Source organism: Chiloscyllium punctatum, unplaced genomic scaffold, assembly GCF_047496795.1.
Source record: "Chiloscyllium punctatum isolate Juve2018m unplaced genomic scaffold, sChiPun1.3 scaffold_54, whole genome shotgun sequence".
Taxonomy (NCBI): Eukaryota; Metazoa; Chordata; class Chondrichthyes; order Orectolobiformes; family Hemiscylliidae; genus Chiloscyllium; species Chiloscyllium punctatum.
Genome location: NW_027309789.1, coordinates 9,550,996 through 9,690,656, shown reverse-complemented (window position 1 = coordinate 9,690,656; position 139,661 = coordinate 9,550,996).

The window sequence follows — 139,661 nt, the reverse complement described above, 5'->3', positions numbered from 1 at the left end:
CTGAAACAGAGGGCAAGAAACAGAGGGGCTGAAACCGAGTGGCTGAAACAGAGGTGCTGAATCGGAGGAGCTGAAACAGAGGGGCTGAAACAGAGGGCGAGAAACAGAGGGGCTGAATCAGAGGGGCTGAATCAGAGGGGCTGAAACAGAGGGGCTGAAACAGAGGGCGAGAAACAAAGGGGCTGAAACAGCGGGCGAGAAACAGAGGGCAAGAAACAGAGGGGCTGAAACAGAGGGGCTGAAACAGAGAGCCTGAAACAGAGGGCGAGAAACAGAGGGGCTGAAACAGAGGGCGAAAAACAGAGGGGCTGAAACAGAGGGCGAGAAACAGAGGGGATGAAACAGAGGGGCTGAAACAGAGGGGCTGAAACTGAGGGGCTGAATCAGAGGGGCTGAAACAGAGGGGCTGAATCAGAGGGGCTGAAACAGAGGTCGAGAAACAGAGGGGCAGAAACAGAGGGTGAGAAACAGAGGGGCTGAAACAGAGGGCGAGAAACAGAGTGGCTGAAACAGACGGGCTGAAACAGAGGGGTTGAAAAAGAGGGCGAAAAACAGAGGGGCTGAAACTGAGGGCGAGAAACAGAGGGGCTGAATCAGAGGGCTAAATCAGAGGGGCTGAATTAGAGGGGCTGAAACAGAGGGGCTGAATCAGAGGGGCTGAAACAGAGGGCGAGAAACAGAGGGGCTGAAACAGAGGGCAAGAAACAGAGGGGCTGAAACAGAAGGGCTGAAACAGAGGGCGAGAAACAGAGGGGCTGAATCTGAGGGGCTAAATCAGAGGGGCTGAATCAGAGGGGTTGAAACTGATGGTCTGAATCAGAGGGGCTGAAACAGAGGGCGAGAAATAGAGGGGCTGAAACAGAGGGCGAGAAACAGAGGGGCTGAAACAGAGGGGCTGAAACAGAGGGTCTGAAACAGAGGGGCTGAATCAGAGGGGCTGATTCAGAGGGGCTGAAACAGAGGGGCTGAATCAGCGGGGCTGAAACAGAGGGCGAGAAACAGAGTGGCTGAAACAGAGGGCGAGAAACAGAGGGGCTGAAACAGAGGGCGAGAAACAGAGGGGCTCAATTTGAGGGGCTGATTCAGAGGGGCTGAAACAGAGGGGCTGAATCAGAGGGGTTGAAACAGAGGGTCTGAATCAGAGGGGCTGAAACAGAGAGCGAGAAACAGAGGGGCTGAAACAGAGGGGCTGAAACAGAGGGTCTGAAACAGAGGGGCTGAATCAGAGGGGCTGAATCAGAAGAGCTGAAACAGAGGGGCTGAATCAGAGGGGCTGAAACAGAGGTCGAGAAACAGAGGGGCTGAGACAGAGGGCGAGAAACAGAGCGTCTGAAACAGAGGGCGAGAAACAGAGGGCGAGAAACAGAGGGGCTGAAACAGAGGGTGAGAAACAGAGGGGCTGAAACAGAGGGCGAGAAACAGAGTGGCTGAAACAGACGGCTGAAACAGAGGGGTTGAAAAAGAGGGCGAAAAACAGAGGGGCTGAAACTGAGGGCGAGAAACAGAGGGGCTGAATCAGAGGGCTAAATCAGAGGGGCTGAATTAGAGGGGCTGAAACAGAGGGGCTGAATCAGAGGGGCTGAAACAGAGGGCGAGAAACAGAGGGGCTGAAACAGAGGGCAAGAAACAGAGGGGCTGAAACAGAGGGGCTGAAACAGAGGGCGAGAAACAGAGGGGCTGAATCAGAGGGGCTAAATCAGAGGGGCTGAATCAGAGGGGTTGAAACTGATGGTCTGAATCAGAGGGGCTGAAACAGAGGGCGAGAAATAGAGGGGCTGAAACAGAGGGCGAGAAACAGAGGGGCTGAAACAGAGGGGCTGAAACAGAGGGTCTGAAACAGAGGGGCTGAATCAGAGGGGCTGATTCAGAGGGGCTGAAACAGAGGGGCTGAATCAGCGGGGCTGAAACAGAGGGCGAGAAACAGAGTGGCTGAACAGAGGGCGAGAAACAGAGGGGCTGAAACAGAGGGCGAGAAACAGAGGGGCTCAATTTGAGGGGCTGATTCAGAGGGGCTGAAACAGAGGGGCTGAATCAGAGGGGTTGAAACAGAGGGTCTGAATCAGAGGGGCTGAAACAGAGGGCGAGAAACAGAGGGGCTGAAACAGAGGGGCTGAAACAGAGGGTCTGAAACAGAGGGGCTGAATCAGAGGGGCTGAATCAGAAGAGCTGAAACAGAGGGGCTGAATCAGAGGGGCTGAAACAGAGGTCGAGAAACAGAGGGGCTGAGACAGAGGGCGAGAAACAGAGGGTCTGAAACAGAGGGCGAGAAACAGAGGGCGAGAAACAGAGGGGCTGAAACAGAGGGGCTGAAACAGACGGGCTGAAACAGAGGGCAAAAAACAGAGGGGCTGAAACAGAGGGCGAGAAACAGAGGGGCTGAAACAGAGGGGCTGAAACAGAGGGTCTGAAACAGAGGGGCTGAATCAGAGGGGCTGAATCAGAAGAGCTGAAACAGAGGGGCTGAATCAGAGGGGCTGAAACAGATGTCGAGAAACAGAGGGGCTGAGACAGAGGGCGAGAAACAGAGGGTCTGAAACAGAGGGCGAGAAACAGAGGGGCTGAAACAGAGGGCGAGAAACAGAGTGGCTGAAACAGAGGGCGAGAAACAGAGAGGTTGAAACAGAGGGCGAGAAACAGAGGGGCTGAAACAGAGGGCGAGAAACAGAGGGGCTGAAACAGAGGGCGAGAAACAGAGGGGCTGAAACAGAGGGGCTGAAACAGAGGGGCTGAAACAGAGGGCAAAAAACAGAGGGGCTGAAACAGAGGCCGAGAAACAGAGGGTGAGAAACAGAGGGCGAGAAACAGAGGGGATGAAACAGAGGGCAAAAAACAGAGGGGCTGAAACAGAGGGCGAGAAACAGAGGGTGAGAAACAGAGGGCAAGAAACAGAGGGGATGAAACAGAGGGGCTGAAACAGAGGGGCTGAAATAGAGGGGCTGAAACAGAGGGGCTGAATCAGAGGGGCTGCAACAGGGGGGCTGAATCAGAGGGGCTGACACAGAGTGCGAGAAACAGAGGGTCTGAAACAGAGGGCGAGAAACAGAGGGGCTGAAACAGAGGGCGAGAAACAGAGGGGCTGAAACAGAGGGGCTGAAACAGAGGGGCTGAAACAGAGGGCGAGAAACAGAGAGGCTGAAACAGCGGGCGAGAAACAGAGGGGCTGAAACAGAGGGCAAGAAACAGAGGGGCTGAATCAGAGATGCGAGAAACAGAGGGGCTGAAACAGAGAGGCTGAAACAGAGGGGATGAAACAGAGGGCGAGAAACAGAGAGGCTGAAACAGAGGGCGAGAAACAGAGGGGCTGAAACAGAGGGGCTGAAACAGAGGGACTGAAACACTGGGCGAGAAATGGAGGGGCTGAAACAGAGGGCGAGAAACAGAGGGGCTGAGACAGAGGGCGAGAAACAGAGGGGCTGAAACAGAGGGGCTGAAACAGTGGGGCTGAAACAGAGGGGCTGAAACAGAGGGCGAAAAATAGAGGGGCTGAAACAGAGGGCGAGAAATAGAGGGGCTGAAACAGAGGGCGAGAAACAGAGGGGCTGAAACAGAGCGCGAGAAACAGTGGGGCTGAAACAGAGGGCGAGAAACAGAGGGGCTGAAACATAGGGGCTGAATGAGTGGGGCTGAATCAGAGGGGCTGAATCAGAGGGGTTGAAACAGAGGGTCTGAATCAGAGGGGCTGAAACAGAGGGCGAGAAACAGAGGGCGAGAAACAGAGGGGCTGAAACAGAGGGGCTGAAACAGAGGGGCTGAAACAAAGCGGCTGATACAGAGGGCGAGAAACAGAGGGGCTGAAACAGAGGGCGAGAAACAGAGTGGCTGAAACATGGCGAGAAACAGAGGGGCTGAAACAGAGGGGCTGAAACAGAGGGGCTGAAACAGAGGGGCTGAAACAGAGGGGCTGAAACAGAGGGCGAGAAACTGAGGGGCTGAAACAGAGGGCGAGAAACAGAGGGGCCGAAACAGAGGGGCTGAAACAGAGGGGCTGAAACAGAGGGCGAGAAACAGAGAGGCTGAAACAGAGGGCGAGAAACAGAATGGCTGAAACAGAGGGCAAGAAACAGAGGGGCTGAAACAGAGGGTGAGAAACAGAGGGGCTGAAACAGAGGGCGAGAAACAGAGGGGCTGAAACAGAGGGCGAGAAACAGAGGGGCTGAAATATAGGGGCTGAATGAGTGGGGCTGAATCAGAGGGGCTGAATCAGAGGGGCTGAAACAATGGGTGAGAAACAGAGGGGCTGAAACAGAGGGGCTGAAACAGAGGGGCTGAAACAGAGGGCGAGAAACAGAGTGGCTGAAACATGGCGAGAAACAGAGGGGCTGAAACAGAGGGGCTGAAACAGAGGGGCTGAAACAGAGGGGCTGAAACAGAGGGCAAGAAACAGAGGGGCTGAAACAGAGGGCGAGAAACAGAGGGGCTGAAACAGAGGGCGAGAAACAGAGGGGCTGAAACAGAGGGGCTGAAACAGAGGGGCTGAAACAGAGGGCGAGAAACAGAGAGGCTGAAACAGAGGGCGAGAAACAGAGTGGCTGAAACAGAGGGCAAGAAACAGCGGAGCTGAAACAGAGGGCGAGAAACAGAGGGGCTGAAACAGAGTGCGAGAAACAGAGGGGCTGAAACAGAGGGCGAGAAACAGAGGGGCTGAAACATAGGGGCTGAATGAGTGGGGCTGAATCAGAGGGGCTGAATCAGAGGGGCTGAAACAGAGGGTGAGAAACAGAGGGGCTGAAACAGAGGGGCTGAAACAGAGGGGCTGAAACAGAGAGCGAGAAACAGAGGGGCTGAATCAGAGGGCTAAATCAGAGGGGCTGAATCAGAGGGGCTGAAACAGAGTGGCTGAATCACAGGGGCTGAAACAGAGGGCGAGAAACAGAGGGGCTGAAACAGAGGGCAAGGAACAGAGGGGCTGAAACAGAAGGGCTGAAACAGAGGGCGAGAAACAGAGGGGCTGAATCAGAGGGGCTAAATCAGAGGGGCTGAATCAGAGGGGTTGAAACAGAGGGTCTGAATCAGAGGAGCTGAAACAGAGGGCGAGAAACAGAGGGGCTGAAACAGAGGGCGAGAAACAGAGGGACTGAAACAGAGGGCGAGAAACAGAGGGGCTGAAACAGAGGGCGAGAAACATAGGGGCTGAAACAGAGGGCGAGAAACAGAGGGAAAGAAACAGAGGGGCTGAAACAGAGGGTCTGAAACAGACGGGTTGAATCAGAGGGGCTGATTCAGAGGGGCTGAAACAGAGGGGCTGAATCAGCGGTGCTGAAACAGAGGGCGAGAAACTGAGGGGCTGAAACAGAGGGCGAGAAACAGAGGGGCAGAAACAGAGGGCGAGAAACAGAGCGGCTGAAACAGAGGGGCTGAAACGGAGGGCGAGAAACAGAGGGACTGAAACAGAGGGCAAGAAACAGAGGGGCTGAAACAGAGGGCGAGAAATAGAGGGGCTGAAACAGAGGTCGAGAAACAGAGGGGCTGAAACAGAGGGCGAGAAACAGAGGGGCTGAATCAGAGGGGCTGAAACAGAGGGTGAGAAACAGAGGGGCTGTAACAGAGGGCGCGAAACAGAGGGGCTGAAACAGAGGGCGAGAAACAGAGGGGCTGAATCAGAGGGGCTGAAACAGAGGGTGAGAAACAGAGGGGCTGAAACAGAGGGCTGAAACAGAGGGGCTGAAAAAGAGGGCGAAAAACAGAGGTGCTGAAACAGAGGGCGAGAAACAGAGGGGGTGAAACAGAGGGGCTGAAACAGAGGGGCTGAAACAGAGATGCTGAAACAGAGGGGCTGAAACAGAGGGCGAGAAACAGAGTGGCTGGAACAGACGGGCTGAAACAGAGGGGCTGAAAAAGAGGGCGAAAAACAGAGGGGCTGAAACAGAGGTGCTGAAACAGTGGGGCTGAAACAGAGGGCGAGAAACAGAGTGGCTGAAACAGAGGGCGAGAAACAGAGGGGCTGAAACAGAGGGCGAGAAACAGAGGGGCTCAATTTGAGGGGCTGATTCAGAGGGGCTGAAACAGAGGGGCTGAATCAGAGGGGTTGAAACAGAGGGTCTGAATCAGAGGGGCTGAAACAGAGGGCGAGAAACAGAGGGGCTGAAACAGAGGGGCTGAAACAGAGGGTCTGAAACAGAGGGGCTGAATCAGAGGGGCTGAATCAGAAGAGCTGAAACAGAGGTCGAGAAACAGAGGGGCTGAGACAGAGGGCGAGAAACAGAGGGTCTGAAACAGAGGGCGAGAAACAGAGGGCGAGAAACAGAGGGGCTGAAACAGAGGGGCTGAAACAGACGGGCTGAAACAGAGGGCAAAAAACAGAGGGGCTGAAACAGAGGGCGAGAAACAGAGGGGCTGAAACAGAGGGGCTGAAACAGAGGGTCTGAAACAGAGGGGCTGAATCAGAGGGGCTGAATCAGAAGAGCTGAAACAGAGGGGCTGAATCAGAGGGGCTGAAACAGATGTCGAGAAACAGAGGGGCTGAGACAGAGGGCGAGAAACAGAGGGTCTGAAACAGAGGGCGAGAAACAGAGGGGCTGAAACAGAGGGGCTGAAACAGAGTGGCTGAAACAGAGGGCGAGAAACAGAGAGGTTGAAACAGAGGGCGAGAAACAGAGGGGCTGAAACAGAGGGCGAGAAACAGAGGGGCTGAAACAGAGGGCGAGAAACAGAGGGGCTGAAACAGAGGGGCTGAAACAGATGGGCTGAAACAGAGGGCAAAAAACAGAGGGGCTGAAACAGAGGGCGAGAAACAGAGGGTGAGAAACAGAGGGCGAGAAACAGAGGGGCTGAAACAGAGGGCAAAAAACAGAGGGGCTGAAACAGAGGGCGAGAAACAGAGGGTGAGAAACAGAGGGCAAGAAACAGAGGGGATGAAACAGAGGGGCTGAAACAGAGGGGCTGAAATAGAGGGGCTGAAACAGAGGGGCTGAATCAGAGGGGCTGCAACAGGGGGGCTGAATCAGAGGGGCTGACACAGAGTGCGAGAAACAGAGGGTCTGAAACAGAGTGCGAGAAACAGAGGGGCTGAAACAGAGGGCGAGAAACAGAGGGGCTGAAACAGAGGGGCTGAAACAGAGGGCGAGAAACAGAGAGGCTGAACCAGCGGGCGAGAAACAGAGGGGCTGAAACAGAGGGCAAGAAACAGAGGGGCTGAATCAGAGATGCGAGAAACAGAGGGGCTGAAACAGAGAGGCTGAAACAGAGGGGATGAAACAGAGGGCGAGAAACACTGGGCGAGACATGGAGGGGCTGAAACAGAGGGCGAGAAACAGAGGGGCTGAGACAGAGGGCGAGAAACAGAGGGGCTGAAACAGAGGGGCTGAAACAGTGGGGCTGAAACAGAGGGGCTGAAACAGAGGGCGAAAAATAGAGGGGCTGAAACAGAGGGCGAGAAATAGAGGGGCTGAAACAGAGGGCGAGAAACAGAGGGGCTGAAACAGAGCGCGAGAAACAGAGGGGCTGAAACAGAGGGGCTGAAACAGAGGGTGAGAAACAGAGGGGCGTGAACAGAGGGCGAGAAACAGAGGGGCTGAAACAGAGGGGCTGAAACAGAGGGGCAGAATCAGAGGGGCTGAAACAGAGGGCGAGAAACAGAAAGGCTGAAACACAGGGCGAGAAACAGAGGGGCTGAAACAGAGGGGCTGAAACAGAGTGTGAGAAACAGAGGGGCGTGAACAGAGGGCGAGAAACAGAGGGGCTGAAACAGAGGGGCTGAAACAGAGGGGCTGAATCAGAGGGGCTGAATCAGAGGGGCTGAAACAGAGGGCGAGAAACAGAGTGGCTGAAACAGAGGGCGAGAAACAGAGGGGCTGAAACAGATGGCGAGAAACAGAGGGGCTGAAACAGAGGGCGAGAAACAGAGGGGCTGAAACAGAGGGGGAGAAACAGAGGGGCTGAATCAGAGGGGCAGAATCAGAGGAGCTGAAACAGAGGGGCTGAAACAGAGGGCGAGAAACAGAGGGGCTGAAACAGATGGCGAGAACCAGAGGGGCTGAAACAGAGGGCGAGAAACAGAGAGGCTGTAAGAGAGGGCAAGAAACAGAGGGGCTGAAACTGAGTGGCTGAAACAGAAGGGCTGAAACAGAGGGGCTGAAACAGAGGGCGAGAAACAGAGGGTCTGAATCAGAGGGGCTGAATCAGAGGAGCTGAAACAGAGGGGCTGAAACAGAGGGCGAGAAACCGAGGGCGAGGAACAGAGGGGCTGAAACAGAGGGGCTGAAACAGAGGGGCTGAAACAAAGCGGCTGATACAGAGGGCGAGAAACAGAGGGGCTGAAACAGAGGGCGAGAAACAGAGTGGCTGAAACATGGCGAGAAACAGAGGGGCTGAAACAGAGAGGCTGAAACAGAGGGGCTGAAACAGAGGGCGAGAAACAGAGTGGCTGAAACATGGCGAGAAACAGAGGGGCTGAAACAGAGGGGCTGAAACAGAGGGGCTGAAACAGAGGGCGAGAAACAGAGAGGCTGAAACAGAGGGCAAGAAACAGAGTTGCTGAAACAGAGGGCAAGAAACAGAGGGGCTGAAACAGAGGGCGAGAAACAGAGGGGCTGAAACAGAGGGCGAGAAACAGAGGGGCTGAAACAGAGGGCGAGAAACAGAGGGGCTGAAACAGAGGGCGAGAAACAGAGGGGCTGAAACATAGGGGCTGAATGAGTGGGGCTGAATCAGAGGGGCTGAATCAGAGGGGTTGAAACAGAGGGTCTGAATCAGAGGGGCTGAAACAGAGGGCGAGAAGCAGAGGGCGAGAAACAGAGGGGCAGAAACAGAGGGGCTGAAACAGAGGGGCTGAAACAAAGCGGCTGATACAGAGGGCGAGAAACAGAGGGGCTGAAACAGAGGGCGAGAAACAGAGTGGCTGAAACATGGCGAGAAACAGAGGGGCTGAAACAGAGGGGCTGAAACAGAGGGGCTGAAACAGAGGGGCTGAAACAGAGGGCAAGAAACAGAGGGGCTGAAACAGAGGGCGAGAAACAGAGGGGCTGAAACAGAGGGGCTGAAACAGAGGGCGAGAAACAGAGGGGCTGAAACAGAGGGGCTGAAACAGAGGGGCTGAAACAGAGGGCGAGAAACAGAGAGGCTGAAACAGAGGGCGAGAAACAGAGTGGCTGATACAGAGGGCAAGAAACAGAGGGGCTGAAACAGAGGACGAGAAACAGAGGGGCTGAAACAGAGGGCGAGAACCAGAGGGGCTGAAACAGAGGGCGAGAAACAGAGGGGCTGAAACATAGGGGCTGAATGAGTGGGGCTGAATCAGAGGGGCTGAATCAGAGGGGCTGAAACAGAGGGTGAGAAACAGAGGGGCTGAAACAGAGGGGCTGAAACAGAGAGCGAGAAACAGAGGGGCTGAAACAGAGGGGCTGAAACAGAGGGGCTGAAACAGAGGGCGAGAAACAGAGAGGCTGAAACAGCGGGCGAGAAACAGAGGGGCTGAAACAGAGGGCAAGAAACAGAGGGGCTGAATCAGAGATGCGAGAAACAGAGGGGCTGAAACAGAGAGGCTGAAACAGAGGGGATGAAACAGAGGGCGAGAAACAGAGAGGCTGAAACAGAGGGCGAGAAACAGAGGGGCTGAAACAGAGGGTCTGAAACACAGGGACTGAAACACTGGGCGAGAAATGGAGGGGCTGAAACAGAGGGCGAGAAACAGAGGGGCTGAGACAGAGGGCGAGAAACAGAGGGGCTGAAACAGAGGGGCTGAAACAGTGGGGCTGAAACAGAGGGGCTGAAACAGAGGGCGAAAAATAGAGGGGCTGAAACAGAGGGCGAGAAATAGAGGGGCTGAAACAGAGGGCGAGAAACAGAGGGGCTGAAACAGAGCGCGAGAAACAGAGGGGCTGAATCAGAGGGGCTGAAACAGAGGGCGAGAAACAGAGGGGCTGAAACAGAGGGCGAGAAACAGAGGGGCTGAAACAGAGGGGCTGAAACAGAGGGTGAGAAACAGAGGGGCGTGAACAGAGGGCGAGAAGCAGAGGGGCTGAAACAGAGGGGCTGAATCAGAGGGGCTGAATCAGAGGGGCTGAAACAGAGGGCGAGAAACAGAGTGGCTGAAACAGAGGGCGAGAAACAGAGGAGCTGAAACAGATGGCGAGAAACAGAGGGGCTGAAACAGAGGGCGAGAATCAGAGGAGCTGAAACAGAGGAGCTGAAACAGAGGGCGAGAAACAGAGGGGCTGAAACAGATGGCGAGAACCAGAGGGGCTGAAACAGAGGGCGAGAAACAGAGGGGCTGAAAGAGAGGGCAAGAAACAGAGGGGCTGAAACTGAGTGGCTGAAACAGAAGGGCTGAAACAGAGGGGCTGAAACAGAGGGCGAGAAACCGAGGGTCTGAATCAGAGGGGCTGAATCAGAGGAGCTAAAACAGAGGGGCTGAAACAGAGGGCGAGAAACAGAGGGCGAGGAACAGAGGGGCTGAAACAGAGGGGCTGAAACAGAGGGGCTGAAGCAAAGCGGCTGATACAGAGGGCGAGAAACAGAGGGGCTGAAACAGAGGGCGAGAAACAGAGTGTCTGAAACATGGCGAGAAACAGAGGGGCTGAAACAGAGAGGCTGAAACAGAGGGGCTGAAACAGAGGGCGAGAAACAGAGTGGCTGAAACATGGCGAGAAACAGTGGGGCTGAAACAGAGGGGCTGAAACAGAGGGGCTGAAACAGAGGGCGAGAAACAGAGAGGCTGAAACAGAGGGCGAGAAACAGAGTTGCTGAAACAGAGGGCAAGAAACAGAGGGGCTGAAACAGAGGGCGAGAAACAGAGGGGCTGAAACAGAGGGCGAGAAACAGAGGGGCTGAAACAGAGGGCGAGAAACAGCGGGGCTGAAACAGAGGGCGAGAAACAGAGGGGCTGAAACATAGGGGCTGAATGAGTGGGGCTGAATCAGAGGGGCTGAATCAGAGGGGTTGAAACAGAGGGTCTGAATCAGAGGGGCTGAAACAGAGGGCGAGAAGCAGAGGGTGAGAAACAGAGGGGCAGAAACAGAGGGGCTGAAACAGAGGGGCTGAAACAAAGCGGCTGATACAGAGGGCGAGAAACAGAGGGGCTGAAACAGAGGGCGAGAAACAGAGTGGCTGAAACATGGGGAGAAACAGAGGGGCTGAAACAGAGGGGCTGAAACAGAGGGGCTGAAACAGAGGGGCTGAAACAGAGGGCAAGAAACAGAGGGGCTGAAACAGAGGGCGAGAAACAGAGGGGCTGAAACAGAGGGCGAGAAACAGAGGGGCTGAAACAGAGGGCGAGAAACAGAGGGGCTGAAACAGAGGGGCTGAAACAGAGGGGCTGAAACAGAGGGCGAGAAACAGAGAGGCTGAAACAGAGGGCGAGAAACAGAGTGGCTGATACAGAGGGCAAGAAACAGAGGGGCTGAAACAGAGTACGAGAAACAGAGGGGCTGAAACAGAGGGCGAGAAACAGAGGGGCTGAAACAGAGGGCGAGAAACAGAGGGGCTGAAACAGAGGGGCTGAAACAGAGGGGCTGAAACAGAGGGCGAGAAACAGAGAGGCTGAAACAGAGGGCGAGAAACAGAGTGGCTGATACAGAGGGCAAGAAACAGAGGGGCTGAAACAGAGGACGAGAAACAGAGGGGCTGAAACAGAGGGGGAGAAACAGAGGGGCTGAAACATAGGGGCTGAATGAGTGGGGCTGAATCAGAGGGGCTGAATCAGAGGGGCTGAAACAGAGGGTGAGAGACAGAGGGGCTGAAACAGAGGGGCTGAAACAGAGAGCGAGAAACAGAGGGGCTGAATCAGAGGGCTAAATCAGAGGGCCTGAATCAGAGGGGCTGAAACAGAGTGGCTGAATCAGAGGGGCTGAAACAGAGGGCGAGAAACAGAGGGGCTGAAACAGAGGGCAAGAAACAGAGGGGCTGAAACAGAAGGGCTGAAACAGAGGGCGAGAAACAGAGGGGCTGAATCAGAGGGGCTAAATCAGAGGGGCTGAATCAGAGGGGTTGAAACAGAGGGTCTGAATCCGAGGGGCTGAAACAGAGGGCGAGAAACAGAGGGGAAGAAACAGAGGGGCTGAAACAGAGGGTCTGAAACAGACGGGCTGAATCAGAGGGGCTGATTCAGAGGGGCTGAAAAAGAGGGGCTGAATCAGCGGGGCTGAAACAGAGGGCGAGAAACTGAGGGGCTGAAACAGAGGACGAGAAACAGAGGGGCAGAAACAGAGGGCGAGAAACAGAGCGGCTGAAACAGAGGGGTTGAAACAGAGGGCGAGAAACAGAGGGGCTGAAACAGAGGGCAAGAAACAGAGGGGCTGAAACAGAGGGCGAGAAACAGAGGGGCTGAATCAGAGGGCGAGAAACAGAGCGGCTGAATCAGAGGGGCTGAAACAGACGTTGAGAAACAGAGGGGCTGAAACAGAGGGCGCGAAAGAGAGGGGCTGAAACAGAGGGCAAGAAACAGAGGGGCTGAAACAGAAGAGCTGATACAGAGGGCGAGAAACAGAGGGGCTTAATCAGAGGGGCTAAATCAGAGGGGCTGAATCAGAGGGGTTGAAACAGAGGGTCTGAATCAGAGGGGCTGAAACAGAGGGCGAGAAACAGAGAGGCTGAAACAGAGGGCGAGAAACAGAGTGGCTGACACAGAGGGCAAGAAACAGAGGGGCTGAAACAGAGGACGAGAAACAGAGGGGCTGAAACAGAGGGCGAGAACCAGAGGGGCTGAAACAGAGGGCGAGAAACAGAGGGGCTGAAACATAGGGGCTGAATGAGTGGGGCTGAATCAGAGGGGCTGAATCAGAGGGGCTGAAACAGAGGGTGAGAAACAGAGGGGCTGAAACAGAGGGGCTGAAACAGAGGGGCTGAAACAGAGGTGCTGAAACAGAGGGGCTGAAACAGAGGGCAAGAAACAGAGGGGCTGAAACAGAGGGCGAGAAACAGAGGGGCTGAAACAGAGGGCGAGAAACAGAGGGGCTGAAACAGAGGGCGAGAAACAGAGGGGCTGAAACAGAGGGGCTGAAACAGAGGGGCTGAAACAGAGGGCGAGAAACAGAGAGGCTGAAACAGAGGGCGAGAAACAGAGTGGCTGATACAGAGGGCAAGAAACAGAGGGGCTGAAACAGAGGGCGAGAAACAGAGGGGCTGAAACAGAGGGCGAGAAACATAGGGGCTGAAACTGAGGGCGAGAAACAGAGGGGAAGAAACAGAGGGGCTGAAACAGTGGGGCTGAAACAGAGGGGCTGAAACAGAGGGGCTGAAACAGAGGGCGAGAAACAGAGGGGCTGAAACAGAGGGCGAGAAACAGAGGGGCTGAAACTGAGGGCGAGAAACAGAGGGGCTGAAACAGTGGGGCTGAAACAGTGGGGCTGAAACAGAGGGGCTGAAACAGAGGGCGAGAAATAGAGGGGCTGACACAGAGGGCGAGAAATAGAGGGGCTGAAACAGAGGGCGAGAAACAGAGGGGCTGAAACAGAGCGCGAGAATCAGAGGGGCTGAATCAGAGGGGCTGAAACAGAGGGCGAGAAACAGAAAGGCTGAAACAGAGGGCGAGAAACAGAGGGGCTGAAACAGAGGGGCTGAAACAGAGGGTGAGAAACAGAGGGGCTGAAACATAGGGCGGGAAACAGAGATGCTGAAACAGAGGGGCTGAAACAGAGGGGCTGAATCAGAGGGGCTGAATCAGAGGGGCTGAAACAGAGGGCGAGAAACAGAGTGGCTGAAACAGAGTGCGAGAAACAGAGGGGCTGAAACAGAGGGCGAGAAACAGAGGGGCTGAAACAGAGGGCAAGAAACAGAGGGGCTGAAACTGAGTGGCTGAAACAGAAGGGCTGAAACAGAGGGGCTGAAACAGAGGGCGTGAAACTGAGCGGCTGAATCAGAGGGGCTGAATCAGAGGAGCTGAAACAGAGGGGCTGAAACAGAGGGCGAGAAACAGAGGGGCTGAAACAGATGGCGAGAAACAGAGGGGCTGAAACAGAGGGCGAGAAACAGAGGGGCTGAAAGAGAGGGCAAGAAACAGAGGGGCTGAAACTGAGTTGCAGAAACAGAAGGGCTGAAACAGTGGGGCTGAAACAGAGGGCGAGAAACAGAGGGGCTGAATCAGAGGGGCTGAATCTGAGGAGCTGAAACAGAGGGGCTGAAACAGAGGGCAAGAAACAGAGGGCGAGAAACAGAGGGGCTGAAACAGAGGGGCTGAAACAGAGGGGCTGAAACAAAGCGGCTGATACAGAGGGCGAGAAACAGAGGGGCTGAAACAGAGGGCGAGAAACAGAGTGGCTGAAACATGGCGAGAAACAGAGGGGCTGAAATAGAGGGGCTGAAACAGAGGGCGAGAAACAGAGGGGCTGAAACAGAGGGCGAGAAACAGAGGGGCTGAAACAGAGGGCGAGAAACAGAGGGGCTGAAACAGAGGGGCTGAAACAGAGGGGCTGAAACAGAGGGCGAGAAACAGAGAGGCTGAAACAGAGGGCGAGAAACAGAGTGGCTGAAACAGAGGGCGAGAAACAGAGGGGCTGAAACAGAGGGCGAGAAACAGAGGGGCTGAAACAGAGGGCGAGAAACAGAGGGGCTGAAACATAGGGGCTGAATGAGTGGGGCTGAATCAGAGGGGCTGAATCAGAGGGGTTGAAACAGAGGGTCTGAATCAGAGGGGCTGAAACAGAGGGCGAGAAACAGAGGGCGAGAAACAGAGGGGCTGAAACAGAGGGGCTGAAACAGAGGGGCTGAAACAAAGAGGCTGATACAGAGGGCTAGAAACAGAGGGGCTGAAACAGAGGGCGAGAAACAGAGTGGCTGAAACATGGCGAGAAACAGAGGGGCTGAAACAGAGGGGCTGAAACAGAGGGGCTGAAACAGAGGGGCTGAAACAGAGGGGCTGAAACAGAGGGCGAGAAACTGAGGGGCTGAAACAGAGGGCGAGAAACAGAGGGGCCGAAACAGAGGGGCTGAAACAGAGGGGCTGAAACAGAGGGCGAGAAACAGAGAGGCTGAAACAGAGGGCGAGAAACAGAATGGCTGAAACAGAGGGCAAGAAACAGAGGGGCTGAAACAGAGGGTGAGAAACAGAGGGGCTGAAACAGAGGGCGAGAAACAGAGGGGCTGAAACAGAGGGCGAGAAACAGAGGGGCTGAAATATAGGGGCTGAATGAGTGGGGCTGAATCAGAGGGGCTGAATCAGAGGGGCTGAAACAATGGGTGAGAAACAGAGGGGCTGAAACAGAGGGGCTGAAACAGAGGGGCTGAAACAGAGGGCGAGAAACAGAGTGGCTGAAACATGGCGAGAAACAGAGGGGCTGAAACAGAGGGGCTGAAACAGAGGGGCTGAAACAGAGGGGCTGAAACAGAGGGGCTGAAACAGAGGGCAAGAAACAGAGGGGCTGAAACAGAGAGCGAGAAACAGAGGGGCTGAAACAGAGGGCGAGAAACAGAGGGGCTGAAACAGAGGGGCTGAAACAGAGGGGCTGAAACAGAGGGCGAGAAACAGAGAGGCTGAAACAGAGGGCGAGAAACAGAGTGGCTGAAACAGAGGGCAAGAAACAGAGGAGCTGAAACAGAGGGCGAGAAACAGAGGGGCTGAAACAGAGTGCGAGAAACAGAGGGTCTGAAACAGAGGGCGAGAAACAGAGGGGCTGAAACATAGGGGCTGAATGAGTGGGGCTGAATCAGAGGGGCTGAATCAGAGGGGCTGAAACAGAGGGTGAGAAACAGAGGGGCTGAAACAGAGGGGCTGAATCACAGGGGCTGAAACAGAGGGCGAGAAACAGAGGGGCTGAAACAGAGGGCAAGGAACAGAGGGGCTGAAACAGAAGGGCTGAAACAGAGGGCGAGAAACAGAGGGGCTGAATCAGAGGGGCTAAATCAGAGGGGCTGAATCAGTGGAGCTGAAATAGAGGGCGAGAAACAGAGGGGCTGAAACAGAGGGCGAGAAACAGAGGGGCTGAAACAGAGGGCGAGAAACAGAGGGGCTGAATCAGAGGGGCTGAAACAGAGGTGCTGAATCAGAGGGGCTCAAACAGAGGGCGAGAAACAGAGGGAAAGAAACAGAGGGGCTGAAACAGAGGGTCTGAAACAGACGTGTTGAATCAGAGGGGCTGATTCAGAGGGGCTGAAACAGAGGGGCTGAATCAGCGGTGCTGAAACAGAGGGCGAGAAACTGAGGGGCTGAAACAGAGGGCGAGAAACAGAGGGGCAGAAACAGAGGGCGAGAAACAGAGCGGCTGAAACAGAGGGGCTGAAACGGAGGGCGAGAAACAGAGGGACTGAAACAGAGGGCAAGAAACAGAGGGGCTGAAACAGAGGGCGAGAAATAGAGGGGCTGAAACAGAGGTCGAGAAACAGAGGGGCTGAAACAGAGGGCGAGAAACAGAGGGGCTGAATCAGAGGGGCTGAAACAGAGGGTGAGAAACAGAGGGGCTGTAACAGAGGGCGCGAAACAGAGGGGCTGAAACAGAGGGCGAGAAACAGAGGGGCTGAATCAGAGGGGCTGAAACAGAGGGTGAGAAACAGAGGGGCTGAAACAGAGGGCTGAAACAGAGGGGCTGAAAAAGAGGGCGAAAAACAGAGGTGCTGAAACAGAGGGCGAGAAACAGAGGGGGTGAAACAGAGGGGCTGAAACAGAGGGGCTGAAACAGAGGTGCTGAAACAGAGGGGCTGAAACAGAGGGGCTGAAACAGAGGTGCTGAATCAGAGGGGCTGAAACAGAGGGTGAGAAACAGAGTGGCTGAAACAGACGGGCTGAAACAGAGGGGCTGAAAAAGAGGGCGAAAAACAGAGGGGCTGAAACAGAGGTGCTGAAACAGTGGGGCTGAAACAGAGGGCGAGAAACAGAGGGGCTGAATCAGAGGGGCTGAATCAGAGGAGCTGAAACAGAGGGGCTGAAACAGAGGGCAAGAAACAGAGGGGGAGAAACAGAGGGGCTGAAACAGAGGGGCTGAAACAGAGGGGCTGAAACAAAGCGGCTGATACAGAGGGCGAGAAACAGAGGGGCTGAAACAGAGGGCGAGAAACAGAGTGGCTGAAACATGGCGAGAAACAGAGGGGCTGAAACAGAGGGGCTGAAACAGAGGGCGAGAAACAGAGGGGCTGAAACAGAGGGCGAGAAACAGAGGGGCTGAAACAGAGAGCGAGAAACAGAGGGGCTGAAACAGAGGGGCTGAAACAGAGGGGCTGAAACAGAGGGCGAGAAACAGAGAGGCTGAAACAGAGGGCGAGAAACAGAGTGGCTGAAACAGAGGGCGAGAAACAGAGGGGCTGAAACAGAGGGCGAGAAACAGAGGGGCTGAAACAGAGGGCGAGAAACAGAGGGGCTGAAACAGAGGGCGAGAAACAGAGGGGCTGAAACATAGGGGCTGAATGAGTGGGGCTGAATCAGAGGGGCTGAATCAGAGGGGTTGAAACAGAGGGTCTGAATCAGAGGGGCTGAAACAGAGGGCGAGAAACAGAGGGCGAGAAACAGAGGGGCTGAAACAGAGGGGCTGTAACAGAGGGGCTGAAACAAAGTGGCTGATACAGAGGGCGAGAAACAGAGGGGCTGAAACAGAGGGCGAGAAACAGAGTGGCTGAAACATGGCGAGAAACAGAGGGGCTGATACAGAGGGGCTGAAACAGAGGGGCTGAAACAGAGGGGCTGAAACAGAGGGGCTGAAACAGAGGGCGAGAAACTGAGGGGCTGAAACAGAGGGCGAGAAACAGAGGGGCCGAAACAGAGGGGCTGAAACAGAGGGGCTGAAACAGAGGGCGAGAAACAGAGAGGCTGAAACTGAGGGCGAGAAACAGAGTGGCTGAAACAGAGGGCAAGTAACAGAGGGGCTGAAACAGAGGGTGAGAAACAGAGGGGCTGAAACAGAGGGCGAGAAACAGAGGGGCTGAAACAGAGGGCGAGAAACAGAGGGGCTGAAATATAGGGGCTGAATGAGTGGGGCTGAATCAGAGGGGCTGAATCAGAGGGGCTGAAACAATGGGTGAGAAACAGAGGGGCTGAAACAGAGGGGCTGAAACAGAGGGGCTGAAACAGAGGGCGAGAAACAGAGTGGCTGAAACATGGCGAGAAACAGAGGGGCTGAAACAGAGGGGCTGAAACAGAGGGGCTGAAAAAGAGGGGCTGAAACAGAGGGGCTGAGACAGAGGGCAAGAAACAGAGGGGCTGAAACAGAGGGCGAGAAACAGAGGGGCTGAAACATAGGGCGAGAACAGAGGGGCTGAAACAGAGGGGCTGAAACAGAGGGGCTGAAACAGAGGGCGAGAAACAGAGAGGCTGAAACAGAGGGCGAGAAACAGAGGGGCTGAAACAGAGGGCGAGAAACAGAGGGGCTGAAACAGAGGGCGAGAAACAGAGGGGCTGAAACAGAGGGCGAGAAACAGAGGGGCTGAAACATAGGGGCTGAATGAGTGGGGCTGAATCAGAGGGGCTGAATCAGAGGGGCTGAAACAGAGGGTGAGAAACAGAGGGGCTGAAACAGAGGGGCTGAAACAGAGGGGCTGAAACAGAGAGCGAGAAACATAGGGGCTGAATCAGAGGGCTAAATCAGAGGGGCTGAATCAGAGGGGCTGAAACAGAGTGGCTGAATCACAGGGGCTGAAACAGAGGGCGAGAAACAGAGGGGCTGAAACAGAGGGCAAGAAACAGAGGGGCTGAAACAGAAGGTCTGAAACAGAGGGCGAGAAACAGAGGGGCTGAATCTGAGGGGCTAAATCAGAGGGGCTGAATCAGAGGGGTTGAAACAGAGGGTCTAAATCAGAGGGGCTGAAACAGAGGGCGAGAAACAGAGGGGCTGAAACAGAGGGCGAGAAACAGAGGGGCTGAAACAGAGGGCGAGAAACATAGGGGCTGAAACAGAGGGCGAGAAACAGAGGGAAAGAAACAGAGGGGCTGAAACAGAGGGTCTGAAACAGACGGGTTGAATCAGAGGGGCTGATTCAGAGGGGCTGAAACAGAGGGGCTGAATCAGCGGTGCTGAAACAGAGGGCGAGAAACTGAGGGGCTGAAACAGAGGGCGAGAAACAGAGGGGCAGAAACAGAGGGCGAGAAACAGAGCGGCTGAAACAGAGGGGCTGAAACGGAGGGCGAGAAACAGAGGGACTGAAACAGAGGGCAAGAAACAGAGGGGCTGAAACAGAGGGCGAGAAATAGAGGGGCTGAAACAGAGGTCGAGAAACAGAGGGGCTGAAACAGAGGGCGAGAAACAGAGGGGCTGAATCAGAGGGGCTGAAACAGAGGGTGAGAAACAGAGGGGCTGTAACAGAGGGCGCGAAACAGAGGGGCTGAAACAGAGGCCGAGAAACAGAGGGGCTGAAACAGAGGGCGAGAAACATAGGGGCTGAAACAGAGGGCGAGAAACAGAGGGAAAGAAACAGAGGGGCTGAAACAGAGGGTCTGAAACAGACGGGTTGAATCAGAGGGGCTGATTCAGAGGGGCTGAAACAGAGGGGCTGAATCAGCGGTGCTGAAACAGAGGGCGAGAAACTGAGGGGCTGAAACAGAGGGCGAGAAACAGAGGGGCAGAAACAGAGGGCGAGAAACAGAGCGGCTGAAACAGAGGGGCTGAAACGGAGGGCGAGAAACAGAGGGACTGAAACAGAGGGCAAGAAACAGAGGGGCTGAAACAGAGGGCGAGAAATAGAGAGGCTGAAACAGAGGTCGAGAAACAGAGGGGCTGAAACAGAGGGCGAGAAACAGAGGGGCTGAATCAGAGGGGCTGAAACAGAGGGTGAGAAACAGAGGGGCTGTAACAGAGGGCGCGAAACAGAGGGGCTGAAACAGAGGCCGAGAAACAGAGGGGCTGAATCAGAGGGGCTGAAACAGAGGGTGAGAAACAGAGGGGCTGAAACAGAGGGCTGAAACAGAGGGGCTGAAAAAGAGGGCGAAAAACAGAGGTGCTGAAACAGAGGGCGAGAAACAGAGGGGGTGAAACAGAGGGGCTGAAACAGAGGGGCTGAAACAGAGGTGCTGAAACAGAGGGGCTGAAACAGAGGGCGAGAAACAGAGTGGCTGAAACAGACGGGCTGAAACAGAGGGGCTGAAAAAGAGGGCGAAAAACAGACGGGCTGAAACTGAGGGCGAGAAACAGAGGGGCTGAATCAGAGGGCTAAATCAGAGGGGCTGAATCAGAGGGGCTGAAACAGAGTGGCTGAATCAGAGGGGCTGAAACAGAGGGCAAGAAACAGAGGGGCTGAAACAGAAGGGATGAAACAGAGGGCGAGAAACAGAGGGGCTGAATCAGAGGGGCTAAATCAGAGGGGCTGAATCAGAGGGGTTGAAACAGAGGGTCTGAATCAGAGGGGCTGAAACAGAGGGCGAGAAATAGAGGGGCTGAAACAGAGGGCGAGAAACAGAGGGGCTGAAACAGAGGGGCTGAAACAGAGGGTCTGAAACAGAGGGGCTGAATCAGAGGGGCTGATTCAGAGGGGCTGAAACAGAGGGGCTGAATCAGCGGGGCTGAAACAGAGGGCCAGAAACTGAGGGGCTGAAACAGAGGGCGAGAAACAGAGGGGCTGAATTTGAGGGGCTGATTCAGAGGGGCTGAAACAGAGGGGCTGAATCAGAGGGGTTGAAACAGAGGGTCTGAATCAGAGGGGCTGAAACAGAGGGGCTGAATCAGAGGGGCTGAATCAGAGGAGCTGAAACAGAGGGGCTGAAACAGAGGGGCTGAATCAGAGGGGCTGAATCAGAGGAGCTGAAACAGAGGGGCTGAATCAGAGGGGCTGAAACAGAGGTCGAGAAACAGAGGGGCTGAGACAGAGGGCGAGAAACAGAGGGTCTGAAACAGAGGGCGAGAAACAGAGGGGCTGAAACAGAGGGGCTGAAACAGAGTGGCTGAAACAGAGGGCGAGAAACAGAGAGGTTGAAACAGAGGGCGAGAAACAGAGGGGCTGAAACAGAGGGCGAGAAACAGAGGGGCTGAAACAGAGGGCGAGAAACAGAGGGGCTGAAAAAGAGGGTCTGAAACAGACGGGCTGAAACAGAGGGCAAAAAACAGAGGGGCTGAAACAGAGGGTGAGAAACAGAGGGTGAGAAACAGAGGGCGACAAACAGAGGGGCTGAAACTGAGGGCAAAAAACAGAGAGGCTGAAACAGAGGGCGAGAAACAGAGGGTGAGAAACAGAGGGCGAAAAACAGAGGGGCTGAAATAGAGGGGCTGAAACAGAGGGGCTGAATCAGAGGGACTGCAACAGAGGGGCTGAATCAGAGGGGCTGACACAGAGTGCGAGAAACAGAGGGTCTGAAACAGAGGGCGAGAAACAGAGGGGCTGAAACAGAGGGGCTGAAACAGAGGGGCTGAAACAGAGGGCGAGAAACAGAGAGGCTGAAACAGCGGGCGAGAAACAGAGGGGCTGAAACAGAGGGCAAGAAACAGAGGAGCTGAATCAGAGATGCGAGAAACAGAGGGGCTGAAACAGAGAGGCTGAAACAGAGGGGCTGAAACAGAGGGCGAGAAGCAGAGGGGCTGAAACAGAGGGCGAGAAACAGAGGGGCTGAAACAGAGGGGCTGAAACAGAGGGGCTGAAACAGAGGGCGAGAAACAGAGGGGCTGAAACAGAGGGCGAGAAACCGAGGGGCTGAAACAGAGGGCGAGAAACAGAGGGGCTGAAACAGAGGGGCTGAAACAGTGGGGTTGAAACAGAGGGGCTGAAACAGAGGGGCTGAAACAGAGGGCGAGAAATAGAGGGGCTGAAACAGAGGGGTTGAAACAGTGGGGCTGAAACAGAGGGGCTGAAACAGAGGGCGAGAAATAGAGGGGCTGATACAGAGGGCGAGAAATAGAGGGGCTGAAACAGAGGGCGAGAAACAGAGGGGCTGAAACAGAGCGCGAGAAACTGAGGGGCTGAATCAGAGGGGCTGAAACAGAGGGCGAGAAACAGAAAGGCTGAAACAGAGGGCGAGAAACAGAGGGGCTGAAACAGAGGGGCTGAAACAGAGGGCGAGAAACAGAGGGGCTTAAACAGAGTGCGAGAAACAGAGGGGCTGAAACAGAGGGGCTGAAACAGAGGGTCTGAATCAGAGGGTCTGAATCAGAGGGGCTGAAACAGAGGGCGAGAAACAGAGTGGCTGAAACAGAGGGCGAGAAACAGAGGGGCTGAAACAGATGGCGAGAAACAGAGGGGCTGAATCAGAGGGGCTGAATCAGAGGGGCTGAAACAGAGGGGCTGAAACAGAGGGCGAGAAACAGAGGGGCTGAAACAGAGGGGCTGAAACAGAGGGGCTGAAACAGAGGGCGAGAAACAGAGGGGCTGAAACAGATGGCGAGAAACAGAGGGGCTGAAACAGAGGGTGAGAAACAGAGGGGCTGAAAGAGAGGGCAAGAAACAGAGGGGCTGAAACTGAGTGGCTGAAACAGAAGGGCTGAAACAGAGGGGCTGAAACAGAGGGCGAGAAACAGAGGGGCTGAATCAGAGGAGCTGAAACAGAGGGGCTGAAACAGAGGGCGAGAAACAGAGGGTGAGAAACAGAGGGCGAGAAACAGAGTGGCTGAAACATGGCGAGAAACAGAGGGGCTGAAACAGAGGGGCTGAAACAGAGGGGCTGAAACAGAGGGTGAGAAGCAGAGGGGCTGAAACAGAGGGCGAGAAACAGAGGGGCTGAAACAGAGGGCGAGAAACAGAGGGGCTGAAACAGAGGGGCTGAAACAGAGGGGCTGAAACATAGGGGCTGAATGAGTGGGGCTGAATCAGAGGGGCTGAATCAGAGGGGTTGAAACAGAGTGTCTGAATCAGAGGGTCTGAAACAGAGGGCGAGAAACAGAGGGCGAGAAACAGAGGGGCTGAAACAGAGGGGCTGAAACAGAGGGGCTGAAACAAAGTGGCTGATACAGAGGGCGAGAAACAGAGGGGCTGAAACAGAGGGCGAGAAACAGAGTGGCTGAAACATGGCGAGAAACAGAGGGGGTGAAACAGACGGGCTGAAATAGAGGAGCTGAAACAGAGGGGCTGAAACAGAGGGGCTGAAACAGAGGGGCTGAAACAGAGGGCAAGAAACAAAGGGGCTGAAACAGAGGGCGAGAAACAGAGGGGCTGAAACAGAGGGCGAGAAACAGAGGGGCTGAAACAGAGGGCGAGAAACAGAGGGGCTGAATCTGAGGGTCTAAATCAGAGGGGCTGAATCAGAGGGGTTGAAACAGAGGGTCTGAATCAGAGGGGCTGAAACAGAGGGCGAGAAACAGAGGGGCTGAAACAGAGGGCGAGAAACAGAGGGGCTGAAACAGAGGGCGAGAAACATAGGGGCTGAAACAGAGGGCGAGAAACAGAGGGAAAGAAACAGAGGGGCTGAAACAGAGGGTCTGAAACAGACGGGTTGAATCAGAGGGGCTGATTCAGAGGGGCTGAAACAGAGGGGCTGAATCAGCGGTGCTGAAACAGAGGGCGAGAAACTGAGGGGCTGAAACAGAGGGCGAGAAACAGAGGGGCAGAAACAGAGGGCGAGAAACAGAGCGGCTGAAACAGAGGGGCTGAAACGGAGGGCGAGAAACAGAGGGACTGAAACAGAGGGCAAGAAACAGAGGGGCTGAAACAGAGGGCGAGAAATAGAGGGGCTGAAACAGAGGTCGAGAAACAGAGGGGCTGAAACAGAGGGCGAGAAACAGAGGGGCTGAATCAGAGGGGCTGAAACAGAGGGTGAGAAACAGAGGGGCTGTAACAGAGGGCGCGAAACAGAGGGGCTGAAACAGAGGCCGAGAAACAGAGGGGCTGAAACAGAGGGCGAGAAACATAGGGGCTGAAACAGAGGGCGAGAAACAGAGGGAAAGAAACAGAGGGGCTGAAACAGAGGGTCTGAAACAGACGGGTTGAATCAGAGGGGCTGATTCAGAGGGGCTGAAACAGAGGGGCTGAATCAGCGGTGCTGAAACAGAGGGCGAGAAACTGAGGGGCTGAAACAGAGGGCGAGAAACAGAGGGGCAGAAACAGAGGGCGAGAAACAGAGCGGCTGAAACAGAGGGGCTGAAACGGAGGGCGAGAAACAGAGGGACTGAAACAGAGGGCAAGAAACAGAGGGGCTGAAACAGAGGGCGAGAAATAGAGGGGCTGAAACAGAGGTCGAGAAACAGAGGGGCTGAAACAGAGGGCGAGAAACAGAGGGGCTGAATCAGAGGGGCTGAAACAGAGGGTGAGAAACAGAGGGGCTGTAACAGAGGGCGCGAAACAGAGGGGCTGAAACAGAGGCCGAGAAACAGAGGGGCTGAATCAGAGGGGCTGAAACAGAGGGTGAGAAACAGAGGGGCTGAAACAGAGGGCTGAAACAGAGGGGCTGAAAAAGAGGGCGAAAAACAGAGGTGCTGAAACAGAGGGCGAGAAACAGAGGGGGTGAAACAGAGGGGCTGAAACAGAGGGGCTGAAACAGAGGTGCTGAAACAGAGGGGCTGAAACAGAGGGCGAGAAACAGAGTGGCTGAAACAGACGGGCTGAAACAGAGGGGCTGAAAAAGAGGGCGAAAAACAGACGGGCTGAAACTGAGGGCGAGAAACAGAGGGGCTGAATCAGAGGGCTAAATCAGAGGGGCTGAATCAGAGGGGCTGAAACAGAGTGGCTGAATCAGAGGGGCTGAAACAGAGGGCAAGAAACAGAGGGGCTGAAACAGAAGGGATGAAACAGAGGGCGAGAAACAGAGGGGCTGAATCAGAGGGGCTAAATCAGAGGGGCTGAATCAGAGGGGTTGAAACAGAGGGTCTGAATCAGAGGGGCTGAAACAGAGGGCGAGAAATAGAGGGGCTGAAACAGAGGGCGAGAAACAGAGGGGCTGAAACAGAGGGGCTGAAACAGAGGGTCTGAAACAGAGGGGCTGAATCAGAGGGGCTGATTCAGAGGGGCTGAAACAGAGGGGCTGAATCAGCGGGGCTGAAACAGAGGGCCAGAAACTGAGGGGCTGAAACAGAGGGCGAGAAACAGAGGGGCTGAATTTGAGGGGCTGATTCAGAGGGGCTGAAACAGAGGGGCTGAATCAGAGGGGTTGAAACAGAGGGTCTGAATCAGAGGGGCTGAAACAGAGGGGCTGAATCAGAGGGGCTGAATCAGAGGAGCTGAAACAGAGGGGCTGAAACAGAGGGGCTGAATCAGAGGGGCTGAATCAGAGGAGCTGAAACAGAGGGGCTGAATCAGAGGGGCTGAAACAGAGGTCGAGAAACAGAGGGGCTGAGACAGAGGGCGAGAAACAGAGGGTCTGAAACAGAGGGCGAGAAACAGAGGGGCTGAAACAGAGGGGCTGAAACAGAGTGGCTGAAACAGAGGGCGAGAAACAGAGAGGTTGAAACAGAGGGCGAGAAACAGAGGGGCTGAAACAGAGGGCGAGAAACAGAGGGGCTGAAACAGAGGGCGAGAAACAGAGGGGCTGAAAAAGAGGGTCTGAAACAGACGGGCTGAAACAGAGGGCAAAAAACAGAGGGGCTGAAACAGAGGGTGAGAAACAGAGGGTGAGAAACAGAGGGCGACAAACAGAGGGGCTGAAACTGAGGGCAAAAAACAGAGAGGCTGAAACAGAGGGCGAGAAACAGAGGGTGAGAAACAGAGGGCGAAAAACAGAGGGGCTGAAATAGAGGGGCTGAAACAGAGGGGCTGAATCAGAGGGACTGCAACAGAGGGGCTGAATCAGAGGGGCTGACACAGAGTGCGAGAAACAGAGGGTCTGAAACAGAGGGCGAGAAACAGAGGGGCTGAAACAGAGGGGCTGAAACAGAGGGGCTGAAACAGAGGGCGAGAAACAGAGAGGCTGAAACAGCGGGCGAGAAACAGAGGGGCTGAAACAGAGGGCAAGAAACAGAGGGGCTGAATCAGAGATGCGAGAAACAGAGGGGCTGAAACAGAGAGGCTGAAACAGAGGGGCTGAAACAGAGGGCGAGAAGCAGAGGGGCTGAAACAGAGGGCGAGAAACAGAGGGGCTGAAACAGAGGGGCTGAAACAGAGGGGCTGAAACAGAGGGCGAGAAACAGAGGGGCTGAAACAGAGGGCGAGAAACCGAGGGGCTGAAACAGAGGGCGAGAAACAGAGGGGCTGAAACAGAGGGGCTGAAACAGTGGGGTTGAAACAGAGGGGCTGAAACAGAGGGGCTGAAACAGAGGGCGAGAAATAGAGGGGCTGAAACAGAGGGGTTGAAACAGTGGGGCTGAAACAGAGGGGCTGAAACAGAGGGCGAGAAATAGAGGGGCTGATACAGAGGGCGAGAAATAGAGGGGCTGAAACAGAGGGCGAGAAACAGAGGGGCTGAAACAGAGCGCGAGAAACTGAGGGGCTGAATCAGAGGGGCTGAAACAGAGGGCGAGAAACAGAAAGGCTGAAACAGAGGGCGAGAAACAGAGGGGCTGAAACAGAGGGGCTGAAACAGAGGGCGAGAAACAGAGGGGCTTAAACAGAGTGCGAGAAACAGAGGGGCTGAAACAGAGGGGCTGAAACAGAGGGTCTGAATCAGAGGGTCTGAATCAGAGGGGCTGAAACAGAGGGCGAGAAACAGAGTGGCTGAAACAGAGGGCGAGAAACAGAGGGGCTGAAACAGATGGCGAGAAACAGAGGGGCTGAATCAGAGGGGCTGAATCAGAGGGGCTGAAACAGAGGGGCTGAAACAGAGGGCGAGAAACAGAGGGGCTGAAACAGAGGGGCTGAAACAGAGGGGCTGAAACAGAGGGCGAGAAACAGAGGGGCTGAAACAGATGGCGAGAAACAGAGGGGCTGAAACAGAGGGCGAGAAACAGAGGGGCTGAAAGAGAGGGCAAGAAACAGAGGGGCTGAAACTGAGTGGCTGAAACAGAAGGGCTGAAACAGAGGGGCTGAAACAGAGGGCGAGAAACAGAGGGGCTGAATCAGAGGAGCTGAAACAGAGGGGCTGAAACAGAGGGCGAGAAACAGAGGGTGAGAAACAGAGGGCGAGAAACAGAGTGGCTGAAACATGGCGAGAAACAGAGGGGCTGAAACAGAGGGGCTGAAACAGAGGGGCTGAAACAGAGGGTGAGAAGCAGAGGGGCTGAAACAGAGGGCGAGAAACAGAGGGGCTGAAACAGAGGGCGAGAAACAGAGGGGCTGAAACAGAGGGGCTGAAACAGAGGGGCTGAAACATAGGGGCTGAATGAGTGGGGCTGAATCAGAGGGGCTGAATCAGAGGGGTTGAAACAGAGGGTCTGAATCAGAGGGTCTGAAACAGAGGGCGAGAAACAGAGGGCGAGAAACAGAGGGGCTGAAACAGAGGGGCTGAAACAGAGGGGCTGAAACAAAGTGGCTGATACAGAGGGCGAGAAACAGAGGGGCTGAAACAGAGGGCGAGAAACAGAGTGGCTGAAACATGGCGAGAAACAGAGGGGGTGAAACAGACGGGCTGAAATAGAGGAGCTGAAACAGAGGGGCTGAAACAGAGGGGCTGAAACAGAGGGGCTGAAACAGAGGGCAAGAAACAAAGGGGCTGAAACAGAGGGCGAGAAACAGAGGGGCTGAAACAGAGGGCGAGAAACAGAGGGGCTGAAACAGAGGGCGAGAAACAGAGGGGCTGAATCAGAGGGCTAAATCAGAGGGGCTGAATCAGAGGGGCTGAAACAGAGTGGCTGAATCAGAGGGGCTGAAACAGAGGGCGAGAAACAGAGGGGCTGAAACAGAGGGCAAGAAACAGAGGGGCTGAAACAGAAGGGATGAAACAGAGGGCGAGAAACAGAGGGGCTGAATCAGAGGGGCTAAATCAGAGGGGCTGAATCAGAGGGGTTGAAACAGAGGGTCTGAATCAGAGGGGCTGAAACAGAGGGCGAGAAATAGAGGGGCTGAAACAGAGGGCGAGAAACAGAGGGGCTGAAACAGAGGGGCTGAAACAGAGGGTCTGAAACAGAGGGGCTGAATCAGAGGGGCTGATTCAGAGGGGCTGAAACAGAGGGGCTGAATCAGCGGGGCTGAAACAGAGGGCCAGAAACTGAGGGGCTGAAACAGAGGGCGAGAAACAGAGGGGCTGAATTTGAGGGGCTGATTCAGAGGGGCTGAAACAGAGGGGCTGAATCAGAGGGGTTGAAACAGAGGGTCTGAATCAGAGGGGCTGAAACAGAGGGGCTGAATCAGAGGGGCTGAATCAGAGGAGCTGAAACAGAGGGGCTGAAACAGAGGGGCTGAATCAGAGGGGCTGAATCAGAGGAGCTGAAACAGAGGGGCTGAATCAGAGGGGCTGAAACAGAGGTCGAGAAACAGAGGGGCTGAGACAGAGGGCGAGAAACAGAGGGTCTGAAACAGAGGGCGAGAAACAGAGGGGCTGAAACAGAGGGGCTGAAACAGAGTGGCTGAAACAGAGGGCGAGAAACAGAGAGGTTGAAACAGAGGGCGAGAAACAGAGGGGCTGAAACAGAGGGCGAGAAACAGAGGGGCTGAAACAGAGGGCGAGAAACAGAGGGGCTGAAAAAGAGGGTCTGAAACAGACGGGCTGAAACAGAGGGCAAAAAACAGAGGGGCTGAAACAGAGGGTGAGAAACAGAGGGTGAGAAACAGAGGGCGACAAACAGAGGGGCTGAAACTGAGGGCAAAAAACAGAGAGGCTGAAACAGAGGGCGAGAAACAGAGGGTGAGAAACAGAGGGCGAAAAACAGAGGGGATGAAACAGAGGGGCTAAAACAGAGGGGCTGAAATAGAGGGGCTGAAACAGAGGGGCTGAATCAGAGGGACTGCAACAGAGGGGCTGAATCAGAGGGGCTGAAACAGAGTGCGAGAAACAGAGGGTCTGAAACAGAGGGCGAGAAACAGAGGGGCTGAAACAGAGGGGCTGAAACAGAGGGGCTGAAACAGAGGGCGAGAAACAGAGAGGCTGAAACAGCGGGCGAGAAACAGAGGGGCTGAAACAGAGGGCAAGAAACAGAGGGGCTGAATCAGAGATGCGAGAAACAGAGGGGCTGAAACAGAGAGGCTGAAACAGAGGGGCTGAAACAGAGGGCGAGAAGCAGAGGGGCTGAAACAGAGGGCGAGAAACAGAGGGGCTGAAACAGAGGGGCTGAAACAGAGGGGCTGAAACAGAGGGCGAGAAACAGAGGGGCTGAAACAGAGGGCGAGAAACCGAGGGGCTGAAACAGAGGGCGAGAAACAGAGGGGCTGAAACAGAGGGGCTGAAACAGTGGGGTTGAAACAGAGGGGCTGAAACAGAGGGGCTGAAACAGAGGGCGAGAAATAGAGGGGCTGAAACAGAGGGGTTGAAACAGTGGGGCTGAAACAGAGGGGCTGAAACAGAGGGCGAGAAATAGAGGGGCTGATACAGAGGGCGAGAAATAGAGGGGCTGAAACAGAGGGCGAGAAACAGAGGGGCTGAAACAGAGCGCGAGAAACTGAGGGGCTGAATCAGAGGGGCTGAAACAGAGGGCGAGAAACAGAAAGGCTTAAACAGAGGGCGAGAAACAGAGGGGCTGAAACAGAGGGGCTGAAACAGAGGGCGAGAAACAGAGGGGCTTAAACAGAGGGCGAGAAACAGAGGGGCTGAAACAGAGGGGCTGAAACAGAGGGTCTGAATCAGAGGGTCTGAATCAGAGGGGCTGAAACAGAGGGCGAGAAACAGAGTGGCTGAAACAGAGGGCGAGAAACAGAGGGGCTGAAACAGATGGCGAGAAACAGAGGGGCTGAATCAGAGGGGCTGAATCAGAAGGGCTGAAACAGAGGGGCTGAAACAGAGGGGCTGAAACAGAGGGCGAGAAACAGAGGGGCTGAAACAGAGGGGCTGAAACAGAGGGGCTGAAACAGAGGGCGAGAAACAGAGGGGCTGAAACAGATGGCGAGAAACAGAGGGGCTGAAACAGAGGGCGAGAAACAGAGGGGCTGAAAGAGAGGGCAAGAAACAGAGGGGCTGAAACTGAGTTGCTGAAACAGAAGGGCTGAAACAGAGGGGCTGAAACAGAGGGCGAGAAACAGAGGGGCTGAATCAGAGGAGCTGAAACAGAGGGGCTGAAACAGAGGGCGAGAAACAGAGGGTGAGAAACAGAGGGCGAGAAACAGAGTGGCTGAAACATGGCGAGAAACAGAGGGGCTGAAACAGAGGGGCTGAAACAGAGGGGCTGAAACAGAGGGTGAGAAGCAGAGGGGCTGAAACAGAGGGCGAGAAACAGAGGGGCTGAAACAGAGGGCGAGAAACAGAGGGGCTGAAACAGAGGGGCTGAAACAGAGGGGCTGAAACATAGGGGCTGAATGAGTGGGGCTGAATCAGAGGGGCTGAATCAGAGGGGTTGAAACAGAGGGTCTGAATCAGAGGTTCTGAAACAGAGGGCGAGAAACAGAGGGCGAGAAACAGAGGGGCTGAAACAGAGGGGCTGAAACAGAGGGGCTGAAACAAAGTGGCTGATACAGAGGGCGAGAAACAGAGGGGCTGAAACAGAGGGCGAGAAACAGAGTGGCTGAAACATGGCGAGAAACAGAGGGGCTGAAACAGACGGGCTGAAATAGAGGAGCTGAAACAGAGGGGCTGAAACAGAGGGGCTGAAACAGAGGGGCTGAAACAGAGGGCAAGAAACAAAGGGGCTGAAACAGAGGGCGAGAAACAGAGGGGCTGAAACAGAGGGCGAGAAACAGAGGGGCTGAAACAGAGGGCGAGAAACAGAGGGGCTGAAACAGAGGGGCTGAAACAGAGGGGCTGAAACAGAGGGCGAGAAACAGAGAGGCTGAAACAGCCGTCGAGAAACAGAGGGGCTGAAACAGAGGGCAAGAATCAGAGGGGCTGAAGCAGAGGGCGAGAAACAGAGGGGCTGAAACCAAGGGCGAGAAACAGAGGGGCTGAAACAGAGGGCGAGAAGCAGAGGGGTTGAAACATAGGGGCTGAATGAGTGGGGCTGAATCAGAGGGTCTGAATCAGAGGGGCTGAAACAGAGGGTGAGAAACAGAGGGGCTGAAACAGAGGGGCTGAAACAGAGGGGCTGAAACAGAGAGCGAGAAACAGAGGGGCTGAATCAGAGGGGCTGAAACAGAGAGGCTGAATCAGTGGGGCTGAAACAGAGGGCGAGAAACAGAGGGGCTGAAACAGAGGGCAAGATACAGAGGGGCTGAAACAGAAGGGCTGAAACAGAGGGCGAGAAACAGAGGGGCTGAATCAGAGGGGCTAAACCAGAGGGGCTGAATCAGAGGGGTTGAAACACAGGGTCTGAATCAGAGGGGCTGAAACAGAGGGCGAGAAACAGAGGGGCTGAAACAGAGGGCGAGAAACAAAGGGGCTGAAACAGAGGGCGAGAAACAGAGGGGCTGAAACAGAGGGCGAGAAACATAGGGGCTGAAACAGAGGGCGAGAAACAGAGGGGAAGAAACAGAGGGGCTGAAACAGAGGGTCTGAAACAGACGGGCTGAATCAGAGAGGCTGATTCAGAGGGGCTGAAACAGAGGGGCTGAATCAGCGGTGCTGAAACAGAGGGCGAGAAACTGAGGGGCTGAAACAGAGGGCGAGATACAGAGTGGCAGAAACAGAGGGCGAGAAACAGAGCGGCTGAAACAGAGGGGCTGAAACAGAGGGCGAGAAACAGAGGGGCTGAAACAGAGGTCGAGAAACAGAGGGGCTGAAACAGAGGGCGAGAAACAGAGGGGCTGAATCAGAGGGGCTGAAACAGAGGGCGCGAAACAGAGGGGCTGAAACGGAGGGCGAGAAACAGAGGAGCTGAATCAGAGTGGCTGAAACAGAGGGTGAGAAACAGAGGGGCTGAAACAGAGGGCTGAAACAGAGGGGCTGAAACAGGGTGGCTTAAACAGAGGGGCTGAAACAGAGGTGCTGAAACAGAGGGGCTGAAACAGAGGGCGAGAAACAGAGGGGCAGAAACAGAGGGCGAGAAACAGAGCGGCTGAAACAGAGGGGCTGAAACAAAGGGCGAGAAACAGAGGGGCTGAAACAGAGGGGCTGAAACAGAGGGGCTGAAACAGAGGGCGAGAAACAGAGTGGCTGAAACAGAGGGCGAGAAAAAGAGGGGGTGAATCAGAGGGGCTGAAACAGAGGGGCTGAAACAGAGGGGCTGAAACAGGGTGGCTGAAACAGAGGGGCTGAAACAGAGGTGCTGAAACAGAGGGGCTGAAACAGAGGGCGAGAAACAGAGGGGCAGAAACAGAGGGCGAGAAACAGAGCGGCTGAAACAGAGGGGCTGAAACAAAGGGCGAGAAACAGAGGGGCTGAAACAGAGGGGCTGAAACAGAGTGGCTGAAACAGAGGGCGAGAAACAGAGGGGCTGAAACAGAGGGCGAGAAACAGAGGGGCTGAAACAGAGGGGCTGAAACAGATGGGCTGAAACAGAGGGCTTGAAACAGAGAGGCTGAAACAGAGGGCGAGAAACAGAGCGGCTGAAACAGAGGGGCTGAAACAAAGGGCGAGAAACAGAGGGGCTGAAACAGAGGGGCTGAAACAGAGTGGCTGAAACAGAGGGCGAGAAACAGAGGGGCTGAAACAGAGGGCAAGAAACAGAGGGGCTGAAACAGAGGGCGAGAAACAGAGGGGCTGAAACAGAGGGCGAGAAACAGAGGGGCTGAAACAGAGGGCGAGAAACAGAGGGGCTGAAACAGAGGGCGAGAAACAGAGGGGCTGAAACATAGGGGCTGAATGAGTGGGGCTGAATCAGAGGGGCTGAATCAGAGGGGTTGAAACAGAGGGTCTGAATCAGAGGGGCTGAAACAGAGGGCGAGAAACAGAGGGCGAGAAACAGAGGGGCTGAAACAGAGGGGCTGAAACAGAGGGGCTGAAACAGAGGGGCTGAAACAAAGTGGCTGATATAGAGGGCGAGAAACAGAGGAGCTGAAATAGAGGGCGAGAAACAGAGTGGATGAAACATGGCGAGAAACAGAGGGGCTGAAACAGACGGGCTGAAATAGAGGAGCTGAAACAGAGGGGCTGAAACAGAGGGGCTGAAACAGAGGGGCTGAAACAGAGGGCAAGAAACAGAGGGGCTGAAACAGAGGGCGAGAAACAGAGGGGCTGAAACAGAGGGCGAGACACAGAGGGGCTGAAACAGAGGGCGAGAAACAGAGGGGCTGAAACAGAGGGGCTGAAACAGAGGGGCTGAAACTGAGGGCGAGAAACAGAGAGGCTGAAACAGAGGGCGAGAAACAGAGTGGCTGAAACAGAGGTCAAGAAACAGAGGGGCTGAAGCAGAGGGCGAGAAACAGAGGGGCTGAAACCAAGGGCGAGAAACAGAGGGGCTGAAACAGAGGGCGAGAAACAGAGGGGCTGAAACATAGGGGCTGAATGAGTGGGGCTGAATCAGAGGGGCTGAATCAGAGGGGCTGAAACAGAGGGTGAGAAACAGAGGGGCTGAAACAGAGGGGCTGAAACAGAGGGGCTGAAACAGAGAGCGAGAAACAGAGGGGCTGAATCAGAGGGCTAAATCAGAGGGGCTGAATCAGAGGGGCTGAAACAGAGTGGCTGAATCAGTGGGGCTGAAACAGAGGGCGAGAAACAGAGGGGCTGAAACAGAGGGCAAGAAACAGAGGGGCTGAAACAGAAGGGCTGAAACAGAGGGCGAGAAACATAGGGGCTGAAACAGAGGGCGAGAAACAGAGGGGAAGAAACAGAGGGGCTGAAACAGAGGGTCTGAAACAGACGGGCTGAATCAGAGAGGCTGATTCAGAGGGGCTGAAACAGAGGGGCTGAATCAGTGGGGCTGAAACAGAGAGCGAGAAACTGAGGGGCTGAAACAGAGGGCGAGATACAGAGTGGCAGAAACAGAGGGCGAGAAACAGAGCGGCTGAAACAGAGGTCGAGAAACAGAGGGGCTGAAACAGAGGGCGAGAAACAGAGGGGCTGAATCAGAGGGGCTGAAACAGAGGGCGCGAAACAGAGGGGCTGAAACGGAGGGCGAGAAACAGAGGAGCTGAATCAGAGGGGCTGAAACAGAGGGTGAGAAACAGAGGGGCTGAAACAGAGGGCTGAAACAGAGGGGCTGAAAAAGAGGGCGAAAAACAGAGGGGCTGAAACAGAGGGCGAGAAACAGAGGGGGTGAATCAGAGGGGCTGAATCAGAGGGGCTGAAACAGAGGGCGAGAAACAGAGGGGCTGAAACAGAGGGCGAGAAACAGAGTGGCAGAAACAGAGGGCGAGAAACAGAGGGCGAGAAACAGAGGGGCAGAAACAGAGGGCGAGAAACAGAGCGGCTGAAACAGAGGGGCTGAAACAGAGGGGCTGAAAAAGAGGGCGAAAAACAGAGGGGCTGAAACAGAGGGCGAGAAACAGAGGGGGTGAATCAGAGGGGCTGAAACAGAGGGGCTGAAACAGAGGGGCTGAAACAGGGTGGCTGAAACAGAGGGGCTGAAACAGAGGTGCTGAAACAGAGGGGCTGAAACAGAGGGCGAGAAACAGAGGGGCAGAAACAGAGGGCGAGAAACAGAGCGGCTGAAACAGAGGGGCTGAAACAGAGGGCGAGAAACAGAGGGGCTGAAACAGAGGGCAAGAAACAGAGGGGCTGAAACAGAGGGCGAGAAACAGAGGGGCTGAAACAGAGGGCGAGAAACAGAGGGGCTGAAACAGAGGGCGAGAAACAGAGGGGCTGAATCAGAGGGGCTGAAACAGAGGGTGAGAAACAGAGGGGCTGAAACAGAGGGCGAGAAACAGAGTGGCTGAAACAGACGGGCTGAAACAGAGGGGCTGAAAAAGAGGGCGAAAAACAGAGGGGCTGAAACAGAGGGCGAGAAACAGAGGGGCTGAAACAGAGGGCGAGAAACAGAGGGGCTGAATCAGAGGGGCTGAAACAGAGGGGCTGAAACAGTGGGGCTGAAACAGAGGGCGAGAAACAGAGGGGCTGAAACAGAGGGCGAGAAACAGAGGGGCTGAAACAGAGGGCGAGAAACAGAGGGGCTGAATCAGAGGGGCTGAAACAGAGGGTGAGAAACAGAGGGGCTGAAACAGAGGGCGAGAAACAGAGTGGCTGAAACAGATGGGCTGAAACACAGGGGCTGAAAAAGAGGGCGAAAAACAGAGGGGCTGAAACAGAGGGCGAGAAACAGAGGGGCTGAAACAGAGGGCGAGAAACAGAGTGGCTGAAACAGAGGGCGAGAAACAGAGGGGCTGAATCAGAGGGGCTGAAACAGAGGGTGAGAAACAGAGGGGCTGAAACAGAGGGCGAGAAACAGAGTGGCTGAAACAGATGGGCTGAAACACAGGGGCTGAAAAAGAGGGCGAAAAACAGAGGGGCTGAAACAGAGGGCGTGAAACAGAGGGGCTGAAACAGAGGGGCTGAAACAGAGGGGCTGAAACAGAGGGCGAGAAACAGAGAGGCTGAAACAGAGGGCGAGAAACAGAGTGGCTGAAACAGAGGTTAAGAAACAGAGGCGCTGAAGCAGAGGGCGAGAAACAGAGGGGCTGAAACAGAGGGCGAGAAACAGAGGGGCTGAAACAGAGGCCGAGAAACAGAGGGGCTGAAACATAGGGGCTGAATGAGTGGGGCTGAATCAGAGGGTCTGAATCAGAGGGGCTGAAACAGAGGGTGAGAAACAGAGGGGCTGAAACAGAGGGGCTGAAACAGAGGGGCTGAAACAGAGAGCGAGAAACAGAGGGGCTGAATCAGAGGGCTAAATCAGAGGGGCTGAATCAGAGGGGCTGAAACAGAGTGGCTGAATCAGTGGGGCTGAAACAGAGGGCGAGAAACAGAGGGGCTGAAACAGAGGGCAAGAAACAGAGGGGCTGAAACAGAAGGGCTGAAACAGAGGGCGAGAAACAGAGGGGCTGAGTCAGAGGGGTTGAAACAGAGGGTCTGAATCAGAGGGGCTGAAACAGAGGGCGAGAAACAGAGGGGCTGAAACAGAGGGCGAGAAACATAGGGGCTGAAACAGTGGGCGAGAAACAGAGGGGCTGAAACAGAGGGCGAGAAACATAGGGGCTGAAACAGTGGGTGAGAAACAGAGGGGAAGAAACAGAGGGGCTGAAACAGAGGGTCTGAAACAGACGGGCTGCATCAGAGAGGCTGATTCAGAGGGGCTGAAACAGAGGGGCTGAATCAGCGGGGCTGAAACAGAGGGCGAGAAACTGAGGGGCTGAAACAGAGGGCGAGATACAGAGTGGCAGAAACAGAGGGCGAGAAACAGAGCACTGAAACAGAGGGGCTGAAACAGAGGGCGAGAAACAGAGGGGCTGAAACAGAGGTCGAGAAACAGAGGGGCTGAAACAGAGGGCGAGAAACAGAGGGGCTGAATCAGAGGGGCTGAAACAGAGGGCGCGAAACAGAGGGGCTGAAACGGAGGGCGAGAAACAGAGGAGCTGAATTAGAGGCGCTGAAACAGAGGGTGAGAAACAGAGGGGCTGAAACAGAGGGGCTGAAACAGAGGGCGCGAAACAGAGGGGCTGAAACGGAGGGCGAGAAACAGAGGAGCTGAATCAGAGGGGCTGAAACAGAGGGTGAGAAACAGAGGGGCTGAAACAGAGGGCTGAAACAGAGGGGCTGAAAAAGAGGGCGAAAAACAGAGGGGCTGAAACAGAGGGCGAGAAACAGAGGGGGTGAATCAGAGGGGCTGAATCAGAGGGGCTGAAACAGAGGGCGAGAAACAGAGGGGCTGAAACAGAGGGCGAGAAACAGAGTGGCAGAAACAGAGGGCGAGAAACAGAGGGCGAGAAACAGAGGGGCAGAAACAGAGGGCGAGAAACAGAGCGGCTGAAACAGAGGGGCTGAAACAGAGGGGCTGAAAAAGAGGGCGAAAAACAGAGGGGCTGAAACAGAGGGCGAGAAACAGAGGGGGTGAATCAGAGGGGCTGAAACAGAGGGGCTGAAACAGAGGGGCTGAAACAGGGTGGCTGAAACAGAGGGGCTGAAACAGAGGTGCTGAAACAGAGGGGCTGAAACAGAGGGCGAGAAACAGAGGGGCAGAAACAGAGGGCGAGAAACAGAGCGGCTGAAACAGAGGGGCTGAAACAGAGGGCGAGAAACAGAGGGGCTGAAACAGAGGGCAAGAAACAGAGGGGCTGAAACAGAGGGCGAGAAACAGAGGGGCTGAAACAGAGGGCGAGAAACAGAGGGGCTGAAACAGAGGGCGAGAAACAGAGGGGCTGAATCAGAGGGGCTGAAACAGAGGGTGAGAAACAGAGGGGCTGAAACAGAGGGCGAGAAACAGAGTGGCTGAAACAGACGGGCTGAAACAGAGGGGCTGAAAAAGAGGGCGAAAAACAGAGGGGCTGAAACAGAGGGCGAGAAACAGAGGGGCTGAAACAGAGGGCGAGAAACAGAGGGGCTGAATCAGAGGGGCTGAAACAGAGGGGCTGAAACAGTGGGGCTGAAACAGAGGGCGAGAAACAGAGGGGCTGAAACAGAGGGTGAGAAACAGAGGGGCTGAAACAGAGGGCGAGAAACAGAGGGGCTGAATCAGAGGGGCTGAAACAGAGGGTGAGAAACAGAGGGGCTGAAACAGAGGGCGAGAAACAGAGTGGCTGAAACAGATGGGCTGAAACACAGGGGCTGAAAAAGAGGGCGAAAAACAGAGGGGCTGAAACAGAGGGCGAGAAACAGAGGGGCTGAAACAGAGGGCGAGAAACAGAGTGGCTGAAACAGAGGGCGAGAAACAGAGGGGCTGAATCAGAGGGGCTGAAACAGAGGGTGAGAAACAGAGGGGCTGAAACAGAGGGCGAGAAACAGAGTGGCTGAAACAGATGGGCTGAAACACAGGGGCTGAAAAAGAGGGCGAAAAACAGAGGGGCTGAAACAGAGGGCGTGAAACAGAGGGGCTGAAACAGAGGGGCTGAAACAGAGGGGCTGAAACAGAGGGCGAGAAACAGAGAGGCTGAAACAGAGGGCGAGAAACAGAGTGGCTGAAACAGAGGTTAAGAAACAGAGGCGCTGAAGCAGAGGGCGAGAAACAGAGGGGCTGAAACAGAGGGCGAGAAACAGAGGGGCTGAAACAGAGGCCGAGAAACAGAGGGGCTGAAACATAGGGGCTGAATGAGTGGGGCTGAATCAGAGGGTCTGAATCAGAGGGGCTGAAACAGAGGGTGAGAAACAGAGGGGCTGAAACAGAGGGGCTGAAACAGAGGGGCTGAAACAGAGAGCGAGAAACAGAGGGGCTGAATCAGAGGGCTAAATCAGAGGGGCTGAATCAGAGGGGCTGAAACAGAGTGGCTGAATCAGTGGGGCTGAAACAGAGGGCGAGAAACAGAGGGGCTGAAACAGAGGGCAAGAAACAGAGGGGCTGAAACAGAAGGGCTGAAACAGAGGGCGAGAAACAGAGGGGCTGAGTCAGAGGGGTTGAAACAGAGGGTCTGAATCAGAGGGGCTGAAACAGAGGGCGAGAAACAGAGGGGCTGAAACAGAGGGCGAGAAACATAGGGGCTGAAACAGTGGGCGAGAAACAGAGGGGCTGAAACAGAGGGCGAGAAACATAGGGGCTGAAACAGTGGGTGAGAAACAGAGGGGAAGAAACAGAGGGGCTGAAACAGAGGGTCTGAAACAGACGGGCTGCATCAGAGAGGCTGATTCAGAGGGGCTGAAACAGAGGGGCTGAATCAGCGGGGCTGAAACAGAGGGCGAGAAACTGAGGGGCTGAAACAGAGGGCGAGATACAGAGTGGCAGAAACAGAGGGCGAGAAACAGAGCACTGAAACAGAGGGGCTGAAACAGAGGGCGAGAAACAGAGGGGCTGAAACAGAGGTCGAGAAACAGAGGGGCTGAAACAGAGGGCGAGAAACAGAGGGGCTGAATCAGAGGGGCTGAAACAGAGGGCGCGAAACAGAGGGGCTGAAACGGAGGGCGAGAAACAGAGGAGCTGAATTAGAGGCGCTGAAACAGAGGGTGAGAAACAGAGGGGCTGAAACAGGGGGCTGAAACAGAGGGGCTGAAAAAGAGGGCGAAAAACAGAGGGGCTGAAACAGAGGGCGAGAAACAGAGGGGGTGAATCAGAGCGGCTGAAACAGAGGGGCTGAAACAGAGAGGCTGAAACAGGGTGGCTGAAACAGAGGGCGAGAAACAGAGGGGCTGAAACAGGGGGCTGAAACAGAGGGGCTGAAAAAGAGGGCGAAAAACAGAGGGGCTGAAACAGAGGGCGAGAAACAGAGGGGGTGAATCAGAGGGGCTGAAACAGAGGGCGCGAAACAGAGGGGCTGAAAAGGAGGGCGAGAAACAGAGGAGCTGAATTAGAGGCGCTGAATCAGAGGGTGAGAAACAGAGGGGCTGAAACAGAGGGGCTGAAACAGAGGTGCTGAAACAGAGGGGCTGAAACAGAGGGCGAGAAACAGAGGGGCAGAAACAGAGGGCGAGAAACAGAGCGGCTGAAACAGAGGGGCTGAAACAGAGGGCGAGAAACAGAGGGGCTGAAACAGAGGGCAAGAAACAGAGGGGCTGAAACAGAGGGCGAGAAACAGAGGGGCTGAAACAGAGGGCGAGAAACAGAGGGGCTGAAACAGAGGGCAAGAAACAGAGGGGCTGAATCAGAGGGGCTGAAACAGAGGGTGAGAAACAGAGGGGCTGAAACAGAGGGCGAGAAACAGAGTGGCTGAAACAGACGGGCTGAAACAGAGGGGCTGAAAAAGAGGGCGAAAAACAGAGGGGCTGAAACAGAGGGCGAGAAACAGACGGGCTGAAACAGAGGGCGAGAAACAGAGGGGCTGAAACAGAGGGCGAGAAACAGAGGGGCTGAATCAGAGGGGCTGAAACAGAGGGGCTGAAACAGTGGGGCTGAAACAGAGGGCGAGAAACAGAGGGGCTGAAACAGAGGGCGAGAAACAGAGGGGCTGAAACGGAGGGCGAGAAACAGAGGGGCTGAATCAGAGGGGCTGAAACAGAGGGTGAGAAACAGAGGGGCTGAAACAGAGGGCGAGAAACAGAGTGGCTGAAACAGATGGGCTGAAACACAGGGGCTGAAAAAGAGGGCGAAAAACAGAGGGGCTGAAACAGAGGGCGAGAAACAGAGGGGCTGAATCAGAGGGCTAAATCAGAGGGGCTGAATCAGAGGGGCTGAAACAGAAGGGCTGAATCAGAGGGGCTGAAACTGAGGGCGAGAAACAGAGGGGCTGAAACAGAAGGGCTGAAACAGAGGGCGAGAAACAGAGGGGCTGAATCAGAGGGGCTAAATCAGAGGGGCTGAATCAGAGGGGTTGAAACAGAGGGTCTGAATCAGAGGGGCTGAAACAGAGGGCGGGAAATAGAGGGGCTGAAACAGAGGGCGAGAAACAGAGGGGCTGAAACAGAGGGGCTGAAACAGAGGGTCTGAAACAGAGGGGCTGAATCAGAGGGGCTGATTCAGAGGGGCTGAAACAGAGGGGCTGAATCAGCTGGGCTGAAACAGAGGGCGAGAAACTGAGGGGCTGAAACAGAGGGTGAGAAACAGAGGGGCTGAAACAGAGGGGCTGAAACAGAGGGGCTGAAACAGAGGGCAAGGAACAGAACTGCTGAATCAGAGGGCTAAATCAGAGGGGCTGAATCAGAGGGGCTGAAACAGAGGGGCTGAATCAGAGGGGCTGAAACAGAGGGCGAGAAACAGAGGGGCTAAAACAAAGGGCAAGAAACAGAGGGGCTGAAACAGAAGGGCTGAAACAGAGGGGGAGAAACAGAGGGGCTGAAAATGAGGGTCTGAATCAGAGGGGCTGAAACAGAGGGCGAGAAACAGAGGGGCTGAAACAGAGGGGCTGAAACAGAGGGTCTGAAACATAGGGGCTGAATCAGAGGGGCTGAAACAGAGGGACTGAATCAGCGGGGCTGAAACAGAGGGCGAGAAACTGAGGGGCTGAAACAGAGGGCGAGAAACAGAGGGGCAGAAACAGCGGGCGAGAAACAGAGGGGCTGAAACAGAGGGACTGAAACAGAGGGCGAGAAACAGAGTGGCTGAAACAGAGGGCTAGAAACAGAGGGGCTGAAACAGAGGGGTTGAAACAGAGGGGCTGAAACAGAGGGGCTGAAACAGTGGGGCTGAAACAGAGGGCGAGAAACAGAGGGGCTGAAACAGAGGGCGCGAAACAGAGGGGCTGAAACAGAGGGCGAGAAACAGAGGGGCTGAATCAGAGGGGCTGAAACAGACGGTGAGAAACAGAGGGGCTGAAACAGAGGGCTGAAACAGAGAGGCTGAAAAAGAGGGCGAAAAACAGAGGGGCTGAAACAGAGGGCGAGAAACAGAGGGGGTGAAACAGAGGGGCTGAAACAGAGGGGCTGAAACAGAGGGGCTGAAACAGGGTGGCTGAAACAGAGGGGCTGAAACAGAGGTGCTGAAACAGAGGGGCTGAAACAGAGGGCGAGAAACAGTGGGGCTGAAACAGAGAGCGAGAAACAGAGGGGCTGAAACAGAGGGGCTGAAACAGAGGGCGAGACACAGAGGGGCTGAAACAGTGGGCGAGAAACAGAGGGGCTGAAACAGAGGGCGAGAAACTAAGGGACTGAAACAGCGGGCGAGAAACAGAGGGGCTGAAACAGAGGTGCTGAAACAGACGGGCTGAAACAGAGAGCCTGAAACAGAGGGGCTGAAACAGAGGGGCTCAAATAGAGGGGCTGAAACAGAGGGGCTGAATCAGAGGGGCTGAATCAGAGGGGCTGAAACAGAGGGCGAGAAACAGAGGGGCTGAAACAGAGGGGCTGAAACAGAGGGTCTGAATCATAGGGGCTGAATCAGAGGGGCTGAATCAGAGGGGCTGAAACAGAGGGGCTGAATCAGAGGGGCTGAAAAAGAGGGCGAGAAACAGAGGGGCTGAATCAGAGGGGCTAAATCAGAGGGGCTGAATCAGAGGGGTTGAAACAGAGGGTCTGAATCAGAGGGGCTGAAACAGAGGGCGAGAAACAGAAGGGCTGAAACAGAGGGGCTGAAACAGAGGGTCTGAAACAGGGGGGCTGAATCAGAGGGGCTGATTCAGAGGGGCTGAAACAGAGGGGCTGAATCAGCGGGGCTGAAACAGAGGGCGAGAAACTGAGGGGCTGAAACAGAGGGCGAGAAACAGAGGGGCAGAAACAGCGGGCGAGAAACAGAGGGTCTGAAACAGAGGGGCTGAAATATAGGGCGAGAAACAGATTGGCTGAAACAGAGGGCTAGAAACAGAGGGGCTGAAACAGAGGGGTTAAAACAGAGGGGCTGAAACAGAGGGGCTGAAACAGAGGGCGAGAAACAGAGGGGCTGAAACAGAGGGCGCGAAACAGAGGGGCTGAAACAGAGGGCGAGAAACAGAGGGGCTGAATCAGAGGGGCTGACACAGAGGGTGAGAAACAGAGGGGCTGAAACAGAGGGCTGAAACAGAGGGGCTGAAAAAGAGGGCGAAAAACAGAGGGGCTGAAACAGAGGGCGAGAAACAGAGGGGGTGAAACAGAGGGGCTGAAACAGAGGGGCTGAAACAGAGGGGCTGAAACAGGGTGGCTGAAACAGAGGGGCTGAAACAGAGGTGCTGAAACAGAGGGGCTCTAACAGAGGGCGAGAAACAGAGGGGCTGAAACAGAGGGCGAGAAACAGATGGGCTGAAACAGAGGGGCTGAAACAGAGGGGCTGAAACAGAGGGGCTGAAACAGAGGGCGAGAAACAGAGGGGCTGAAACAGAGGGCGAGAAACAGAGGGGCTGAAATAGAGGGCGAGAAACAGAGGGACTGAAACAGAGGGGCTGAAACAGAGGGGCTGAAACAGAGGGCGAGAAACAGAGGGGCTGAATCAGAGGGGCTGAATCAGAGGGGCTGAAACAGAGGAACTGAAACAGAGGGCGAGAAACAAAGGGGCTGAAACAGCGGGCGAGAAACAGAGGGCCAGAAACAGAGGGGCTGAAACAGAGGGGCAGAAACAGACGGGCTGAAACAGAGAGCCTGAAACAGAGGGCGAGAAACAGAGGGGCTGAAACAGAGGGCGAAAAACAGAGGGGCTGAAACAGAGGGGCTGAAACAGAGGGGCTGAATCAGAGGGGCTGAAACAGAGGGGCTGAATCAGAGGGGCTGAAACAGAGGTCGAGAAACAGAGGGGCTGAAACAGAGGGGCTGAATCAGAAGGGCTGAAAAAGAGGGCGAGAAACAGAGGGGCTGAATCAGAGGGGCTAAATCAGAGGGGCTGAAACAGAGGGGCTGAAACAGAGGGCGAGAAACAGAAGGGCTGAAACAGAGGGGCTGAAACAGAGGGTCTGAAACAGAGGGGCTGAATCAGAGGGGCTGATTCAGAGGGGCTGAAACAGAGGGGCTGAATCAGCGGGGCTGAAACAGAGGGCGAGAAACTGAGGGGCTGAAAGAGAGGGCGAGAAACAGAGGGGCAGAAACAGCGGGCGAGAAACAGAGGGTCTGAAACAGAGGGGCTGAAATATAGGGCGAGAAACAGATTGGCTGAAACAGAGGGCTAGAAACAGAGGGGCTGAAACAGAGGGGTTAAAACAGAGGGGCTGAAACAGAGGGGCTGAAACAGTGGGGCTGAAACAGAGGGCGAGAAACAGAGGGGCTGAAACAGAGGGCGCGAAACAGAGGGGCTGAAACAGAGGGCGAGAAACAGAGGGGCTGAATCAGAGGGGCTGACACAGAGGGTGAGAAACAGAGGGGCTGAAACAGAGGGCTGAAACAGAGGGGCTGAAACAGAGGGGCTGAAACAGAGGGCGAAAATCAGAGGGGCTGAATCAGAGGGGTTGAAACAGAGGGTCTGAATCAGAGGGGCTGAAACAGAGGGCGAGAAACAGAAGGGCTGAAACAGAGGGGCTGAAACAGAGGGTCTGAAACAGGGGGGCTGAATCAGAGGGGCTGATTCAGAGGGGCTGAAACAGAGGGGCTGAATCAGCGGGGCTGAAACAGAGGGCGAGAAACTGAGGGGCTGAAACAGAGGGCGAGAAACAGAGGGGCAGAAACAGCGGGCGAGAAACAGAGGGTCTGAAACAGAGGGGCTGAAATATAGGGCGAGAAACAGATTGGCTGAAACAGAGGGCTAGAAACAGAGGGGCTGAAACAGAGGGGTTAAAACAGAGGGGCTGAAACAGAGGGGCTGAAACAGAGGGCGAGAAACAGAGGGGCTGAAACAGAGGGCGCGAAACAGAGGGGCTGAAACAGAGGGCGAGAAACAGAGGGGCTGAATCAGAGGGGCTGACACAGAGGGTGAGAAACAGAGGGGCTGAAACAGAGGGCTGAAACAGAGGGGCTGAAAAAGAGGGCGAAAAACAGAGGGGCTGAAACAGAGGGCGAGAAACAGAGGGGGTGAAACAGAGGGGCTGAAACAGAGGGGCTGAAACAGAGGGGCTGAAACAGGGTGGCTGAAACAGAGGGGCTGAAACAGAGGTGCTGAAACAGAGGGGCTCTAACAGAGGGCGAGAAACAGAGGGGCTGAAACAGAGGGCGAGAAACAGATGGGCTGAAACAGAGGGGCTGAAACAGAGGGGCTGAAACAGAGGGGCTGAAACAGAGGGCGAGAAACAGAGGGGCTGAAACAGAGGGCGAGAAACAGAGGGGCTGAAATAGAGGGCGAGAAACAGAGGGACTGAAACAGAGGGGCTGAAACAGAGGGGCTGAAACAGAGGGCGAGAAACAGAGGGGCTGAATCAGAGGGGCTGAATCAGAGGGGCTGAAACAGAGGAACTGAAACAGAGGGCGAGAAACAAAGGGGCTGAAACAGCGGGCGAGAAACAGAGGGCCAGAAACAGAGGGGCTGAAACAGAGGGGCAGAAACAGACGGGCTGAAACAGAGAGCCTGAAACAGAGGGCGAGAAACAGAGGGGCTGAAACAGAGGGCGAAAAACAGAGGGGCTGAAACAGAGGGGCTGAAACAGAGGGGCTGAATCAGAGGGGCTGAAACAGAGGGGCTGAATCAGAGGGGCTGAAACAGAGGTCGAGAAACAGAGGGGCTGAAACAGAGGGGCTGAATCAGAAGGGCTGAAAAAGAGGGCGAGAAACAGAGGGGCTGAATCAGAGGGGCTAAATCAGAGGGGCTGAAACAGAGGGGCTGAAACAGAGGGCGAGAAACAGAAGGGCTGAAACAGAGGGGCTGAAACAGAGGGTCTGAAACAGAGGGGCTGAATCAGAGGGGCTGATTCAGAGGGGCTGAAACAGAGGGGCTGAATCAGCGGGGCTGAAACAGAGGGCGAGAAACTGAGGGGCTGAAAGAGAGGGCGAGAAACAGAGGGGCAGAAACAGCGGGCGAGAAACAGAGGGTCTGAAACAGAGGGGCTGAAATATAGGGCGAGAAACAGATTGGCTGAAACAGAGGGCTAGAAACAGAGGGGCTGAAACAGAGGGGTTAAAACAGAGGGGCTGAAACAGAGGGGCTGAAACAGTGGGGCTGAAACAGAGGGCGAGAAACAGAGGGGCTGAAACAGAGGGCGCGAAACAGAGGGGCTGAAACAGAGGGCGAGAAACAGAGGGGCTGAATCAGAGGGGCTGACACAGAGGGTGAGAAACAGAGGGGCTGAAACAGAGGGCTGAAACAGAGGGGCTGAAAAAGAGGGCGAAAAACAGAGGGGCTGAAACAGAGGGCGAGAAACAGAGGGGGTGAAACAGAGGGGCTGAAACAGAGGGGCTGAAACAGAGGGGCTGAAACAGGGTGGCTGAAACAGAGGGGCTGAAACAGAGGTGCTGAAACAGAGGGGCTCTAACAGAGGGCGAGAAACAGAGGGGCTGAAACAGAGGGCGAGAAACAGAGGGGCTGAAACAGAGGGGCTGAAACAGAGGGGCTGAAACAGAGGGGCTGAAACAGAGGGCGAGAAACAGAGGGGCTGAAACAGAGGGCGAGAAACAGAGGGGCTGAAATAGAGGGCGAGAAACAGAGGGACTGAAACAGAGGGGCTGAAACAGAGGGGCTGAAACAGAGGGGCTGAAACAGAGGGCGAGAAACAGAGGGGCTGAATCAGAGGGGCTGAAACAGAGGGGCTGAAACAGAGGAACTGAAACAGAGGGCGAGAAACAAAGCGGCTGAAACAGCGGGCGAGAAACAGAGGGCCAGAAACAGAGGGGCTGAAACAGAGGGGCAGAAACAGACGGGCTGAAAAAGAGAGCCTGAAACAGAGGGCGAGAAACAGAGGGGGTGAAACAGAGGGGCTGAAACAGAGGGGCTGAAACAGAGGGGCTGAAACAGGGTGGCTGAAACAGAGGGGCTGAAACAGAGGTGCTGAAACAGAGGGGCTCTAACAGAGGGCGAGAAACAGAGGGGCTGAAACAGAGGGCGAGAAACAGAGGGGCTGAAACAGAGGGGCTGAAACAGAGGGGCTGAAACAGAGGGGCTGAAACAGAGGGCGAGAAACAGAGGGGCTGAAACAGAGGGCGAGAAACAGAGGGGCTGAAATAGAGGGCGAGAAACAGAGGGACTGAAACAGAGGGGCTGAAACAGAGGGGCTGAAACAGAGGGGCTGAAACAGAGGGCGAGAAACAGAGGGGCTGAATCAGAGGGGCTGAATCAGAGGGGCTGAAACAGTGGAACTGAAACAGAGGGCGAGAAACAAAGGGGCTGAAACAGCGGGCGAGAAACAGAGGGCCAGAAACAGAGGGGCTGAAACAGAGGGGCAGAAACAGAGGGGCTGAAACAGAGGGCGAAAAACAGAGGGGCTGAAACAGAGGGGCTGAAACAGAGGGGCTGAATCAGAGGGGCTGAAACAGAGGGGCTGAATCAGAGGGGCTGAAACAGAGGTCGAGAAACAGAGGGGCTGAAACAGAGGGTGAGAAACAGAGGGGCTGAAACAGAGGGCGAGAAACAGAGTGGCTGAAACAGACGGGCTGAAACAGAGGCGCTGAAAAAGAGGGCGAAAAACAGAGGTGCTGAAACTGAGGGCGAGAAACAGAGGGGCTGAATCAGAGGGCTAAATCAGAGGTGCTGAATCAGAGGGGCTGAAACAGAGGGGCTGAATTAGAGGGGCTGAAACAGAGGGCGAGAAATAGAGGGGCTGAAACAGAGGGCAAGAAACAGAGGGGCTGAAACAGAAGGGCTGAAACAGAGGGCGAGAAACAGAGGGCCAGAAACAGAGGGGCTGAAACAGAGGGGCAGAAACAGACGGGCTGAAAAAGAGAGCCTGAAACAGAGGGCGAGAAACAGAGGGGCTGAAACAGAGGGCGAAAAACAGAGGGGCTGAAACAGAGGGGCTGAAACAGAGTTGCTGAATCAGAGGGGCTGAAACAGAGGGGCTGAATCAGAGGGGCTGAAACAGAGGTCGAGAAACAGAGGGGCTGAAACAGAGGGTGAGAAACAGAGGGGCAGAAACAGAGGGCGAGAAACAGAGTGGCTGAAACAGACGGGCTGAAACAGAGGGGCTGAAAAAGAGGGCGAAAAACAGAGGGGCTGAAACTGAGGGCGAGAAACAGAGGGGCTGAATTAGAGGGGCTGAAACAGAGGGCGAGAATTAGAGGGGCTGAAACAGAGGGCAAGAAACAGAGGGGCTGAAACAGAAGGGCTGAAACAGAGGGCGAGAAACAGAGGGGCTGAATCAGAGGGGCTAAATCAGAGGGGCTGAATCAGAGGGGTTGAAACAGAGGGTGTGAATCAGAGGGGCTGAAACAGAGGGCGAGAAATAGAGGGGCTGAAACAGAGGGCGAGAAACAGAGGGGCTGAAACAGAGGGTCTGAAACAGAGGGTCTGAAACAGAGGGGCTGAATCAGAGGGGCTGATTCAGAGGGGCTGAAACAGAGGGGCTGAATCAGCGGGGCTGAAACAGAGGGCGAGAAACTGAGGGGCTGAATCAGAGGGCTAAATCAGAGGGGCTGAATCAGAGGGGCTGAAACAGAGGGGCTGAATCAGAGGGGCTGAAACAGAGGGCGAGAAACAGAGGGGCTGAAACAGAGGGCAAGAAACAGAGGGGCTGAAACAGAAGGGCTGAAACAGAGGGCGAGAAACTGAGGGTCTGAATCAGAGGGGCTAAATCAGAGGGGCTTAATCAGAGGGGTTGAAACAGAGGGTCTGAATCAGAGGGGCTGAAACAGAGGGCGAGAAATAGAGGGGCTGAAACAGAGGGCGAGAAACAGAGGGGCTGAAACAGAGGGGCTGAAACAGAGGGTCTGAAACAGAGGGGCTGAATCAGACGGGCTGAAACAGAGAGCCTGAAACAGAGGGCGAGAAACAGAGGGGCTGAAACAGTGGGCGAAAAACAGAGGGGCTGAAACAGAGGGGCTGAAACAGAGGGGCTGAATCAGAGGGGCTGAAACAGAGGGGCTGAATCAGAGGGGCTGAAACAGAGGTCGAGAAACAGAGGGGCTGAAACAGAGGGGCTGAATCAGAGGGGCTGAAAAAGAGGGCGAGAAACAGAGGGGCTGAATCAGAGGGGCTAAATCAGAGGGGCTGAAACAGAGGGGCTGAAACAGAGGGCGAGAAACAGAAGGGCTGAAACAGAGGGGCTGAAACAGAGGGTCTGAAACAGAGGGGCTGAATCAGAGGGGCTGATTCAGAGTGGCTGAAACAGAGGGGCTGAATCAGCGGGGCTGAAACAGAGGGCGAGAAACTGAGGGGCTGAAAGAGAGGGCGAGAAACAGAGGGGCAGAAACAGCGGGCGAGAAACAGAGGGTCTGAAACAGAGGGGCTGAAATATAGGGCGAGAAACAGATTGGCTGAAACAGAGGGCTAGAAACAGAGGGGCTGAAACAGAGGGGTTAAAACAGAGGGGCTGAAACAGAGGGGCTGAAACAGTGGGGCTGAAACAGAGGGCGAGAAACAGAGGGGCTGAAACAGAGGGCGCGAAACAGAGGGGCTGAAACAGAGGGCGAGAAACAGAGGGGCTGAATCAGAGGGGCTGACACAGAGGGTGAGAAACAGAGGGGCTGAAACAGAGGGCTGAAACAGAGGGGCTGAAAAAGAGGGCGAAAAACAGAGGGGCTGAAACAGAGGGCGAGAAACAGAGGGGGTGAAACAGAGGGGCTGAAACAGAGGGGCTGAAACAGAGGGGCTGAAACAGGGTGGCTGAAACAGAGGGGCTGAAACAGAGGTGCTGAAACAGAGGGGCTCTAACAGAGGGCGAGAAACAGAGGGGCTGAAACAGAGGGCGAGAAACAGAGGGGCTGAAACAGAGGGGCTGAAACAGAGGGGCTGAAACAGAGGGGCTGAAACAGAGGGCGAGAAATAGAGGGGCTGAAACAGAGGGCAAGAAACAGAGGGGCTGAAACAGAAGGGCTGAAACAGAGGGCGAGAAACAGAGGGGCTGAATCAGAGGGGCTAAATCAGAGGGGCTGAATCAGAGGGGTTGAAACAGAGGGTGTGAATCAGAGGGGCTGAAACAGAGGGCGAGAAATAGAGGGGCTGAAACAGAGGGCGAGAAACAGAGGGGCTGAAACAGAGGGGCTGAAACAGAGGGTCTGAAACATAGGGGCTGAATCAGAGGGGCTGAATCAGAGGGGCTGAAACAGAGGGGCTGAATCAGAGGGGCTGAAAAAGAGGGCGAGAAATAGAGGGGCTGAAACAGAGGGCGAGAAACAGAGGGGCTGAAACAGAGGGGCTGAAACAGAGGGTCTGAAACAGAGGGGCTGAATCAGACGGGCTGATTCAGAGGGGCTGAAACAGAGGGGCTGAATCAGCAGGGCTGAAACAGAGGGCGAGAAACAGAGGGGCTGAAACAGAGGGGCTGAAACAGAGGGCGAGAAACAGAGGGGCTGAAACAGAGGGCGCGAAACAGAGGGGCTGAAACAGAGGGCGAGAAACAGAGGGGCTGAATCAGAGGGGCTGACACAGAGGGTGAGAAACAGAGGGGCTGAAACAGAGGGCGAGAAACAGAGGGGGTGAAACAGAGGGGCTGAAACAGAGGGGCTGAAACAGAGGGGCTGAAACAGGGTGGCTGGAACAGAGGGGCTGAAACAGAGGTGCTGAAACAGAGGGGCTCTAACAGAGGGCGAGAAACAGAGGGGCTGAAACAGAGGGCGAGAAACAGAGGGGCTGAAACAGAGGGGCTGAAACAGAGGTGCTGAAACAGAGGGGCTGAAACAGAGGGCGAGAAACAGAGGGGCTGAAACAGAGGGCGAGAAACAGAGGGGCTGAAATAGAGGGCGAGAAACAGAGGGACTGAAACAGAGGGGCTGAAACAGAGGGGCTGAAACAGAGGGCGAGAAACAGAGGGGCTGAATCAGAGGGGCTGAATCAGAGGGGCTGAAACAGAGGAACTGAAACAGAGGGCGAGAAACAAAGGGGCTGAAACAGCGGGCGAGAAACAGAGGGCCAGAAACAGAGGGGCTGAAACAGAGGGGCAGAAACAGACGGGCTGAAACAGAGAGCCTGAAACAGAGGGCGAGAAACAGAGGGGCTGAAACAGAGGGCGAAAAACAGAGGGGCTGAAACAGAGGGGCTGAAACAGAGCGGCTGAATCAGAGGTGCTGAAACAGAGGGGGTGAAAAAGAGGGGCTGAAACAGAGGGCGAGAAACAGAGTGGCTGAAACAGACGGGCTGAAACAGAGGGGGTGAAAAAGAGGGCGAAAAACAGAGGGGCTGAAACTGAGGGCGAGAAACAGAGGGGCTGAATCAGAGGGCTAAATCAGAGGTGCTGAATCAGAGGGGCTGAAACAGAGGTCGAGAAACAGAGGGGCTGAAACAGAGGGTGAGAAACAGAGGGGCTGAAACGGAGGGCGAGAAACAGAGTGGCTGAAACAGACGGGCTGAAACAGAGGGGGTGAAAAAGAGGGCGAAAAACAGAGGGGCTGAAACTGAGGGCGAGAAACAGAGGGGCTGAATCAGAGGGCTAAATCAGAGGTGCTGAATCAGAGGGGCTGAAACAGAAGGGCTGAATTAGAGGGGCTGAAACAGAGGGCGAGAAATAGAGGGGCTGAAACAGAGGGAAAGAAACAGAGGGGCTGAAACAGAAGGGCTGAAACAGAGTGCGAGAAACAGAGGGGCTGAATCAGAGGGGCTAAATCAGAGGGGCTGAATCAGAGGGGTTGAAACAGAGGGTGTGAATCAGAGGGGCTGAAACAGAGGGCGAGAAATAAAGGGGCTGAAACAGAGGGCGAGAAACAGAGGGGCTGAAACAGAGGGGCTGAAACAGAGGGTCTGAAACATAGGGGCTGAATCAGAGGGGCTGAATCAGAGGGGCTGAAACAGAGGGGCTGAATCAGAGGGGCTGAAAAAGAGGGCGAGAAATAGAGGGGCTGAAACAGAGGGCGAGAAACAGAGGGGCTGAAACAGAGGGGCTGAAACAGAGGGTCTGAAACAGAGGGGCTGAATCAGACGGGCTGATTCAGAGGGGCTGAAACAGAGGGGCTGAATCAGCGGGGCTGAAACAGAGGTTGAGAAACTGAGGGGCTGAAACAGAGGGTGAGAAACAGAGGGGCTGAAACAGTGGGCGAGAAACAGAGGGGCTGAAACAGAGGGCGCGAAACAGAGGGGCTGAAACAGAGGGCGAGAAACAGAGGGGCTGAATCAGAGGGGCTGACACAGAGGGTGAGAAACAGAGGGGCTGAAACAGAGGGCTGAAACAGAGGGGCTGAAAAAGAGGGCGAAAAACAGAGGGGCTGAAACAGAGGGCGAGAAACAGAGGGGGTGAAACAGAGGGGCTGAAACAGAGGGGCTGAAACAGAGGGGCTGAAACAGGGTGGCTGAAACAGAGGGGCTGAAACAGAGGTGCAGAAACAGAGGGGCTCTAACAGCGGGCGAGAAACAGAGGGGCTGAAACAGAGGGCGAGAAACAGAGGGGCTGAAACAGAGGGGCTGAAACAGAGGTGCTGAAACAGAGGGGCTGAAACAGAGGGCGAGAAACAGAGGGGCTGAAACAGAGGGCGAGAAACAGAGGGGCTGAAATAGAGGGCGAGAAACAGAGGGACTGAAACAGAGGGGCTGAAACAGAGGGGCTGAAACAGAGGGCGAGAAACAGAGGGGCTGAATCAGAGGGGCTGAATCAGAGGGGCTGAAACAGAGGAACTCAAACAGAGGGCGAGAAACAAAGTGGCTGAAACAGCGGGCGAGAAACAGAGGGCCAGAAACAGAGGGGCTGAAACAGAGGGGCAGAAACAGAGAGCCTGAAACAGACGGCGAGAAACAGAGGGGCTGAAACAGAGGGCGAATAACAGAGGGGCTGAAACAGAGGGGCTGAAACAGAGGGGCTGAAACAGAGGGGCTGAATCAGAGGGGCTGAAACAGAGGGGCTGAATCAAAGGGGCTGAAACAGAGGTCGAGAAACAGAGGGGCTGAAACAGAGGGTGAGAAACAGAGGGGCTGAAACAGAGGGCGAGAAACAGAGTGGCTGAAACAGACGGGCTGAAACAGAGGGGCTGAAAAAGAGGGCGAAAAACAGAGGGGCTGAAACTGAGGGCGAGAAACAGAGGGGCTGAATCAGAGGGCTAAATCAGAGGTGCTGAATCAGAGGGGCTGAAACAGAGGGGCTGAATTAGAGGGGCTGAAACAGAGGGCGAGAAATAGAGGGGCTGAAACAGAGGGCAAGAAACAGAGGGGCTGAAACAGAAGGGCTGAAACAGAGGGCGAGAAACAGAGCGGCTGAATCAGAGGGGCTAAATCAGAGGGGCTGAATCAGAGGGGTTGAAACAGAGGGTGTGAATCAGAGGGGCTGAAACAGATGGCGAGAAATAGAGGGGCTGAAACAGAGGGCGAGAAACAGAGGGGCTGAAACAGAGGGGCTGAAACAGAGGGTCTGAAACATAGGGGCTGAATCAGAGGGGCTGAATCAGAGGGGCTGAAACAGAGGGGCTGAATCAGAGGGGCTGAAAAAGAGGGCGAGAAACAGAGGGGCTGAATCAGAGGGGCTAAATCAGAGGGGCTGAATCAGAGGGGTTGAAACAGAGGGTCTGAATCAGAGGGGCTGAAACAGAGGGCGAGAAACAGAAGGGCTGAAACAGAGGGGCTGAAACAGAGGGTCTGAAACAGAGGGGCTGAATCAGAGGGGCTGATTCAGAGGGGCTGAAACAGAGGGGCTGAATCAGCGGGGCTGAAACAGAGGGCGAGAAACTGAGGGGCTGAAAGAGAGGGCGAGAAACAGAGGGGCAGAAACAGCGGGCGAGAAACAGAGGGTCTGAAACAGAGGGGCTGAAATATAGGGCCGAGAAACAGATTGGCTGAAACAGAGGGCTAGAAACAGAGGGGCTGAAACAGAGGGGTTAAAACAGAGGGGCTGAAACAGAGGGGCTGAAACAGTGGGGCTGAAGCAGAGGGCGAGAAACAGAGGGGCTGAAACAGAGGGCGCGAAACAGAGGGGCTGAAACAGAGGGCGAGAAACAGAGGGGCTGAATCAGAGGGGCTGACACAGAGGGTGAGAAACAGAGGGGCTGAAACAGGGGGCTGAAACAGAGGGGCTGAAAAAGAGGGCGAAAAACAGAGGGGCTGAAACAGAGGGCGAGAAACAGAGGGGGTGAAACAGAGGGGCTGAAACAGAGGGGCTGAAACAGAGGGGCTGAAACAGGGTGGCTGAAACAGAGGGCGAGAAACAGAGGGGCTGAAACAGAGGGCGAGAAACAGAGTGGCTGAAACAGACGGGCTGAAACAGAGGGGCTGAAACAGAGGGGCTGAAACAGAGGGCGAGAAACAGAGGGGCTGAAACAGAGGGGCTGAAACAGAGGGGCTGAAATAGAGGGCGAGAAACAGAGGGACTGAAACAGAGGGGCTGAAACAGAGGGGCTGAAACAGAGGGGCTGAAACAGAGGGCGAGAAACAGAGGGGCTGAATCAGAGGGGCTGAATCAGAGGGGCTGAAACAGAGGAACTGAAACAGAGGGCGAGAAACAAAGGGGCTGAAACAGCGGGCGAGAAACAGAGGGCCAGAAACAGAGGGGCTGAAACAGAGGGGCTGAAACAGACGGGCTGAAACAGAGAGCCTGAAACAGAGGGCGAGAAACAGAGGGGCTGAAACAGAGGGCGAAAAACAGAGGGGCTGAAACAGAGGGGCTGAAACAGAGGGGCTGAATCAGACGGGCTGAAACAGAGGGGCTGAATCAGAGGGGCTGAAACAGAGGTCGAGAAACAGAGGGGCTGAAACAGAGGGTGAGAAACAGAGGGGCTGAAACAGAGGGCGAGAAACAGAGTGGCTGAAACAGACGGGCTGAAACAGAGGGGCTGAAAAAGAGGACGAAAAACAGAGGGGCTGAAACTGAGGTCGAGAAACAGAGGGGCTGAATCAGAGGGCTAAATCAGAGGTGCTGAATCAGAGGGGCTAAAACAGAGGGGCTGAATTAGAGGGGCTGAAACAGAGGGCGAGAAATAGAGGGGCTGAAACAGAGGGCAAGAAACCGAGGGGCTGAAACAGAAGGGCTGAAACAGAGGGCGAGAAACAGAGCGGCTGAATCAGAGGGGCTAAATCAGAGGGGCTGAATCAGAGGGGTTGAAACAGAGGGTGTGAATCAGAGGGGCTGAAACAGAGGGCGAGAAATAGAGGGGCTGAAACAGAGGGCGAGAAACAGAGGGGCTGAAACAGAGGGGCTGAAACAGAGGGTCTGAAACAGAGGGGCTGAATCAGAGGGGCTGATTCAGAGGGGCTGAAACAGAGGGGCTGAATCAGCGGGGCTGAAACAGAGGGCGAGAAACTGAGGGGCTGAATCAGAGAGCTAAATCAGAGGGGCTGAATCAGAGGGGCTGAAACAGAGGGGCTGAATCAGAGGGGCTGAAACAGAGGGCGAGAAACAGAGGGGCTGAAACAGAGGGCAAGAAACAGAGGGGCTGAAACAGAGGGCGAGAAACAGAGGGGCTGAATCAGAGGGGCTAAATCAGAGGGGCTGAATCAGAGGGGTTGAAACAGAGGGTCTGAATCAGAGGGGCTGAAACAGAGGGCGAGAAATAGAGGGGCTGAAACAGAGGGCGAGAAACAGAGGGGCTGAAACAGAGGGGCTGAAACAGAGGGTCTGAAACAGAGGGGCTGAATCAGAGGGGCTGATTCAGAGGGGCTGAAACAGAGGGGCTGAATCAGCGGGGCTGAAACAGAGGGCGAGAAACTGAGGGGCTGAAACAGAGGGCGAGATACAGAGTGGCAGAAACAGAGGGCGAGAAACAGAGCGGCTGAAACAGAGGGGCTGAAACAGAGGGCGAGAAACAGAGGGGCTGAAACAGAGGGGCTGAAACAAAGGGCAAGAAACAGAGGGGCTGAAACAGAAGGGCTGAAACAGAGGGGGAGAAACAGAGGGGCTGAAAATGAGGGTCTGAATCAGAGGGGCTGAAACAGAGGGCGAGAAACTGAGGGGCTGAAACAGAGGGGCTGAAACAGAGGGTCTGAAACAGAGGGGCTGAATCAGAGGGGCTGAAACAGAGGGCGAGAAACAGAGTGGCTGAAACAGAGGGCTAGAAACAGAGAGGCTGAAACAGAGGGGCTGAAACAATGGGGCTGAAACAGAGGGGCTGAAACAGAGGGCGCGAAACAGAGGGGCTGAAACAGAGGGCGAGAAACAGAGGGGCTGAATCAGAGGGGCTGAAACAGAGGGTGAGAAACAGAGGGGCTGAAACAGAGGGCTGAAACAGAGAGGCTGAAAAATAGGGCGAAAAACAGAGGGGCTGAAACAGAGGGCGAGAAACAGAGGGGGTGAAACAGAGGGGCTGAAACAGAGGGGCTGAAACAGAGGGGCTGAAACAGGGTGGCTGAAACAGAGGGGCTGAAACAGAGGTGCTGAAACAGAGGGGCTGAAACAGAGGGCGAGAAACAGAGGGGCTGAAACAGAGGGCGAGAAACAGAGGGGCTGAAAAAGAGGGCGAAAAACAGAGGGGGTGAAACAGAGGGGGTGAAACAGAGGGGGTGAAACAGAGGTGCTGAAACAGAGGGGCTGAAACAGAGGGCGAGAAACAGAGGGGCTGAAAAAGAGGGCGAGAAACAGAGGGCCAGAAACAGAGGGGCTAAATCAGAGGGGCTGAATCAGAGGGGTTGAAACAGAGGGTGTGAATCAGAGGGGCTGAAACAGCGGGTGAGAAATAGAGGGGCTGAAACAGAGGGCGAGAAACAGAGGGGCTGAAACAAAGGGCAAGAAACAGAGGGTCTGAAACAGAGGGGCTGAATCAGAGGGGCTGATTCAGACGGGCTGAAACAGAGGGGCTGAATCAGCGGGGCTGAAACAGAGGGCGAGAAACTGAGGGGCTGAATCAGAGGGCTAAATCAGAGGGGCTGAATCAGAGGGGCTGAAACAGAGGGGCTGAATCAGAGGGGCTGAAACAGAGGGCGAGAAACAGAGGGGCTGAAACAGAGGGCAAGAAACAGAGGGGCTGAAACAGAAGGGCTGAAACAGAGGGCGAGAAACAGTGGGGCTGAATCAGAGGGGCTAAATCAGAGGGGCTGAATCAGAGGGGTTGAAACAGAGGGTGTGAATCAGAGGGGCTGAAACAGCGGGCGAGAATTAGAGGGGCTGAAACAGAGGGCGAGAAACAGAGGGGCTGAAACAGAGGGGCTGAAACAGAGGGTCTGAAACAGAGGGGCTGAATCAGAGGGGCTGATTCAGACGGGCTGAAACAGAGGGGCTGAATCAGCGGGGCTGAAACAGAGGGCGAGAAACTGAGGGGCTGAATCAGAGGGCTAAATCAGAGGGGCTGAATCAGAGGGGCTGAAACAGAGGGGCTGAATCAGAGGGGCTGAAACAGAGGGCGAGAAACAGAGGGGCTGAAACAGAGGGCAAGAAACAGAGGGGCTGAAACAGAAGGGCTGAAACAGAGGGCGAGAAACAGAGGGGCTGAATCAGAGGGGCTAAATCAGAGGGGCTGAATCAGCGGGGTTGAAACAGAGGGTCTGAATCAGAGGGGCTGAAACAGAGGGCGAGAAATAGAGGGGCTGAAACAGAGGGCGAGAAACAGAGGGGCTGAAACAGAGGGGCTGAAACAGAGGGTCTGAAACAGAGGGGCTGAATCAGAGGGGCTGATTCAGAGGGGCTGAAACAGAGGGGCTGAATCAGCGGGGCTGAAACAGAGGGCGAGAAACTGAGGGGCTGAAACAGAGGGTGAGAAACAGAGGGGCTGAAACAGAGGGCGAGAAACAGAGGGGCTGAAAAAGAGGGCGAAAAACAGAGGGGGTGAAACAGAGGGGGTGAAACAGAGGGGGTGAAACAGAGGTGCTGAAACAGAGGGGCTGAAACAGAGGGCGAGAAACAGAGGGGCTGAAACAGAGGGCGAGAAACAGAGGGGCTGAAAAAGAGGGCGAGAAACAGAGGGCCAGAAACAGAGGGGCTGAAACAGAGGGGCTGAAACAGACGGGCTGAAACTGAGGGCGAGAAACAGAGGGGCTGAAACAGCGGGCGAGAAACAGAGGGGCTGAAACAGAGGGGCTGAAACAGAGGGCGAGAAACAGAGTGGCTGAAACAGAGGGCTAGAAACAGTGGGGCTGAAACAGAGGGGCTGAAACAGTGGGGCTGAAACAGAGGGGCTGAAACAGAGGGCGCGAAACAGAGGGGCTGAAACAGAGGGCGAGAAACAGAGGGGCTGAATCAGTGGGGCTGAAACAGAGGGTGAGAAACAGAGGGGCTGAAACAGAGGGCTGAAACAGAGAGGCTGAAAAATAGGGCGAAAAACAGAGGGGCTGAAACAGAGGGCGAGAAACAGAGGGGGTGACACAGAGGGGCTGAAACAGAGGGGCTGAAACAGAGGGGCTGAAACAGGGTGGCTGAAACAGAGGGGCTGAAACAGAGGTGCTGAAACAGAGAGGCTGAAAAATAGGGCGAAAAACAGAGGGGCTGAAACAGAGGGCGAGAAACAGAGGGGCTGAAACAGAGGGGCTGAAACAGAGGGTCTGAAACAGAGGGGCTGAATCAGAGGGGCTGATTCAGACGGGCTGAAACAGAGGGGCTGAATCAGCGGGGCTGAAACAGAGGGCGAGAAACTGAGGGGCTGAATCAGAGGGCTAAATCAGAGGGGCTGAATCAGAGGGGCTGAAACAGAGGGCGAGAAACAGAGGGGCTGAAACAGAGGGCAAGAAACAGAGGGGCTGAAACAGAGGGCGAGAAACAGAGGGGCTGAATCAGAGGGGCTGAAACAGAGGGCGACAAACAGATGGGCTGAAACAGAGAGCGAGAAACAGAGGGGCTGAAACAGAAGGGCTGAAACAGAGGGCGAGAAACAGAGGGGCTGAATCAGAGGGGCTAAATCAGAGGGGCTGAATCAGAGGGGTTGAAACAGAGGGTGTGAATCAGAGGGGCTGAAACAGAGGGCGAGAAATAGAGGGGCTGAAACAGAGGGAAAGAAACAGAGGGGCTGAAACAGAAGGGCTGAAACAGAGGGCGAGAAACAGAGGGGCTGAATCAGAGGGGCTAAATCAGAGGGGCTGAATCAGAGGGGTTGAAACAGAGGGTGTGAATCAGAGGGGCTGAAACAGCGGGTGAGAAATAGAGGGGCTGAAACAGAGGGCGAGAAACAGAGGGGCTGAAACAAAGGGCAAGAAACAGAGGGTCTGAAACAGAGGGGCTGAATCAGAGGGGCTGATTCAGACGGGCTGAAACAGAGGGGCTGAATCAGCGGGGCTGAAACCGAGGTCGAGAAACAGAGGGGCTGAAACAGAGGGTGAGAAACAGAGGGGCTGAAACAGAGGGCGAGAAACAGAGGGGCTGAAACAGAGGGCGAAAAACAGAGGGGCTGAAACAGAGGTGCTGAAACAGAGGGGCTGAATCAGAGGGGCTGAAACAGAGGGGCTGAATCAGAGGGGCTGAAACAGAGGTCGAGAAACAGAGGGGCTGAAACAGAGGGGCTGAATCAGAGGGGCTGAAACAGAGGTCGAGAAACAGAGGGGCTGAAACAGAGGGTGAGAAACAGAGGGGCTGAAACAGAGGGCGAGAAACAGAGTGGCTGAAACAGAAGGGCTGAAGCAGAGGGGCTGAAACTGAGGGCGAGAAACAGAGGGGCTGAATCAGAGGGCTAAATCAGAGGTGCTGAATCAGAGGGGCTGAAACAGAGGGGCTGAATTAGAGGGGCTGAAACAGAGGGCGAGAAATAGAGGGGCTGAAACAGAGGGAAAGAAACAGAGGGGCTGAAACAGAAGGGCTGAAACAGAGGGCGAGAAACAGAGGGGCTGAATCAGAGGGGCTAAATCAGAGGGGCTGAATCAGAGGGGTTGAAACAGAGGGTGTGAATCAGAGGGGCTGAAACAGCGGGTGAGAAATAGAGGGGCTGAAACAGAGGGCGAGAAACAGAGGGGCTGAAACAAAGGGAAAGAAACAGAGGGTCTGAAACAGAGGGGCTGAATCAGAGGGGCTGATTCAGACGGGCTGAAACAGAGGGGCTGAATCAGCGGGGCTGAAACAGAGGGCGAGAAACTGAGGGGCTGAATCAGAGGGCGAAATCAGAGGGGCTGAATCAGAGGGGCTGAAACAGAGGGGCTGAATCAGAGGGGCTGAAACAGAGGGCGAGAAACAGAGGGGCTGAAACAGAGGGCAAGAAACAGAGGGGCTGAAACAGAAGGGCTGAAACAGAGGGCGAGAAACAGTGGGGCTGAATCAGAGGGGCTAAATCAGAGGGGCTGAATCAGAGGGGTTGAAACAGAGGGTGTGAATCAGAGGGGCTGAAACAGCGGGCGAGAATTAGAGGGGCTGAAACAGAGGGCGAGAAACAGAGGGGCTGAAACAGAGGGGCTGAAACAGAGGGTCTGAAACAGAGGGGCTGAATCAGAGGGGCTGATTCAGACGGGCTGAAACAGAGGGGCTGAATCAGCGGGGCTGAAACAGAGGGCGAGAAACTGAGGGGCTGAATCAGAGGGCTAAATCAGAGGGGCTGAATCAGAGGGGCTGAAACAGAGGGGCTGAATCAGAGGGGCTGAAACAGAGGGCGAGAAACAGAGGGGCTGAAACAGAGGGCAAGAAACAGAGGGGCTGAAACAGAAGGGCTGAAACAGAGGGCGAGAAACAGAGGGGCTGAATCAGAGGGGCTAAATCAGAGGGGCTGAATCAGAGGGGTTGAAACAGAGGGTCTGAATCAGAGGGGCTGAAACAGAGGGCGAGAAATAGAGGGGCTGAAACAGAGGGCGAGAAACAGAGGGGCTGAAACAGAGGGTCTGAAACAGAGGGTCTGAAACAGAGGGGCTGAATCAGAGGGGCTGATTCAGAGGGGCTGAAACAGAGGGGCTGAATCAGCGGGGCTGAAACAGAGGGCGAGAAACTGAGGGGCTGAAACAGAGGGTGAGAAACAGAGGGGCTGAAACAGAGGGCGAGAAACAGAGGGGCTGAAAAAGAGGGCGAAAAACAGAGGGGGTGAAACAGAGGGGGTGAAACAGAGGGGGTGAAACAGAGGTGCTGAAACAGAGGGGCTGAAACAGAGGGCGAGAAACAGAGGGGCTGAAACAGAGGGCGAGAAACAGAGGGGCTGAAAAAGAGGGCGAGAAACAGAGGGCCAGAAACAGAGGGGCTGAAACAGAGGGGCTGAAACAGACGGGCTGAAACTGAGGGCGAGAAACAGAGGGGCTGAAACAGCGGGCGAGAAACAGAGGGGCTGAAACAGAGGGGCTGAAACAGAGGGCGAGAAACAGAGTGGCTGAAACAGAGGGCTAGAAACAGTGGGGCTGAAACAGAGGGGCTGAAACAGTGGGGCTGAAACAGAGGGGCTGAAACAGAGGGCGCGAAACAGAGGGGCTGAAACAGAGGGCGAGAAACAGAGGGGCTGAATCAGAGGGGCTGAAACAGAGGGTGAGAAACAGAGGGGCTGAAACAGAGGGCTGAAACAGAGAGGCTGAAAAATAGGGCGAAAAACAGAGGGGCTGAAACAGAGGGCGAGAAACAGAGGGGGTGACACAGAGGGGCTGAAACAGAGGGGCTGAAACAGAGGGGCTGAAACAGGGTGGCTGAAACAGAGGGGCTGAAACAGAGGTGCTGAAACAGAGAGGCTGAAAAATAGGGCGAAAAACAGAGGGGCTGAAACAGAGGGCGAGAAACAGAGGGGCTGAAACAGAGGGGCTGAAACAGAGGGTCTGAAACAGAGGGGCTGAATCAGAGGGGCTGATTCAGAGGGGCTGAAACAGAGGGGCTGAATCAGCGGGGCTGAAACAGAGGGCGAGAAACTGAGGGGCTGAATCAGAGGGCTAAATCAGAGGGGCTGAATCAGAGGGGCTGAAACAGAGGGCGAGAAACAGAGGGGCTGAAACAGAGGGCAAGAAACAGAGGGGCTGAAACAGAGGGCGAGAAACAGAGGGGCTGAATCAGAGGGGCTAAATCAGAGGGGCTGAATCAGAGGGGTTGAAACAGAGGGTCTGAATCAGAGGGGCTGAAACAGAGGGCGAGAAATAGAGGGGCTGAAACAGAGGGCGAGAAACAGAGGGGCTGAAACAGAGGGGCTGAAACAGAGGGTCTGAAACAGAGGGGCTGAATCAGACGGGCTGATTCAGAGGGGCTGAAACAGAGGGGCTGAATCAGCGGGGCTGAAACAGAGGGCGAGAAACTGAAGGGCTGAAACACAGGGCGAGATACAGAGTGGCAGAAACAGAGGGCGAGAAACAGAGCGGCTGAAACAGAGGGGCTGAAACAGAGGGCGAGAAACAGAGGGGCTGAAACAGAGGGGCTGAAACAGAAGGGCTGAAACAGAGGGGGAGAATCAGAGGGGCTGAAAATGAGGGTCTGAATAAGAGGGGCTGAAACAGAGGGCGAGAAACAGAGGGGCTGAAACAGAGGGGCTGAAACAGAGGGTCTGAAACAGAGGGGCTGAATCAGAGGGGCTGAAACAGAGGGCGAGAAACAGAGTGGCTGAAACAGAGGGCTAGAAACAGAGGGCGAGAAACAGAGGGGCTGAAACAGAGGGCGAAAAACAGAGGGGCTGAAACAGAGGGGGTGAAACAGAGGGGGTGAAACAGAGGTGCTGAAACAGAGGGGCTGAAACAGAGGGCGAGAAACAGAGGGGCTGAAACAGAGGGCGAGAAACAGAGGGGCTGAAAAAGAGGGCGAGAAACAGAGGGCCAGAAACAGAGGGGCTGAAACAGAGGGGCTGAAACAGACGGGCTGAAACTGAGGGCGAGAAACAGAGGGGCTGAAACAGCGGGCGAGAAACAGAGGGGCTGAAACAGAGGGGCTGAAACAGAGGGCGAGAAACAGAGTGGCTGAAACAGAGGGCTAGAAACAGTGGGGCTGAAACAGAGGGGCTGAAACAGTGGGGCTGAAACAGAGGGGCTGAAACAGAGGGCGCGAAACAGAGGGGCTGAAACAGAGGGCGAGAAACAGAGGGGCTGAATCAGAGGGGCTGAAACAGAGGGTGAGAAACAGAGGGGCTGAAACAGAGGGCTGAAACAGAGAGGCTGAAAAATAGGGCGAAAAACAGAGGGGCTGAAACAGAGGGCGAGAAACAGAGGGGGTGACACAGAGGGGCTGAAACAGAGGGGCTGAAACAGAGGGGCTGAAACAGGGTGGCTGAAACAGAGGGGCTGAAACAGAGGTGCTGAAACAGAGAGGCTGAAAAATAGGGCGAAAAACAGAGGGGCTGAAACAGAGGGCGAGAAACAGAGGGGCTGAAACAGAGGGGCTGAAACAGAGGGTCTGAAACAGAGGGGCTGAATCAGAGGGGCTGATTCAGAGGGGCTGAAACAGAGGGGCTGAATCAGCGGGGCTGAAACAGAGGGCGAGAAACTGAGGGGCTGAATCAGAGGGCTAAATCAGAGGGGCTGAATCAGAGGGGCTGAAACAGAGGGCGAGAAACAGAGGGGCTGAAACAGAGGGCAAGAAACAGAGGGGCTGAAACAGAGGGCGAGAAACAGAGGGGCTGAATCAGAGGGGCTGAAACAGAGGGCGACAAACAGATGGGCTGAAACAGAGAGCGAGAAACAGAGGGGCTGAAACAGAAGGGCTGAAACAGAGGGCGAGAAACAGAGGGGCTGAATCAGAGGGGCTAAATCAGAGGGGCTGAATCAGAGGGGTTGAAACAGAGGGTGTGAATCAGAGGGGCTGAAACAGAGGGCGAGAAATAGAGGGGCTGAAACAGAGGGAAAGAAACAGAGGGGCTGAAACAGAAGGGCTGAAACAGAGGGCGAGAAACAGAGGGGCTGAATCAGAGGGGCTAAATCAGAGGGGCTGAATCAGAGGGGTTGAAACAGAGGGTGTGAATCAGAGGGGCTGAAACAGCGGGTGAGAAATAGAGGGGCTGAAACAGAGGGCGAGAAACAGAGGGGCTGAAACAAAGGGCAAGAAACAGAGGGTCTGAAACAGAGGGGCTGAATCAGAGGGGCTGATTCAGACGGGCTGAAACAGAGGGGCTGAATCAGCGGGGCTGAAACCGAGGTCGAGAAACAGAGGGGCTGAAACAGAGGGTGAGAAACAGAGGGGCTGAAACAGAGGGCGAGAAACAGAGGGGCTGAAACAGAGGGCGAAAAACAGAGGGGCTGAAACAGAGGTGCTGAAACAGAGGGGCTGAATCAGAGGGGCTGAAACAGAGGGGCTGAATCAGAGGGGCTGAAACAGAGGTCGAGAAACAGAGGGGCTGAAACAGAGGGGCTGAATCAGAGGGGCTGAAACAGAGGTCGAGAAACAGAGGGGCTGAAACAGAGGGTGAGAAACAGAGGGGCTGAAACAGAGGGCGAGAAACAGAGTGGCTGAAACAGAAGGGCTGAAGCAGAGGGGCTGAAACTGAGGGCGAGAAACAGAGGGGCTGAATCAGAGGGCTAAATCAGAGGTGCTGAATCAGAGGGGCTGAAACAGAGGGGCTGAATTAGAGGGGCTGAAACAGAGGGCGAGAAATAGAGGGGCTGAAACAGAGGGAAAGAAACAGAGGGGCTGAAACAGAAGGGCTGAAACAGAGGGCGAGAAACAGAGGGGCTGAATCAGAGGGGCTAAATCAGAGGGGCTGAATCAGAGGGGTTGAAACAGAGGGTGTGAATCAGAGGGGCTGAAACAGCGGGTGAGAAATAGAGGGGCTGAAACAGAGGGCGAGAAACAGAGGGGCTGAAACAAAGGGAAAGAAACAGAGGGTCTGAAACAGAGGGGCTGAATCAGAGGGGCTGATTCAGACGGGCTGAAACAGAGGGGCTGAATCAGCGGGGCTGAAACAGAGGGCGAGAAACTGAGGGGCTGAATCAGAGGGCGAAATCAGAGGGGCTGAATCAGAGGGGCTGAAACAGAGGGGCTGAATCAGAGGGGCTGAAACAGAGGGCGAGAAACAGAGGGGCTGAAACAGAGGGCAAGAAACAGAGGGGCTGAAACAGAAGGGCTGAAACAGAGGGCGAGAAACAGTGGGGCTGAATCAGAGGGGCTAAATCAGAGGGGCTGAATCAGAGGGGTTGAAACAGAGGGTGTGAATCAGAGGGGCTGAAACAGCGGGCGAGAATTAGAGGGGCTGAAACAGAGGGCGAGAAACAGAGGGGCTGAAACAGAGGGGCTGAAACAGAGGGTCTGAAACAGAGGGGCTGAATCAGAGGGGCTGATTCAGACGGGCTGAAACAGAGGGGCTGAATCAGCGGGGCTGAAACAGAGGGCGAGAAACTGAGGGGCTGAATCAGAGGGCTAAATCAGAGGGGCTGAATCAGAGGGGCTGAAACAGAGGGGCTGAATCAGAGGGGCTGAAACAGAGGGCGAGAAACAGAGGGGCTGAAACAGAGGGCAAGAAACAGAGGGGCTGAAACAGAAGGGCTGAAACAGAGGGCGAGAAACAGAGGGGCTGAATCAGAGGGGCTAAATCAGAGGGGCTGAATCAGAGGGGTTGAAACAGAGGGTCTGAATCAGAGGGGCTGAAACAGAGGGCGAGAAATAGAGGGGCTGAAACAGAGGGCGAGAAACAGAGGGGCTGAAACAGAGGGTCTGAAACAGAGGGTCTGAAACAGAGGGGCTGAATCAGAGGGGCTGATTCAGAGGGGCTGAAACAGAGGGGCTGAATCAGCGGGGCTGAAACAGAGGGCGAGAAACTGAGGGGCTGAAACAGAGGGTGAGAAACAGAGGGGCTGAAACAGAGGGCGAGAAACAGAGGGGCTGAAAAAGAGGGCGAAAAACAGAGGGGGTGAAACAGAGGGGGTGAAACAGAGGGGGTGAAACAGAGGTGCTGAAACAGAGGGGCTGAAACAGAGGGCGAGAAACAGAGGGGCTGAAACAGAGGGCGAGAAACAGAGGGGCTGAAAAAGAGGGCGAGAAACAGAGGGCCAGAAACAGAGGGGCTGAAACAGAGGGGCTGAAACAGACGGGCTGAAACTGAGGGCGAGAAACAGAGGGGCTGAAACAGCGGGCGAGAAACAGAGGGGCTGAAACAGAGGGGCTGAAACAGAGGGCGAGAAACAGAGTGGCTGAAACAGAGGGCTAGAAACAGTGGGGCTGAAACAGAGGGGCTGAAACAGTGGGGCTGAAACAGAGGGGCTGAAACAGAGGGCGCGAAACAGAGGGGCTGAAACAGAGGGCGAGAAACAGAGGGGCTGAATCAGAGGGGCTGAAACAGAGGGTGAGAAACAGAGGGGCTGAAACAGAGGGCTGAAACAGAGAGGCTGAAAAATAGGGCGAAAAACAGAGGGGCTGAAACAGAGGGCGAGAAACAGAGGGGGTGACACAGAGGGGCTGAAACAGAGGGGCTGAAACAGAGGGGCTGAAACAGGGTGGCTGAAACAGAGGGGCTGAAACAGAGGTGCTGAAACAGAGAGGCTGAAAAATAGGGCGAAAAACAGAGGGGCTGAAACAGAGGGCGAGAAACAGAGGGGCTGAAACAGAGGGGCTGAAACAGAGGGTCTGAAACAGAGGGGCTGAATCAGAGGGGCTGATTCAGAGGGGCTGAAACAGAGGGGCTGAATCAGCGGGGCTGAAACAGAGGGCGAGAAACTGAGGGGCTGAATCAGAGGGCTAAATCAGAGGGGCTGAATCAGAGGGGCTGAAACAGAGGGCGAGAAACAGAGGGGCTGAAACAGAGGGCAAGAAACAGAGGGGCTGAAACAGAGGGCGAGAAACAGAGGGGCTGAATCAGAGGGGCTAAATCAGAGGGGCTGAATCAGAGGGGTTGAAACAGAGGGTCTGAATCAGAGGGGCTGAAACAGAGGGCGAGAAATAGAGGGGCTGAAACAGAGGGCGAGAAACAGAGGGGCTGAAACAGAGGGGCTGAAACAGAGGGTCTGAAACAGAGGGGCTGAATCAGACGGGCTGATTCAGAGGGGCTGAAACAGAGGGGCTGAATCAGCGGGGCTGAAACAGAGGGCGAGAAACTGAAGGGCTGAAACACAGGGCGAGATACAGAGTGGCAGAAACAGAGGGCGAGAAACAGAGCGGCTGAAACAGAGGGGCTGAAACAGAGGGCGAGAAACAGAGGGGCTGAAACAGAGGGGCTGAAACAGAAGGGCTGAAACAGAGGGGGAGAATCAGAGGGGCTGAAAATGAGGGTCTGAATAAGAGGGGCTGAAACAGAGGGCGAGAAACAGAGGGGCTGAAACAGAGGGGCTGAAACAGAGGGTCTGAAACAGAGGGGCTGAATCAGAGGGGCTGAAACAGAGGGCGAGAAACAGAGTGGCTGAAACAGAGGGCTAGAAACAGAGGGCGAGAAACAGAGGGGCTGAAACAGAGGGCGAAAAACAGAGGGGCTGAAACAGAGGTGCTGAAACAGAGGGGCTGAATCAGAGGGGCTGAAACAGAGGGGCTGAATCAGAGGGGCTGAAACAGAGGTCGAGAAACAGAGGGGCTGAAACAGAGGGGCTGAATCAGAGGGGCTGAAACAGAGGTCGAGAAACAGAGGGGCTGAAACAGAGGGTGAGAAACAGAGGGGCTGAAACAGAGATCGAGAAACAGAGTGGCTGAAACAGAAGGGCTGAAGCAGAGGGGCTGAAACTGAGGGCGAGAAACAGAGGGGCTGAATCAGAGGGCTAAATCAGAGGTGCTGAATCAGAGGGGCTGAAACAGAGGGGCTGAATTAGAGGGGCTGAAACAGAGGGCGAGAAATAGAGGGGCTGAAACAGAGGGAAAGAAACAGAGGGGCTGAAACAGAAGGGCTGAAACAGAGGGCGAGAAACAGAGGGGCTGAATCAGAGGGGCTAAATCAGAGGGGCTGAATCAGAGGGGTTGAAACAGAGGGTGTGAATCAGAGGGGCTGAAACAGCGGGTGAGAAATAGAGGGGCTGAAACAGAGGGCGAGAAACAGAGGGGCTGAAACAAAGGGCAAGAAACAGAGGGTCTGAAACAGAGGGGCTGAATCAGAGGGGCTGATTCAGACGGGCTGAAACAGAGGGGCTGAATCAGCGGGGCTGAAACAGAGGGCGAGAAACTGAGGGGCTGAATCAGAGGGCTAAATCAGAGGGGCTGAATCAGAGGGGCTGAAACAGAGGGGCTGAATCAGAGGGGCTGAAACAGAGGGCGAGAAACAGAGGGGCTGAAACAGAGGGCAAGAAACAGAGGGGCTGAAACAGAAGGGCTGAAACAGAGGGCGAGAAACAGTGGGGCTGAATCAGAGGGGCTAAATCAGAGGGGCTGAATCAGAGGGGTTGAAACAGAGGGTGTGAATCAGAGGGGCTGAAACAGCGGGCGAGAATTAGAGGGGCTGAAACAGAGGGCGAGAAACAGAGGGGCTGAAACAGAGGGGCTGAAACAGCGGGTCTGAAACAGAGGGGCTGAATCAGAGGGGCTGATTCAGACGGGCTGAAACAGAGGGGCTGAATCAGCGGGGCTGAAACAGAGGGCGAGAAACTGAGGGGCTGAATCAGAGGGCTAAATCAGAGGGGCTGAATCAGAGGGGCTGAAACAGAGGGGCTGAATCAGAGGGGCTGAAACAGAGGGCGAGAAACAGAGGGGCTGAAACAGAGGGCAAGAAACAGAGGGGCTGAAACAGAAGGGCTGAAACAGGGGGCGAGAAACAGAGGGGCTGAATCAGAGGGGCTAAATCAGAGGGGCTGAATCAGAGGGGTTGAAACAGAGGGTGTGAATCAGAGGGGCTGAAACAGAGGGCGAGAAATAGAGGGGCTGAAACAGAGGGCGAGAAACAGAGGGGCTGAAACAGAGGGGCTGAAACAGAGGGTCTGAAACAGAGGGGCTGAATCAGAGGGGCTGATTCAGAGGGGCTGAAACAGAGGGGCTGAATCAGCGGGGCTGAAACAGAGGGCGAGAAACTGAGGGGCTGAAACAGAGGGTGAGAAACAGAGGGGCTGAAACAGAGGGCGAGAAACAGAGGGGCTGAAAAAGAGGGCGAAAAACAGAGGGGGTGAAACAGAGGGGGTGAAACAGAGGGGGTGAAACAGAGGTGCTGAAACAGAGGGGCTGAAACAGAGGGCGAGAAACAGAGGGGCTGAAACAGAGGGCGAGAAACAGAGGGGCTGAAAAAGAGGGCGAGAAACAGAGGGCCAGAAACAGAGGGGCTGAAACAGAGGGGCTGAAACAGACGGGCTGAAACTGAGGGCGAGAAACAGAGGGGCTGAAACAGCGGGCGAGAAACAGAGGGGCTGAAACAGAGGGGCTGAAACAGAGGGCTAGAAACAGTGGGGCTGAAACAGAGGGGCTGAAACAGTGGGGCTGAAACAGAGGGGCTGAAACAGAGGGCGCGAAACAGAGGGGCTGAAACAGAGGGCGAGAAACAGAGGGGCTGAATCAGAGGGGCTGAAACAGAGGGTGAGAAACAGAGGGGCTGAAACAGAGGGCTGAAACAGAGAGGCTGAAAAATAGGGCGAAAAACAGAGGGGCTGAAACAGAGGGCGAGAAACAGAGGGGGTGACACAGAGGGGCTGAAACAGAGGGGCTGAAACAGAGGGGCTGAAACAGGGTGGCTGAAACAGAGGGGCTGAAACAGAGGTGCTGAAACAGAGAGGCTGAAAAATAGGGCGAAAAACAGAGGGGCTGAAACAGAGGGCGAGAAACAGAGGGGCTGAAACAGAGGGGCTGAAACAGAGGGTCTGAAACAGAGGGGCTGAATCAGAGGGGCTGATTCAGAGGGGCTGAAACAGAGGGGCTGAATCAGCGGGGCTGAAACAGAGGGCGAGAAACTGAGGGGCTGAATCAGAGGGCTAAATCAGAGGGGCTGAATCAGAGGGGCTGAAACAGAGGGCGAGAAACAGAGGGGCTGAAACAGAGGGCAAGAAACAGAGGGGCTGAAACAGAGGGCGAGAAACAGAGGGGCTGAATCAGAGGGGCTAAATCAGAGGGGCTGAATCAGAGGGGTTGAAACAGAGGGTCTGAATCAGAGGGGCTGAAACAGAGGGCGAGAAATAGAGGGGCTGAAACAGAGGGCGAGAAACAGAGGGGCTGAAACAGAGGGGCTGAAACAGAGGGTCTGAAACAGAGGGGCTGAATCAGACGGGCTGATTCAGAGGGGCTGAAACAGAGGGGCTGAATCAGCGGGGCTGAAACAGAGGGCGAGAAACTGAAGGGCTGAAACACAGGGCGAGATACAGAGTGGCAGAAACAGAGGGCGAGAAACAGAGCGGCTGAAACAGAGGGGCTGAAACAGAGGGCGAGAAACAGAGGGGCTGAAACAGAGGGGCTGAAACAGAAGGGCTGAAACAGAGGGGGAGAATCAGAGGGGCTGAAAATGAGGGTCTGAATAAGAGGGGCTGAAACAGAGGGCGAGAAACAGAGGGGCTGAAACAGAGGGGCTGAAACAGAGGGTCTGAAACAGAGGGGCTGAATCAGAGGGGCTGAAACAGAGGGCGAGAAACAGAGTGGCTGAAACAGAGGGCTAGAAACAGAGAGGCTGAAACAGAGGGGCTGAAACAGTGGGGCTGAAACAGAGGGGCTGAAACAGAGGGCGCGAAACAGAGGGGCTGAAACAGAGGGCGAGAAACAGAGGGGCTGAATCAGAGGGGCAGAAACAGAGGGTGAGAAACAGAGGGGCTGAAACAGAGGGCTGAAACAGAGAGGCTGAAAAATAGGGCGAAAAACAGAGGGGCTGAAACAGAGGGCGAGAAACAGAGGGGGTGAAACAGAGGGGCTGAAACAGAGGGGCTGAAACAGAGGGGCTGAAACAGGGTGGCTGAAACAGAGGGGCTGAAACAGAGGTGCTGAAACAGAGGGGCTGAAACAGAGGGCGACAAACAGAGGGGCTGAAACAGAGGGCGAGAAACAGAGTGGCAGAAACAGAGGGCTAGAAACAGTGGGGCTGAAACAGAGGGGCTGAAACAGTGGGGCTGAAACAGAGGGGCTGAAACAGAGGGCGCGAAACAGAGGGGCTGAAACAGAGGGCGAGAAACAGAGGGGCTGAATCAGAGGGCGAGAAACAGAGCGGCTGAAACAGAGGGGCTGAAACAGAGGGCGAGAAACAGAGGGGCTGAAACAGAGGGGCTGAAACAAAGGGCAAGAAACAGAGGGGCTGAAACAGAGGGGCTGAAACAGAGGGGGAGAATCAGAGGGGCTGAAAATGAGGGTCTGAATAAGAGGGGCTGAAACAGAGGGCGAGAAACAGAGGGGCTGAAACAGAGGGGCTGAAACAGATTGTCTGAAACAGAGGGGCTGAATCAGAGGGGCTGAAACAGAGGGCGAGAAACAGAGTGGCTGAAACAGAGGGCTAGAAACAGAGAGGCTGAAACAGAGGGGCTGAAACAGTGGGGCTGAAACAGAGGGGCTGAAACAGAGGGCGCGAAACAGAGGGGCTGAAACAGAGGGCGAGAAACAGAGGGGCTGAATCAGAGGGGCAGAAACAGAGGGTGAGAAACAGAGGGGCTGAAACAGAGGGCTGAAACAGAGAGGCTGAAAAATAGGGCGAAAAACAGAGGGGCTGAAACAGAGGGCGAGAAACAGAGGGGGTGAAACAGAGGGGCTGAAACAGAGGGGCTGAAACAGAGGGGCTGAAACAGGGTGGCTGAAACAGAGGGGCTGAAACAGAGGTGCTGAAACAGAGGGGCTGAAACAGAGGGCGACAAACAGAGGGGCTGAAACAGAGGGCGCGAAACAGAGTGGCTGAAACAGAGGGCTAGAAACAGTGGGGCTGAAACAGAGGGGCTGAAACAGTGGGGCTGAAACAGAGGGGCTGAAACAGAGGGCGCGAAACAGAGGGGCTGAAACAGAGGGGCTGAAACAGAGGGCGAGAAACAGAGGGGCTGAAACAGAGGGCGAGAAACAGAGGGGCTGAAAAAGAGGGCGAGAAACAGAGGGCCAGAAACAGAGGGGCTGAAACAGAGGGGCTGAAACAGACGGGCTGAAACTGAGGGCGAGAAACAGAGGGGCTGAAACAGCGGGCGAGAAACAGAGGGGCTGAAACAGAGGGGCTGAAACAGAGGGCGAGAAACAGAGTGGCTGAAACAGAGGGCTAGAAACAGAGGGGCTGAAACAGAGGGGCTGAAACAGTGGGGCTGAAACAGAGGGGCTGAAACAGAGGGCGCGAAACAGAGGGGCTGAAACAGAGGGCGAGAAACAGAGGGGCTGAATCAGAGGGGCTGAAACAGAGGGTGAGAAACAGAGGGGCTGAAACAGAGGGCTGAAACAGAGAGGCTGAAAAATAGGGCGAAAAACAGAGGGGCTGAAACAGAGGGCGAGAAACAGAGGGGGTGAAACAGGGTGGCTGAAACAGAGGGGCTGAAACAGAGGTGCTGAAACAGAGAGGCTGAAAAATAGGGCGAAAAACAGAGGGGCTGAAAAAGAGGGCGAGAAACAGAGGGGGTGAAACAGAGGGGCTGAAACAGAGGGGCTGAAACAGAGGGGCTGAAACAGAGGGCGAGAAACAGAGGGGCTGAAACAGCGGGCGAGAAACAGAGGGGCTGAAACAGAGGGGCTGAAACAGAGGGCGAGAAACAGAGTGGCTGAAACAGAGGGCTAGAAACAGAGGGGCTGAAACAGAGGGGCTGAAACAGTGGGGCTGAAACAGAGGGGCTGAAACAGAGGGCGCGAAACAGAGGGGCTGAAACAGAGGGCGAGAAACAGAGGGGCTGAATCAGAGGGGCTGAAACAGAGGGTGAGAAACAGAGGGGCTGAAACAGAGGGCTGAAACAGAGAGGCTGAAAAATAGGGCGAAAAACAGAGGGGCTGAAACAGAGGGCGAGAAACAGAGGGGGTGAAACAGAGGGGCTGAAACAGAGGGGCTGAAACAGAGGGGCTGAAACAGGGTGGCTGAAACAGAGGGGCTGAAACAGAGGTGCTGAAACAGAGGGGCTGAAACAGAGGGCGAGAAACAGAGGGGCTGAAACAGAGGGCGAGAAACAGAGGGGCTGAAAAAGAGGGCGAAAAACAGAGGGGGTGAAACAGAGGGGGTGAAACAGACGGGGTGAAACAGAGGGGCTGAAACAGAGGGGCTGAAACAGAGGGGCTGAAACAGGGTGGCTGAAACAGAGGGGCTGAAACAGAGGTGCTGAAACAGAGGGGCTCTAACAGAGGGCGAGAAACAGAGGGGCTGAAACAGAGGGCGAGAAACAGAGGGGCTGAAACAGAGGGGCTGAAACAGAGGGGCTGAAACAGAGGGGCTGAAACAGAGGGCGAGAAACAGAGGGGCTGAAACAGAGGGCGAGAAACAGAGGGGCTGAAATAGAGGGCGAGAAACAGAGGGACTGAAACAGAGGGGCTGAAACAGAGGGGCTGAAACAGAGGGGCTGAAACAGAGGGCGAGAAACAGAGGGGCTGAATCAGAGGGGCTGAATCAGAGGGGCTGAAACAGAGGAACTGAAACAGAGGGCGAGAAACAAAGGGGCTGAAACAGCGGGCGAGAAACAGAGGGCCAGAAACAGAGGGGCTGAAACAGAGGGGCTGAAACAGAGGGGCTGAAACAGAGAGCCTGAAACAGAGGGCGAGAAACAGAGGGGCTGAAACAGAGGGCGAAAAACAGAGGGGCTGAAACAGAGGGGCTGAAACAGAGGGGCTGAATCAGAGGGGCTGAAACAGAGGGGCTGAATCAGAGGGGCTGAAACAGAGGTCGAGAAACAGAGGGGCTGAAACAGAGGGTGAGAAACAGAGGGGCTGAAACAGAGGGCGAGAAACAGAGTGGCTGAAACAGAAGGGCTGAAGCAGAGGGGCTGAAACTGAGGGCGAGAAACAGAGGGGCTGAATCAGAGGGCTAAATCAGAGGTGCTGAATCAGAGGGGCTGAAACAGAGGGGCTGAATTAGAGGGGCTGAAACAGAGGGCGAGAAATAGAGGGGCTGAAACAGAGGGAAAGAAACAGAGGGGCTGAAACAGAAGGGCTGAAACAGAGGGCGAGAAACAGAGGGGCTGAATCAGAGGGGCTAAATCAGAGGGGCTGAATCAGAGGGGTTGAAACAGAGGGTGTGAATCAGAGGGGCTGAAACAGCGGGTGAGAAATAGAGGGGCTGAAACAGAGGGCGAGAAACAGAGGGGCTGAAACAAAGGGCAAGAAACAGAGGGTCTGAAACAGAGGGGCTGAATCAGAGGGGCTGATTCAGACGGGCTGAAACAGAGGGGCTGAATCAGCGGGGCTGAAACCGAGGTCGAGAAACAGAGGGGCTGAAACAGAGGGTGAGAAACAGAGGGGCTGAACCAGAGGGCGAGAAACAGAGGGGCTGAAACAGAGGGCGAAAAACAGAGGGGCTGAAACAGAGGTGCTGAAACAGAGGGGCTGAATCAGAGGGGCTGAAACAGAGGTGCTGAATCAGAGGGGCTGAAACAGAGGTCGAGAAACAGAGGGGCTGAAACAGAGGGTGAGAAACAGAGGGGCTGAAACAGAGGGCGAGAATCAGAGTGGCTGAAACAGAAGGGCTGAAGCAGAGGGGCTGAAACTGAGGGCGAGAAACAGAGGGGCTGAATCAGAGGGCTAAATCAGAGGTGCTGAATCAGAGGGGCTGAAACAGAGGGGCTGAATTAGAGGGGCTGAAACAGAGGGCGAGAAATAGAGGGGCTGAAACAGAGGGAAAGAAACAGAGGGGCTGAAACAGAAGGGCTGAAACAGAGGGCGAGAAACAGAGGGGCTGAATCAGAGGGGCTAAATCAGAGGGGCTGAATCAGAGGGGTTGAAACAGAGGGTGTGAATCAGAGGGGCTGAAACAGCGGGTGAGAAATAGAGGGGCTGAAACAGAGGGCGAGAAACAGAGGGGCTGAAACAAAGGGCAAGAAACAGAGGGTCTGAAACAGAGGGGCTGAATCAGAGGGGCTGATTCAGACGGGCTGAAACAGAGGGGCTGAATCAGCGGGGCTGAAACAGAGGGCGAGAAACTGAGGGGCTGAATCAGAGGGCTAAATCAGAGGGGCTGAATCAGAGGGGCTGAAACAGAGGGGCTGAATCAGAGGGGCTGAAACAGAGGGCGAGAAACAGAGGGGCTGAAACAGAGGGCAAGAAACAGAGGGGCTGAAACAGAAGGGCTGAAACAGAGGGCGAGAAACAGTGGGGCTGAATCAGAGGGGCTAAATCAGAGGGGCTGAATCAGAGGGGTTGAAACAGAGGGTGTGAATCAGAGGGGCTGAAACAGCGGGCGAGAAATAGAGGGGCTGAAACAGAGGGCGAGAAACAGAGGGGCTGAAACAGAGGGGCTGAAACAGAGGGTCTGAAACAGAGGGGCTGAATCAGAGGGGCTGATTCAGACGGGCTGAAACAGAGGGGCTGAATCAGCGGGGCTGAAACAGAGGGCGAGAAACTGAGGGGCTGAATCAGAGGGCTAAATCAGAGGGGCTGAATCAGAGGGGCTGAAACAGAGGGGCTGAATCAGAGGGGCTGAAACAGAGGGCGAGAAACAGAGGGGCTGAAACAGAGGGCAAGAAACAGAGGGGCTGAAACAGAAGGGCTGAAACAGAGGGCGAGAAACAGAGGGGCTGAATCAGAGGGGCTAAATCAGAGGGGCTGAATCAGAGGGGTTGAAACAGAGGGTCTGAATCAGAGGGGCTGAAACAGAGGGCGAGAAATAGAGGGGCTGAAACAGAGGGCGAGAAACAGAGGGGCTGAAACAGAGGGGCTGAAACAGAGGGTCTGAAACAGAGGGGCTGAATCAGAGGGGCTGATTCAGAGGGGCTGAAACAGAGGGGCTGAATCAGCGGGGCTGAAACAGAGGGCGAGAAACTGAGGGGCTGAAACAGAGGGTGAGAAACAGAGGGGCTGAAACAGAGGGGCTGAAACAGAGGGCGAGAAACAGAGGTGCTGAATCAGAGGGCTAAATGAGAGGGGCTGAATCAGAGGGGCTGAAACAGAGGGGCTGAATCAGAGGGGCTGAAACAGAGGGCGAGAAACAGAGGGGCTGAAACAAAGGGCAAGAAACAGAGGGGCTGAAACAGAAGGGCTGAAACAGAGGGGGAGAAACAGAGGGGCTGAAAATGAGGGTCTGAATCAGAGGGGCTGAAACAGAGGGCGAGAAACAGAGGGGCTGAAACAGAGGGGCTGAAACAGAGGGTCTGAAACAGAGGGGCTGAATCAGAGGGGCTGATTCAGAGGGGCTGAAACAGAGGGGCTGAATCAGCGGGGCTGAAACAGAGGGCGAGAAACTGAGGGGCTGAAACAGAGGGCGAGAAACAGAGGGGCTGAAACAGAGGGGCTGAAACAGAGAGCGAGAAACAGAGTGGCTGAAACAGAGGGCTAGAAACAGAGGGGCTGAAACAGAGGGGTTGAAACAGAGGGGCTGAAACAGAGGGGCTGAAACAGTGGGGCTGAAACAGAGGGCGAGAATCAGAGGGGCTGAAACAGAGGGCGCGAAACAGAGGGGCTGAAACAGAGGGCGAGAAACAGAGGGGCTGAATCAGAGGGGCTGAAACAGAGGGGTTGAAACAGAGGGGCAGAAACAGAGGTGCTGAAACAGAGGGGCTGAAACAGAGGGCGAGAAACAGAGGGGCTGAAACAGAGGGCGAGAAACAGAGGGGTGAAACAGAGGGGCTGATACAGAGGGCGAGAAACAGAGGGGCTGAAACAGAGGGCGAGAAACAGAGGGGCTGAAACAGTGGGCGAGAAACTAAGGGACTGAAACAGCGGGCGAGAAACAGAGTGGCTGAAACAGAGGTGCTGAAACAGGCGGGCTGAAACAGAGAGCCTGAAAAAGAGGGGCTGAAACAGAGGGACTGAAATAGAGGGGCTGAAACAGAGGGGCTGAATCAGAGGGGCTGAAACAGAGGGGCTGAATCAGAGGGGCTGAAAAAGAGGGCGAGAAACAGAGGGGCTGAATCAGAGGGGCTAAATCAGAGCGGCTGAATCAGAGGGATTGAAACAGAGGATCTGAATCAGAGGGGCTGAAACAGAGGGCGAGAAACAGAAGGGCTGAAACAGAGGGGCTGAAACAGAGGGTCTGAAACAGAGGGGCTGAATCAGAGGGGCTGATTCAGAGGGGCTGAAACAGAGGGGCTGAATCGGCGGGGCTGAAACAGAGGGCGAGAAACTGAGGGGCTGAAACAGAGGGCGAGAAACAGAGGGGCAGAAACAGCGGGCGAGAAACAGAGGGTCTGAAACAGAGGGGCTGAAACATAGGGCGAGAAACAGATTGGCTGAAACAGAGGGCTAGAAACAGAGGGGCTGAAACAGAGGGGTTAAAACAGAGGGTGAGAAACAGAGGGGCTGAAACAGAGGGCTGAAACAGAGGGGCTGAAAAAGAGGGCGAAAAACAGAGGGGCTGAAACAGAGGGCGAGAAACAGAGGGGGTGAAACAGAGGGGCTGAAACAGAGGGCGAGAAACAGAGGGGCTGAATCAGAGGGGCTGACACAGAGGGTGAGAAACAGAGGGGCTGAAACAGAGGGCTGAAACAGAGGGGCTGAAAAAGAGGGCGAAAAACAGAGGGGCTGAAACAGAGGGCGAGAAACAGAGGGGGTGAAACAGAGGGGCTGAAACAGAGGGGCTTAAACAGAGGGACTGAAACAGGGTGGCTGAAACAGAGGGGCTGAAACTGAGGTGCTGAAACAGAGGGGCTCTAACAGAGGGCGAGAAACAGAGGGGCTGAAACAGAGGGCGAGAAACAGAGGGGCTGAAACAGAGGGGCTGAAACAGAGGGGCTGAAACAGAGGGGCTGAAACAGAGGGCGAGAAACAGAGGGGCTGAAACAGAGGGCGAGAAACAGAGGGGCTGAAATAGAGGGCGAGAAACAGAGGGACTGAAACAGAGGGGCTGAAACAGAGGGGCTGAAACAGAGGGGCTGAAACAGAGGGCGAGAAACAGAGGGGCTGAATCAGAGGGGCTGAATCAGAGGGGCTGAAACAGAGGAACTGAAACAGAGGGCGAGAAACAAAGGGGCTGAAACAGCGGGCGAGAAACAGAGGGCCAGAAACAGAGGGGCTGAAACAGAGGGGCTGAAACAGACGGGCTGAAACAGAGAGCTTGAAACAGAGGGCGAGAAACAGAGGGGCTGAAACAGAGGGCGAAAAACAGAGGGGCTGAAACAGAGGGGCTGAAACAGAGGGGCTGAATCAGAGGGGCTGAAACAGAGGGGCTGAATCAGAGGGGCTGAAACAGAGGTCGAGAAACAGAGGGGCTGAACCAGAGGGTGAGAAACAGAGGGGCTGAAACAGAGGGCGAGAAACAGAGTGGCTGAAACAGACGGGCTGAAACAGAGGGGCTGAAAAAGAGGGCGAAAAACAGAGTGGCTCAAACTGAGGGCGAGAAACAGAGGGGCTGAATCAGAGGGCTAAATCAGAGGTGCTGAATCAGAGGGGCTGAAACAGAGGGGCTGAATTAGAGAGGCTGAAACAGAGGGCGAGAAATAGAGGGGCTGAAACAGAGGGCAAGAAACAGAGGGGCTGAAACAGAAGGGCTGAAACAGAGGGCGAGAAACAGAAGGGCTGAATCAGAGGGGCTAAATCAGAGGGGCTGAATCAGAGGGGTTGAAACAGAGGGTGTGAAACAGAGGGGCTGAAACAGAGGGCGAGAAATAGAGGGGCTGAAACAGAGGGCGAGAAACAGAGGGGCTGAAACAGAGGGGCTGAAACAGAGGGTCTGAAACAGAGGGGCTGAATCAGAGGGGCTGATTCAGAGGGGCTGAAACAGAGGGGCTGAATCAGTGGGGCTGAAACAGAGGGCGAGAAACTGAGGGGCTGAAACAGAGGGCGAGAAACAGAGGGGCTGAAACAGAGGGCGTGAAACAGAGGGGCTGAAACAGAGGGCGAGAAACAGAGGGGCTGAAACATAGGGGCTGAAACAAAGCGGCTGTTACAGAGGGCGAGAAACAGAGGGGCTGAATCAGATGGGCTGAATCAGAGAGGTTGAAACAGTGGTCTGAATCAGAGGGGCTGAAACAGAGGGCGAGAAACAGAGGGCGAGAAACAGAGGGGCTGAAACAGAGGGGCTGAAACAGAGGGGCTGAAACAAAGCGGCTGTTACAGAGGGCGAGAAACAGAGGGGCTGAAACAGAGGGCGAGAAACAGAGTCGCCGAAACATTGCGAGAAACACAGGGGCTGAAACAGAGGGGCTGAAACAGAGGGGCTGAAATAGAGGGGCTGAAACAGAGGGGCTGAAACAGAGGGGCTGAAACAGAGGGGCTGAAACAGAGGGCGAGAAACAGAGGGGCTGAAACAGAGGGGCTGAAACAGAGGGGCTGAAACAGAGGGCGAGAAACAGAGAGGCTGAAACAGAGGGCGAGAAACAGAGTGGCTGAAACAGAGGGCGAGAAACAGAGGGGCTGAAACAGAGGGCGAGAAACAGAGGGGCTGAAACAGAGGGCGAGAAACAGAGGGGCGGAAACAGAGGGCGAGAAACAGAGTGGCTGAAACAGAGGGCGAGAAACAGAGGGGCTGAAACATAGGGGCTGAATGAGTGGGGCTGAATCAGAGGGGCTGAATCAGAGGGGCTGAACAAAGGGTGAGAAACAGAGGGGCTGAAACAGAGGGGCTGAAACAGAGGGGCTGAAACAGAGAGCGAGAAACAGAGGGGCTGAATCAGAGGGCTAAATCAGAGGGGCTGAATCAGAGGGGCTGAAACAGAGGGGCTGAATCAGAGGGGCTGAAACAGAGGGCGAGAAACAGAGGGGCTGAAACAGAGGGCAAGAAACAGAGGGGCTGAAACAGAAGGGCTGAAACAGAGGGCTAGAAACAGTGGGGCTGAATCAGAGGGGCTAAATCAGAGGAGCTGAATCAGAGGGGTTGAAACAGAGGATCTGAATCAGAGGGGCTGAAACAGAGGGGCTGAATCAGAGGGACTGCAACAGAGGGGCTGAATCAGAGGAGCTGACACAGAGTGCGAGAAACAGAGGGTCTGAAACAGAGGGCGAGAAACAGAGAGGCTGAAACAGAGGGGCTGAAACAGAGGGGCTGAAACAGAGGGCGAGAAACAGAGAGGCTGAAACAGCGGGCGAGAAACAGAGGGGCTGAAACAGAGGGCAAGAAACAGAGGGGCTGAATCAGAGATGCGAGAAACAGAGGGGCTGAAACAGAGTGGCTGAAACAGAGGGGCTGAAACAGAGGGCGAGAAGCAGAGGGGCTGAAACAGAGGGCGAGAAACAGAGGGGCTGAAACAGAGGGGCTGAAACAGAGGGGCTGAAACAGAGGGCGAGAAACAGAGGGGCTGAAACAGAGGGGCTGAAACAGAGGGTCTGAAACAGAGGGGCTGAAACAGAGGGCGAGAAGCAGAGGGGCTGAAACAGTGGGGTTGAAACAGAGGGGCTGAAACAGAGGGGCTGAAACAGAGGGCGAGAAATAGAGGGGCTGAAACAGAGGGGCTGAAACAGTGGGGCTGAAACAGAGGGGCTGAAACAGAGGGCGAGAAATAGAGGGGCTGAAACAGAGGGCGAGAAATATAGTGGCTGAAACAGAGGGCGAGAAACAGAGGGGCTGAAACAGAGCGCGAGAAACAGAGGGGCTGAATCAGAGGGGCTGAAACAGAGGGCGAGAAACAGAAAGGCTGAAACAGAGGGCGAGAAACAGAGGGGCTTAAACAGAGGGCGAGAAACAGAGTGGCTGAAACAGAGGGGCTGAAACAGAGGGGCTGAATCAGAGGGTCTGAATCAGAGGGGCTGAAACAGAGGGCGAGAAACAGAGTGGCTGAAACAGAGGGCGAGAAACAGAGGGGCTGAAACAGATGGCGAGAAACAGAGGGGCTGAATCAGAGGGGCTGAATCAGAGGAGCTGAAACAGAGGGCGAGAAATAGAGGGGCTGAAACAGAGGGCGAGAAATATAGTGGCTGAAACAGAGGGCGAGAAACAGAGGGGCTGAAACAGATGGCGAGAAACAGAGGGGCTGAAACAGAGGGGCTGAAACAGAGGGGCTGAAACAGAGGGCGAGAAATAGAGGGGCTGAAACAGAGGGCGAGAAATATAGTGGCTGAAACAGAGGGCGAGAAACAGAGGGGCTGAAACAGAGGGCGAGAAACAGAGGGGCTGAAAGAGAGGGCAAGAAACAGAGGGGCTGAAACAGAGGGCGAGAAACAGAGGGGCTGAAACAGAGGGGCTGAAACAGAGGGGCTGAAACAGAGGGGCTGAAACAGAGGGGCTGAAACAAAGCGGCTGATACAGAGGGCGAGAAACAGAGGGGCTGAAACAGAGGGCGAGAAACAGAGGGGCTGAAAGAGAGGGCGAGAAACAGAGGGGCTGAAACAGAGGGCGAGAAACAGAGGGGCTGAAACAGAGGGCGAGAAACAGAGGGGCGGAAACAGAGGGCGAGAAACAGAGGGGCTGAAACAGAGGGCGAGAAACAGAGTGGCTGAAACATAGGGGCTAAATGAGTGGGGCTGAATCAGAGGGGCTGAATCAGAGGGGCTGAACAAAGGGTGAGAAACAGAGGGGCTGAAACAGAGGGGCTGAAACAGAGGGGTTGAAACAGAAGGGCTGAAACAGAGGGCGAGAAACAGAGGGGCTGAATCAGAGGGGCTAAATCAGAGGAGCTGAATCAGAGGGCGAGAAACAGAGGGGCTGAAACAGAGGGCAAGAAACAGAGGGGCTGAAACAGAAGGGCTGAAACAGAGGGCGAGAAACAGAGGGGCTGAATCAGAGGGGCTAAATCAGAGGAGCTGAATCAGAGGGGTTGAAACAGAGGATCTGAATCAGAGGGGCTGAAACAGAGGGGCTGAATCAGAGGGACTGCAACAGAGGGGCTGAATCAGAGGGGCTGACACAGAGTGCGAGAAACAGAGGGTCTGAAACAGAGGGCGAGAAACAGAGGGGCTGAAACAGAGGGGCTGAAACAGAGGGGCTGAAACAGAGGGCGAGAAACAGAGGGGCTGAAACAGAGGGCAAGAAACAGAGGGGCTGAATCAGAGATGCGAGAAACAGAGGGGCTGAAACAGAGAGGCTGAAACAGAGGGGCTGAAACAGAGGGCGAGAAGCAGAGGGGCTGAAACAGAGGGCGAGAAACAGAGGGGCTGAAACAGAGGGGCTGAAACAGAGGGGCTGATACAGAGGGCGAGAAACAGAGGGGCTGAAACAGAGGGCGAGAAACAGAGGGGCTGAAACAGAGGGGCTGAAACAGAGGGCGAGAAGCAGAGGGGCTGAAACAGTGGGGTTGAAACAGAGGGGCTGAAACAGAGGGGCTGAAACAGAGGGCGAGAAATAGAGGGGCTGAAACAGAGGGGCTGAAACAGTGGGGCTGAAACAGAGGGGCTGAAACAGAGGGCGAGAAATAGAGGGGCTGAAACAGAGGGCGAGAAATAGAGGGGCTGAAACAGAGGGCGAGAAACAGAGGGGCTGAAACAGAGCGCGAGAAACAGAGGGGCTGAATCAGAGGGGCTGAAACAGAGGGCGAGAAACAGAAAGGCTGAAACAGAGGGCGAGAAACAGAGGGGCTGAAACAGAGGGGCTGAAACAAAGGGCGAGAAACAGAGGGGCTTAAACAGAGGGCGAGAAACAGAGGGGCTGAAACAGAGGGGCTGAAACAGAGGGGCTGAATCAGAGGGTCTGAATCAGAGGGGCTGAAACAGAGGGCGAGAAACAGAGTGGCTGAAACAGAGGGCGAGAAACAGAGGGGCTGAACAAGATGGCGAGAAACAGAGGGGCTGAATCAGAGGGGCTGAATCAGAGGAGCTGAAACAGAGGGGCTGAAACAGAGGGCGAGAAACAGAGGGGCTGAAACAGATGGCGAGAAACAGAGGGGCTGAAACAGAGGGCGAGAAACAGAGGGGCTGAAAGAGAGGGCAAGAAACAGAGGGGCTGAAACAGAGGGCGAGAAACAGAGGGCGAGAAACAGAGGGGCTGAAACAGAGGGGCTGAAACAGAGGGGCTGAAACAAAGCGGCTGATACAGAGGGCGAGAAACAGAGGGGCTGAAACAGAGGGCGAGAAACAGAGTGGCTGAAACATGGCGAGAAACAGAGGGGCTGAAACAGAGGGCGAGAAACAGAGGGGCTGAAACAGAGGGCGAGAAACAGAGGGGCTGAAACAGAGGGGATGAAACAGAGGGGCTGAAACAGAGGGCGAGAAACAGAGAGGCTGCAACAGAGGGCGAGAAACAGAGTGGCTGAAACAGAGGGGCTGAAACAGAGGGGCTGAAACAAAGCGGCTGATACAGAGCGCGAGAAACAGAGGGGCTGAAACAGAGGGCGAGAAACAGAGTGGCTGAAACATGGCGAGAAACAGAGGGGCTGAAACAGAGGGGCTGAAACAGAGGGGTTGAAACAGAGGGCGAGAAACAGAGGGGCTGAAACAGAGGGCGAGAAACAGAGGGGCTGAAACAGAGGGGCTGAAACGGATGGGCTGAAACAGAGGGCGAGAAACAGAGAGGCTCAAACAGAGGGCGAGAAACAGAGTGGCTGAAACAGAGGGCATGAAAAGGAGGGGCTGAAACAGAGTGCGAGAAACAGAGGGGCTGAAACAGAGGGCGAGAAACAGAGGGGCTGAAACAGAGGGCGAGAAACAGAGGGGCTGAAACATAGGGGCTGAATGAGTGGGGCTGAATCAGAGGGGCTGAATCAGAAGGGTTGAAACAGAGGGTCTGAAACAGAGGGGCTGAAACAGAGGGGCTGAAACAAAGTGGCTGATACAGAGGGCGAGAAACAGAGGGGCTGAAACAGAGGGCGAGAAACAGAGTGGCTGAAACATGGCGAGAAACAGAGGGGCTGAAACAGACGGGCTGAAATAGAGGAGCTGAAACAGAGGGGCTGAAACAGAGGGGCTGAAACAGAGGGGCTGAAACAGAGGGCAAGAAACAGAGGGGCTGAAACAGAGGGCGACAAACAGAGGGGCTGAAACAGAGGGGCTGAAACAGAGGGGCTGAAACAGAGGGCGAGAAACAGAGAGGCTGAAACAGAGGGCGAGAAACAGAGTGGCTGAAACAGAGGGCAAGAAACAGAGGGGCTGAAGCAGAGGGCGAGAAACAGAGGGGCTGAAACCAAGGGCGAGAAACAGAGGGGCTGAAACAGAGGGCGAGAAACAGAGGGGCTGAAACATAGGGGCTGAATGAGTGGGGCTGAATCAGAGGGGCTGAATCAGAGGGGCTGAAACAGAGGGTGAGAAACAGAGGGGCTGAAACAGAGGGGCTGAAACAGAGAGCGAGAAACAGAGGGGCTGAATCAGAGGGCTAAATCAGAGGGGCTGAATCAGAGGGGCTGAAACAGAGTGGCTGAATCAGTGGGGCTGAAACAGAGGGCGAGAAACAGAGGGGCTGAAACAGAGGGCAAGAAACAGAGGGGCTGAAACAGAAGGGCTGAAACAGAGGGCGAGAAACAGAGGGGCTGAATCAGAGGGGCTAAATCAGAGGGGCTGAATCAGAGGGGTTGAAACAGAGGGTCTGAATCAGTGGGGCTGAAACAGAGGGCGAGAAACAGAGGGGCTGAAACAGAGGGCGAGAAACATAGGGGCTGAAGCAGAGGGCGAGAAACAGAGGGGCTGAAACAGAGGGCGAGAAACATAGGGGCTGAAACAGAGGGCGAGAAACAGAGGGGAAGAAACAGAGGGGCTGAAACAGAGGGTCTGAAACAGACGGGCTGAATCAGAGAGGCTGATTCAGAGGGGCTGAAACAGAGGGGCTGAATCAGCGGGGCTGAAACAGAGGGCGAGAAACTGAGGGGCTGAAACAGAGGGCGAGATACAGAGTGGCAGAAACAGAGGGCGAGAAACAGAGCGGCTGAAACAGAGGGGCTGAAACAGAGGGCGAGAAACAGAGGGGCTGAAACAGAGGTCGAGAAACAGAGTGGCTGAAACAGAGGGCGAGAAACAGAGGGACTGAATCAGAGGGGCTGAAACAGAGGGCGCGAAACAGAGGGGCTGAAACGGAGGGCGAGAAACAGAGGAGCTGAATCAGAGAGGCTGAAACAGAGGGTGAGAAACAGAGGGGCTGAAACAGAGCGCTGAAACAGAGGGGGTGAAAAAGAGGGCGAAAAACAGAGGGGCTGAAACAGAGGGCGAGAAACAGAGGGGGTGAATCAGAGGGGCTGAAACAGAGGGGCTGAAACAGAGGGGCTGAAACAGGGTGGCTGAAACAGAGGGGCTGAAACAGAGGTGCTGAAACAGAGGGGCTGAAACAGAGGGCGAGAAACAGAGGGGCAGAAACAGAGGGCGAGAAACAGAGCGGCTGAAACAGAGGGGCTGAAACAGAGGGCGAGAAACAGAGGGGCTGAAACAGAGGGTGCGAAACAGAGGGGCTGAAACAGAGGGCGAGAAACAGAGGGGCTAAAACAGAGGGCGAGAAACAGAGGGGCTGAAACAGAGGGCGAGAAACAGAGCGGCTGAATCAGAGGGGCTGAAACAGAGGGTGAGAAACAGAGGGGCTGAAACAGAGGGCGAGAAACAGAGTTGCTGAAACAGACGGGCTGAAACAGAGGGGCTGAAAAAGAGGGCGAAAAACAGAGGGGCTGAAACAGAGGGCGAGAAACAGACGGGCTGAAACATAGGGCGAGAAACAGAGGGGCTGAAACAGAGGGCGAGAAACAGAGGGGCTGAATCAGAGGGGCTGAAACAGAGGGGCTGAAACAGTGTGGCTGAAACAGAGGGCGAGAAACAGAGGGGCTGAAACAGAGGGCGAGAAACAGAGGGGCTGAAACAGAGGGCGAGAAACAGAGGGGCTGAATCAGAGGGGCTGAAACAGAGGGTGAGAAACAGAGGGGCTGAAACAGAGGGCGAGAAACAGAGTGGCTGAAACAGATGGGCTGAAACACAGGGGCTGAAAAAGAGGGCGAAAAACAGAGGGGCTGAAACATAGGGGCTGAATGAGTGGGGCTGAATCAGAGGGGCTGAATCAGAGGGGTTAAAACAGAGGGTCTGAATCAGAGGGTCTGAAACAGAGGGCGAGAAACAGAGGGGCTGAAACATAGGGGCTGAATGAGTGGGGCTGAATCAGAGGGGCTGAATCAGAGGGGTTAAAACAGAGGGTCTGAATCAGAGGGTCTGAAACAGAGGGCGAGAAACAGAGGGCGAGAAACAGAGGGGCTGAAACAGAGGGGCTGAAACAGAGGGGCTGAAACAAAGTGGCTGATACAGAGGGCGAGAAACAGAGGGGCTGAAACAGAGGGCGAGAAACAGAGTGGCTGAAACATGGCGAGAAACAGAGGGGCTGAAACAGAGGGGCTGAAATAGAGGAGCTGAAACAGAGGGGCTGAAACAGAGGGGCTGAAACAGAGGGGCTGAAACAGAGGGCGAGAAACAGAGGGGCTGAAACAGAGGGCGAGAAACAGAGGGGCTGAAACAGAGGGCGAGAAACAGAGGGGCTGAAACAGAGGGGCTGAAACAGAGGGGCTGAAACAGAGGGCGAGAAACAGAGAGGCTGAAACAGAGGGCGAGAAACAGAGTGGCTGAAACAGAGGGCAGGAAACAGAGGGGCTGAAACAAAGGGCGAGAAACAGAGGGGCTGAAACAGAGGGCGAGAAACAGAGGGGCTTAAACAGAGGGCGAGAAACAGAGGGGCTGAAATATAGGGGCTGAATGAGTGGGGCTGAATCAGAGGGGCTGAATCAGAGGGGCTGAAACAGAGGGTGAGAAACAGAGGGGCTGAAACAGAGGGGCTGAAACAGAGGGGCTGAAACAGTGAGCGAGAAACAGAGGGGCTGAATCAGAGGGCTAAATCAGTGGGGCTGAATCAGAGGGGCTGAAACAGAGTGGCTGAATCAGTGGGGCTGAAACAGAGGGCGAGAAACAGAGGGGCTGAAACAGAGGGCAAGAAACAGAGGGGCTGAAACAGAAGGGCTGAAACAGAGGGCGAGAAACAGAGGGGCTGAATCAGAGGGGCTAAATCAGAGGGGCTGAATCAGAGGGGTTGAAACAGAGGGTCTGAATCAGAGGGGCTGAAACAGAGGGCGAGAAACAGAGGGGCTGAAACAGAGGGCGAGAAACATAGGGGCTGAAACAGAGGGCGAGAAACAGAGGGGCTGAAACAGAGGGCGAGAAACATAGGGGCTGAAACAGAGGGCGAGAAACAGAGGGGAAGAAACAGAGGGGCTGAAACAGAGGGTCTGAAACAGACGGGCTGAATCAGAGAGGCTGATTCAGAGGGGCTGAAACAGAGGGGCTGAATCAGCGGGGCTGAAACAGAGGGCGAGAAACTGAGGGGCTGAAACAGAGGGCGAGATACAGAGTGGCAGAAACAGAGGGCGAGAAACAGAGCGGCTGAAACAGAGGGGCTGAAACAGAGGGCGAGAAACAGAGGGGCTGAAACAGAGGTCGAGTAACAGAGGGGCTGAAACAGAGGGCGAGAAACACAGGGGCTGAATCAGAGGGGCTGAAACAGAGGGCGCGAAACAGAGGGGCTGAAACGGAGGGCGAGAAACAGAGGAGCTGAATCAGAGGGGCTGAAACAGAGGGTGAGAAACAGAGGGGCTGAAACAGAGGGCTGAAACAGAGGGGCTGAAAAAGAGGGCGAAAAACAGAGGGGCTGAAACAGAGGGCGAGAAACAGAGGGGGTGAATCAGAGGGGCTGAAACAGAGGGGCTGAAACAGAGGGGCTGAAACAGGGTGGCTGAAACAGAGGGACTGAAACAGAGGTGCTGAAACAGAGGGGCTGAAACAGAGGGCGAGAAACAGAGGGGCTGAAACAAAGGGCGAGAAACAGAGGGGCTCAAACAGAGGGCGAGAAACAGAGGGGCTGAATCAGAGGGGCTGAAACAGAGGGTGAGAAACAGAGGGGCTGAAACAGAGGGCGAGAAACAGAGTGGCTGAAACAGATGGGCTGAAACACAGGGGCTGAAAAAGACGGCGAAAAACAGAGGGGCTGAAACAGAGGGCGAGAAACAGAGGGGCTGAAACATAGGGGCTGAATGAGTGGGGCTGAATCAGAGGGGCTGAATCAGAGGGGTTGAAATAGAGGGTCTGAATCAGAGGGTCTGAAACAGAGGGCGAGAAACAGAGTGGCTGAAACATGGCGAGAAACAGAGGGGCTGAAACAGAGGGGCTGAAATAGAGGAGCTGAAACAGAGGGGCTGAAACAGAGGGGCTGAAACAGAGGGGCTGAAACAGAGGGCGAGAAACAGAGGGGCTGAAACAGAGGGCGAGAAACAGAGGGGCTGAAACAGAGGGCGAGAAACAGAGGGGCTGAAACAGAGGGGCTGAAACAGAGGGGCTGAAACAGAGGGCGAGAAACAGAGAGGCTGAAACAGAGGGCGAGAAACAGAGTGGCTGAAACAGAGGGCAGGAAACAGAGGGGCTGAAACAAAGGGCGAGAAACAGAGGGGCTGAAACAGAGGGCGAGAAACAGAGGGGCTTAAACAGAGGGCGAGAAACAGAGGGGCTGAAATATAGGGGCTGAATGAGTGGGGCTGAATCAGAGGGGCTGAATCAGAGGGGCTGAAACAGAGGGTGAGAAACAGAGGGGCTGAAACAGAGGGGCTGAAACAGAGGGGCTGAAACAGTGAGCGAGAAACAGAGGGGCTGAATCAGAGGGCTAAATCAGTGGGGCTGAATCAGAGGGGCTGAAACAGAGTGGCTGAATCAGTGGGGCTGAAACAGAGGGCGAGAAACAGAGGGGCTGAAACAGAGGGCAAGAAACAGAGGGGCTGAAACAGAAGGGCTGAAACAGAGGGCGAGAAACAGAGGGGCTGAATCAGAGGGGCTAAATCAGAGGGGCTGAATCAGAGGGGTTGAAACAGAGGGTCTGAATCAGAGGGGCTGAAACAGAGGGCGAGAAACAGAGGGGCTGAAACAGAGGGCGAGAAACAGAGGGGCTGAAACAGAGGGCGAGAAACATAGGGGCTGAAACAGAGGGCGAGAAACAGAGGGGAAGAAACAGAGGGGCTGAAACAGAGGGTCTGAAACAGACGGGCTGAATCAGAGAGGCTGATTCAGAGGGGCTGAAACAGAGGGGCTGAATCAGCGGGGCTGAAACAGAGGGCGAGAAACTGAGGGGCTGAAACAGAGGGCGAGATACAGAGTGGCAGAAACAGAGGGCGAGAAACAGAGCGGCTGAAACAGAGGGGCTGAAACAGAGGGCGAGAAACAGAGGGGCTGAAACAGAGGTCGAGTAACAGAGGGGCTGAAACAGAGGGCGAGAAACACAGGGGCTGAATCAGAGGGGCTGAAACAGAGGGCGCGAAACAGAGGGGCTGAAACGGAGGGCGAGAAACAGAGGAGCTGAATCAGAGGGGCTGAAACAGAGGGTGAGAAACAGAGGGGCTGAAACAGAGGGCTGAAACAGAGGGGCTGAAAAAGAGGGCGAAAAACAGAGGGGCTGAAACAGAGGGCGAGAAACAGAGGGGGTGAATCAGAGGGGCTGAAACAGAGGGGCTGAAACAGAGGGGCTGAAACAGGGTGGCTGAAACAGAGGGACTGAAACAGAGGTGCTGAAACAGAGGGGCTGAAACAGAGGGCGAGAAACAGAGGGGCTGAAACAAAGGGCGAGAAACAGAGGGGCTCAAACAGAGGGCGAGAAACAGAGGGGCTGAATCAGAGGGGCTGAAACAGAGGGTGAGAAACAGAGGGGCTGAAACAGAGGGCGAGAAACAGAGTGGCTGAAACAGATGGGCTGAAACACAGGGGCTGAAAAAGACGGCGAAAAACAGAGGGGCTGAAACAGAGGGCGAGAAACAGAGGGGCTGAAACATAGGGGCTGAATGAGTGGGGCTGAATCAGAGGGGCTGAATCAGAGGGGTTGAAATAGAGGGTCTGAATCAGAGGGTCTGAAACAGAGGGCGAGAAACAGAGGGCGAGAAACAGAGGGGCTGAAACAGAGGGGCTGAAACAAAGTGGCTGATACAGAGGGCGAGAAACAGAGGGGCTGAAACAGAGGGCGAGAAACAGAGTGGCTGAAACATGGCGAGAAACAGAGGGGCTGAAACAGAGGGGCTGAAATAGAGGAGCTGAAACAGAGGGGCTGAAACAGAGGGGCTGAAACAGAGGGGCTGAAACAGAGGGCAAGAAACAGAGGGGCTGAAACAGAGGGCGAGAAACAGAGGGGCTGAAACAGAGGGCGAGAAACAGAGGGGCTGAAACAGAGGGCGAGAAACAGAGGGGCTGAAACAGAGGGGCTGAAACAGAGCGGCTGAAACAGAGGGCGAGAAACAGAGAGGCTGAAACAGAGGGCGAGAAACAGAGTGGCTGAAACAGAGGGCAAGAAACAGAGGGGCTTAAACAGAGGGCGAGAAACAGAGGGGCTGAAACAGAGGGCGAGAAACAGAGGAGCTGAAACAGAGGGCGAGAAACAGAGGGGCTGAAACAGACGGGCTGAAACAGAGGGGCTGAAAAAGAGGGCGAAAAACAGAGGGGCTGAAACAGAGGGCGAGAAACAGACGGGCTGAAACAGAGGGCGAGAAACAGAGGGGCTGAAACAGAGGGCGAGAAACAGAGGGGCTGAATCAGAGGGGCTGAAACAGAGGGGCTGAAACAGAGGGCGAGAAACAGACGGGCTGAAACCGAAGGGCTGAAACAGAGGGGCTAAAAAAGAGGGCGAAAAACAGAGGGGCTGAAACAGAGGGCGAGAAACAGACGGGCTGAAACAGAGGGCGAGAAACAGACGGGCTGAAACAGAGGGCGAGAAACAGAGGGGCTGAAACAGAGGGCGAGAAACAGAGGGGCTGAATCAGAGGGGCTGAAACAGAGGGGCTGAAACAGTGGGGCTGAAACAGAGGGCGAGAAACAGAGGGGCTGAAACAGAGGGCGAGAAACAGAGGGGCTGAAACAGAGGGCGAGAAACAGAGGGGCTGAATCAGAGGGGCTGAAACATTGGGTGAGAAACAGAGGGGCTGAAACAGAGGGCGAGAAACAGAGTGGCTGAAACAGATGGGCTGAAACACAGGGGCTGAAAAAGAGGGCGAAAAACAGAGGGGCTGAAACAGAGGGCGAGAAACAGAGGGGCTGAAACATAGGGGCTGAATGAGTGGGGCTGAATCAGAGGGGCTGAATCAGAGGGGTTGAAACAGAGGGTCTGAATCAGAGGGTCTGAAACAGAGGGCGAGAAACAGAGGCGAGAAACAGAGGCGCTGAAACAGAGGGGCTGAAACAGAGGGGCTGAAACAAAGTGGCTGATACAGAGGGCGAGAAACAGAGGGGCTGAAACAGAGGGCGAGAAACAGAGTGGCTGAAACATGGCGAGAAACAGAGGGGCTGAAACAGAGGGGCTGAAATAGAGGAGCTGAAACAGAGGGGCTGAAACTGAGGGGCGGAAACAGAGGGGCTGAAACAGAGGGCAAGAAACAGAGGGGCTGAAACAGAGGGCGAGAAACAGAGGGGCTGAAACAGAGGGCGAGAAACAGAGGGGCTGAAACAGAGGGCGAGAAACAGAGGGGCTGAAACAGAGGGGCTGAAACAGAGGGGCTGAAACAGAGGGCGAGAAACAGAGAGGCTGAAACAGAGGGCGAGAAACAGAGTGGCTGAAACAGAGGGCAAGAAACAGAGGGGCTGAAACAGAGGGCGAGAAACAGAGGGGCTGAAACAGAGGGCGAGAAACAGAGGGGCTGAAACAGAGGGCGAGAAACAGAGGGGCTGAAACATAGGGGCTGAATGAGTGGGGCTGAATCAGAGGGGCTGAATCAGAGGGGCTGAAACAGAGGGTGAGAAACAGAGGGGCTGAAACAGAGGGGCTGAAACAGAGGGGCTGAAACAGTGAGCGAGAAACAGGGGGGCTGAATCAAGGGGCTGAATCAGAGGGGCTGAAACAGAGTGGCTGAATCAGTGGGGCTGAAACAGAGGGCGAGAAACAGAGGGGCTGAAACAGAGGGCAAGAATCAGAGGGGCTGAAACAGAAGGGCTGAAACAGAGGGCGAGAAACAGAGGGGCTGAAACAGATGGCGAGAAACATAGAGGCTGAAACAGAGGGCAAGAAACAGAGGGGCTGAAACAGAGTGCGAGAAACAGAGGGGAAGAAACAGAGGGGCTGAAACAGAGGGTCTGAAACAGACGGGCTGAATCAGAGAGGCTGATTCAGAGGGGCTGAAACAGAGGGGCTGAATCAGCGGGGCTGAAACAGAGGGCGAGAAACTGAGGGGCTGAAACAGAGGGCGAGATACAGAGTGGCAGAAACAGAGGGCGAGAAACAGAGCGGCTGAAACAGAGGGGCTGAAACAGAGGGCGAGAAACAGAGGGGCAGAAACAGAGGGCGAGAAACAGAGGAGCAGAAACAGAGGGGCTGAAACAGTGAGCGCGATACAGAGGGGCTGAAACAGAGGGCGAGAAACAGAGGGGCTGAAACAGAGGGCGAGAAACAGAGGGGCAGAAACAGAGGGCGAGAAACAGAGGATCAGAAACAGAGGGGCTGAAACAGAGAGCGCGATACAGAGGGGCTGAAACAGAGGGCGAGAAACAGAGGGGCTTAAACAGAGGGCGAGAAACAGAGGGGCTGAAACAGAGGGCAAGTATCAGAGGGGCTGAAACAGAGTGGCTGAAACAGAGGGCGAGAAACAGAAGGGCTGAATCAGACGGGCTGAATCAGAGGGGCTGAAACAGAGGGGCTGAAACAGAGGGCGAGAAACAGAGGGCGAGATACAGAGGGGCTGAAACAGAGGGGCTGAAACAGAGGGCGAGAAACAGAGGGGCTGAAACAGAGGGCGAGAAACAGAGGGGCTGAAACAGAGGGCGAGAAACAGAGGGGCTGAAACAGAGGGCGAGAAACAGAGGGGCTGAAACAGAGGGGCTGAAACAGAGGGTGAGAAACAGAGGGGCTGAAACAGAGGGAGAAACCGAGGGGCTGAAACAGAGGAACTGAAACAGCGGGGCTGAATCAGAGGGGCTGATTCAGAGGGGCTGAAACAGAGGGGCTGAATCAGAGGGGCTGAAACAGAGGGCGAGAAACAGAGGGGCTGAAACAGAGGGCGAGAAACAGAGGGGCTGAAACAGAGGGCGAGAAACAGACGTGCAGAAACAGAGGGCGAGAAACAGAGGGGCTGAAACAGAGGGGCTGAATCAGACGGGCTGAATCAGAGGGGCTGAAACAGAGGGGCTGAAACAGAGGGCGGGAAACAGAGGGGCTGAAACAGAGGGCGAGAAACAGAGGGCGAGAAACAGTGGGGCTGAAAAAGAGGGGCTGAAACAGAGGGGCTGAAACAAAGCGGCTGATACAGAGGGCGAGAAACAGAGGGGCTGAAACAGAGGGCGAGATACAGAGGGGCTGAAAGAGAGGGGCTGAAACAGAGGGCGAGAAACAGAGAGGCTGAAACAGAGGGCGAGATACAGAGGGCCTGAAACAGAGGGCGAGAAACAGAGGGCTGAAACAGAGGGGCTGAAACAGAGGGGCTGAAACAGAGGGCGAGATACAGAGAGGCTGAAACAGAGGGCGAGAAACAGAGTGGCTGAAACAGAGGGCAAGAAACAGAGGGGCTGAAACAGAGGGCGAGAAACACAGGGGCTGAAACAGAGGGGCTGAAACAGAGGGCAAGAAACAGAGGGACTGAAACAGAGGGGCTGAAACGGAGGGGCTGATACAGAGGGCGAGAAACAGAGCGGCTGAAACAGAGGGCGAGAAACAGAGGGGCTGAAACAAAGGGGCTGAAACAGTGGGGCTAAAACAGAGGGGCTGAAACAGAGGGCGAGAAATAGAGGGGCTGAAACAGAGGGCGAGAAACAGAGAGGCTGAAACAGAGGGCGAGAAACAGAGGGCCTGAAACAGAGGGCGAGAAACAGAGGGCTGAAACAGAGGGGCTGAAACAGAGGGGCTGAAACAGAGGGGCTGAAACAGAGGGCGAGATACAGAGAGGCTGAAACAGAGGGCGAGAAACAGAGTGGCTGAAACAGAGGGCAAGAAACAGAGGGTCTGAAACAGAGGGCGAGAAACAGAGGGGCTGAAACAGAGGGGCTGAAACAGAGGGCGAGAAACAGAGGGATTGAAACAGAGGGGCTGAAACAGAGGGGATGATACAGAGGGCGAGAAACAGAGCGGCTGAAACAGAGGGCGAGAAACAGAGGGGCTGAAACAAAGGGGCTGAAACAGTGGGGCTAAAACAGAGGGGCTGAAACAGAGGGCGAGAAATAGAGGGGCTGAAACAGAGGGCGAGAAACAGAGGGGCTGAAACAGAGGGCGAGAAACAGATGGGCTGAAACAGAGGGGCTGAAACAGTGGGGCTGAAACAGAGGGCGAGAAACAGAGGGTCTGAAACAGAGGGCGAGAAACAGAGGGGCTGAAACAGAAGGCGAGAAACAGAGGGGCTGAATCAGAGGGGCTGAAACAGAGGGCGAGAAACAGATGGGCTGAAACAGAGAGCGAGAAACAGAGGGGCTGAAACAGAGGGGCTGAAACAGAGGGTGAGAAACAGAGGGGCTGAAACAGAGGGCGAGAAACAGAGGGGCTGAAACAGAGGGGCTGAAACAGAGGGGCTGAATCAGAGGGGCTGATTCAGAGGGGCTGAATCAGAGGGGCTTAATCAGAGGGGCTGAAACAGAGGGGCTGAATCAGAGGGGTTGAAACAGAGGGCGAGAAACAGAGGGGCTGAAACAGAGGGCGAGAAAGAGAGGGGCAGAAACAGAGGGCGAGAAACAGAGGAGCAGAAACAGAGAGGCTGAAACAGAGAGCGCGAAACAGAGGGGCTGAAACAGATGGCGAGAAACAGAGGGACTGAAACAGAGAGGCTGAATCAGAAGGGCTGAAACAGAGGGCAAGAAACAGAGGGGCTGAAACAGAGTGGCTGGAACAGAGGGCGAGAAACAGAGGGGCTGAATCAGACGGGCTGAATCAGAGGGGCTGAAACAGAGGGGCTGAAACAGAGGGCTAGAAACAGAGGGGCTGAAACAGAGGGCGAGAAACAGAGGGCGAGAAACAGAGGGGCTGAAAAAGAGGGGCTGAAACAGAGGGGCTGAGACAAAGCGGCTGATGCAGAGGGCGAGAAATAGAGGGGCTGAAACAGAGGGGCTGAAACAGAGGGGCTGAAACAGAGGGCGAGAAACAGAGAGGCTGAAACAGAGGGCGAGAAACAGAGGGGCTGAAACAGATAGCGAGAAACAGAAGGGCTGAAACAGAGGGGCTGAAACAGAGGGGCTGAAACAGAGGGTCTGAAACAGAGGGCGAGAAACAGAGAGGCTGAAACAGAGGGCGAGAAACAGAGTGGCTGAAACAGAGGGCAAGAAACAGAGGGGCTGAAACAGAGGGCGAGAAACAGTGGGGCTGAAACAGAGGGCGAGAATCAGAGGGGCTGAAACAGAGGGCGAGAAACAGAGGGACAGAAACAGAGGGGCTGAAACAGAGAGCGCGAAACAGAGGGACTGAAACAGAGGGTGAGAAACAGAGGGGCTGAAACAGAGGGCGAGAAACAGAGGGCCTGAAACAGAGGGCGAGAAACAGAGGGCTGAAACAGAGGGGCTGAAACAGAGGGGCTGAAACAGAGGGGCTGAAACAGAGGGCGAGATACAGAGAGGCTGAAACAGAGGGCGAGAAACAGAGTGGCTGAAACAGAGGGCAAGAAACAGAGGGTCTGAAACAGAGGGCGAGAAACAGAGGGGCTGAAACAGTGGGGCTGAAACAGAGGGCGAGAAACAGAGGGATTGAAACAGAGGGGCTGAAACAGAGGGCGAGATACAGAGAGGCTGAAACAGAGGGCGAGAAACAGAGTGGCTGAAACAGAGGGCAAGAAACAGAGGGTCTGAAACAGAGGGCGAGAAACAGAGGGGCTGAAACAGAGGGGATGATACAGAGGGCGAGAAACAGTGCGGCTGAAACAGAGGGCGAGAAACAGAGGGGCTGAAACAAAGGGGCTGAAACAGTGGGGCTAAAACAGAGGGGCTGAAACAGAGGGCGAGAAACAGAGGGTCTGAAGGAGAGGGGCTGAAACAGAGGGCGAGAAACAGAGAGGCTGAAACAGAGGGCGAGAAACAGAGGGCCTGAAACAGAGGGCGAGAAACAGAGGGCTGAAACAGAGGGGCTGAAACAGAGGGGCTGAAACAGAGGGGCTGAAACAGAGGGCGAGATACAGAGAGGCTGAAACAGAGGGCGAGAAACAGAGTGGCTGAAACAGAGGGCAAGAAACAGAGGGGCTGAAACAGAGGGCGAGAAACAGAGGGGCTGAAACAGAGGGGCTGAAACAGAGGGCGAGAAACAGAGGGATTGAAACAGAGGGGCTGAAACAGAGGGGATGATACAGAGGGGCTGAAACAGAGGGGCTGAAACAGAGGGCGAGAAACAGAGTGGCTGAAACAGAGGGCAAGAAACAGAGGGGCTGAAACAGAGGGCGAGAAACAGAGGGGCTGAAACAGAGGGCGAGAAACAGATGGGCTGAAACAGAGGGGCTGAAACAGGGGGGCTGAAACAGAGGGCAAGAAACAGAGGGTCTGAAACAGAGGGCGAGAAACAGAGGGGCTGAAACAGAGGGCGAGAAACAGAGGGGCTGAATCAGAGGCGCTGAAACTGAGGGCGAGAAACAGATGGGCTGAAACAGAGAGCGAGAAACAGAGGGGCTGAAACAGCGGGGCTGAAACAGAGGGTGAGAAACATAGGGGCTGAAACAGAGGGCGAGAAACAGAGGGGCTGAAACAGAGGGGCTGAAAGAGAGGGGCTGAATCAGAGGGGCTGATTCAGAGGGGCTGAATCAGAGGGGCTTAATCAGAGGGGCTGAAACAGAGGGGCTTAATCAGAGGGGTTGAAACAGAGGGACTGAAACAGAGGGCGAGAAAGAGAGGGGCAGAAACAGAGGGCGAGAAACAGCGGAGCAGAAACAGAGAGGCTGAAACAGAGAGCGCGAAACAGAGGGGCTGAAACAGATGGCGAGAAACAGAGGGACTGAAACAGAGAGGCTGAAACAGAAGGGCAGAAACAGAGGGGCTGAAACAGAGGGCGAGAAACAAAGGGGCTGAATCAGAGGGGCTGAATCAGAAGGGCTGAAACAGAGGGCAAGAAACAGAGGGGCTGAAACAGAGTGGCTGGAACAGAGGGCGAGAAACAGAGGGGCTGAATCAGACGGGCTGAATCAGAGGGGCTGAAACAGAGGGGCTGAAACAGAGGGCGAGAAACAGAGGGGCTGAAACAGAGGGCGAGAAACAGAGGGCGAGAAACAGAGGGGCTGAAAAAGAGGGGCTGAAACAGAGGGGCTGAGACAAAGCGGCTGATGCAGAGGGCGAGAAATAGAGGGGCTGAAACAGAGGGGCTGAAACAGAGGGGCTGAAACAGAGGGCGAGAAACAGAGAGGCTGAAACAGAGGGCGAGAAACAGAGGGGCTGAAACAGAGGGCGAGAAACAGAAGGGCTGAAACAGAGGGGCTGATACAGAGGGGCTGAAACAGAGGGTCCGAAACAGAGGGCGAGAAACAGAGAGGCTGAAACAGAGGGCGAGAAACAGAGTGGCTGAAACAGAGGGCAAGAAACAGAGGGGCTGAAACAGAGGGCGAGAAACAGAGGGGCTGAAACAGAGGGCGAGAAACAGAGGGGCTGAAACAGAGGGCGAAAAACAGACGCGCAGAAACAGAGGGCGAGAAACAGAGGGACTGAATCAGAGGGGCTGAAACAGAGAGCGCGAAACAGAGGGACTGAAACAGAGGGCGAGAAACAGAGGTGCTGAAACAGAGGGCGAGAAACAGAGGGGCTTAAACAGAGGGCGAGAAACAGAGGGGCTGAAACAGAGGGCAAGAAACAGAGGGGCTGAAACAGAGTGGCTGAAACAGAGGGCGAGAAACAGAGGGGCTGAATCAGACGGGCTGAATCAGAGGGGCTGAAACAGAGGGGCTGAAACAGAGGGCGAGAAACAGAGGGGCTGAAACAGAGGGCGAGAAACAGAGGGCGAAATACAGAGGGGCTGAAACAGAGGGGCTGAAACAGAGGGGCTGAAACAGAGGGCGAGAAACAGAGAGGCTGAAACAGAGGGCGAGAAACAGAGGGGCTGAAACAGAGGGCGAGAGACAGAGGGGCTGATACAGACGGGCTGAAACAGAGGGGCTGAAACAGAGGGTCTGAAACAGAGGGCGAGAAACAGAGAGGCTGAAACAGAGGGCGAGAATCAGAGTGGCTGAAACAGAGGGCAAGAAACAGAGGGGCTGAAACAGAGGGCGTGAAACAGAGGGGCTGAAACAGAGGGGCTGAAACAGAGGGCGAGAGACAGAGGGGCTGATACAGACGGGCTGAAACAGAGGGGCTGAAACAGAGGGTCTGAAACAGAGGGCGAGAAACAGAGAGGCTGAAACAGAGGGCGAGAAACAGAGTGGCTGAAACAGAGGGCAAGAAACAGAGGGGCTGAAACATAGGGCGAGAAACAGAGGGGCTGAAACAGAGGGGCTGAAACAGAGGGGCTGAAACAGAGGGGCTGAAACAGAGAGCGAGAAACAGAGGGGCTGAAACAGAGGGCCAGAAACAGGGAGCGAGAAACAGAGGGACTGAAACAGTGGGGCTGAAACAGAGGGGCTGATACAGAGGGCGAGAAACAGAGCGGCTGAAACAGAGGGCGAGAAACAGAGGGGCTGAAACAAAGGGGCTGAAACAGTGGGGCTAAAACATATGGGCTGAAACAGAGGGCGAGAAATAGAGGGGCTGAAACAGAGGGCGAGAAACAGAGGGGCTGAAACAGAGGGCGAGAAACAAAGGGGCTGAAACAGAGTGCGAGAAACAGAGGGGCTGAAACAGAGGGTCTGAAACAGAGGGGCTGAAACAGAGGGCGAGAAACAGAGGGGCTGAAACAGAGGGCGAGAAACAGAGGGGCTGAATCAGAGGGGCTGAAACAGAGGGCGAGAAACAGAGGGGCTGAAACAGAGAGGGAGAAACAGAGGGTGAGAAACAGAGGGGCTGAAACAGAGGGCGAGAAACAGAGGGGCTTAAACAGAGGGGCTGAAACAGAGGGGCTGAATCAGAGGGGCTGATTCAGAGGGGCTGAAACAGAGGGGCTTAATCAGAGGGGCTGAAACAGAGGGCGAGAAACAGAGGGGCTGAAACAGAGGGTGAGAAACAGAGGGGCAGAAAAAGAGGGCGAGAAACAGAGGAGCTGAAACAGAGGGGCTGAAACAGAGAGCGCGAAACAGAGCGGCTGAAACAGATGGCGAGAAACAGAGGGACTGAAACAGAGGTCGAGAAACAGAGGGGCTGAAACAGAGGGCAAGAAACAGAGGGGCTGAAACAGAGGGGCTGAAACAGAAGGGCTGAAACAGAGGGGCTAAAACAGAGGGCTAGAAACAGAGGGGCTGAATCAGAGGGGCTGAATCAGAAGGGCTGAAACAGAGGGGCTGAATCAGAGGGGCTGAAACAGAAGGCGAGAAACAGAGTGGCTGAAACAGAGAGCGAGAAACTGAGGGGCAGAAACAGAGGGCGAGAAACAGAGTGGCTGAAACAGAGGGTCTGAAACAGAGGGCGAGAAACAGAGGGGCTGAAACAGAGGGCGAGAAACAGAGGGGCTGAAACAGAGGGGCTGAAACAGAGGGGCTGAATCAGAGGGGCTGAAACAGAGGGGCTTAATCAGAGGGGCTGAAACAGAGGGCGAGAAACAGAGGGGCTGAAACAGAGGGGCTGAAACAGAGGGACTTAATCAGAGGGGCTGACACAGAGGGCGAGAAACAGAGGGGCAGAAACAGAGGGCGAGAAACAGAGGAGCAGAAACAGAGGGGCTGAAACAGAGAGCGCGAAACAGAGGGGCTGAAACAGATGGCGAGAAACAGAGGGACTGAAACAGAGTTCGAGAAACAGAGGGGCTGAAACAGAGGGCAAGAAACAGAGGGGCTGAAACAGAGAGGCTGAAACAGAAGGGCAGAAACAGATGGGCTGAAACAGAGGGCGAGAAACAGAGGGGCTGAATCAGAGGGGCTGAATCAGAAGAGCTGAAACAGAGGGCAAGAAACAGACGGGCTGAAACAGAGTGGCTGGAACAGAGGGCGAGAAACAGAGAGGCTGAATCAGACGGGCTGAATCAGAGGGGCTGAAACAGAGGGACTGAAACAGAGGGCGAGAAACAGAGGGGCTGAAACAGAGGGGCTGAAACAAAGCGGCTGATGCAGAGGGCGAGAAATAGAGGGGCTGAAACAGAGGTGCTGAAACAGAGGGGCTGAAACAGAGGGCGAGAAACAGAGAGGCTGAAACAGAGGGCGAGAAACAGAGGGGCTGAAACAGAGGGCGAGAGACAGAGGGGCTGAAACAGAAGGGCTGAAACAGAGGAGCTGAAACAGAGGGTCTGAAACAGAGGGCGAGAAACAGAGAGGCTGAAACAGAGGGCGAGAAACAGAGTGGCTGAAACAGAGGGCAAGAAACAGAGGGGCTGAAACAGAGGGCGAGAAACAGAGGGGCTGAAACGGAGGGGCTGAAACAGAGGGGCTGAAACAGAGGGGCTGAAACAGAGAGCGAGAAACAGAGGGGCTGAAACAGAGGGCCAGAAACAGAGGGGCTGAAACAAAGGGGCTGAAACAGTGGGGCTAAAACAGAGGGGCTGAAACAGAGGGCGAGAAATAGAGGGGCTGAAACAGAGGGCGAGAAACAGAGGGGCTGAAACAGAGGGCGAGAAACAGAGGGGCTGAAACAGAGGGCGAGAAACAGAGGGGTTGAAACAGAGGGGCTGAAACAGAGGGGCTGAAACAGAGGGCGAGAAACAGAGGGGCTGAAACAGAGGGCGAGAAACAGAGGGGCTGAAACAGAGGGCGAGAAACAGAGGGGCTGAATCAGAGGGGCTGAAACAGAGGGCGAGAAACAGAGGGGCTGAAACAGAGAGCGAGAAACAGAGGGGCTGAAACAGAGGGGCTGAAACAGAGGGTGAGAAACAGAGGGGCTGAAACAGAGGGCGAGAAACAGAGGGGCTGAAACAGAGGGGCTGAAACAGAGGGGCTGAATCAGAGGGGCTGATTCAGAGGGGCTGAAACAGAGGGGCTTAATCAGAGGGGCTGAAACAGAGGGCGAGAAACAGAGGGGCTGAAACACAGGGCGAGAAACAGAGGGGCAGAAAAAGAGGGCGAGAAACAGAGGAGCTGAAATAGAGGGGCTGAAACAGAGAGCGCGAAACAGAGGGCCTGAAACAGATGGCGAGAAACAGAGGGACTGAAACAGAGGTCGAGAAACAGAGGGGCTGAAACAGAGGGCAAGAAACAGAGGGGCTGAAACAGAGGGGCTGAAACAGAAGGGCTGAAACAGAGGGGCTGAAACAGAGGGCGAGAAACAGAGGGGCTGAATCAGAGGGGCTGAATCAGAAGGGCTGAAACAGAGGGGCTGAATCAGAGGGGCTGAAACAGAAGGCGAGAAACAGAGGGGCTGAAACAGAGGGCGAGAAACTGAGGGGCAGAAACAGAGGGCGAGAAACAGAGTGGCTGAAACAGAGGGTCTGAAACAGAGGGCGAGAAACAGAGGGGCTGAAACAGAGGGCGAGAAACAGAGGGGCTGAAACAGAGGGGCTGAAACAGAGGGCGAGAAACAGAGGGGCAGAAACTGAGGGCGAGAAACAGAGGGGCTGAAACAGAGGGGCTGAAACAGAGGTTCTGAATCAGAGGGGCTGAAACAGAGGGCGAGAAACAAAGGGGCTGAAACAGCGGGCGAGAAACAGAGGGCGAGAAACAGAGGGGCTGAAACAGAGGGGCTGAAACAGACGGGCTGAAACAGAGAGCCTGAAACAGAGGGCGAGAAACAGAGGGGCTGAAACAGAGGGCGAAAAACAGAGGGGCTGAAACAGAGGGGCAGAAACAGAGGGGCTGAAACAGAGGGGCTGAAACAGAGAGCGAGAAACAGAGGGGCTGAAACAGAGGGCCAGAAACAGAGGGGCTGAAACAAAGGGGCTGAAACAGTGGGGCTAAAACAGAGGGGCTGAAACAGAGGGCGAGAAATAGAGGGGCTGAAACAGAGGGCGAGAAACAGAGGGGCTGAAACAGAGGGCGAGAAACAGAGGGGCTGAAACAGAGGGCGAGAAACAGAGGGGCTGAAACAGAGGGGCTGAAACAGAGGGGCTGAAACAGAGGGTCTGAAACAGAGGGCGAGAAACAGAGGGGCTGAAACAGAGGGCGAGAAACAGAGGGGCTGAAACAGAGGGGCTGAAACAGAGGGCGAGAAACAGAGGGGCAGAAACTGAGGGCGAGAAACAGAGGGGCTGAAACAGAGGGGCTGAAAGAGAGGTTCTGAATCAGAGGGGCTGAAACAGAGCGCGAGAAACAAAGGGGCTGAAACAGCGGGCGTGAAACAGAGGGCGAGAAACAGAGGGGCTGAAACAGACGGGCTGAAACAGACGGGCTGAAACAGAGAGCGAGATACAGAGAGGCTGAAACAGAGGGCGAGAAACAGAGTGGCTGAAACAGAGGGCAAGAAACAGAGGGGCTGAAACAGAGGGCGAGAAACAGAGGGGCTGAAACAGAGGGGCTGAATCAGAGGGGCTGAATCAGAGGGACTGAAACAGAGGGGCTGAAACAGAGGGCGAAAAACAGAGGGGCTGAAACAGAGGGCGAGAAACAGAGGGGCTGAAACAGAGGGGCAGAAACAGAGGGGCTGAAACAGAGGGGCTGAAACAGAGGGCGAGAAACAGAGGGGCTGAAACAGAGGTGCTGAAACAGAGGGGCTGAAACAGAGGGCGAGATACAGAGAGGCTGAAACAGAGGGCGAGAAACAGAGTGGCTGAAACAGAGGGCATGAAACAGAGGGGCTGAAACAGAGGGCGAGAAACAGAGGGGCTGAAACAGAGGGGCTGAAACAGACGGGCTGAAACAGAGAGCCTGAAACAGAGGGCGAGAAACGGAGGGGCTGAAACAGAGGGCGAAAAACAGAGGGGCTGAAACAGAGGGCGAGAAACAGAGGGTGAGAAACAGAGGGCGAGAAACAGAGTGGATGAAACAGAGTGGCTTTAACAAAGGGGCTGAAATAGAGGGGCTGAAACAGAGGGGCTGAATCAGAGGGGCTGAAACAGAGTGGCTGAATCAGAGGGGCTGAAACAGAGGGCGAGAAACAGAGGGGCTGAAACAGAGTGGCTGAATCAGAGGGGCTGAAACAGAAGGCGAGAAACAGTGGGGCTGAAACAGAGGGGCTGAAACAGAGTGGCTGAAACAGAGAGGCTGAATCCGAGGGCGAGAAACAGAGAGGCTGAAACAGAGGGCGAGAAACAGAGTGGCTGAAACAGAGGGCGAGAAACAGAGGGGCTGAAACAGAGGGCAAGAAACAGAGGGGCTGAAACAGAGGGCGAGAAACAGAGGGGCTGAAACAGAGGGGCTGAAACAGAGGGGCTGAAACAGAGGGCGAGAAACAGAGGGGCTGAAACAGAGGGCGAGAAACAGAGGGGCTGAAACAGAGTGCGAGAAACAGCGGGCGAGAAACAGAGGGACTGAAACAGAGGGGTTGAAAAAGAGGGGCTGAAACAGAGGGCGAGAAACAGAGGGGCTGAAACAGAGGGCGAGAAACAGAGGGGCTGAAACAGAGGGCGAGAAACAGAGGGGCTGAAACAGAGGGGCTGAAACAGTGGGGCTGAAACAGAGCGGCTGAAACTGAGGGCGAGAAATAGAGGGGCTGAAATACAGGGCGAGAAACAGAGGGGCTGAAACAGAGGGCGAGAAACAGAGGGGCTGAAACAGAGGGGTTGAAACAGAGGGCGAGAAACAGAGGGCGAGAAACAGAGGGGCTGAAAAAGAGGGCGAGAAACAGAGTGGCTGAAACAGAGGGCGAGAAACAGAGGGGCTGAATCAGAGGAGCTGAAACAGAGGGCGAGAAACAGAGGGGCTGAAACAGAGGGCGAGAAACAGTGGGGCTGAAACAGAGGGGCTGAAACAGAGGGTGAGAAACAGAGTGGCTGAAACAGAGGGCGAGAAACAGAGGGGCTGAAACAGAGGGTCTGAAACAGAGGGGCTGAATCAGAGGGGCTGATTCAGAGGGGCTGAAACAGTGGGGCTGAAACAGAGGGGCTGAAACAGAGGGCGAGAAACAGAGGGGCTGAAACAGAGGGCGAGAAACAGAGGGGCTGAAACAGAGGGCGAGAAACAGAGGGGCTGAATCAGAGGGGCTGAAACAGAGGGCGAGAAACAGATGGGCTGAAACAGAGAGCGAGAAACAGAGGGGCTGAAACAGAGGGGCTGAAACAGAGGGTGAGAAACAGAGGGGCTGAAACAGAGGGCGAGAAACAGAGGGGCTGAAACAGAGGGGCTGAAACCGAGGGGCTGAATCAGAGGGGCTGATTCAGAGGGGCTGAATCAGAGGGGCTTAATCAGAGGGGTTGAATCAGAGGGCGAGAAACGGAGGGGCTGAAACAGAGGGCGAGAAACAGAGGGGCAGAAACAGAGGGCGAGAAACAGAGGAGCAGAAACAGAGAGGCTGAAACAGAGGGCGAGAAACAGAGGGGCTGAAACAGAGGGCGAGAAACAGAAGGGCTGAAACAGAGGGGCTGAAACAGAGGGGCTGAAACAGAGGGTCTGAAACAGAGGGCGAGAAACAGAGAGGCTGAAACAGAGGGCGAGAAACAGAGTGGCTGAAACAGAGGGCAAGAAACAGAAGGGCTGAAACAGAGGGGCTGAAACAGAGGGGCTGAAACAGAGGGTCTGAAACAGAGGGCGAGAAACAGAGAGGCTGAAACAGAGGGCGAGAAACAGAGTGGCTGAAACAGAGGGCGAGAAACAGAGGGGCTGAAACAGAGGGCGAGAAACAGAGGGGCTGAAACAGAGGGCGAGAAACAGACGGGCAGAAACAGAGGGCGAGAAACAGAGGGACTGAAACAGAGAGGCTGAAACAGAGAGCGCGAAACAGAGGGACTGAAACAGAGGGCGAGAAACAGAGGGGCTGAAACAGAGGGCGAGAAACAGAGGGGCTTAAACAGAGGGCGAGAAACAGAGGGGCTGAAACAGAGGGCAAGAAACAGAGGGGCTGAAACAGAGTGGCTGAAACAGAGGGCGAGAAACAGAGGGGCTGAATCAGACGGGCTGAATCAGAGGGGCTGAAACAGAGGGGCTGAAACAGAGGGCGAGAAACAGAGGGGCTGAAACAGAGGGCGAGAAACAGAGGGCGAAATACAGAGGGGCTGAAACAGAGGGGCTCAAACAGAGGGGCTGAAACAGAGGGGCTGAAACAGAGGGCGAGAAACAGAGAGGCTGAAACAGAGGGCGAGAAACAGAGGGGCTGAAACAGAGGGCGAGAGGCAGAGGGGCTGATACAGACGGGCTGAAACAGAGGGGCTGAAACAGAGGGTCTGAAACAGAGGGCGAGAAACAGAGAGGCTGAAACAGAGGGCGAGAAACAGAGTGGCTGAAACAGAGGGCAAGAAACAGAGGGGCTGAAACAGAGGGCGAGAAACAGAGGGGCTGAAACAGAGGGGCTGAAACAGAGGGCGAGAGACAGAGGGGCTGATACAGACGGGCTGAAACAGAGGGGCTGAAACAGAGGGTCTGAAACAGAGGGCGAGAAACAGAGAGGCTGAAACAGAGGGCGAGAAACAGAGTGGCTGAAACAGAGGGCAAGAAACAGAGGGGCTGAAACAGAGGGCGAGAAACAGAGGGGCTGAAACAGAGGGGCTGAAACAGAGGGGCTGAAACAGAGAGCGAGAAACAGAGGGGCTGAAACAGAGGGCCAGAAACTGAGGGCGAGAAACAGAGGGACTGAAACAGTGGGGCTGAAACAGAGGGGCTGATACAGAGGGCGAGAAACAGAGCGGCTGAAACAGAGGGCGAGAAACAGAGGGGCTGAAACAAAGGGGCTGAAACAGTGGGGCTAAAACAGATGGGCTGAAACAGAGGGCGAGAAATAGAGGGGCTGAAGCAGAGGTCGAGAAACAGAGGGGCTGAAACAGAGGGCGAGAAACAGAGGGGCTGAAACAGAGGGCGAGAAACAGAGGGGCTGAAACAGAGGGGCTGAAACAGAGGGGCTGAAACAGAGGGCGAGAAACAGAGGGGCTGAAACAGAGGGCGAGAAACAGAGGGGCTGAAACAGAGGGCGAGAAACAGAGGGGCTGAATCAGAGGGGCTGAAACAGAGGGCGAGAAACAGAGGGGCTTAAACAGAGGGGCTGAAACAGAGGGGCTTAATCAGAGGGGCTGAAACAGAGGGCGAGAAACAGAGGGGCTGAAACAGAGGGCGAGAAACAGAGGGGCAGAAAAAGAGGGCGAGAAACAGAGGAGCTGAAACAGAGGGGCTGAAACAGAGAGCGCGATACAGAGGGGCTGAAACAGATGGCGAGAAACAGAGGGACTGAAACAGAGGTCGAGAAACAGAGGGGCTGAAACAGAGGGCAAGAAACAGAGGGGCTGAAACAGAGTGGCTGAAACAGAAGGGCTGAAACAGAGGGGCTGAAACAGAGGGCTAGAAACAGAGGGGCTGAATCAGAGGGGCTGAATCAGAAGTGCTGAAACAGAGGGGCTGAATCAGAGGGGCTGAAACAGAAGGCGAGAAACAGAGGGGCTGAAACAGAGAGCGAGAAACTGAGGGGCAGAAACAGAGGGCGAGAAACAGAGTGGCTAAAACAGAGGGTCTGAAACAGAGGGGCTGAAACAGAGGGGCTGAATCAGAGGGGCTGATTCAGAGGTGCTGAATCAGAGGGGCTTAATCAGAGGGGCTGAAACAGAGGGGCTGAAACAGAGGGCGAGAAACAGAGGGGCTGAAACAGAGGGCGAGAAACAGAGGGGCAGAAACAGAGGGCGAGAAACAGAGGAGCAGAAACAGAGGGGCTGAAACAGAGAGCGCGAAACAGAGGGGCTGAAACAGATGGCGAGAAACAGAGGGACTGAAACAGAGTTCGAGAAACAGAGGGGCTGAAACAGAGGGCAAGAAACAGAGGGGCTGAAACAGAGAGGCTGAAACAGAAGGGCAGAAACAGAGGGGCTGAAACAGAGGGCGAGAAACAGAGGGGCTGAATCAGAGGGGCTGAATCAGAAGAGCTGAAACAGAGGGCAAGAAACAGACGGGCTGAAACAGAGTGGCTGGAACAGAGGGCGAGAAACAGAGGGGCTGAATCAGACGGGCTGAATCAGAGGGGCTGAAACAGAGGGACTGAAACAGAGGGCGAGAAACAGAGGGGCTGAAACAGAGGGGCTGAAAGAAAGCGGCTAATGCAGAGGGCGAGAAATAGAGGGGCTGAAACAGAGGGGCTGAAACAGAGGGGCTGAAACAGAGGGCGAGAAACAGAGAGGCTGAAACAGAGGGCGAGAGACAGAGGGGCTGAAACAGACGGGCTGAAACAGAGGGGCTGAAACAGGGGGTCTGAAACAGAGGGCGAGAAACAGAGAGGCTGAAACAGAGTGCGAGAAACAGAGTGGCTGAAACCGAGGGCAAGAAACAGAGGGGCTGAAACAGAGGGCGAGAAACAGAGGGGCTGAAACAGAGGGGCTGAAACAGAGGGGCTGAAACAGAGGGGCTGAAACAGAGAGCGAGAAACAGAGGGGCTGAAACAGAGGGCCAGAAACAGAGGGGCTGAAACAAAAGGGGTGAAACAGTGGGGCTAAAACAGAGGGGCTGAAACAGAGGGCGAGAAATAGAGGGGCTGAAACAGAGGGCGAGAAACAGAGGGGCTGAAACAGAGGGCGAGAAACAGAGGGGCTGAAACAGAGGGCGAGAAACAGAGGGGTTGAAACAGAGGGGCTGAAACAGAGGGGCTGAAACAGAGGCCGAGAAACAGAGGGGCTGAAACATAGGGCGAGAAACAGAGGGGTTGAAACAGAGGGGCTGAAACAGAGGGCGAGAAACAGAGGGGCTGAAACAGAGGGCGAGAAACAGAGGGGCTGAAACAGAGGGCGAGAAACAGAGGGGCTGAATCAGAGGGGCTGAAACAGAGGGCGAGAAACAGAGGGGCTGAAACAGAGAGCGAGAAACAGAGGGGCTGAAACAGAGGGGCTGAAACAGAGGGTGAGAAACAGAGGGGCTGAAACAGAGGGCGAGAAACAGAGGGGCTGAAACAGAGGGGCTGAAACAGAGGGGCTGAATCAGAGGGGCTGATTCAGAGGGGCTGAAACAGAGGGGCTTAATCAGAGGGGCTGAAACAGAGGGGCTGAAACAGAGGGGCTGAAACAGAGAGCGCGAAACAGAGGGGCTGAAACAGATGGCGAGAAACAGAGGGACTGAAACAGAGTTCGAGAAACAGAGGGGCTGAAACAGAGGGCAAGAAACAGAGGGGCTGAAACAGAGAGGCTGAAACAGAAGGGCAGAATCAGAGGGGCTGAAACAGAGGGCGAGAAACAGAGGGGCTGAATCAGAGGGGCTGAATCAGAAGAGCTGAAACAGAGGGCAAGAAACAGACGGGCTGAAACAGAGTGGCTGGAACAGAGGGCGAGAAACAGAGGGGCTGAATCAGACGGGCTGAATCAGAGGGGCTGAAACAGAGGGACTGAAACAGAGGGCGAGAAACAGAGGGGCTGAAACAGAGGGGCTGAAACAAAGCGGCTGATGCAGAGGGCGAGAAATAGAGGGGCTGAAACAGAGGGGCTGAAACAGAGGGGCTGAAACCGAGGGCAAGAAACAGAGAGGCTGAAACAGAGGGCGAGAAACAGAGTGGCTGAAACCGAGGGCAAGAAACAGAGGGGCTGAAACAGAGGGCGAGAAACAGAGGGGCTGAAACAGAGGGGCTGAAACAGAGGGGCTGAAACAGAGGGGCTGAAACAGAGAGCGAAAAACAGAGGGGCTGAAACAGAGGGCCAGAAACAGAGGGGCTGAAACAAAGGGGCTGAAACAGTGGGGCTAAAACAGAGGGGCTGAAACAGAGGGCGAGAAATAGAGGGGCTGAAACAGAGGGCGAGAAACAGAGGGGCTGAAACAGAGGGCGAGAAACAGAGGGGCTGAAACAGAGGGCGAGAAACAGAGGTGTTGAAACAGAGGGGCTGAAACAGAGGGGCTGAAACAGAGGCCGAGAAACAGAGGGGCTGAAACAGAGGGCGAGAAACAGAGGGGCTGAATCAGAGGGGCTGAAACAGAGGGCGAGAAACAGAGGGGCTGAAACAGAGAGCGAGAAACAGAGGGGCTGAAACAGAGGGGCTGAAACAGAGGGTGAGAAACAGAGGGGCTGAAACAGAGGGCGAGAAACAGAGGGGCTGAAACAGAGGGGCTGAAACAGAAGGGCAGAAACAGAGGGGCTGAATCAGAGGGGCTGATTCAGAGGGGCTGAAACAGAGGGGCTTAATCAGAGGGGCTGAAACAGAGGGCGAGAAACAGAGGGGCTGAAACACAGGGCGAGAAACAGAGGGGCAGAAAAAGAGGGCGAGAAACAGAGGAGCTGAAACAGAGGGGCTGAAACAGAGAGCGCGAAACAGAGGGGCTGAAACAGAGGGGCTGAAACAGAGGGGCTGAATCAGAGGGGCTGATTCAGAGGGGCTGAAACAGAGGGGCTTAATCAGAGGGGCTGAAACAGAGGGCGAGAAACAGAGGGGCTGAAACACAGGGCGAGAAACAGAGGGGCAGAAAAAGAGGGCGAGAAACAGAGGAGCTGAAACAGAGGGGCTGAAACAGAGAGCGCGAAACAGAGGGGCTGAAACAGATGGCGAGAAACAGAGGGACTGAAACAGAGGTCAAGAAACAGAGGGGCTGAAACAGAGGGCAAGAAACAGAGGGGCTGAAACAGAGGGGCTGAAACAGAAGGGCTGAAACAGAGGGGCTGAAACAGAGGGCGAGAAACAGAGGGGCTGAATCAGAGGGGCTGAATCAGAAGGGCTGAAACAGAGGGGCTGAATCAGAGGGGCTGAAACAGAAGGCGAGAAACAGAGGGGCTGAAACAGAGGGCGAGAAACTGAGGGGCAGAAACAGAGGGCGAGAAACAGAGTGGCTGAAACAGAGGGTCTGAAACAGAGGGCGAGAAACAGAGGGGCTGAAACAGAGGGCGAGAAACAGAGGGGCTGAAACAATGGGGCTGAAACAGAGGGCGAGAAACAGAGGGGCAGAAACTGAGGGCGAGAAACAGAGGGGCTGAAACAATGGGGCTGAAACAGAGGGCGAGAAACAGAGGGGCAGAAACTGAGGGTGAGAAACAGAGGGGCTGAAACAGAGGGCGAGAAACAAAGGGGCTGAAACAGCGGGCGAGAAACAGAGGGCGAGAAACAGAGGGGCTCAAACAGAGGGGCTGAAACAGACGGGCTGAAACAGAGAGCCTGAAACAGAGGGCGAGAAACAGAGCGGCTGAAACAGAGGGCGAAAAACAGAGGGGCTGAAACAGAGGGCGAGAAACAGAGGGGCTGAAACAGAGGGGCAGAAACAGAGGGGCTGAAACAGAGGGGCTGAAACAGAGGGCGAGAAACAGAGGGGCAGAAACAGAGGGCCAGAAACAGAGGGGCTAAAACAATGGGGCTGAAACAGTGGGGCTAAAACAGAGGGGCTGAAACAGAGGGCGAGAAATAGAGGAGCTGAAACAGAGGGCGAGAAACAGAGGGGCTGAAACAGAGGGCGAGAAACAGAGGGGCTGAAACAGAGGGCGAGAAACAGAGGGGCTGAAACAGAGGGGCTGAAACAGAGGGGCTGAAACAGAGGGCGAGAAACAGAGGGGCTGAAACAGAGGGCGAGAAACAGAGGGGCTGAAACAGAGGGCGAGAAACAGAGGGGCTGAATCAGAGGGGCTGAAACAGAGGGCGAGAAACAGAGGGGCTGAAACAGAGAGCGAGTAGCAGAGGGGCTGAAACAGAGGGGCTGAAACAGAGGGGCTGAAACAGAGGGCGAGAAACAGAGGGGCTGAAACAGAGGGGCTGAAACAGAGGGCGAGAAACAGAGGGGCTGAAACAGAGGGCGAGAAACAGAGGGGCTGAATCAGAGGGGCTGAAACAGAGGCCGAGAAACAGAGGGGCTGAAACAGAGAGCGAGAAGCAGAGGGGCTGAATCAGAGGGGCTGAAACAGAGGGCGAGAAAAAGAGGGGCTGAAACAGAGGGGCTGAAACAGAGGGTGAGAAACAGAGGGGCTGAAACAGAGGGCGAGAAACAGAGGGGCTGAAACAGAGTGGCTGAAACAGAGGGGCTTAATCAGAGGGGCTGAAACACAGGGCGAGAAACAGAGGGGCTGAAACAGAGGGCGAGAAACAGAGGGGCAGAAACAGAGGGCGAGAAACAGAGGAGCAGAAACAGAGGGGCTGAAACAGAGAGCGCGAAACAGAGGGGCTGAAACAGATGGCGAGAAACAGAGGGACTGAAACAGAGTTCGAGAAACAGAGGGGCTGAAACAGAGGGCAAGAAACAGAGGGGCTGAAACAGAGAGGCTGAAACAGAAGGGCAGAAACAGAGGGGCTGAAACAGAGGGCGAGAAACAGAGGGGCTGAATCAGAGGGGCTGAATCAGAAGAGCTGAAACAGAGGGCAAGAAACAGACGGGCTGAAACAGAGTGGCTGGAACAGAGGGCGAGAAACAGAGGGGCTGAATCAGACGGGCTGAATCAGAGGGGCTGAAACAGAGGGACTGAAACAGAGGGAGAGAAACAGAGGGGCTGAAACAGAGGGGCTGAAACAAAGCGGCTGATGCAGAGGGCGAGAAATAGAGGGGCTGAAACAGTGGGGCTGAAACAGAGGGGCTGAAACAGAGGGCGAGAAACAGAGAGGCTGAAACAGAGGGCGAGAAACAGAGGGGCTGAAACAGAGGGCGAGAGACAGAGGGGCTGAAACAGACGGGCTGAAACAGAGGGGCTGAAACAGGGGGTCTGAAACAGAGGGCGAGAAACAGAGAGGCTGAAACAGAGGGCGAGAAACAGAGTGGCTGAAACAGAGGGCAAGAAACAGTGGGGCTGAAACAGAGGGCGAGAAACAGAGGGGCTGAAACAGAGTGGCTGAAACAGAGGGGCTGAAACAGAGGGGCTGAAACAGAGAGCGAGAAACAGAGGGGCTGAAACAGAGGGCCAGAAACAGAGTGGCTGAAACAAAGGGGCTGAAACAGTGGGGCTAAAACAGAGGGGCTGAAACAGAGGGCGAGAAATAGAGGGGCTGAAACAGAGGGCGAGAAACAGAGGGGCTGAAACAGAGGGCGAGAAACAGAGGGGCTGAAACAGAGGGCGAGAAACAGAGGGGCTGAATCAGAGGGGCTGAAACAGAGGGCGAGAAACAGAGGGGCTGAAACAGAGAGCGAGAAACAGAGGGGCTGAAACAGAGGGTGAGAAACAGAGGGGCTGAAACAGAGGGGCTGAAAAAGAGGGCGAGAAAGAGAGGGGCTGAAACAGAGGGGCTGAAACAGAGGGGCTGAATCAGAGGGGCTGATTCAGAGGGGCTGAAACAGAGGGGCTTAATCAGAGGGGCAGAAAAAGAGGGCGAGAAACAGAGGAGCTGAAACAGAGGGGCTGAAACAGAGAGCGCGAAACAGAGGGGCTGAAACAGATGGCGAGAAACAGAGGGACTGAAACAGAGGTCAAGAAACAGAGGGGCTGAAACAGAGGGCAAGAAACAGAGGGGCTTAAACAGAGGGGCTGAAACAGAAGGGCTGAAACAGAGGGGCTGAAACAGAGGGTCTGAAACAGAGGGCGAGAAACAGAGAGGCTGAAACAGAGGGCGAGAAACAGAGTGGCTGAAACAGAGGGCAAGAAACAGAGGGGCTGAAACAGAGGGCGAGAAACAGAGGGGCTGAAACAGAGGGGCTGAAACAGAGGGGCTGAAACAGAGGGGCTGAAACAGAGAGCGAGAAACAGAGGGGCTGAAACAGAGGGCAAGAAACAGAGGGCCAGAAACAGAGGGCGAGAAACAGAGGGGCTGAAACAGAGGGCGAGAAACAGAGGGGCTGAATCAGAGGGGCTGAAACAGTGGGCGAGAAACAGAGGGGCTGAAACAGAGAGCGAGAAACAGAGGGGCTGAAACAGAGGGGCTGAAACAGAGGGTGAGAAACAGAGGGGCTGAAACAGAGGGCGAGAAACAGAGGGGCTGAAACAGAGGGGCTGAAACAGAGGGGCTGAATCAGAGGGGCTGATTCAGAGGGGCTGAAACAGAGGGGCTTAATCAGAGGGGCTGAAACAGAGGGGCTGAAACAGAGGGGCTGAAACAGAGAGCGCGAAACAGAGGGGCTGAAACAGATGGCGAGAAACAGAGGGACTGAAACAGAGTTCGAGAAACAGAGGGGCTGAAACAGAGGGCAAGAAACAGAGGGGCTGAAACAGAGAGGCTGAAACAGAAGGGCAGAATCAGAGGGGCTGAAACAGAGGGCGAGAAACAGAGGGGCTGAATCAGAGGGGCTGAATCAGAAGAGCTGAAACAGAGGGCAAGAAACAGACGGGCTGAAACAGAGTGCCTGGAACAGAGGGCGAGAAACAGAGGGGCTGAATCAGACGGGCTGAATCAGAGGGGCTGAAACAGAGGGACTGAAACAGAGGGCGAGAAACAGAGGGGCTGAAACAGAGGGGCTGAAACAAAGCGGCTGATGCAGAGGGCGAGAAATAGAGGGGCTGAAACAGAGGGGCTGAAACAGAGGGGCTGAAACCGAGGGCAAGAAACAGAGAGGCTGAAACAGAGGGCGAGAAACAGAGTGGCTGAAACCGAGGGCAAGAAACAGAGGGGCTGAAACAGAGGGCGAGAAACAGAGGGGCTGAAACAGAGGGGCTGAAACAGAGGGGCTGAAACAGAGGGGCTGAAACAGAGAGCGAAAAACAGAGGGGCTGAAACAGAGGGCCAGAAACAGAGGGGCTGAAACAAAGGGGCTGAAACAGTGGGGCTAAAACAGAGGGGCTGAAACAGAGGGCGAGAAATAGAGGGGCTGAAACAGAGGGCGAGAAACAGAGGGGCTGAAACAGAGGGCGAGAAACAGAGGGGCTGAAACAGAGGGCGAGAAACAGAGGTGTTGAAACAGAGGGGCTGAAACAGAGGGGCTGAAACAGAGGCCGAGAAACAGAGGGGCTGAAACAGAGGGCGAGAAACAGAGGGGCTGAATCAGAGGGGCTGAAACAGAGGGCGAGAAACAGAGGGGCTGAAACAGAGAGCGAGAAACAGAGGGGCTGAAACAGAGGGGCTGAAACAGAGGGTGAGAAACAGAGGGGCTGAAACAGAGGGCGAGAAACAGAGGGGCTGAAACAGAGGGGCTGAAACAGAGGGGCTGAATCAGAGGGGCTGATTCAGAGGGGCTGAAACAGAGGGGCTTAATCAGAGGGGCTGAAACAGAGGGCGAGAAACAGAGGGGCTGAAACACAGGGCGAGAAACAGAGGGGCAGAAAAAGAGGGCGAGAAACAGAGGAGCTGAAACAGAGGGGCTGAAACAGAGAGCGCGAAACAGAGGGGCTGAAACAGATGGCGAGAAACAGAGGGACTGAAACAGAGGTCAAGAAACAGAGGGGCTGAAACAGAGGGCAAGAAACAGAGGGGCTGAAACAGAGGGGCTGAAACAGAAGGGCTGAAACAGAGGGGCTGAAACAGAGGGCGAGAAACAGAGGGGCTGAATCAGAGGGGCTGAATCAGAAGGGCTGAAACAGAGGGGCTGAATCAGAGGGGCTGAAACAGAAGGCGAGAAACAGAGGGGCTGAAACAGAGGGCGAGAAACTGAGGGGCAGAAACAGAGGGCGAGAAACAGAGTGGCTGAAACAGAGGGTCTGAAACAGAGGGCGAGAAACAGAGGGGCTGAAACAGAGGGCGAGAAACAGAGGGGCTGAAACAATGGGGCTGAAACAGAGGGCGAGAAACAGAGGGGCAGAAACTGAGGGCGAGAAACAGAGGGGCTGAAACAATGGGGCTGAAACAGAGGGCGAGAAACAGAGGGGCAGAAACTGAGGGTGAGAAACAGAGGGGCTGAAACAGAGGGCGAGAAACAAAGGGGCTGAAACAGCGGGCGAGAAACAGAGGGCGAGAAACAGAGGGGCTCAAACAGAGGGGCTGAAACAGACGGGCTGAAACAGAGAGCCTGAAACAGAGGGCGAGAAACAGAGCGGCTGAAACAGAGGGCGAAAAACAGAGGGGCTGAAACAGAGGGCGAGAAACAGAGGGGCTGAAACAGAGGGGCAGAAACAGAGGGGCTGAAACAGAGGGGCTGAAACAGAGGGCGAGAAACAGAGGGGCAGAAACAGAGGGGCTGAAACAGAGGGGCTAAAACAAAGGGGCTGAAACAGTGGGGCTAAAACAGAGGGGCTGAAACAGAGGGCGAGAAATAGAGGAGCTGAAACAGAGGGCGAGAAACAGAGGGGCTGAAACAGAGGGCGAGAAACAGAGGGGCTGAAACAGAGGGCGAGAAACAGAGGGGCTGAAACAGAGGGGCTGAAACAGAGGGGCTGAAACAGAGGGCGAGAAACAGAGGGGCTGAAACAGAGGGCGAGAAACAGAGGGGCTGAAACAGAGGGCGAGAAACAGAGGTGCTGAATCAGAGGGGCTGAAACAGAGGGCGAGAAACAGAGGGGCTGAAACAGAGAGCGAGAAGCAGAGGGGCTGAAACAGAGGGGCTGAAACAGAGGGGCTGAAACAGAGGGCGAGAAACAGAGGGGCTGAAACAGAGGGGCTGAAACAGAGGGGCTGAAACAGAGGGCGAGAAACAGAGGGGCTGAAACAGAGGGCGAGAAACAGAGGGGCTGAAACAGAGGGCGAGAAACAGAGGGGCTGAATCAGAGGGGCTGAAACAGAGGGCGAGAAACAGAGGGGCTGAAACAGAGAGCGAGAAGCAGAGGGGCTGAATCAGAGGGGCTGAAACAGAGGGCGAGAAAAAGAGGGGCTGAAACAGAGGGGCTGAAACAGAGGGTGAGAAACAGAGGGGCTGAAACAGAGGGCGAGAAACAGAGGGGCTGAAACAGAGTGGCTGAAACAGAGGGGCTTAATCAGAGGGGCTGAAACACAGGGCGAGAAACAGAGGGGCTGAAACAGAGGGCGAGAAACAGAGGGGCAGAAACAGAGGGCGAGAAACAGAGGAGCAGAAACAGAGGGGCTGAAACAGAGAGCGCGAAACAGAGGGGCTGAAACAGATGGCGAGAAACAGAGGGACTGAAACAGAGTTCGAGAAACAGAGGGGCTGAAACAGAGGGCAAGAAACAGAGGGCCTGAAACAGAGAGGCTGAAACAGAAGGGCAGAAACAGAGGGGCTGAAACAGAGGGCGAGAAACAGAGGGGCTGAATCAGAGGGGCTGAATCAGAAGAGCTGAAACAGAGGGCAAGAAACAGACGGGCTGAAACAGAGTGGCTGGAACAGAGGGCGAGAAACAGAGGGGCTGAATCAGACGGGCTGAATCAGAGGGGCTGAAACAGAGGGACTGAAACAGAGGGAGAGAAACAGAGGGGCTGAAACAGAGGGGCTGAAACAAAGCGGCTGATGCAGAGGGCGAGAAATAGAGGGGCTGAAACAGTGGGGCTGAAACAGAGGGGCTGAAACAGAGGGCGAGAAACAGAGAGGCTGAAACAGAGGGCGAGAAACAGAGGGGCTGAAACAGAGGGCGAGAGACAGAGGGGCTGAAACAGACGGGCTGAAACAGAGGGGCTGAAACAGGGGGTCTGAAACAGAGGGCGAGAAACAGAGAGGCTGAAACAGAGGGCGAGAAACAGAGTGGCTGAAACAGAGGGCAAGAAACAGTGGGGCTGAAACAGAGGGCGAGAAACAGAGGGGCTGAAACAGAGTGGCTGAAACAGAGGGGCTGAAACAGAGGGGCTGAAACAGAGAGCGAGAAACAGAGGGGCTGAAACAGAGGGCCAGAAACAGAGTGGCTGAAACAAAGGGGCTGAAACAGTGGGGCTAAAACAGAGGGGCTGAAACAGAGGGCGAGAAATAGAGGGGCTGAAACAGAGGGCGAGAAACAGAGGGGCTGAAACAGAGGGCGAGAAACAGAGGGGCTGAAACAGAGGGCGAGAAACAGAGGGGCTGAATCAGAGGGGCTGAAACAGAGGGCGAGAAACAGAGGGGCTGAAACAGAGAGCGAGAAACAGAGGGGCTGAAACAGAGGGTGAGAAACAGAGGGGCTGAAACAGAGGGGCTGAAACAGAGGGCGAGAAAGAGAGGGGCTGAAACAGAGGGGCTGAAACAGAGGGGCTGAATCAGAGGGGCTGATTCAGAGGGGCTGAAACAGAGGGGCTTAATCAGAGGGGCAGAAAAAGAGGGCGAGAAACAGAGGAGCTGAAACAGAGGGGCTGAAACAGAGAGCGCGAAACAGAGGGGCTGAAACAGATGGCGAGAAACAGAGGGACTGAAACAGAGGTCAAGAAACAGAGGGGCTGAAACAGAGGGCAAGAAACAGAGGGGCTTAAACAGAGGGGCTGAAACAGAAGGGCTGAAACAGAGGGGCTGAAACAGAGGGTCTGAAACAGAGGGCGAGAAACAGAGAGGCTGAAACAGAGGGCGAGAAACAGAGTGGCTGAAACAGAGGGCAAGAAACAGAGGGGCTGAAACAGAGGGCGAGAAACAGAGGGGCTGAAACAGAGGGGCTGAAACAGAGGGGCTGAAACAGAGGGGCTGAAACAGAGAGCGAGAAACAGAGGGGCTGAAACAGAGGGCAAGAAACAGAGGGCCAGAAACAGAGGGCGAGAAACAGAGGGACTGAAACAGTGGGGCTGAAACAGAGGGGCTGATACAGAGGGCGAGAAACAGAGCGGCTGAAACAGAGGGCGAGAAACAGAGGGGCTGAAACAAAGGGGCTGAAACAGTGGGGCTAAAACAGATGGGCTGAAACAGAGGGCGAGAAATAGAGGGGCTGAAGCAGAGGTCGAGAAACAGAGGGGCTGAAACAGAGGGCGAGAAACAGAGGGGCTGAAACAGAGGGCGAGAAACAGAGGGGCTGAAACAGAGGGGCTGAAACAGAGGGGCTGAAACAGAGGGCGAGAAACAGAGGGGCTGAAACAGAGGGCGAGAAACAGAGGGGCTGAAACAGAGGGCGAGAAACAGAGGGGCTGAATCAGAGGGGCTGAAACAGAGGGCGAGAAACAGAGGGGCTTAAACAGAGGGGCTGAAACAGAGGGGCTTAATCAGAGGGGCTGAAACAGAGGGCGAGAAACAGAGGGGCTGAAACAGAGGGCGAGAAACAGAGGGGCAGAAAAAGAGGGCGAGAAACAGAGGAGCTGAAACAGAGGGGCTGAAACAGAGAGCGCGAAACAGAGGGGCTGAAACAGATGGCGAGAAACAGAGGGACTGAAACAGAGGTCGAGAAACAGAGGGGCTGAAACAGAGGGCAAGAAACAGAGGGGCTGAAACAGAGTGGCTGAAACAGAAGGGCTGAAACAGAGGGGCTGAAACAGAGGGCTAGAAACAGAGGGGCTGAATCAGAGGGGCTGAATCCGAAGTGCTGAAACAGAGGGGCTGAATCAGAGGGGCTGAAACAGAAGGCGAGAAACAGAGGGGCTGAAACAGAGAGCGAGAAACTGAGGGGCAGAAACAGAGGGCGAGAAACAGAGTGGCTAAAACAGAGGGTCTGAAACAGAGGGGCTGAAACAGAGGGGCTGAATCAGAGGGGCTGATTCAGAGGTGCTGAATCAGAGGGGCTTAATCAGAGGGGCTGAAACAGAGGGGCTGAAACAGAGGGGCTTAATCAGAGGGGCTGAAACAGAGGGCGAGAAACAGAGGGGCTGAAACAGAGGGCGAGAAACAGAGGGGCAGAAACAGAGGGCGAGAAACAGAGGAGCAGAAACAGAGGGGCTGAAACAGAGAGCGCGAAACAGAGGGGCTGAAACAGATGGCGAGAAACAGAGGGACTGAAACAGAGTTCGAGAAACAGAGGGGCTGAAACAGAGGGCAAGAAACAGAGGGGCTGAAACAGAGAGGCTGAAACAGAAGGGCAGAAACAGAGGGGCTGAAACAGAGGGCGAGAAACAGAGGGGCTGAATCAGAGGGGCTGAATCAGAAGAGCTGAAACAGAGGGCAAGAAACAGACGGGCTGAAACAGAGTGGCTGGAACAGAGGGCGAGAAACAGAGGGGCTGAATCAGACGGGCTGAATCAGAGGGGCTGAAACAGAGGGACTGAAACAGAGGGCGAGAAACAGAGGGGCTGAAACAGAGGGGCTGAAACAAAGCGGCTGATGCAGAGGGCGAGAAATAGAGGGGCTGAAACAGAGGGGCTGAAACAGAGGGCGAGAAACAGAGGGGCTGAAACAGAGGGCGAGAGACAGAGGGGCTGAAACAGACGGGCTGAAACAGAGGGGCTGAAACAGGTGGTCTGAAACAGAGGGCGAGAAACAGAGAGGCTGAAACAGAGGGCGAGAAACAGAGTGGCTGAAACAGAGGGCAAGAAACAGAGGGGCTGAAACAGAGGGCGAGAAACAGAGGGGCTGAAACAGAGGGGCTGAAACAGAGGGGCTGAAACAGAGGGGCTGAAACAGAGAGCGAGAAACAGAGGGGCTGAAACAGAGGGCCAGAAACAGAGGGGCTGAAACAAAGGGGCTGAAACAGTGGGGCTAAAACAGAGGGGCTGAAACAGAGGGCGAGAAATAGAGGGGCTGAAACAGAGGGCGAGAAACAGAGGGGCTGAAACAGAGGGCGAGAAACAGAGGGGTTGAAACAGAGGGGCTGAAACAGAGGGGCTGAAACAGAGGCCGAGAAACAGAGGGGCTGAAACATAGGGCGAGAAACAGAGGGGCTGAAACAGAGGGCGAGAAACAGAGGGGCTGAATCAGAGGGGCTGAAACAGAGGGCGAGAAACAGAGGGGCTGAAACAGAGAGCGAGAAACAGAGGGGCTGAAACAGAGGGGCTGAATCAGAGGGGCTGAAACAGTGGGGCTGAAACAGAGGGCGAGAAACAGAGGGGCTGAAACAGAGGGGCTGAAACAGAGGGGCTGAATCAGAGGGGCTGATTCAGAGGGGCTGAAACAGAGGGGCTTAATCAGAGGGGCTGAAACAGAGGGCGAGAAACAGAGGGGCTGAAACACAGGGCGAGAAACAGAGGGGCAGAAAAAGAGGGCGAGAAACAGAGGAGCTGAAACAGAGGGGCTGAAACAGAGAGCGCGAAACAGAGGGGCTGAAACAGATGGCGAGAAACAGAGGGACTGAAACAGAGGTCAAGAAACAGAGGGGCTGAAACAGAGGGCAAGAAACAGAGGGGCTGAAACAGAGGGTCTGAAACAGAAGGTCTGAAACAGAGGGGCTGAAACAGAGGGCGAGAAACAGAGGGGCTGAATCAGAGGGGCTGAATCAGAAGGGCTGAAACAGAGGGGCTGAATCAGAGGGGTTGAAACAGAAGGCGAGAAACAGAGGGGCTGAAACAGAGGGCGAGAAACTGAGGGGCAGAAACAGAGGGCGAGAAACAGAGTGGCTGAAACAGAGGGTCTGAAACAGAGGGCGAGAAACAGAGGGGCTGAAACAGAGGGCGAGAAACAGAGGGGCTGAAACAATGGGGCTGAAACAGAGGGCGAGAAACAGAGGGGCAGAAACTGAGGGCGAGAAACAGAGGGGCTGAAACAGAGGGGCTGAAACAGAGGTTCTGAATCAGAGGGGCTGAAACAGAGGGCGAGAAACAAAGGGGCTGAAACAGCGGGCGAGAAACAGAGGGCGAGAAACAGAGGGGCTGAAACAGAGGGGCTGAAACAGACGGGCTGAAACAGAGAGCCTGAAACAGAGGGCGAGAAACAGAGGGGCTGAAACAGAGGGCGAAAAACAGAGGGGCTGAAACAGAGGGCGAGAAACAGAGGGGCTGAAACAGAGGGGCAGAAACAGAGGGGCTGAAACAGAGGGGCTGAAACAGAGGGCGAGAAACAGAGGGGCTGAAACAGAGGGCCAGAAACAGAGGGGCTAAAACAAAGGGGCTGAAACAGTGGGGCTAAAACAGAGGGGCTGAAACAGAGGGCGAGAAATAGAGGGGCTGAAACAGAGGGCGAGAAACAGAGGAACTGAAACAGAGGGCGAGAAACAGAGGGGCTGAAACAGAGGGCGAGAAACAGAGGGGCTGAAACAGAGGGGCTGAAACAGAGGGGCTGAAACAGAGGGCGAGAAACAGAGGGGCTGAAACAGAGGGCGAGAAACAGAGGGGCTGAAACAGAGGGCGAGAAACAGAGGGGCTGCATCAGAGGGGCTGAAACAGAGGGCGAGAAACAGAGGGGCTGAAACAGAGAGCGTGAAGCAGAGGGGCTGAAACAGAGGGGCTGAAACAGAGGGGCTGAAACAGAGGGCGAGAAACAGAGGGGCTGAAACAGAGGGGCTGAAACAGAGGGGCTGAAACAGAGGGCGAGAAACAGAGGGGCTGAAACAGAGGGCGAGAAACAGAGGGGCCTAAACAGAGGGCGAGAAACAGAGGGGCTGAATCAGAGAGGCTGAAACAGCGGGCGAGAAACAGAGGGGCTGAAACAGAGAGCGAGAAGCAGAGGGGCTGAATCAGAGGGGCTGAAACAGAGGGCGAGAAAAAGAGGGGCTGAAACAGAGGGGCTGAAACAGAGGGTGAGAAACAGAGGGGCTGAAACAGAGGGCGAGAAACAGAGGGGCTGAAACAGAGGGGCTGAAACAGAGGGGCTGAATCAGAGGGGCTGATTCAGAGGTGCTGAATCAGAGGGGCTTAATCAGAGGGGCTGAAACAGAGGGGCTTAATCAGAGGGGCTGAAACACAGGGCGAGAAATAGAGGGGCTGAAACAGAGGGCGAGAAACAGAGGGGCAGAAACAGAGGGCGAGAAACAGAGGAGCAGAAACAGAGGGGCTGAAACAGAGAGCGCGAAACAGAGGGGCTGAAACAGATGGCGAGAAACAGAGGGACTGAAACAGAGTTCGAGAAACAGAGGGGCTGAAACAGAGGGCAAGAAACAGAGGGGCTGAAACAGAGAGGCTGAAACAGAAGGGCAGAAACAGAGGGGCTGAAACAGAGGGCGAGAAACAGAGGGGCTGAATCAGTGGGGCTGAATCAGAAGAGCTGAAACAGAGGGCAAGAAACAGACGGGCTGAAACAGAGTGGCTGGAACAGAGGGCGAGAAACAGAGGGGCTGAATCAGACGGGCTGAATCAGAGGGGCTGAAACAGAGGGACTGAAACAGAGGGAGAGAAACAGAGGGGCTGAAACAGAGGGGCTGAAACAAAGCGGCTGATGCAGAGGGCGAGAAATAGAGGGGCTGAAACAGTGGGGCTGAAACAGAGGGGCTGAAACAGTGGGCGAGAAACAGAGAGGCTGAAACAGAGGGCGAGAAACAGAGGGGCTGAAACAGAGGGCGAGAGACAGAGGGGCTGAAACAGACGGGCTGAAACAGAGGGGCTGAAACAGGGGGTCTGAAACAGAGGGCGAGAAACAGAGAGGCTGAAACAGAGGGCGAGAAACAGAGTGGCTGAAACAGAGGGCAAGAAACAGAGGGGCTGAAACAGAGGGCGAGAAACAGAGGGGCTGAAACAGACGGGCTGAAACAGAGGGGCTGAAACAGAGGGTCTGAAACAGAGGGCGAGAAACAGAGAGGCTGAAACAGAGGGCGAGAAACAGAGTGGCTGAAACAGAGGGCAAGAAACAGAGGTGCTGAAACAGAGAGCGAGAAACAGAGGGTCTGAAACAGAGGGCCAGAAACAGAGGGGCTGAAACAAAGGGGCTGAAACAGTGGGGCTAAAACAGAGGGGCTGAAACAGAGGGCGAGAAATAGAGGGGCTGAAACAGAGGGCGAGAAACAGAGGGGCTGAAACAGAGGGCGAGAAACAGAGGGGCTGAAACAGAGGGCGAGAAACAGAGGGGTTGAAACAGAGGGGCTGAAACAGAGGGGCTGAAACAGAGGGCGAGAAACAGAGGGGCTGAAACAGAGGGCGAGAAACAGAGGGGTTGAAACAGAGGAGCTGAAACAGAGGGGCTGAAACAGAGGGCGAGAAACAGAGGGGCTGAAACAGAGGGCGAGAAACAGAGGGGCTGAAACAGAGGGCGAGAAACCGAGGGGCTGAATCAGAGGGGCTGAAACAGAGGGCGCTAAACAGAGGGGCTGAAACAGAGAGCGAGAAACAGAGGGGCTGAAACAGAGGGGCTGAAACAGAGGGTGAGAAACAGAGGGGCTGAAACAGAGGGCGAGAAACAGAGGGGCTGAAACAGAGGAGCTGAAACAGAGGGGCTGAAACAGAGGGGCTGATTCAGAGGGGCTGAAACAGAGGGGCTTAATCAGAGGGGCTGAAACAGAGGGCGAGAAACAGAGGGGCTGAAACACAGGGCGAGAAACAGAGGGGCAGAAAAAGAGGGCGAGAAACAGAGGAGCTGAAACAGAGGGGCTGAAACAGAGAGCGCAAAACAGAGGGGCTGAAACAGATGGCGAGAAACAGAGGGACTGAAACAGAGGTCGAGAAACAGAGGGGCTGAAACAGAGGGCAAGAAACAGAGGGGCTGAAACAGAGGGGCTGAAACAGAGGGCGAGAAACAGAGGGGCTGAAACAGAGGGCGAGAAACAGAGGGGCTGAAACAGAGGGGCTGAAACAGAGGGCGAGAAACAGAGGGGCAGAAACTGAGGGCGAGAAACAGAGGGGCTGAAACAGAGGGGCTGAAACAGACGGGCTGAAACAGAGAGCCTGAAACTGAGGGCGAGAAACAGAGGGGCTGAAACAGAGGGCGAAAAACAGAGGGGCTGAAACAGAGGGCGAGAAACAAAGGGGCTGAAACAGAGGGGCAGAAACAGAGGGGCTGAAACAGAGGGGCTGAAACAGAGGGCGAGAAACAGAGGGGCTGAAACAGAGGGCCAGAAACAGAGGGGCTGAAACAAAGGGGCTGAAACAGTGGGGCTAAAACAGAGGGGCTGAAACAGAGGGCGAGAAATAGAGGGGCTGAAACAGAGGGCGAGAAACAGAGGGGCTGAAACAGAGGGCGAGAAACAGAGGGGCTGAAACAGAGGGCGAGAAACAGAGGGGCTGAAACAGAGGGGCTGAAACAGAGGGGCTGAAACAGAGGGCGAGAAACAGAGGGGCTGAAACAGAGGGCGAGAAACAGAGGGGCTGAAACAGAGGGCGAGAAACAGAGGGGCTGAATCAGAGGGGCTGAAACAGAGGGCGAGAAACAGAGGGGCTGAAACAGAGAGCGAGAAGCAGAGGGGCTGAAACAGAGGGGCTGAAACAGAGGGTGAGAAACAGAGGGGCTGAAACAGCGGGCGAGAAACAGAGGGGCTGAAACAGAGGGGCTGAAACAGAGGGGCTGAATCAGAGGGGCTGATTCAGAGGGGCTGAAACAGAGGGGCTTAATCAGAGGGGCGGAAACAGAGGGCGAGAAACAGAGGGGCTGAAACAGAGGGCGAGAAACAGAGGGGCAGAAAAAGAGGGCGAGAAACAGAGGAGCTGAAACAGAGGGGCTGAAACAGAGAGCGCGAAACAGAGGGGCTGAAACAGATGGCGAGAAACAGAGGGACTGAAACAGAGGTCGAGAAACAGAGGGGCTGAAACAGAGGGCAAGAAACAGAGGGGCTGAAACAGAGGGGCTGAAACAGAAGGGCTGAAACAGAGGGGCTGAAACAGAGGGCGAGAAACAGAGGGGCTGAATCAGAGGGGCTGAATCAGAAGGGCTGAAACAGAGGGGCTGAATCAGAGGGGCTGAAACAGAAGGCGAGAAACAGAGGGGCTGAAACAGAGGGCGAGAAACTGAGGGGCAGAAACAGAGGGTGAGAATCAGAGTGGCTGAACCAGAGGGTCTGAAACAGAGGGCGAGAAACAGAGGGGCTGAAACAGAGGGGCTGAAACAGAGGGCGAGAAACAGAGGGGCAGAAACTGAGGGCGAGAAACAGAGGGGCTGAAACAGAGGTTCTGAATCAGAGGGGCTGAAACAGAGGGCGAGAAACAAAGGGGCTGAAACAGCGGGCGTGAAACAGAGGGCGAGAAACAGAGGGGCTGAAACAGAGGGGCTGAAACAGAGAGCGAGATACAGAGAGGCTGAAACAGAGGGCGAGAAACAGAGTGGCTGAAACAGAGGGCAAGAAACAGAGGGGCTGAAACAGAGGGCGAGAAACAGAGGGGCTGAAACAGAGGGGCTGAATCAGAGGGGCTGAATCAGAGGGACTGAAACAGAGGGGCTGAAACAGAGGGCGAAAAACAGAGGGGCTGAAACAGAGGGCGAGAAACAGAGGGGCTGAAACAGAGGGGCAGAAACAGAGGGGCTGAAACAGAGGGGCTGAAACAGAGGGCGAGAAACAGAGGGGCTGAAACAGAGGGGCTGAAACAGAGGGGCTGAAACAGAGGGCGAGATACAGAGAGGCTGAAACAGAGGGCGAGAAACAGAGTGGCTGAAACAGAGGGCAAGAAACAGAGGGGCTGAAACAGAGGGCGAGAAACAGAGGGGCTGAAACAGAGGGGCTGAATCAGAGGGGCTGAATCAGAGGGACTGAAACAGAGGGGCTGAAACAGTGGGCGAGAAACAAAGGGGCTGAAACAGCGGGCGAGAAACAGAGGGCGAGAAACAGAGGGGCTGAAACAGACGGGCTGAAACAGAGAGCCTGAAACAGAGGGCGAGAAACAGAGGGGCTGAAACAGAGGGCGAAAAACAGAGGGGCTGAAACAGAGGGCGAGAAACAGAGGGTAAGAAACAGAGGGCGAGAAACAGAGTGGATGAAACAGAGGAGCTGAAACAGAGAGCGAGAAGCAGAGGGGCTGAAACAGAGAGTCTGGAGCAGAGGGCGAGAAACAGAGGGGCTGCATCAGACGGGCTGAATCAGAGGGGCTGAAACAGAGGGGCTGAAACAGAGGGCGAGAAACAGAGGGGCTGAAACAGAGGGCGAGAAACAGAGGACGAGAAACAGAGGGGCTGAAAAAGAGGGGCTGAAACAGAGGTGCTGAAACAAAGCGGCTGATGCAGAGGGCGAGAAATAGAGGGGCTGAAACAGAAGGGCTGAAACAGAGGGGCTGAAACAGAGGGCGAGAAACAGAGAGGCTGAAACAGAGGGCGAGAAACAGAGGGGCTGAAACAGAGGGCGAGAAACAGAGGGGCTGAAACAGAGGGGCTGAAACAGAGTGCGAGAAACAGAGGGCGAGAAACAGAGGGACTGAAACAGAGGGGCTGAAACAGAGGGGCTGAAACAGAGGGCGAGAAACAGAGGGGCTGAAACAGAGGGCGAGAAACAGAGGGGCTGAAACAGAGGGCGAGAAACAGAGGGGCTGAAACAGAGGGGCTGAAACAGACGGGCTGAAACAGAGAGCCTGAAACAGAGGGCGAGAAACAGAGGGGCTGAAACAGAGGGCGAAAAACAGAGGGGCTGAAACAGAGGGCGAGAAACAGAGGGGCTGAAACAGAGGGGCAGAAACAGAGGGCGAGAAACAGAGGGGCTGAATCAGAGGGGCTGAATCAGAAGGGCTGAAACAGAGGGGCTGAATCAGAGGGGCTGAAACAGAAGGCGAGAAACAGAGGGGCAGAAACAGAGGGCGAGAAACAGAGTGGCTGAAACAGAGGGTCTGAAACAGAGGGCGAGAAACAGAGGGGCTGAAACAGAGGGGCTGAAACAGAGGGCGAGAAACAGAGGGGCAGAAACTGAGGGCGAGAAACAGAGGGGCTGAAACAGAGGGGCTGAAACAGAGGTTCTGAATCAGAGGGGCTGAAACAGAGGGCGAGAAACAAAGGGGCTGAAACAGCGGGCGAGAAACAGAGGGCGGGAAACAGAGGGGCTGAAACAGAGGGGCTGAAAAAGACGGGCTGAAACAGAGAGCGAGATACAGAGAGGCTGAAAAAGAGGGCGAGAAACAGAGTGGCTGAAACAGAGGGTAAGAAACAGAGGGGCTCAAACAGAGGGCGAGAAACAGAGGGGCTGAAACAGAGGGGCTGAATCAGAGGGGCTGAATCAGAGGGACTGAAACAGAGGGGCTGAAACAGAGGGCGAAAAACAGAGGGGCTGAAACAGAGGGCGAGAAACACAGGGGCTGAAACAGAGGGGCAGAAGCAGAGGGGCTGAAACAGAGGGGCTGAAACAGAGGGCGAGAAACAGAGGGGCTGAAACAGAGGGCGAGAAACAGAGGGGCTGAATCAGAGGGGCTGAAACAGAGGGCGAGATACAGAGGGGCTGAAACAGAGAGCGAGAAGCAGAGGGGCTGAAACAGAGGGGCTGAAACAGAGGGTGAGAAACAGAGGGGCTGAAACAGAGGGCGAGAAACAGAGGGGCTGAAACAGAGGGGCTGAAACAGAGGGGCTGAATCAGAGGGGCTGATTCAGTGGGGCTGAAACAGAGGGGCTTAATCAGAGGGGCGGAAACAGAGGGCGAGAAACAGAGGGGCTGAAACAGAGGGCGAGAAACAGAGGGGCAGAAAAAGAGGGCGAGAAACAGAGGAGCTGAAACAGAGGGGCTGATACAGAGAGCGCGAAACAGAGGGGCTGAAACAGATGGCGAGAAACAGAGGGACTGAAACAGAGGTCGAGAAACAGAGGGGCTGAAACAGAGGGCAAGAAACAGAGGGGCTGAAACAGAGGGGCTGAAACAGAAGGGCTGAAACAGAGGGGTTTGAAACAGAGGGCGAGAAACAGAGGGGCTGAATCAGAGGGGCTGAATCAGAAGGGCTGAAACAGAGGGGCTGAATCAGAGGGGCTGAAACAGAAGGCGAGAAACAGAGGGTCTGAAACAGACGGCGAGAAACTGAGGGGCAGAAACAGAGGGCGAGAAACAGAGTGGCTGAAACAGAGGGTCTGAAACAGAGGGCGAGAAACAGAAGGGCTGAAACAGAGGGGCTGAAACAGATGGCGAGAAACAGAGGGGCAGAAACCAAGGGCGAGAAACAGAGGGGCTGAAACAGAGGGGCTGAAACAGAGGTTCTGAATCAGAGGGGCTGAAACAGAGGGCGAGAAACAAAGGGGCTGAAACAGCGGGCGAGAAACAGAGGGCGAGAAACAGAGGGGCTGAAACAGAGGGGCTGAAACAGACGGGCTGAAACAGAGATCGAGATACAGAGAGGCTGAAACAGAGGGCGAGAAACAGAGTGGCTGAAACAGAGGGCAAGAAACAGAGGGGCTGAAACAGAGGGCGAGAAACAGAGGGGCTGAAACAGAGGGGCTGAATCAGAGGGGCTGAATCAGAGGGCGAAAAACAGAGGGGCTGAAACAGAGGGCGAGAAACAGAGGGACTGAAACAGAGGGGCTGAAACAGAGGGGCTGATACAGAGGGCGAGAAACAAAGCGGCTGAAACAGAGGGCGAGAAACAGAGGGACTGAAACAGAGGGGCTGAAACAGAGGGGCTGAAACAGAGGGCGAGAAACAGAGGGGCTGAAACAGAGGGGCTGAAACAGAGGGCGAGAAACAGAGGGACTGAAACAGAGGGGCTGAAACAGAGGGGCTGATACAGAGGGCGAGAAACAGAGCGGCTGAAACAGAGGGCGAGAAACAGAGGGGCTGAAACAAAGGGGCTGAAACAGTGGGGCTAAAACAGAGGGGCTGAAACAGAGGGCGAGAAATAGAGGGGCTGAAACAGTGGGCGAGAAACAGAGGGGCTGAAACAGAGGGCGAGAAACAGAGGGGCTGAAACAGAGGTGCTGAAACAGAGGGGCTGAAACAGAGGGCGAGAAACAGAGGGGCTGAAACAGAGGGCGAGAAACAGAGGGGCTGAAACAGAGGGCGAGAAACAGAGGGGCTGAATCAGAGGGCGAGAAACAGAGTGGCTGAAACAGAGGGGCTGAAACAGAGGGTGAGAAACAGAGGGGCTGAAACAGAGGGCGAGAAACAGAGGGGCTGAAACAGAGGGGCTGAAACAGAGGGGCTGAATCAGAGGGGCTGATTCAGAGGGGCTGAATCAGAGGGGCTTAATCAGACGGGCTGAAACAGAGGGGCTGAAACAGAGGGCGAGAAACAGAGGGGCTGAAACAGAGGGGCTGAAACAGAGGGGCTGAAACAGAGGGCGAGAAACAGAGGAGCAGAAACAGAGGGGCTGAAACAGAGAGCGCGAAACAGAGGGGCTGAAACAGAGGGCGAGAAACAGAGGGGCTTAAACAGAGTGCGAGAAACAGAGGGGCTGAAACAGAGGGCAAGTATCAGAGGGGCTGAAACAGAGTGGCTGAAACAGAGGGCGAGAAACAGAGGGGCTGAATCAGACGGGCTGAATCAGAGGGGCTGAAACAGAGGGGCTGAAACAGAGGGCGAGAAACAGAGGGGCTGAAACAGAGGGGCTGAAACAGAGGGCGAGAAACAGAGGGGCAGAAACTGAGGGCGAGAAACAGAGGGGCTGAAACAGAGGGGCTGAAACAGAGGTTCTGAATCAGAGGGGCTGAAACAGAGGGCGAGAAACAAAGGGGCTGAAACAGCGGGCGAGAAACAGAGGGCGGGAAACAGAGGGGCTGAAACAGAGGGGCTGAAAAAGACGGGCTGAAACAGAGAGCGAGATACAGAGAGGCTGAAAAAGAGGGCGAGAAACAGAGTGGCTGAAACAGAGGGTAAGAAACAGAGGGGCTGAAACTGAGGGCGAGAAACAGAGGGGCTGAAACAGAGGGGCTGAATCAGAGGGGCTGAATCAGAGGGACTGAAACAGAGGGGCTGAAACAGAGGGCGAAAAACAGAGGGGCTGAAACAGAGGGCGAGAAACACAGGGGCTGAAACAGAGGGGCAGAAACAGAGGGGCTGAAACAGAGGGGCTGAAACAGAGGGCGAGAAACAGAGGGGCTGAAACAGAGGGCGAGAAACAGAGGGGCTGAATCAGAGGGGCTGAAACAGAGGGCGAGATACAGAGGGGCTGAAACAGAGAGCGAGAAGCAGAGGGGCTGAAACAGAGGGGCTGAAACAGAGGGTGAGAAACAGAGGGGCTGAAACAGAGGGCGAGAAACAGAGGGGCTGAAACAGAGGGGCTGAAACAGAGGGGCTGAATCAGAGGGGCTGATTCAGTGGGGCTGAAACAGAGGGGCTTAATCAGAGGGGCGGAAACAGAGGGCGAGAAACAGAGGGGCTGAAACAGAGGGCGAGAAACAGAGGGGCAGAAAAAGAGGGCGAGAAACAGAGGAGCTGAAACAGAGGGGCTGAAACAGAGAGCGCGAAACAGAGGGGCTGAAACAGATGGCGAGAAACAGAGGGACTGAAACAGAGGTCGAGAAACAGAGGGGCTGAAACAGAGGGCAAGAAACAGAGGGGCTGAAACAGAGGGGCTGAAACAGAAGGGCTGAAACAGAGGGGTTTGAAACAGAGGGCGAGAAACAGAGGGGCTGAATCAGAGGGGCTGAATCAGAAGGGCTGAAACAGAGGGGCTGAATCAGAGGGGCTGAAACAGAAGGCGAGAAACAGAGGGTCTGAAACAGACGGCGAGAAACTGAGGGGCAGAAACAGAGGGCGAGAAACAGAGTGGCTGAAACAGAGGGTCTGAAACAGAGGGCGAGAAACAGAAGGGCTGAAACAGAGGGGCTGAAACAGATGGCGAGAAACAGAGGGGCAGAAACTGAGGGCGAGAAACAGAGGGGCTGAAACAGAGGGGCTGAAACAGAGGTTCTGAATCAGAGGGGCTGAAACAGAGGGCGAGAAACAAAGGGGCTGAAACAGCGGGCGAGAAACAGAGGGCGAGAAACAGAGGGGCTGAAACAGAGGGGCTGAAACAGACGGGCTGAAACAGAGATCGAGATACAGAGAGGCTGAAACAGAGGGCGAGAAACAGAGTGGCTGAAACAGAGGGCAAGAAACAGAGGGGCTGAAACAGAGGGCGAGAAACAGAGGGGCTGAAACAGAGGGGCTGAATCAGAGGGGCTGAATCAGAGGGCGAAAAACAGAGGGGCTGAAACAGAGGGCGAGAAACAGAGGGACTGAAACAGAGGGGCTGAAACAGAGGGGCTGATACAGAGGGCGAGAAACAAAGCGGCTGAAACAGAGGGCGAGAAACAGAGGGGCTGAAACAGAGGGGCTGAAACAGAGGGCGAGAAACAGAGGGACTGAAACAGAGGGGCTGAAACAGAGGGGCTGAAACATAGCGGCTGATACAGAGGGCGAGAAACAGAGTGGCTGAAGCAGAGGGCAAGAAACAGAGGGGCTGAAACAGAGGGCGAGAAACAGAGGGGCTGAAACAGAGGGGCTGAAACAGAGGGCGAGAAACAGAGGGACTGAAACAGAGGGGCTGAAACAGAGGGGCTGATACAGAGGGCGAGAAACAGAGCGGCTGAAACAGAGGGCGAGAAACAGAGGGGCTGAAACAAAGGGGCTGAAACAGTGGGGCTAAAACAGAGGGGCTGAAACAGAGGGCGAGAAATAGAGGGGCTGAAACAGTGGGCGAGAAACAGAGGGGCTGAAACAGAGGGCGAGAAACAGAGGGGCTGAAACAGAGGTGCTGAAACAGAGGGGCTGAAACAGAGGGCGAGAAACAGAGGGGCTGAAACAGAGGGCGAGAAACAGAGGGGCTTAAACAGAGTGCGAGAAACAGAGGGGCTGAAACAGAGGGCAAGTATCAGAGGGGCTGAAACAGAGTGGCTGAAACAGAGGGCGAGAAACAGAGGGGCTGAATCAGACGGGCTGAATCAGAGGGGCTGAAACAGAGGGGCTGAAACAGAGGGCGAGAAACAGAGGGGCTGAAACAGAGGGCGAGAAACAGAGGGCGAGATACAGAGGGGCTGAAACAGAGGGGCTGAAACAGAGGGCGAGAAACAGAGGGGCTGAAACAGAGGGCGAGAAACAGAGGGGCTGAAACAGAGGGCGAGAAACAGAGGGGCTGAAACAGAGGGCGAGAAACAGAGGGGCTGAAACAGAGGGGCTGAAACAGAGGGTGAGAAACAGAGGGGCTGAAACAGAGGGAGAAACAGAGGGGCTGAAACAGAGGGGCTGAAACAGCGGGGCTGAATCAGAGGGGTTGATTCAGAGGGGCTGAAACAGAGGGGCTGAATCAGAGGGGCTGAAACAGAGGGCGAGAAACAGAGGGGCTGAAACAGAGGGCGAGAAACAGAGGGGCTGAAACAGAGGGCGAGAAACAGACGTGCAGAAACAGAGGGCGAGAAACAGAGGCGCTGAAACAGAGGGGCTGAATCAGACGGGCTGAATCAGAGGGGCTGAAACAGAGGGGCTGAAACAGAGGGCGAGAAACAGAGGGGCTGAAACAGAGGGCGAGAAACAGAGGGCGAGAAACAGTGGGGCTGAAAAAGAGGGGCTGAAACAGAGGGGCTGAAACAAAGCGGCTAATACAGAGGGCGAGAAACAGAGGGGCTGAAACAGAGGGCGAGATACAGAGGGGCTGAAAGAGAGGGGCTAAAACAGAGGGCGAGAAACAGAGAGGCTGAAACAGAGGGCGAGAAACAGAGGGCCTGAAACAGAGGGCGAGAAACTGAGGGCTGAAACAGAGGGGCTGAAACAGAGGGGCTGAAACAGAGGGGCTGAAACAGAGGGCGAGATACAGAGAGGCTGAAACAGAGGGCGAGAAACAGAGTGGCTGAAAAAGAAGGCAAGAAACAGAGGGGCTGAAACAGAGGGCGAGAAACAGAGGGGCTGAAACAGAGGGGCTGAAACAGAGGGCGAGAAACAGAGGGACTGAAACAGAGGGGCTGAATCAGAGGGGCTGATACAGAGGGCGAGAAACAGAGCGGCTGAAACAGAGGGCGAGAAACAGAGGGGCTGAAACAAAGGGGCTGAAACAGTGGGGCTAAAACAGAGGGGCTGAAACAGAGGGCGAGAAATAGAGGGGCTGAAACAGAGGGCGAGAAACAGAGGGGCTGAAAGAGAGGGGCTGAAACAGAGGGCGAGAAACAGAGAGGCTGAAACAGAGGGCGAGAAACAGAGGGCCTGAAACAGAGGGCGAGAAACAGAGGGCTGAAACAGAGGGGCTGAAACAGAGGGGCTGAAACAGAGGGGCTGAAACAGAGGGCGAGATACAGAGAGGCTGAAACAGAGGGCGAGAAACAGAGTGGCTGAAACAGAGGGCAAGAAACAGAGGGGCTGAAACAGAGGGCGAGAGACAGAGGGGCTGAAACAGAGGGGCTGAAACAGAGGGCGAGAAACAGAGGGATTGAAACAGAGGGGCTGAAACAGAGGGGATGATACAGAGGGCGAGAAACAGAGCGGCTGAAACAGAGGGCGAGAAACAGACGGGCTGAAACAAAGGGGCTGAAACAGTGGGGCTAAAACAGAGGGGCTGAAACAGAGGGCGAGAAATAGAGGGGCTGAAACAGAGGGCGAGAAACAGAGGGGCTGAAACAGAGGGCGAGAAACAGATGGTCTGAAACAGAGGGGCTGAAACAGAGGGGCTGAAACAGAGGGCGAGAAACAGAGGGTCTGAAACAGAGGGCGAGAAACAGAGGGGCTGAAACAGAGGGGCTGAATCAGAGGGGCTGAAACAGAGGGCGAGAAACAGATGGGCTGAAACAGAGAGCGAGAAACAGAGGGGCTGAAACAGATGGGCTGAAACAGAGGGTGAGAAACAGAGGGGCTGAAACAGAGGGCGAGAAACAGAGGGGCTGAAACAGAGGGGCTGAAACAGAGGGGCTGAATCAGAGTGGCTGATTCAGAGGGGCTGAATCAGAGGGGCTTAATCAGAGGGGCTGAAACAGAGGGGCTGAATCAGAGGGGTTGAAACAGAGGGCGAGAAACAGAGGGGCTGAAACAGAGGGCGAGAAACAGAGGGGCAGAAACAGAGGGCGAGAAACAGAGGAGCAGAAACAGAGAGGCTGAAACAGAGAGCGTGAAACAGAGGGGCTGAAACAGATGGCGAGAAACAGAGGGACTGAAACAGAGAGGCTGAAACAGAAGGGCAGAAACAGAGGGGCTGAAACAGAGGGCGTGAAACAAAGGGGCTGAATCAGAGGGGCTGAATCAGAAGGGCTGAAACAGAGGGCAAGAAACAGAGGGGCTGAAACAGAGTGGCTGGAACAGAGGGCGAGAAACACAGGGGCTGAATCAGACGGGCTGAATCAGAGGGGCTGAAACAGAGGGGCTGAAACAGAGGGCGAGAAACAGAGGGGCTGAAACAGAGGGCGAGAAACAGAGGGCGAGAAACAGAGGGGCTGAAAAAGAGGGGCTGAAACAGAGGGGCTGAGACAAAGCGGCTGATGCAGAGGGCGAGAAATAGAGGGGCTGAAACAGAGGGGCTGAAACAGAGGGGCTGAAACAGAGGGCGAGAAACAGAGAGGCTGAAACAGAGGGCGAGAAACAGAGGGGCTGAAACAGATAGCGAGAAACAGAAGGGCTGAAACAGAGGGGCTGAAACAGAGGGGCTGAAACAGAGGGTCTGAAACAGAGGGCGAGAAACGGAGAGGCTGAAACAGAGGGCGAGAAACAGAGTGGCTGAAACAGAGGGCAAGAAACAGAGGGGCTGAAACAGAGGGCGAGAAACAGAGGGGCTGAAACAGAGGGCGAGAATCAGAGGGGCTGAAACAGAGTGCGAGAAACAGAGGGACTGAAACAGAGGGGCTGAAACAGAGAGCGCGAAACAGAGGGACTGAAACAGATGGCGAGAAACAGAGGGGCTGAAACAGAGGGCGAGAAACAGAGGGCCTGAAACAGAGGGCGAGAAACAGAGGGCTGAAACAGAGGGGCTGAAACAGAGGGGCTGAAACAGAGGGGCTGAAACAGAGGGCGAGATACAGAGAGGCTGAAACAGAGGGCGAGAAACAGAGTGGCTGAAACAGAGGGCAAGAAACAGAGGGTCTGAAACAGAGGGCGAGAAACAGAGGGGCTGAAACAGAGGGGCTGAAACAGAGGGCGAGAAACAGAGGGATTGAAACAGAGGGGCTGAAACAGAGGGGATGATACAGAGGGCGAGAAACAGAGCGGCTGAAACAGAGGGCGAGAAACAGAGGGGCTGAAACAAAGGGGCTGAAACAGTGGGGCTAAAACAGAGGGGCTGAAACAGAGGGCGAGAAACAGAGAGGCTGAAACAGAGGGCGAGAAACAGAGGGCCTGAAACAGAGGGCGAGAAACAGAGGGCTGAAACAGAGGGGCTGAAACAGAGGGGCTGAAACAGAGGGGCTGAAACAGAGGGCGAGATACAGAGAGGCTGAAACAGAGGGCGAGAAACAGAGTGGCTGAAACAGAGGGCAAGAAACAGAGGGGCTGAAACAGAGGGGCTGAAACAGAGGGCGAGAAACAGAGGGATTGAAACAGAGGGGCTGAAACAGAGGGGATGATACAGAGGGGCTGAAACAGAGGGGCTGAAACAGAGGGTCTGAAACAGAGGGCGAGAAACAGAGAGGCTGAAACAGAGGGCGAGAAACAGAGTGGCTGAAACAGAGGGCAATAAACAGAGGGGCAGAAACAGAGGGCGAGAAACAGAGGGCGAGAAACAGATGGGCTGAAACAGAGGGGCTGAAACAGAGGGGCTGAAACAGAGGGCAAGAAACAGAGGGTCTGAAACAGAGGGCGAGAAACAGAGGGGCTGAAACAGAGGGCGAGAAACAGAGGGGCTGAATCAGAGGGGCTGAAACAGAGGGCGAGAAACAGATGGGCTGAAACAGAGAGCGAGAAACAGAGGGGCTGAAACAGAGGGGCTGAAACAGAGGGTGAGAAACAGAGGGGCTGAAACAGAGGGCGAGAAACAGAGGGGCTGAAACAGAGGGGCTGAAATAGAGGGGCTGAATCAGAGGGGCTGATTCAGAGGGGCTGAATCAGAGGGGCTTAATCAGAGGGGCTGAAACAGAGGGGCTTAATCAGAGGGGTTGAAACAGAGGGGCTGAAACAGAGGGGCTGAAACAGAGGGCGAGAAAGAGAGGGGCAGAAACAGAGGGCGAGAAACAGAGGAGCAGAAACAGAGAGGCTGAAACAGAGAGCGCGAAAAAGAGGGGCTGAAACAGATGGCGAGAAACAGAGGGACTGAAACAGAGAGGCTGAAACAGAAGGGCAGAAACAGAGGGGCTGAAACAGAGTGCGAGAAACAAAGGGGCTGAATCAGAGGGGCTGAATCAGAAGGGCTGAAACAGAGGGCAAGAAACAGAGGGGCTGAAACAGAGTGGCTGGAACAGAGGGCGAGAAACAGAGGGGCTGAATCAGAGGGGCTGAAACAGAGGGGCTGAAACAGAGGGCGAGAAACAGAGGGGCTGAAACAGAGGGCGAGAAACAGAGGGCGAGAAACAGAGGGGCTGAAAAAGAGGGGCTGAAACAGAGGAGCTGAGACAAAGATGCTGATGCAGAGGGCGAGAAATAGAGGGGCTGAAACAGAGGGACTGAAACAGAGGGGCTGAAACAGAGGGCGAGAAACAGAGAGGCTGAAACAGAGGGCGAGAAACAGAGGGGCTGAAACAGAGGGCGTGAAACAGAAGGGCTGAAACAGAGGGGCTGAAACAGAGGGGCTGAAACAGATGGTCTGAAACAGAGGGCGAGAAACAGAGAGGCTGAAACAGAGGGCGAGAAACAGAGTGGCTGAAACAGAGGGCAAGAAACAGAGGGGCTGAAACAGAGGGCGAGAAACAGAGGGACTGAAACAGAGGGGCTGAAACAGAGAGCGCGAAACAGAGGGACTGAAACAGAGGGCGAGAAACAGAGGGGCTGAAACAGAGGGCGAGAAACAGAGGGGCTTAAACAGAGGGCGAGAAACAGAGGGGCTGAAACAGAGGGCAAGAAACAGAGGGGCTGAAACAGAGTGGCTGAAACAGAGGGCGAGAAACAGAGGGGCTGAATCAGACGGGCTGAATCAGAGGGGCTGATACAGAGGGGCTGAAACAGAGGGCGAGAAACAGAGGGGCTGAAACAGAGGGCGAGAAACAGAGGGCGAAATACAGAGGGGCTGAAACAGAGGGGCTGAAACAGAGTGGCTGAAACAGAGGGGCTGAAACAGAGGGCGAGAAACAGAGAGGCTGAAACAGAGGGCGAGAAACAGAGGGGCTGAAACAGAGGGCGAGAGACAGAGGGGCTGATACAGACGGGCTGAAACAGAGGGGCTGAAACAGAGGGTCTGAAACAGAGGGCGAGAAACAGAGAGGCTGAAACAGAGGGCGAGAAACAGAGTGGCTGAAACAGAGGGCAAGAAACAGAGGGGCTGAAACAGAGGGCGAGAAACAGAGGGGCTGAAACAGAGGGGCTGAAACAGAGGGCGAGAGACAGAGGGGCTGATACAGACGGGCTGAAACAGAGGGGCTGAAACAGAGGGTCTGAAACAGAGGGCGAGAAACAGAGAGGCTGAAACAGAGGGCGAGAAACAGAGTGGCTGAAACAGAGGGCAAGAAACAGAGGGGCTGAAACAGAGGGCGAGAAACAGAGGGGCTGAAACAGAGGGGCTTAAACAGAGGGGCTGAAACAGAGGAACTGAAACAGAGAGCGAGAAACAGAGGGGCTGAAACAGAGGGCCAGAAACAGAGGGCGAGAAACAGAGGGACTGAAACAGTGGGGCTGAAACAGAGGGGCTGATACAGAGGGCGAGAAACAGAGCGGCTGAAACAGAGGGCGAGGAACAGAGGGGCTGAAACAAAGGGGCTGAAACAGTGGGGCTAAAACAGATGGGCTGAAACAGAGGGCGAGAAATAGAGGGGCTGAAACAGAGGGCGAGAAACAGAGGGCAAGAAACAGAGGGCGAGAAACAAAGGGGCTGAAACAGAGGGCGAGAAACAGAGGGGCTGAAACAGAGGGGCTGAAACAGAGGGGCTGAAACAGAGGGCGAGAAACAGAGGGGCTGAAACAGAGGGCGAGAAACAGAGGGGCTGAAACAGAGGGCGAGAAACAGAGGGGCTGAATCAGAGGGGCTGAAACAGAGGGCGAGAAACAGAGGGGCTGAAACAGAGAGGGAGAAACAGAGGGTGAGAAACAGAGGGGCTGAAACAGAGTGCGAGAAACAGAGGGGCTTAAACAGAGGGGCTGAAACAGAGGGGCTGAATCAGAGGGGCTGATTCAGAGGGGCTGAATCAGAGGGGCTTAATCAGAGGGGCTGAAACAGAGGGCGAGATACAGAGGGGCTGAAACAGAGGGCGAGAAACAGAGGGGCAGAAAAAGAGGGCGAGAAACAGAGGAGCTGAAACAGAGGGGCTGAAACAGAGAGCGCGAAACAGAGGGGCTGAAACAGATGGCGAGAAACAGAGGGACTGAAACAGAGGTCGAGAAACAGAGGGGCTGAAACAGAGGGCAAGAAACAGAAGGGCTGAAACAGAGGGGCTGAAACAGAAGGGCTGAAACAGAGGGGCTGAAACAGAGGGCTAGAAACAGAGGGGCTGAATCAGAGGGGCTGAATCAGAAGGGCTGAAACAGAGGGGCTGAATCAGAGGGGCTGAAACAGAAGGCGAGAAACAGAGGGGCTGAATCAGAGGGGCTGAAACAGAGGGCGAGAAACAGAGGGGCTGAAACAGAGAGGGAGAAACAGAGGGTGAGAAACAGAGGGGCTGAAACAGAGTGCGAGAAACAGAGGGGCTTAAACAGAGGGGCTGAAACAGAGGGGCTGAATCAGAGGGGCTGATTCAGAGGGGCTGAATCAGAGGGGCTTAATCAGAGGGGCTGAAACAGAGGGCGAGATACAGAGGGGCTGAAACAGAGGGCGAGAAACAGAGGGGCAGAAAAAGAGGGCGAGAAACAGAGGAGCTGAAACAGAGGGGCTGAAACAGAGAGCGCGAAACAGAGGGGCTGAAACAGAAGGCGAGAAACAGAGGGGCTGAAACAGAGAGCGAGAAACTGAGGGGCAGAAACAGAGGGCGAGAAACAGAGTGGCTGAAACAGAGGGTCTGAAACAGAGGGCGAGAAACAGAGGGGCTGAAACAGAGGGCGAGAAACAGAGGGGCTGAAACAGAGGGGCTGAAACAGAGGGGCTGAATCAGAGGGGCTGATTCAGAGGTGCTGAATCAGAGGGGCTTAATCAGAGGGGCTGAAACAGAGGGGCTGAAACAGAGGGGCTGAAACAGAGAGCGAGAAACAGAGGGGCTGAAACAGAGGGCCAGAAACAGAGGGGCTGAAACAAAGGGGCTGAAACAGTGGGGCTAAAACAGAGGGGCTGAAACAGAGGGCGAGAAATAGAGGGGCTGAAACAGAGGGGCTGAATCAGAGGGGCTGAAACAGAGGGGCTTAATCAGAGGGGCTGAAACAGAGGGCGAGAAACAGAGGGGCTGAAACAGAGGGCGAGAAACAGAGGGGCAGAAACAGAGGGCGAGAAACAGAGGAGCAGAAACAGAGGGGCTGAAACAGAGAGCGCGAAACAGAGGGGCTGAAACAGATGGCGAGAAACAGAGGGACTGAAACAGAGTTCGAGAAACAGAGGGGCTGAAACAGAGGGCAAGAAACAGAGGGGCTGAAACAGAGAGGCTGAAACAGAAGGGCAGAAACAGAGGGGCTGAAACAGAGGGCGAGAAACAGAGGGGCTGAATCAGAGGGGCTGAATCAGAAGAGCTGAAACAGAGGGCAAGAAACAGACGGGCTGAAACAGAGGGGCTGAAACAGAGGGTCTGAAACAGAGGGCGAGAAACAGAGAGGCTGAAACAGAGGTCGAGAAACAGAGTGGCTGAAACAGAGGGCAAGAAACAGAGGGGCTGAAACAGAGGGCGAGAAACAGAGGGGCTGAAACAGAGGGGCTGAAACAGAGGGGCTGAAACAGAGGGGCTGAAACATAGAGCGAGAAACAGAGGGGCTGAATCAGAGGGCCAGAAACAGAGGGGCTGAAACAAAGGGGCTGAAACAGTGGGGCTAAAACAGAGGGGCTGAAACAGAGGGCGAGAAATAGAGGGGCTGAAACAGAGGGCGAGAAACAGAGGGGCTGAAACAGAGGGCGAGAAACAGAGGGGCTGAATCAGAGGGGCTGAAACAGAGGGCCAGAAACAGAGGGGCTGAAACAGAGAGCGAGAAACAGAGGGGCTGAAACAGAGGGGCTGAAACAGAGGGTGAGAAACAGAGGGGCTGAAACAGAGGGCGAGAAACAGAGGGGCTGAAACAGAGGGGCTGAAACAGAGGGGCTGAATCAGAGGGGCTGATTCAGAGGGGCTGAAACAGAGGGGCTTAATCAGAGGGGCTGAAACAGAGGGCGAGAAACAGAGGGGCTGAAACACAGGGCGAGAAACAGAGGGGCAGAAAAAGAGGGCGAGAAACAGAGGAGCTGAAACAGAGAGCGCGAAACAGAGGGGCTGAAACAGATGGCGAGAAACAGAGGGGCTGAAACAGAGGGCAAGAAACAGAGGGGCTGAAACAGAGGGGCTGAAACAGAAGGGCTGAAACAGAGGGGCTGAAACAGAGGGCGAGAAACAGAGGGGCTGAATCAGAGGGGCTGAATCAGAAGGGCTGAAACAGAGGGGCTGAATCAGAGGGGCTGAAACAGAAGGCGAGAAACAGAGGGGCTGAAACAGAGGGCGAGAAACTGAGGGGCAGAAACAGAGGGCGAGAAACAGAGTGGCTGAAACAGAGGGTCTGAAACAGAGGGCGAGAAACAGAGGGGCTGAAACAGAGGGCGAGAAACAGAGGGGCTGAAACAGAGGGGCTGAAACAGAGGGCGAGAAACAGAGGGGCAGAAACTGAGGGCGTGAAACAGAGGGGCTGAAACAGAGGGGCTGAAACAGAGGTTCTGAATCAGAGGGGCTGAAACAGAGGGCGAGAAACAAAGGGGCTGAAACAGCGGGCGAGAAACAGAGGGCGAGAAACAGAGGGGCTGAAACAGAGGGGCTGAAACAGACGGGCTGAAACAGAGAGCCTGAAACAGAGGGCGAGAAACAGAGGGGCTGAAACAGAGGGCGAAAAACAGAGGGGCTGAAACAGAGGGCGAGAAACAGAGGGGCTGAAACAGAGGGGCAGAAACAGAGGGGCTGAAACAGAGGGGCTGAAACAGAGAGCGAGAAACAGAGGGGCTGAAACAGAGGGCCAGAAACAGAGGGGCTGAAACAAAGGGGCTGAAACAGTGGGGCTAAAACAGAGGGGCTGAAACAGAGGGCGAGAAATAGAGGGGCTGAAACAGAGGGCGAGAAACAGAGGGGCTGAAACAGAGTGCGAGAAACAGAGGGGCTGAAACAGAGAGCGAGAAACAGAGGGGCTGAAACAGAGGGCCAGAAACAGAGGGGCTGAAACAAAGGGGCTGAAACAGTGGGGCTAAAACAGAGGGGCTGAAACAGAGGGCGAGAAACAGAGGGGCTGAAACAGAGGGCGAGAAACAGAGGGGCTGAAACAGAGGGCGAGAAACAGAGGGGCTGAAACAGAGGGCGAGAAACAGAGGGGCTGAAACAGAGGGGCTGAAACAGAGGGGCTGAAACAGAGGGCGAGAAACATAGGGGCTGAAACAGAGGGCGAGAAACAGAGGGGCTGAAACAGAGGGCGAGAAACAGAGGGGCTGAATCAGAGGGGCTGAAACAGAGGGCGAGAAACAGAGGGGCTGAAACAGAGAGCGAGAAGCAGAGGGGCTGAAACAGAGGGGCTGAAACAGAGGGTGAGAAACAGAGGGGCTGAAACAGAGGGCGAGAAACAGAGGGGCTGAAACAGAGGGGCTGAAACAGAGGGGCTGAATCAGAGGGGCTGATTCAGAGGGGCTGAAACAGAGGGGCTTAATCAGAGGGGCGGAAACAGAGGGCTAGAAACAGAGGGGCTGAAACAGAGGGCGAGAAACAGAGGGGCAGAAAAAGAGGGTGAGAAACAGAGGAGCTGAAACAGAGGGGCTGAAACAGAGAGCGCGAAACAGAGGGGCTGAAACAGATGGCGAGAAACAGAGGGACTGAAACAGAGGTCGAGAAACAGAGGGGCTGAAACAGAGGGCAAGAAACAGAGGGGCTGAAACCGATGGGCAGAAACAGAAGGGCTGAAACAGAGGGGCTGAAACAGAGGGCGAGAAACAGAGGGGCTGAAACAGAGGGCGAGAAACAGAGGGGCTGAAAAAGAGGGGCTGAATCAGAAGGGCTGAA